Here is a 120,512-nt window from a genome sequence, read left to right as displayed (position 1 = left end):
GGAAGGGGGTGGGGAGAGGAGAGGATGGAATGGGAGGGCAGAAGAGGGGACGGGGTAGGGGGAGAGAGAAGGCGGAGGACAGTAGGGGAAGGGAGAAGATGAGGATGGGCAAGGGGGTATAGGAGGAAGGGAGAGGATGAGAGAGAGGGGAGGGGACAGGGGAGAGGGGAGGAGAGGAAGGGGAGGAAACGGGGAGGAGTGGAGAAGCGGAAAAGGGGGTGTGGAGGGAAGGGGGAGGGCAAGAGTTGAAGGAGACAGAGCAACAGAGGTCTTCAAGAGTGGAGAATGGAAAGGAAGCGCTGAGTAGATTTACTAAGAGAACCGAGGACAGTGAGCCTTGGGAAGAGTGGTCTGGCAGAGAGCAGTCAGCACGTTGGGAAAATCGGGGAGGGCCATGGAGAGGCAAAGGGAGATCAGATCTAAAGTGGAGGGAAGGGTTTAGCCTCACAAGCTCTTTGACCGGCATTCTGATTAAAATGTGTGTGCACCTATTGAACGTGGACCTGAGGACTCCTCCAGGGCTGAGGACCGAGGCCATCGTTGTGACTTGCCTTTGCGGTAGGCGGGATGTGTCAAGGTGAATCAAGAACATTCAAGGTTCCGCACAGAGAGACGCGCCCAGTGTCCAGTCCCTCGCCCAGAGATGTGTTTGCCTCGAAGAAAGCAGGCTCGAGCTTCTGCTTGGGGACCCCCTCTCCTGGGACCCCTTCCACAGCCCCAGGAGGGGCCCTATGATTGTTCACACGGTCATGCACCATTTGCAAAGGTCAGCTGTTTAAGTGCCGTGGAGACTGCGGTCCCCTCTCTCTCTAACCCAGGGGCTTTCCAGCCACCGTGAACACAGGTGTCCTGGTCGGGGCACGTTTTCAGGAGTACTTACCGCCCCTGCCATGATGACATGGAGATACCATGCATGTGGTCCTCTTGTCATGTGAAGGCAGGGCCCCAGCGGGATGGGGCAGCAAATGAGAAATGAGGTTTGATATTTCTGGAGCCGGGAGCCGCGCCGGGAAAAACTCTCGCAACCACTAGATACAAACTAGGAAGTGCAGGATTTACCTCCGGCCAAGGCCTCATGAAACCTGAGGCTCTCCTCTCCTGGGAATATGCCGTCAGGCAGCTTGGGCCGTCATCGCTCCAGCCACGGAGCCACGGAGCCCAGATGTCTGCCGTGCACCTGCGAGTGTGGCTCGCAGAGGACGGCAGCGTCTCCAGCCGACATTCGACCCGTGACTGTAAGACTCGTGAGTGACAAAGCAGCGAAGTACGCAGTGAAACCGGCACCTGCGCGTTCACTCTCCAGACGCCGACAGCTCTGCTCTCACGGCAGCCAAAGAAAGCGTCGCGGTGAGGACATAATCCCACGCGAGGGACCCAGCTTCGTGCCCCCCCACCACAATGACGAAGGCAGAGCCCATTCCCACACCCGGTCGCACTCGCGGGGGGAGGCCCCTACGTTCTAGGGGGAACAAATCTCTTTTCAGCTGTTCTTTGGGGTTTCCTGGCGTCCGGCGGGGTTCCCAGCAGAGGGCCTCTGGCCGCAAGACCTCGCGGGCTGTTTTTGTTCCCTTTCAGCGGAACCTCTATTTGGCACCGGAACTGGTTTCCTCCCAGGTTCTGTGGGGCCGACGGGGTCTTGCTGCGTCCTCTGAGCCTGTCCTTCGGGCCGCGGGACTTCTCAGGCCGCGGCCGTGCAGAAGCTGGGACACGCAAGGGCCACGGAGACTCTGGGTGCAAGACCTGAAATCTGAGTTTTGCAATGAGGTAGAGAAGCTGGACGGGAGTTCTGTTTGGACAGCCCGCTTCCAGGCAATGCGGCCTGTCTCTGGGGTTGACAGGCTGACAACGTCTTGATGCCCCACCCCGGGCACGTGCTTTCCAACAGCCCGGGCCACGCGGCGGACGGGGCTTCACAGGGTACAGAGACCCCCTCCCCACGCCACACACACACACACACACACACACACACACACACACACAGCACGAGCAGCACGCCACAGGTTAATCCCTCCCGTGTGCTCTCCTCTGCCGACCTCTCAAACGTGCCACCGTGAACTTGTCATTGTGACTCATCAGAATCCTGCATGCGGATGTTTCGGACCGTTTCTTGGGGTTCTGTTCTTACCAGGGAAGGAGGACGTTTTCTTGGCTTCTGTCTCATCTCCCTGTCTGCACTGAAAGGCCTTCACTCACTCATGGGGAGTTTCTTTCCCTTGTTCGGTCGTGGTGACGGCAGTGGGAGACGGGGTCTGTCGGGGAGAACCGGCCGTCTCAGGCCAGGCTGGTCACACCTTCAGAGTCCTCAGGCCTTGTCCCCATCTAGATCTGCCATCTTGGCCGACGCAGTTCAGGGAAAGCTCCAAGGCTCCAAGGCCTGGCCGAGGGCGCCGTGGGGCTGGGAGGTGACCGTCCCCATAGCCCAGGCCTCTGAGGGCGTGAAGCACAGGCTTCTCTCCAGAGCCGTCCCCCCTCCCCCAGGTCTCCATAGGGATTCTTCCCTCTGATGACTCTTCTGTGTCCTTTGTGGGCACCCGACGCCCCGCCCACCTGCCGAACTGTCCCCACACGAGGCTCCCCCCACCCGTAGCTGAGGCTGTCGCAGTATATGAAACAAGCTACGTGATTCGGGGGGGCGTCCTCCATAATTCAGACACCATTCGGAATTTCGGGGCCGCTCCAGCAGAGGACCGCCTCAAGCAGCATCAAACCCGGCCCCACCCCCCAGAATGGTGGAGGGGCTTTTTGTCACCCTACCCAGCCGCTGACCTTCCTCCAATGGCGAGGACGTCTCGCGGGGATGTGCTTGGCCGCTCGGGCATCCGGGCAGCACCCTTGCAGTGAACACCGAGTCTAGCCGGGCTCCGTGCTCGGCATTCATCGGCGAGGGGCCCAAGGGGCTGGCCACTTGGTGGGCAGATGGGGGACAAACGGGTCATGCTGGTATCATGGGGTAGGTGCAGAGGCCATGGGGAGGCTGGGAGGCTCCTGGAGGGTGGAGAGGGGGTGGCCAATCTGACCGGGAGGGTAGGGAATGGGAGTCAGCCTTTCTGGAGGATGACATCAGAACTGAGTGCACAGGGTGGGGTAGGACATGGTCCCACAAAGACGAGGCAGAAAGTCACTATGCCCCTCCGTGCCCCTGCGCCTTGTCCCATGCTGTCCCTGCAGCCTGGGGACAGCAAACCCAGGCCTGCCAGCCTCCTCCGCACCCACTGCGTCCACCTGGCTGCCGCTCCGTGTGCGAGGCTCCTTCTCCGTGTTTCCAGAGCACGTCTCCATCCCCCCTCATGCCGCCGTTTGTGTTCCGATCCTCACCTCTGTGTTTCCTAAGCCTGGCACGCACGCACGTGCGACAATGGCGGCCAAAGAAGTGGCGCGTCGCCCGAGCATGAGTCTGGTTTGACCCCCGCACTTCATTCTTAGAATTGCTGTGTCCAGGAACAGGGAGCGGTGGCCCCATCGCCACCAGCATGGGTCAGACTTGGTGTCCAGGGAGGCGTCGCTGCGAGGATGGATGAAATGTGTCAAGAGGTGCATCATCTAAACACTCCGGGAAGGGTTAGCGCTGCTTGACCTGGACGGGAGAGGCTGCTGGACGAGTAGTGGCCACAGCTCTTTGAAGTCCTGAGTAGGAACCAATCTTGCAGTGCTCCAGAATCTGTCTAGAACGTAGACGGGAGGGAGAAAGGGGCCAGGGAGCAAAGTTGCAGGGAGGCACATCTCAGACCCAACAAGGAAACCCTGTCCAAGGATAAAAATTATCCAACCGTCGGACAATTGGCCTTGAACTCCCCACCGGGGGCGCATCCCAAGGAGAGGCAAAGGGGCGACCTCTCCAGGAGGTCATGACCTTTAGGCCTTGGGTCCTGGATGGCACATTAGGCCAGAGAGCCTCTAAGATGGTGTGCAGCTCGAAGACCCCGCATGTGTGAGTTCATCTCCACCTGGGGCCCTGTGGTGAGAAGGCCACACTGCGTCCATGCCCGGAGATGGAGAGGACACACCCCAGACCTCACTGGGCCTCATCACGCCAACTCTGGTCCTCGGGAGTGTTGAGGCGGGAGTGACAGCCCAGGCTTTTGACAGCAACGGTGAGTCCCGAGTCTGTGGACAGCCTTTCCCTGCCTGTGGGGATGGTTTCTCGCCCCTGCCTTCCTTGTTTGGGTCTCTCCAGAACCCAGGGCGTATGACTCAGCCCACTGCTCCCAGAGCCCAGCAGAAAGCCAGCTCTGGCCGGGGCCCCAGCAGCCCTCCTGAGACCCAGGGTAAGAAAGCAGTCTGTGGGTCCCTCTGACCTCCCTTTGGGGACATATTTGCCAGGAGCTCCGTCACAGATGGCCGCAGGAGGGTGCTTTAAGCAGTAGAGGTTTATGTCTCTCGTCTGGAGGCCAGAAGTCGGAGGTCCAGCTGTCGGCAGGCCTGGCTTCTCCTGAAGCCGCTCTCCTGTGCACAGACTCGTCTTCTCCTTGTCTGCACAGGGTCATCCCTCTGTCTGCAAATGTCCCCTTCTTATGAGGACATCAATAATACTGGATCGGGGCCCACCCTAATGGCCTCGTCTTAACTTGACGGCCTCAACAGAGACCCTATCTCCGAAAAAGCTTACATTCTGAGGTTCTGGGGGGTCAAGACTTCAACATGTGAATTTTTGGGGGAAAGAATTCAACCTCTAATGGAAGACACGTGTCTTTTCTGATTGCCCATCACAGCACTCCACACTGTGAGTCTGGATGGGAGGCCGAGCCCTTCTTCCACAAAGACACTGAGAAGCCCAGACATGGCCCAGCCGCTCCAGCCACTCCATACCAATGACCCAGGCTTAGGCCCAGCTTTGGCTGGAGAGACAACTGCGTGGGACCGTCTACCATCCCAAAGATGTGGCCAGGGCTGAGTTCTCTCCTGCTGGTGGTGGCCACCTCTACTTCCTAGGGACCACGGCGCCCCTGAACCTGTGCTCACAGCCAGCACCAGGGCAAGGGGGGCCCTGGGTTGTGGGCCGTTTCGACAGCACCCCCTAACGTCTGCCCTAGGGGCTTCCATGGCTCCCGTGCCCCTCCACACCATTTGAGGTCTTTCTTCTCTCTAGGTCCCGTCTGCCCAAATTCTGCCCAGCACAGCACCACTGCCAGGCCTTTCCTGTCCCTGTCTCTCTGCTGGCAGGCCATCTGCAGCTCGGCCACAGCTCCCGTGACTTCTGGAAGACCGGCTGACCTTCAGTCTCAGGCTGCTTGCTCCGAGAAGGTCCTCGTCGGTGGTGGGAGGCATGGAGCCTCAGAGCCAGTCAGATCCAGATTCAAACTCTAATTTACTGGACTGTGTGACTTTGGGGGAAGTTATTTAAACTCTTGAGGTCTCAGTCTTCTCTGCTTTAAAATGGGCTAATAGCTATAGCTGCCACACCCACGGGTTCTGAGGTTGAAATGAGCTAGTGCGGCGCGGGGTAGGCCTCTCGCAGGGTTCCGGTCCCCGGAGTGGGGGTGTGTGCAAGCACGCCCTTGGGGAGCGCCGTCCTTCTATCACGGGGAAGCGCTCCAAACCAGAGTCTGCTAGACACGCCACGGCAGGCTGAGAGATGAGACCAGCTCGGTGGGGAGGAAGGAAGGGGGAGCTTCACGCATGGCTGGTGGGCTCGCGTGGGCTGTTTCCACGGCCGCTTTTCCATCGATGCTGTTTCCCCAGCCCTGTGGGGCAGCACCAGGTTCTGAGCCAAGACAGCCTGCATCCCGCAGCACCCAGACAACCCCCCGCATCCCCCAGCAGCCAGGCAACCCCCCCGCATCCCCAGCACCCAGCACCTGGCAGGAGGGCCAGGGAACAGCTCTACCTGCTCCCGGCCCAGCTCCCTTGCCCGCTCTAGGTGGGACCAGGCTCCGGTCTGACTACAGCAGGGTGGTGGGAGGTCTGCAGGTGGGCTGGGCCCAGAGCTTTCTGAGAGCTCATGTGTTTGTCTGCTTGTGCAAACAAACCCGGCAGACCCATCGCTTCCGTTCACCCTGAGGCAGTCTCTACCTCATGCATGAGTTTTAATTTTAAATTTCTCCAACGAGAACAACAGAGCCATTGTTAGCTGCCTGCTTCGGGGGAGCCTTTGAACAGGTCCCTGGAATCTGTGAGGGTCAGCGGGAGCCGGCAGGGCGGGGCTGGGCTGGGTTTGACTTAAAATTGGAAACACAGGAGGCAGAGGAGCGCGGCTAGCTGGGGAGGTCCAGGAGCCCCGAGCCCTGATTTATGAGTGGCTTGGTGAAAGCCTGTGGTAATATTTATAAATTCCTTCCCCAGGGGCGGGGTGGAATGTTCTTCTGAGCCGCAGTCAGACAGCACCTTTTTGGGGGCTAAAGGGAGGTTAAGTCCAATTATTCAATGACAGAATGTGGGTGAGGAGCCGCTGGGATGTCTGCTCCCCAGAGACCCGGGGAAGGAAGCAGACCTGCAGGCCTCCTTACACTCTCAGGGACCCACTCCAGTCAGGGAACTTTTTGGGGCTCCTCCCTGGTGCTCCAGTCCCCGGCTTCCCCCTGCGCTACTCCGCAAGTCCAGGGACCTACACCTGCCAGTTGTGGTGACCACATCCTACAAACATCTACCTTGGTGTCAGGGGACGAGACAGGTCTTGGCCGCACAGAGGAAGAACGGGAAAGATGCAGACAGACACAGGTGTCCCAAGGGGCCCGAGGCTGACGTATGACCCAACACACAGAGGGACCTGCGTGTGTGCCAGGCACGGCGAGAGGCTCACACACCCACTGTGAGGTCTGGACCCACCCGCCAAGGCAGGCGCCTTCACCGAATCAAAGAGCACCTGCCCAGCGGCGTCCCTGTCAGACCTGGCGTCCCTGTCCCCAAGTCCGCAGGGTGGCAAAGGGCTGGGCCACGTGGCCAAGCTGGCCGATGACCTTGCTTGGATGAGAAGGGACGATGGCAAATGTTTTTAAAAATTGTGTTCAGGAAAGTAAAACCAAGGGGTGGGGTGGGGGAGGGAGCACAGTCAGCTCTGAGGGGCCACCTTGCCCTTGGCGCCTCAGGTTTCCCACCTGCGAGCAGGAGAGAAGCCCCTTCATCAGCGGTCTGACACGAGGGCTCCCAGGGACATGTTTCCTACCTGCTGCTCAGCACCAGACACAAGCAGTGGAGATGGGGGCTGCGGTCTGAGGGGCTGCGCTGTCTCTGGAGCCCGCGGGGAGCTTGTCACTGCGGCCCTCGTCCACAGCCTGGCTGGGAACACGGAGGCGAGGGCCTCGGCAGGGGTTTTAACAGCACCGGGCTCCTGCCTGGATGAAGGACTCTCCAGGAAAGGCTCGGAAGCCTGCTACAGGGCAGGAAGGGTCCCGCAGGCTGCCTGCAAGGATTAGGAGACCTGCCTCAGCGAAACGACCCCGCGGCCGGGTGGAAGGTACGAGAAGACGCCTCTTCCCCTTCTGGCTGCGTGTCCACAGGCAAACCGGGCCGTACTTTGAAGGGCCTTGCGAGGCTGATGCTGGGAAAGCAGGGGTTAAACGCCCGCTCCCCAGCAGGGGAGGAGGGAACCTGGGAACCCAGCCCGTCCTTACCTGGTTCTTGGCTTCCTGAAGCCTTGGTCCCACCAAAACACTGAGATGGAATCCTTTTGTCCCTGGGGGTGATGTCAGGGTTTCCTTTGGCAGGTGGGACCGTCATGCATGTTGGAACCTCTGAGGGGACGACTGGCTTGGCTCTTCTGTGCAAGGCTTGCGAGGGAGCAGTGTCCAGGACATCTGGACGCTCTGCCGGGCCGTCCCTCGCACACAGAGGGGCTGGCTGCCGACCGAACACCTGGAGGTCTTCAGCCAATCCCGACGGCAGAGGGCTGTGAGGCTTGGCTCAAATAGGCTCAGAGGGCAAGGGCCTGGGGTCAGAGCAGCGTGGTCTGCTTCCGAGCTCCTGTGCCCGGAGGGGCTCCGCAGCTGCAGGGCACTGGGGGGCTTCCTGTCCCAGATCTCGCCCGGGCCTCCCCTCAGCACTTCCCCTGGGGACTGAAGGGTGCAAGTCCATTGCCAGGCCTCAGAGTGTTAGAGCTGGAGGGGATTCCTAAAAGCGATTGCAAGAGTAGTTGTCACTTATTAAGCACCTACTGCATGCCCGGCACGTTGAGATGGTTTCTAACCCTCTCGCAAATGCTGCGCGACAGGCAGTGTTCTAGTCCTCAGTTCCCGTGGAGGAGAAGGGGCTGCGGAGAGGCCACACGGTGCGGGCAAAGGCACAATCCCAGCCCTGGAACTCTGCAGCTGGGGGCCTTGCGCTGATTTCTAAAGCTCGGCGTGTCTCGTCGTCCTCATTTGTGAGACAGGGAAGCTACTGCAGCACCCACTGCTCGGGGTGTCAGTGAGCTACTGTGCACGCAGAGGGCTCGCCACCGTGCCCGGCACCGGGGGAGCCTGCGGGAGGGGCCGCTCGCTTCCTGCAGACGTGCTGCTGGCCCTCAGCCGGCGACTGTCCCCAGGCCGGAAACCCCGGCTGTCCGACCACCGGGGATGGAAACGCGCGGCCAGGTGCCTTCTCACCTGTAATCACCTGTAGCTCCAGGGGCTCTACTGACTTCCCCATTTTATTTGAAATAAGCATTGAAGATTCGCCTTCTGTAGGCTTTACTCTTTCACTATGTTCTCCAACGCAAGGTTTCATGGCCTTTTCAGAAACCACGACAATGCAGGTCCTGCCCGGTCTAGACCCCGGATGGAGAGAGGCTCATTTCAGGGGGAAGCGGAACAGAAGGAGCCGTGACGGGGACGCGAGCATTTTATTACTCCCCCGCACTTCCCTCTCCCTCCCGCTCCAATTTCCCTCCGTGAAGCTGAACGCAAACGTGTTACAACTGACCCCAGATTTATTCCAAGCGGCAAAGGATGAATCAGACAAGCGAGCACCAGCGGAAAGGGGGTGATCTTTCTCGGGGAAACCTGATCTCAAGTGCTGACATCTCCAGCAGCCCCCTCGCCCAGGCCAGGTCCCTCCCCCCCACCCCAGTCCAGCAGCACATGGAGCCCTCAGGCCACGGAGGCTCCGGAACCCCTCCCCCAGCTCTGGGGGCTAGGGACCCGGCCCCAGTGCTGAGTGCCCCACAGGGGTCCAGCCCAGGGCTCTATGATGTCACCCTGCACCTCCCCAGGTGGCTGGCCGGTGGGACTGCACTGGTCCTCTGTTCACTGTCCAGGCAGAGTGATGTCGCTGCTGCTCCTGAGTGGCAGAAGCACCTGGTGTCTGTTGGGCTTGGGGGAGGCGTGGCCCGGCTGGGAAGCGGGGGAAGGGGTGGCAGGAAAAAGGCAACAAAGGGAGGTGCACAAAGATGGGCGGAATCACCTGGAACGGAGAAGCTGCGGAGCCCAGAGGGGCCCGAGGGATGCAGGGAGCACCGCCGGCCCGGGTTCACGCAGCAAAGCCCGGCGGCCGGGTGTGGGGGCCACAGTGCCAGGCCGGGCTCCTCACTTGGAGACCAGCATGTGGACGAACTCCTCGTAGTTCACCTGCCCGTCCCCGTCCACGTCTGCGGCCCGGATCATCTCGTCCACCTCCTCGTTGCTCAGCTTCTCCCCCAGCCTGGTCATCACATGCCGCAGCTCAGCGGCGCTCACCAGGCCGTTGCCGTCCTTGTCGAAGACGCGGAAGGCCTCGCGGATCTGGTCCTCATTGTCCCTGCCCTTCAGCTGCCTGGCCATCATGCCCAGGAACTCGGGGAAGTCCACGGTGCCGTTGCCGTCGCGGTCAATCTCGCTTACCATGTCCCGCAGCTCAGCCTCCGTGGGGTTCTGGCCCAGGGAGCGCATGACGGTGCCCAGCTCCTGGGTGGTGATGACGCCGTCCCCGTCCTTGTCAAACAGGCAGAAGGCCTCCTTGAACTCGGCCACCTGTTCCTCACGTAACTGGTCAGCCATGGAGGCTGGGTGGTGGCTGCTCTGGTGGCGGTGGAGGCTGGTGGAGCCGCAAGACAGGTGGCGGAGTGTGGGGCGCCGGCTGGCTGGCCGTCTGGCCCGGCCTTGACTGGCGGGCGCTTAAGAAGGAGCCGGGCTCTCGCTCACATGCGGACTCCCCGCCCCGTGGTTGCCCCAGGCCGGGTGCTGTTGGAACAGGAGTCCGGCACCAGGAACCAGGCTGGCCGAGGGTTGAGCTGACGCCAGCACCAGTGTGTGTGTGTGTGCTTGTGTGTGCGTGTGTGTGTGTGTGTGTGTGTGTGTGTGTGTGTGTGTGTGTGTGTGTACGGCTCCCTGCCCACCGCATTGGGAGCCGGCAGGAACCCCCGCAGGACACCCACAGGGAGGGCAGCCTGCCCAGCCCACAAGAGACTGGTTTGGGCTGTTCCTTCTGGAATCACCCCTGTCCTGTCTTCAGACCCTGCGGCCCAGAGAACAGCCAGCCTCCCTTCTGTGGCAGTTCAGGGAGGGATGAAAGGGAGAAATTGCCTTTGTCTGAAGGGAACTTCCTCTCCCTGTCTTTGCTCTCCAAAGCCTGAAAGCCTCCAGGTTCCCAAAAGGGTTTTCAGAGAAGGAACAAGGTTTTCTTCTTCAAGAGGAAGCAGACTGTCTTCTTATCTTCAGAAGAAACATGACTAGAGGCGGATTTCCCCCAACTCCTTCATTCCTATGTATGGACTGAGGGCCTACTCTGTGCATGGACTGTTCTAGAAGCTGGGACCAGAGCCACAAATGAGACAGGCAGCTCCCAGTCCTCCAGAAATTTCTCTTCCTTCTGTGAGCCAGCTAGCTAGTGAGCAAATGAACAGGTGCGATACTTGGATATTGTGACAAATGCCATGAAGGACACTGAAAGGGTGCTGGTGGGGAGAACATGGGCAGGTTGCTTCCACAGTGACGGTCAGGCTTCCTCGAGGCGGCATGTGAGGGTGCTGTCCAGGCAGGGAGGCGGAGCAGGCTCAAAGCCCGTGGGTGGGAGAGGGCTTGGCGGTGGGATGGCCAGCGTGGCTGCAGCCTGGTGGATGGGGGGGACACAAGGATATGAGGAAGGGCACACACGCAGGCCTGGGAAGAGGTGGTGGGGATTCGCGTTTCTCTCTCTGATTGATGGGAAGATATGTAAAGTCATGTCTGAAAGTCTGGATCCCTCGTTTTGGGGTAGCAGAAGAAAGGGGTGTTTTTAAGAGGAGATACTCCTAAGAAGGGGAGGGGGGAGATAATCCCTGAGCACAGACTCCTGCTCCCAGCTCCCGGGAAGCCTGGGAACTTGACCACCCACTGAGTGAGAAAGGGTCCCTCTGCCTGTGGGAATCCACGCAAATTCAAACTGAAACCCCAGAGAACCACTATGATACTGCAGAAAAGGACAAAGCTGGACTTTGAGACTCGCTGTAAGCCCACAGTAATCAAGATGGCGTGGTTGCCCAAGATCCATTTTTGGGATCGATGGAACAGAAGCATAGAAGGCCCAGAAGTACACCCACATGATACAGTTTACTGATCTTTGACAGAGGAGCAAGAGGGAGAAAAGATAATCTTTTTAACAAACGATGCTGGAGGAACAGGACATCCATGTGCAAACAGTGAATCTAGACACAGACCTTACATCCTTCCCCAAAAAATAACTCAAAATGGATTGCAGACAAAATGTAAAATGCAAAACCATAAAACTCACAGATGATGACATAGAGAGTCTGAATGACCCTGGGATCGGCAATGACACCAGCTTGTCCAGGGTCTGGGGTGGATTTAGATAGGACATCAGGGCATGATCCATGAAGGAAAGAATGGACGAACTAGATGCTAATATCTGAATGTGTCCCCCCAAATTCATAAGCCAAAGCCTCACCCCCAAAGGGATGTACGCATGAGATCATACGAGGGCAGCAGGCGCCGTGGAAGTGACACGCCATCCTGCAGAACCAGGGGCTAGCGTCACCGGAGGGCACGTGCCTGTGATTGGTCCCCCTGATGGACGCATACGGTCTGGTCTTGCTTCCTGCCTAATGTACCCGCAAGGGGGGACGTGGCCGGCGGGTGTCTGCAGGTTTCTGGATTATGGCGTCATGGTTCCAACATCCAGCCCTCGCCCTAAGCGTGTTCTTCAAAAAAGCACACGGAGAAAGAGCCCAGTAAGGATTTTAAACAGAGTGACTCATGACTCACAAAGGAGAGTGCTGGGATGGGCTACACAGGGGCCTCTCACTCGTTAGGAAACCAGTGCTTAGTTCCTGGGGTTCTGCCGCTCTCTCCCTGCAGCCTTCCCCAAGCACACAGTTTTGATCTTCAGACCCATCTAAACGCTTAAAGTGATTGAGGACCCCAAAGAGCTTTTTGTTCATGTGGGCTGTATCAATATTTACTGGATTCGAAATCACACCTGGAAAAACGTTAAATATTGAAATATATTTTTCTATACTGGTGTGCAACTTGAGAAAAACAGAAATCAAAAACTCTTGTGAAGATAATATTGTTTTATGAAAAATAGTTCTATTTCTAAAACAAAAAAAGGAGACGAGTGGCATCTAATAAAAACAATTTTGCGGGATGCCTGGGTGGCTCAGTCGGTTAGGCCGCTGCCCTCGGCTCAAGTCATGATCCCGGGGTCCTGAGATCGAGTCCCACATCGTGCTCCTTGTCCAGTGGGGAGCCTGCTTCTCTCTCTGCCTCTCCCTGCCACACTGCCTGCTTGTGCTCTCTCTGTGACAAATAAATAAATAAAATCTTAAAAAAAAACCAAAAACAATTTTGCATGTCTCTTCCTAAGTCTGGGTTTGCCGGAGCAGGTCCGCCGCTGCTGCAATGAATGGTGAGCAGATGCTTTGCCGTGAGGCGTGAATGACCCGGCTTCGCACAGGTACGCAGGCGAAAAGGAGAGATCATGTAAATGACTCAGGTCTCTGGATGTTCTTCTTCGATACTGTATCAACACTGGGCAAGGGTGGTTTCTCCAAGGTTAGTGGAATCTGAACTCATGTCAATGAACCTTCTCGCACTGTCACTAAAATCCACTGGTCACTCGCGTGCTTTGGGATTTTGTGGTGCTGCACATCGGTCATTTGGACAGTATTGGTTCACTCACCCGACTCTCACGGACGCCCACAGTGCTTTTCCTACGGTCTCTCCATGTTCGGTAGCGTATTAAGGATTCACATGCAAGGGTGGAAATTTAATAAAATTATTTCACTACTTCTAGAACATTCTTAAGTGGAACAGGCTTTTTTTTTTTTTTTTTTTTTCCCCCAATTGAGACTCTGGGGCAGCAAAGAATATAATGGTTGTGAATACAGGGGCCTCGACTCCGGCTAAGGGGCTGTGATTTTATACGCCATTGCTTTGGCCTTGGTGCAAGAGGTCAACAGAGTTAAGAAAGGCAAATAACGTCTTGGTATTATTAGGAGACTCGTTTTGACCTCCCAGGCCCTCTGAAAGGGTATTGGGGTCACCCTTCCCCCGCCCCGTGGATCCTGGAACACTCTTGGAGGACCACACCCGTGGAGCGTTGAGAACCAAGTTTGAACTGAGTCTGGTCCTCCCTGGGCTGGAGGTGAGAGGGACTGAGGACGCTGGAATGTTGGCAGGGACAGTGTTGGCCCTACAGAATTATTAAGTATTATTAACGATAAATTGTTAAGTATGAATGAAGACCCCAATCTACCCCAGTCGTTCATGAGGACACCCACCAGAGGCACTGCGTGCTGTAGCGCCTTCCCCTGGAGAGCACAGGAACCCACGTGCCATTCTCCTCTCCGTGGTATCACGAGAGTTCACGCAGCCCACTCAGGGATCTGCTGCTGCTACTGGGACTCTGAAGAGACACATCAGGGCTCCTCAGGCTTGTCGGCCCTCCCATGCCCGTGCCCTGCGAGGACGTGCGGGGCTGAGCGTGGCCGTGAGAACTTCTGGATGAAGCCATTCACCAGCCCTAATGGTCGCTCGTCAGCCAGCCCCCTGCGGGAATGGAAACAACTTGTCTCCATGTGTTCAGGCCGCTACAACCAAATCCAACGAACTTGGGCGGCTTCCAGCCTCGGTGCATGACCTAACTCTCAGAATGACTTTTGGTCAGTCTCGGTTGAATCACCGAGGTTCCTCCGGGACTGTCCTGGGCTGGGCTGGAGTGGAGTTTGAGTTCAAGGAGGAGACGGTTGCTCTGACCGGTGCTGGGAGCTGTTTGATTGAAATCTGATAAGCAACCAGGTGACATCACGGTTTAGGAGGCCGGTGCGGGGTGTAGGAGACCGCTCCCGGTGCACACGGGCACAGTGCGTTACCACCTGCTGGGCCATAAAGGAAGGAGTGGTTGGCTTTTATGATCAGAGGCTTCACCTGCAGAGTGAAGGGCACCGAGGACAGGGGAGCAAATGAGAGACTGTTTTGAAAGTTTCCTGGGTCTCCTTGGGTCAGTGTGTCCTCAGGTCAGCTCCTGCTGCTTTCATCCATCAGCAGGCTTCGGGGCGCCTCCTCCCACCCCATGCCCACGCCCCTGCTCCGTGTCTCAAGCTCCTAGCAGCTCTGCGGCACCTCGCTCAGGGCATGTAGCCAGGAGGCCACAGGAGGGACGCAATGTGACTTGTATTTAATTACTGAGAGCCACTTTGGTCAAATCAAGATTAAATGATCACCCCAGACAAAAACAAATTAGTACTAAATCCCACATTAAATGCAGCCAAACCCATTACATCTCTTCTCAGACATCCTGTTTTCCTGGGAAAAGGGCTTTTTGTTTTTTCGTTTTTTTCAAATGACACCTGCTGGGATTGGTGACTTAGCCCAGGTCACTGGCCATTCTCACTGGTGCCTCCCCTGAACTTCCGGGCAGGCGAAGGGGTCCTGCACTGGCTTTGGGGAAGGCACAGTGGAGGAGGGCAGAGCCGGGTTCTGGAAGGGGCTCCTTTGTGTGACCCACCCAGCTTTCAAATCGGATATTTGATGTGGTTTTCAAATTTTTATTAAAAAATTTTTCTTTTATATTCCATGTTTTGAAAAAAAAAATCGACCAACAGAAAATATTCGATGAGGTGATGTTGCCGAGGGGCTAGAACCACACGGAACAGACCTCCTGGTGCCCAGCTCTGTTTGATCACCGGCTAGGCTGTTACTTTAAGCCTCCGCAGTCACAGGGGTGCGGCAATTACCTTCCAGAGAACAAGCTTCTTGCCTGAGGGGTACAGAACTCCGGAAGAGGCACAAGAGCGTTTGTTCCAGGTTCCAAGCCTTTGAAGTTGATGGTTGTGATGAAAACCTTTTCACTCCCTGTAGAAAGCCACGTGTGTGAGCTCTGTTTGCCTCGGTGTCAGGTGTCCACGAGAGCACAGGCGAGCCTGTTGGGGAACGGCGAGGCGTGGAGAACGCAGGAGGCTTGGCGTATGGGCTCTGCACCCAGGTAAGTAATTTGAAGGAAGCAAAGGGGTTCAGCAAAGGGCAGAACTCCCTTTGGAAGTCATTTACCCAGCGGTTTAGACTTGTTTGTTGAATCCCTTGGACTCTGCCAAGGTCCTTCCAGAGATGCATGGTGAGCGAGACCCAGGGTGCCTGGACTCCTTCCCTGCCCCCACTGCCAACCAGTAAAGCCCTGGTTTTAACTGTTTCATGTGCGTTGGGCAAGTTGCGACTCTAGCGGCTCAGGATCCTCATCTGTAAAATGGGTACAACAGTAGCAAAGGGCACCAGAGATGAATACAGAGGGTTCAGAATGGTGGCTAGAACAGTCAGTGCTCAATAAAGGTTAACAATCACTTACCACGCAAGGAAGATTTCATTTGAAAAATGGTTTCCATGGCTAACGATTTCTGAAAGACACCCTCTAGTCTAAACCCCTTCTTTGCCAGACGAGGACCTCATAACCCATCCAACTTAATTCTTTACCCAGGACTAGGCAACTACTTTGTGAGCCACAAAAATGGGCCTAGCAGGAGGGTCTCCAGGCTCTTTGTGCTGCAAGGAACAGGGCCCGAGGGCCATCGCTACTTACTAAGGGAATCTCTCATCCGCCTCAAGCCCCTGGAAGGCAGGGAGAGGGTTTACATTGGAGACCCTCCGAGTCCCAAGTCCCGCATGGCCTCAGCACTAACAGGCATTTGAGAGTCGTCTGCCGAACAGAGGTGAAGGCTTTGACCAGGATCAGCTGGCTGGGCTAGATGCAGGCTTTCCGGGAAGCAGAAGGTGGCGGAAGGCTTGGTCCCAGAAGTGGCGCCTCGTGTGTGGTAGTGGGGGATGGGGCAGGAGGGCTCATGACACGGCTGCCACTGACCACAGGGGTCCAACGTCTTGGAATGAACCAACGCTCTCGAGGTCCAGCCCTGACTCAGAGTGCCGCCAACGTTGACCCCGGTGGTGTTTCTGCATCTGCATTTCTGCATTTGTATGAGGGAGAGAGCAGACAGCTCCCGACCTCATCTCTGAAGGAGTATGGAGGTGACCCAAGGCACCTCACCCAGGACCAAGCGTTGCATGCCCAGAGGAGGCCAAGTTTGATGACCTGGAGAAGGGAAGGGAAGGCCTTGGAAAGGAGCCTTGTTCAGGAGGAGGAAGGGGCGGAGAGAATGGTGTGGTGTGGTCTAAGGGAACCCCATGAGAAGTCCAAGGGCAAATGAAGGAGGGATGGGGAGTTGCTCAGTTCTGAGATTTTCCCCCATGGGGTGCTCGAGGGTGGGCCATGGGAGAGCTCAGTGGGTGAGGGAGAAGAAGGCGTTTGCCAGAGACCTGACAAGTGGTGGGGGATGAGCCCAGTATGGGGTCTGCCCCAGGGGCCTGACATCCCACCCCCAACTTCCCCTGAGCCCCACACATCCCTGGCATCGTGCCTGCTCTGAGTTCTTGACAAACAAGGGGTGAAAGCTGGGACCACTACTTTGTGAGGTCGCCCGTGGAGACCAGCATCCTAGCCGTCTCTGTGCAACCAGGTGGCACCAGAAAGCTGTCCCTCCCCTGCCTGCTGGGAGCCTGGCACGTCTCTGTTTGTGACTCTGGGGAGCAGCGGCTTTGGCTCCCTGAGAAGTCGGGGTCTCAGCAGCCCCCGTCCCAGACCTAACAGTGCGGCGGACGCTGTGAAGGAGGGTGCGGGGCAGGTGCTGCTTCCACACCAGGGATGAGATGGCAGATGCTCGGTGCGAGGACGCCTGAGTGGGACTCTTCATGTGGGCCCTGCTGCTCGCTTCCCCTGCAACTCCTTTCCAAAATGAAATAGGGAGTCACCGAACAATGGCCCCTCCCTCTCACCTACTTATCTATCTTCTATTATCTCTCAGTCATCTGTCCTCTGTTATCTATTATCTATATGTCTGTCTGTCCGTCTGGTACACCTGGAGGAAGGAATTTCAAATGCATCACAGGGAAAATACTGTGTAGCTTGAGGAAACAAACACACAAAATGACCATGAACCCAAATACTGAGACCTGGTTCACAGCACGTTAGCTCTAAAAGGAGGTTGTTCTGTGGCCACGTGTATGCGCAAGAAAAAAAGAGAATAATGTGTGAAAAAGCCTGACAGCTGCTCTCTGATCGTGCATGGAAGAGAGTCAGGCTGGAGAGTGCGGCCGGTGTGCTCGGAGGGGCGCGGGGAGCCAAGCAGAGCTCCCCTGAGGAAGCAGGTTACTCACGCTGTAGTAGGAGGGGGCGGGGTGGAGAGAAAGCTCCGCTGTCTTTTTGAGATGCCAGAAAGTAGTCAAATAGACTTAAAAAAAAAAAAAGTGAAGAAAGCTCTTAAGGAAGAGCTAAAGGCTAGAGATCTTTAAAAAACAAATCATTGTTCCCTGTGTTACTGGGGAGCACGGACATTAAAACACACAGATGAGGAACCTGGAATGAAAGTAGGGGAAAGAGTAAAGCCCCAGTAAAGAGATGGGTGGAGATGCCGTACAGAGAAAGCCAAGCGAGAGTCAGGCAGCTTGTCCCAGAAAGTTCCCGACAAATGGGAGGGTACTGTGGACTCGGGTGAATACGGTTGAGCGGAGGGGATGGTGAGGGCTTACTGGTGAGGGCTTACTGGTGATGGATGATGGCTTCTGGAGAAACGCTTCCCAAGGATTTCACGAACGTGCCCAGAGGACCCTCTGTGGACCAAGCACATTTGCCAAGTTGCCCAATTTAAAATGCAGACCTGGGGTACCTGGTGACTTGGTCGGTTGAGCGTCTGACTCTTGATTTTGGCTCAGGTCAGGACCTCAGGGTTGGGGGAGGGAGCCCCGCATGGGCTCTGCTCCGGGGGCGGAGTCTGCTTGAGATTCTCTCTCTCTCTCTCTCTCTCTCTCTTTAGGCCCCTTCCCTGATCTCTCTCTTTCTCTCTCTCTCAAAAAAATTCTGTCTCTATCTCTCTCAATCCATACAACGTGCAAAACTGACTGCTATCAGGTAAGCGTGTGCTGGAGCCAGGCAGCGCGGGTGAGAGGCAGGCGCCCGCGGAAACGCCAGCTCCTTCTGGCACTTTCCATGGCCTTACCTGCCTTACTGCCCTTCTGCACCCGGGGCGCGGCTGCCTGGGGAGGGCCCTGCCAGGCCTCTGCCAGGCCACCACAGGTGGCCAGAGCCGCGTGTGGCTGCCTTCAGGGGCACAGGAGGGACAGCTGAAGGCCTGAGACATGAGGACAGGCGCCCCTAAGGAAGGGAACCTGCATTCCAGGTCCCAGCTGTGCCACGAACGAGTTCTGTCCTGTGTCTGAGCCCCGCTGGCCTCATCTGTAAAACAGGAACCAACTACTGAGTGACTAAGAGATTAGGTCACATGTTGGAGCCCTTGGCAGGTCAGCCAGCATGGCCTGGTCAGACGGAGGGTGGCCACCTGAGGTCACGGAGTTGTGCCAACACCCCATTACCATTATCAGCCTTGCTGATGCCCCATCATTGGGCCCTCCGTGGGGATACTGTGGGGGGATGTCAGGCCCACCTCCCCCGCTGAAACTGGCCCATCAGGGACCGTCCCCTAGGGGATGACGGAGCCTTTCCGGCAGGAGTCATAGGGAGCCACCCTTCCCCCTCCCCCAGGTGTGTGTCACCCAGGCCCTGCCCAGGTTGGGCAATGGGCTTGTCGGGCGGGGGCAGGGCGGGCCCTGCTCACCCGGTTCCAGGCTCTGACCTGGTTAAGGCCACTGCCCTCTTCTGTGCCTCCGTGGAGCTCCCGGGACAGGCAGGGGGTAGGAGTGGGGGTGGACTGAGGCCCCATCCTGTTTCGCAAGGCCCAGCACCCTGCGTCCTGTCCTGAGAATATAGAAGGTCCTTCTACCAGGGTTGGTGTTCCACAGCAGGAGTGGGGGCGATGGGGGCAGGCTCCTCCTTAACCCAAGCACCGGGATCCCTGGGCTTAGGGAACGCCACGTCCAGCGTTACCTCCGTCTGCACTGTTACGGCTTGTGGGGGTCAAACCGCTTCCCCCATGCCCACTTAGGACTCACATAGTCTACACTTTGCTCCTCAAAGGGGCTCAGAGTTTCCCTAAATGTGATTATTTAACACAGAGCCGACCTTCTCCGCTTGCTAAAGGCTCCCTTGGTGACACTCAACGACCCGAAATTGCAACTTGAAAAAAAAAATTCAAGACCTGATCAAGTCCTGGGCAACTCTGAGAAGCTGGCAGGGCAGTCCCTCAGATCTAAGAGGAAGGGGAGAGAGAACCCTGCAGAGGCGCCCCGCGCAGGCCCCGAGGTCGCAGTGGGGGGTGCTCAGGCCTCCTCTGCCGCGGAAATCCAGGATTTTAAATTTGATTCTGCCAAGTGTGATTTTCTTAATTCCCTTCTTAGAAATGAAAGATTTGTGAGGCCTGGGATTGTGAAGAAAATAAATGAGTCATTCCAGAAATGGTCCTTTCCAAGAGACAGCTGATCTCTTACACACGCAGACGCGTGCACACACACGTGTGCACAGACACGCACTGACTGTCCTTCATCTTTTCCTTCTCTTGTTCCTTCGCATTTCCTGCATCGCGGCACCCCCCACCGCTCACGGCCTAGACCTGCAACCCTGCTCCTGTAATCCCAGTACGGCTTTACCTGCAGGACATGCGCTACATTTCTCACACGAAGGCTGCCACACTTGCCCTCTTCACACGCAGCCTGGGCCCATGCCCATCTCTTGGCGTCCTCTCCGCCGTTAGAGCGTTCCGTGAACATTTGCCACCCAGACTGGGTATAAAAGGATACCTCGTCATCACCTTAATTGGTACGTCTCCATCTCCTGCCGAACCGCAGGGTCCCTCGGTATGTGTTTGGACATTTGTATCTGCTCCTCCGTGACCTGCATTCGGATCCTTGGCCGGTGCTATTTTATTGTGGTTTTTTGAAAAATTTAAGAGCTCTTCATTCATATAGTAAATCATTGGTCCATTGTTCGTTCCTCCAGATCTGTCCCCCCCCCAACAATACCGTATTTTTTTTTTAAAGATTATGTTTATTTATTTGACAGAGATCACAAGTAGGCAGAGAGGCAGGCAGAGAGAGAGGGGGAAGCAGGCTCCTTGCTGAGCAGAGAGCCCAACGCGGGACTCGATTCCAGGACCCTGAGATCATGACCTGAGCCGAAGGCAGAGGCTTAACCCACTGAGCCACCCAGGTGCCCCTAGGGTTTTATTTTGTAAGTAGAAAGGAAGTCTACAGGCGAGCAGTCTGGTGTGATAAGGCATCTTCAGAACATTCGGTACTCAGGGCTCTGTAACTCCATCTCTACTTCTACACCACCTCCTGACCCAAGGGGGTAGGTCAAGGCCTCGTCTCAAGCCCGAATTCTGCACAGCAGAATTCTGGAAAATGCTGGAGAAAGGCAAGCTCCTCTCTTCCCAGGGGCTGCCCACAATTCATTTGCTTACATCTTTTTGGCCAGAAACTATTTGCATAATTATGTTAGAGCAAGGGAAGTTGGAAATTTTTCTTGGCCGTCTCCAGATGGCCACGTTTCCTGGGAGAAATAACGTGTTTTATGGCATTCGTTTTGCTTAGAACAGCTGTTAGCATAAACAGGTTGTCTTCCCCACAACATTCCAAAGAAGCTGTTTGCGTTCTCAGCATGACCGAGGCTTCAAATGAGATATTTAATTTCTTCTTCTAAGTTCTGACACTAAAAATACGGTGGCCTACAGAGGAGACACCAACTTCTTGCCGTTGACAGTCCCTGTTTGTCACTCATAGAACAGCGTACTCTCTGACGTAGTCAGTATTATTTTTAACATAGTCTTTCCTAACTTTGGTGTTTCCAGAATTATTTAAATGTATTTCTGCCATCCCACCTCTGACTTGGGGCCTCCATCTGCTGGCATTTCCTTAGTTAGAGCTAAACTCCCTGAAGGCTGCCTCTGTCCCCCCGTTGCAGCCGTTACTGCGGGTGTGATAGTAGGCTGTTTATTTTCTCCTGTAACAGGTGGATTATTTCTCTGTGTCCTGGTCTTTCTGACACAATGGGGAAGAAGCCATAATTAGCTTCTGGTTTGGGGGCTCCCTTCTTCCCTCTCCTGTTACCAGCTGTCTCTCCAGGGAGCTAGAGACCCCGCCTTTCCTACCTATCTGCTGGCCCCCCATTCCCCCCAGACTGCCTTCTCCAAGCTCTAGCAGCTGGGTCCGCCCTTCCTGCTACTCCCCTGTGCTGTGCCTGCCCCTGGAGATTCCAAAAGTCAGTCCCTGGTGTGGTGCCTGACCGTGCTGCGGAGCGTTCAGCTACCTACTGAGAGAGGAGTTCATATAAACCTGTCAACTGGTTTTTCTCCACAAGGCCATTCTTAATTCTTTGGTGGATGGTAGGTGAAGGAAAAGGTCATTTTAGAAAACGCCCTTCCTACCCGGGCAAGATAAAATGTGGATGGTTTGGTAGTTTCAGTTGTGAGTGTGGATGTGTGTGTGTTCAAGCCAGCACCGGAGAGCGGGATGGGGTGGGAGGTTGTCACAAACACTCTGGAATGTTGTGCCCAGCAGCACGGGACGTTATGACCCACTTTGTATGGTCATTTCCACAGCGGGGAGGGCGTGTTTGTACAGAGACCGATTACCCTCCTGCCTGGCTCCCCTCCGGGCAAACGGAAAGGTGGAGGAGTGGAGGGATGGTGGAAAAGTGTCGTGAGTTCTCCAAGGGAGCCCAGTGTGGGGAGAGGGGGATCCCGTGGCCAGCACTTTGGGAGCACTGTGACCTAATTCACGCCCTCTGAGCAGTGCAATGGGATGCGTGGGTGCACCCCAGTCACTCCTCTGGTCTGTGGCAATGTCCTGGGGCTGCTCCCTCCCTCATTTCTTGCCAGATGGATGCAACCAGGGAGGCGGGGAGGAGCTGAGGCCGGTGTGTCTGCAGGAATGAATGGCAGCTCTGAGCCCTGTTCAGGCAATGGCAATCCTGATGCTTTAGGGTCTCGCCTGAATCTACTGTACCTACTGACATGGTAGAAGCACCAGGCACCATCTCCGAGCGATTGATTTATTACTGCTTTTCTTTAAATTTAAATGTACTCTTTTTTTTTTAAATTTAAAACTTTATTTTAAATTAAATTAAAATTAAATTAAAAAGTAAATTTAAAATTACTTTTCTTTAAATTTTTTTTTTTTTTTTTTAGAGAGAGAGAGAGAGAGAGAGAGAGCACGTGTACGACAAGGGAGGAGCAGAGGGAGAGGGATAGGGGAATCTTGAGTAGACTCGGCACTGAGCACAGAGCCTGACTCGGGGCTCCATCTCGAGCTCACCAGGCTGAGATCATGACCTGTCTGAGCTCCCCAGGTGCCTGGATTTTTGACTGTTTTTAAATTAGAGTCGCTGATTTCCAAGTTTGGTCAGGTCTCCACCTCCCATCCCCTGACAACGCTGGCTCTACCTCTTTAGGGCAACATTAGGGTGACACAGAGCTGGCCCGTGGGGTGAACGCCGAGGCAGACGGGCCATCGGGGGGTGCATCTGCGGGGAAAGTGCAGCCCCCCCGGTGGAACGCACAGCACCCACACCTGCTCTCGGTCCTACGGCCAGGGAGACGCTAGGACACCACCACGGGCCCGTTTCTCATCTGTCACTGCTGGACCCATGGTGCACCTCACTGTTGTCCAGAACGGTGGGAAATGGCACACCTGGTGCCTCTTAGATTTCCGGCGCAGGTGGTTAAAGTCAAAATGCTCCGCGTCCTCGGGAGCAGCACCTTCTTCCGAGCCAGCGGGGGAGCGTGTGGTCCCCGGGGCTGCACGCGTGTGTGCACGTCCCGCCAAGCCCCCGGGCGTGTCTCGGAGAAACGGCGGGAAGGACGGCGCTTGCCAACCACCTGGCAGGTCCGGGCAAACCGTGGGCCCCACCGGCACAGCCGCCCGCCAGCAAGCAGTGCTGAGGGCACAGCCATTGGACGCAAAGCCGCTTGTCTGAACGCGAGCCCACGGCAGTGGGGCCTCCCCCCTTTTCCCGGTGACCCGCTGCAGCCCGAGAATCCCGCCTTTGCTTGGACAAGGATCTAAACGCAAAGATGAGGGGCTCCGGGGTGGCTCGGGGGTTCAGCCTCTGAGTCTTGATTTCACTTAGGGCATGATCTCAGGGTTGTGGGATCGAGCTCCGTGTGGGGCTCCACGCTCTGCTGGAAATTCTCTCCCCCTCTCTGTGCCCCTCTTCCCGTGCGTGCGTGCTCTCTCTCTCTCTCTGAAACAAATAAATAATTCTTAATAAAATAAAATAAATAAAATGGAAAGGTGATCTCTGACTTCTGAGCCTTCAACACGTGAGCGTTTGCTGCGCAATGACGGTCACCTACCAAAGTCACTCGACACCGGGAGCACCTGCTCACGGCGGGGATAGGAGCGGGAGTGGGGAGTGAGCCTGACACAGTGCCCAGCATCGGTGAGGCCTGGGCTTCACTGGCCTCAGACTTCCCTGAGGACTGGGAGCAGCCACCGGGCGGCTCAGGGCTGTCTGTCCATCCGCCTGCGAGCACCTGCCTGCAGAAAGCCGGGGTCTGGTGAGGGGCCCCGCGGGGAGCCGGCAGCTGGGTGATGGGCACCTGGGCAGTGGGGCTCCTGAGCCCGTCCGGAGCCAGTGCCTTTCCTGCCGCTCCGGTGGGCTTCACCCTTCTAAGGCAGGGGTGGGGTCCTCCTATGCTGAGGTCACCAGCATCAGGCCACGCGGCCTCTGCCCTGGGAGGCCAGGACGACACCCACAGCTTCTGGGCGCCAAGGCCAGCGGCTCCACGGGCAATGTGACTTGAGTTTCAGGTTCTGGGCACGGTGGGGACTCTGGGGGGCCCGCCGGCCGTGAAGGCAGCACAGTGGCTCACTGTTTCTCCTGCTCACCACTCACAAAGGGCTTGATGGAGGGCGGGTTCTGGGATCTGGCTCCCGGGGGAGCTCTGGGCACAGACAGCCTCACACAGACACACGGGGATCCCTGCACGGGAGCTCCAGGCAAGCTGGGGGGAGGTGCCCACCCCAAAGACTGGCTCAGGAGGGAGGGCCTAGCAGGTTCCTGCAAATCTGAGGAGACAGAGGAGGCCTCCAAACCTGTCCTACTGGTTTCTCACCAGTACTTGGCCCACAGAGCCAGTGGGAGAAGGGGGAAGGGAGGGCTGAGTGGGTTTCTGTTCCTGGGGAAGCCATCAGTAGTGAGGGCCTGAGCCAGAGGCCAGCCACCTCACACGCCGGTGCCCAACACACACACACGCACACACACGTGCACACACGCATGCACACACACACACACACATGTGCACACTCAGGGCTACTGCATGAGCAGTGGGGAGTAAGGACTCCCCTCCCTGCTGCCTGTGGGGACGGCTGCTTCCTCCCTGTTCCCTCCTCAACCCAGGGGGCAGCTGCTCTCACTGGGAGAAGTCCCAGCGTCCCAGGCAGCAGGGTCGGGGAGATGAACTGAGAGGGGCCAGAGCGGGAGGGAGTCCTGGGCAGGAGGGCTGACCTCTGATAGGTGACACCAGGAAGGCCCAGGACTCTCTCCAGCCCCCCTGCTGGTCTCTGCCCTGCCTGGCTCTGCTCTCTGTTCTCATTGGCTCCGGGGGACCTTTCTCAGCCAATCTGGGTCCCCCCGCACCGACTCAGGCGTGGTCCTTCTGTGCCCCTCAGGAGGCAGCCTTTCTTTGCCTTCCTCACAGTCAGTGCGGGGGGACACGGACACCCCATGGGCTGATGTAGGGCCTATGTATGCTTCATATGATGTGTCTTCCTGTGTATGCTTCGTACTTAGCCCCAGGGCTCAGCAGTGGGGCACCAAGCAAGTGACAGTCTCCTAGCCTCAGACTCATCCCTGATGGACACCTTCATCCCAACGTACAGGGAGCCCAGCTAGAGGTGTGGCCCCATGAGGAGACACCCTTGGATGTGAGGGTCTAGCTCCCTCCCACTGCTTCCAAAGAGCCGAGCCGGACTCTTGCAGAGGAAGAAGGGGACTTCATCCAGCTGGATTAGGTTCTCGTGACACCTGCCGTGCTATCCCCCTTTCCCAGCCCTGAGTTCAACTCTCAGACACCCTGTGTTGGTCACTGGGGAGCAGCGGTCCCTGATGAGGCCGTGCAGTGGACCGGGCACTCACCTGCTGAGGCAGGAGGCCAGGTGTGGAGGAGGAGGGAGTCATTTCCACATGGATTCATGCTCTGAGAAGAGAACACATCCATCAGAGACAAAGCAGGGTCCAAAATGGCAGGCTGAGGGTGGGGAGGTACTCACCAGAGTTGCGGCTGCCTCCCCAGTTACTGGGTGGCCTTGGGCACAGGCCTGTCCCTCCCGAGACTCCTTCTGTCCATGGGGAGAGGGAGTGACAATCATTCTCCCCTTCCAGTCCCATGAGGACACTCGCTAGATGCTCTTTCGAAATACGAGTCTCTGCTCGTTGTGGAACGGCGTTGTCGGGGCTGATGTCTGAGAGCCAACTAATGTCTGGGCCTCGGACTGTTTGATGTGACTAAAACCTGCAGGCAGACGAGTCTAGTTTATCAGTCCCATCGAGAAAGGTGTAATAACAAAATTGTGACTGAGGTCCTCCTCTTCCCGAGTGTTGGTTCACATCAAACACAAACCAGTTTGTTCCTGGAGATGAGGTTTATCCTAGAATAATAATGCCTTCCATTGATCAAAGCTGCTTTCATCTTTGATCTCGAGTGCCCTGATCATATATGGTGGGCACATTACCCTATTTTATAGATGAAGATATTAAGACCCAAGTTAAGTTTCCAAATCTGCCACGGAGCTAGAACCAAGAGCTTTCGTCTCCTGCTAGCATCTGGAAAGTTCTTCCTTGTTTACGATGCATCCTCTGACACGAAGGGAAACTAACAAAATGCTAAGCATCTTGGACTTTTAATCACAGTCTTCCTAATAAGGTAAGAAGAAGATGTAAAATACAGATTTATATCTTCAAATATCCTTAAGAGCAGGTCCTCTCTGTCAGGAGCCCCACCCGTCCCAGGTCACGTGCGAGGCAGGAGCGTCCCAGGGAGACCACGTTCTCCACCCGACACCGCTGGCGGTTTCACTGAGAACCGGATTGCTCAATGTTTACTGAGGTCTCCGTGCTGTTCCCGCACAGAGATGAAATAGCAATCCTCCATCAAGACATCGTTGTAAAAGAAGTTAGACGGATGGAACATTGCCCTTTGTGTCTCTCTCTCCATCTGGGTCCCCTGGCTCGGGAGTGGGCTGAGGAGGCCGATGTGCCCCGCCGAGGGAGGTGTTTGTCTGGCTGTTCTCTAGGGGAAGGACAGACTCCGTCTGTCTGAGGGGCTGAGCCAGAGAGAGCTGAAATTTATACAGCTCCTCGGGAGAGTGAAGGAGCCCATTCCATAGATAGAGGCACAGGTGGTTGGAAGTCCTGGGATATGTAGGGACCAAGAGGAGATGTGCTTGAGAAAGACACCCCAGGGATTCCAGTGCCAACGTCCCCTCAGAGCCTCGGGTCTCACTTGCTAAGGACTTGGGAATAGTCCCTGCGGGTTGAGCTCTTGGTCTACAGTCTGCTTCTCAGAGCAGTGGGCAGAGATGGCTTCCTTCCAGAGATTGCAGAATACTGGGGGCCACACGCTCCCCAGCACCCCCACAGCTCTCGGGCAGGGCCCCACACTCCTTCCCCGTGTCCTCACGAGAAGCTTGACCCTAGCGATGGAGCGGGATCAGAGGAATCACGGAGCCCGAGGAGAGGTATTCTGGGGGGACAAGAAGCTCCTTCCTCCGAAATCACACATGGAACCGTGGTGTCATACACAGCACCACCGGATGCTGGGTTCTGCGTGCGCCCAGGCCCTTCGCTTGCTCGGAGATGCCAGCAGCAGTAGGCCACATCTTCCATCTATAGATCTGGAGGCCACCCTGGGCTGGAAATTTAAGGATGCCCATGGGTCCACCCTGGTAGAATTCCAAGCAATTCTCCTATATCCGCCTCTACTGGCCTGCCCTGTGGGATGAGAGCCTGGCAGCAGCCCAAGAGGAGCACAGAAAGGAACACCAGACAGTCCCCCTCTACTCCAGGACCTGCTGTGGCCACCAAGGGAGGCTCTCTTTCCCTTCCCAGCCATGGTCTCTGTGAGAAGCTTCCAAGGGGGCACCTCGGCTCTCAGGGCCCAGGGAGGCTGGCAGGCCTCCGACGGCCCCCATGCAAGGTCGCTCCAGTGTCTCCAGGGCGGGCCCTGCCACTCCAGTTCCTGCATTTCTGGTCTATCACTGGTCTGTCCCTCCCTGGGAGGAGGATTTCGCCCAAGGACATGGGGAGGGTGGAGAGCATTACCCCTCCCTTGCTCCAATTGCAGAAAAGGAGGGGGCTCCCATCCCACTGAAAGGCTGCCACGGGAGCTCTGCCCTCACACAGACTGGCCTGCCTGTCCTGGTCCCTGGTCCCCAGCTCGGACGTGAGCACTTTGAGCCAGCCAGCAGCCAGGTCGGCAGCTCCGTGACAGGTGTGACTGACATGGCGGAGGAGTTGTCTGCGGAGCAGGTGGCTGAATTCAAAGCAGCTTTCTCCAGATTTGACAAGAATGGGGACGGCACCATCGACACCCAGGAGCTGGGTGCAGTGATGGGGGCCCTGGGCAAGAATCTGTCAGAAGAGGAGCTGAAGGAGCTCATCGCCCGCGTGGACACGGATGGTGACGGCGTCATCAGCTTCCAGGAGTTCCTGGCAGAGATGGCCAAGAGGATGAAATCCTGGGGCAGCGAGCAGGACATACGGGAGGTCTTCCGTGCCTTCGACCTGGACGGCAACGGCCGCATCAGTGTGGACGAGGTCAAGCAGGCCATGGCCAAGCTGGGCCAGACGCTTTCCCAGGAGGAGCTGGACGGCATGATCCAGGAGGCGGACGTGAACAAGGACGGGCAGGTGGATTACGAGGAGTTCCTGCGCATCCTCTCCCGGAAGTGAGGCCCCGCCCCGGCCCGTCTCCTGCTCCTCCTGCCTTCTCGGGGCCTCCGCTTCTGCGGCCGGGACGTCAGGGGGCAGTCTGGGTGGTGGAGGGGAAATTACCTACTCTCTCGGGCCTGGGGCCTGTGCTCTGTGCCCGGCGAGACCTTAGAGCGGCTCCTGTAGAGAAGTGGGGAGCCCCCGCCGCACTACGCTGTCGTGAGGAAACCCAAGGCAATGGCGGTTGAAATAAAAGGAGTGTGAGCTCTGAGGGCGGTGTGTGCCGGTGCTTGAGTGCTTTGTGGGAAGGTAGAAAATCGAAGCCTCCGGACGGTGGTATCTGGGTTTCTTCTGCGCCTCTGCCCCCTTCCCTGGGCCACGGGGGAGAACCAGCCTGGGCGGGCCTGACGGTGCTCCCCCAGCGTCTCCCAGATGCCCGGGGAGGAGAACAGGTGCGGGAGGGGTGTGTCGGGCTGGGAGGGGACACGAGAGGCACGTTTCTTTGCCTTAAGGTTCTGCTTGAGCTTCCGGGTCCGGACTGAGGCTGGAGCTGGAGCCTGGGACTGGGACACTGTCTACGCCACAGACAGTAACGTTAGCATCCTTTGCACGTCGTCGTCCTCTGCTGCCCCAACCGCGCTCGAACGGGGTTTGTGGCCCTGCAGTGCGGCTGCCCAGAATCAGGCCCCTTGGAGGCTGCTGGTCACAGTTTGAGAGGCTCCCTTCCTCTTCCTGGTTCTCAGGGGTGGCTCAACCCAAGGGCGATCTGCCCAGGAGGAAACCGAGGCCCAGGGTGGCATTGGGTTGAAGTCCTGGGCTTGTAGGGGAGGCAGACGAGCCCTAGGCCTCGGGATTCAGAAAGCACACAGGGTTTCCCCGCATCGTCTGCAACCCGTTGTGCGTCCCGGGTGCCGTGCGATGGCGGGCTTTGCTTCCTCCTTCGTGAAATGAGCTTTTCCTTTACTTTTGGCGATGACTTACTTTGCCTTATCCTAGCTGTGCCAAGTCAGTGGTTCTCAGCCCAGGGTGGGGAGACAGAGCCAGCTTCCCTGGGGGGCAGGGGTATTGCAAAACACAGGCTCCCGCCCTTCCCGCCTGCCCCTCATTCCAGCGAGGGCGGGGTGAGTGGCAGAGCCTGCCCAGTGCACCCCAGTGCAGCGGGGACAGGGACAGATCGGGGGTGGTGGTGGGGCGGTGCTGCGGCTCGGATGACATCTTTCTGTTTTCTTTTCTCCCATTGGGCATCATCGTGGGTCATTTCAGTCTCCTGTGACCCTCACATGCTTCTATCTCTTTCCCAGCCCTGTCCTCAGGTCAAGTCCCCAGGTACGGCCAGACCCCCCATCCTGAAGCCCAGCAGGTGTCAGACACAGGATAACCCTGTGTCTAAACAGGGTTGAGGACTGGGAGAGCTGGTGGGCTGGGGAGGCTCTGAGGCAGGAAACCTCAGCTCCCCTAAGGTTCTGAGGGAGGCAGGGGACGGACCGGGGAGCAACATGACAGAGGTGTGGGATCTGGGGGAGGTTCGGACGTGACAATAAGAAGGGGCAAAGGCAGCCACCAGGCCTGGTGTGGTGAGGAAAGGAGTGGCAGAAATACTCCCGGGTCCAGGACAGGGGTGGTTCCCTCCAGAAAGTCCCTGTCCCCTTACGGACATAGGTCACAGAGGTCTGAGTTTCTAAATTAGTGAGTCCTAAATGCCAAGCTGGCCCAAGGTGAAGGCTTCCAGGCTCTGGGTGGAAACAGGAAAAAATAAAGACCTTCCCAACTAGCTTAAGTGTATGCTATGTTTAAAATTCTGAGAATATGCTCATTCTGTATTTTCTGTGTTAAATGTGTTTCCTTCCATGAAGCCACTATGATGGCCGGTGATGGTTCTGTGAGGTTTTTTTTTTTTTTTTCATGTTCTTACTCTGAAAAATGAAGAGTCCTTACAAAGTGCCCCCAGTGAATGTGGGTATTTCACTGTCCCCCGGCCCCAAATGTCTGAGAACTGCTGCTGGAGGCCGTGGAGTGTAAAATCGATTTTCTTTCTTTAAAAAAAAAGATAACCCCCCACAAACATGGGGCTCATGCATGGGAAGAGAAAACTCCCACAGTCAACAGCGGGCGCGTGTTCAGAACTGCTGTTTGCTCGGGACAGGGAGGCGAGGGCCCCGGGGGCCGTCCCTGCTTCGGCGTGACTAGCTTGTCTGTCCTCTGTGTTTTCAGATGTCTACAAAGAGCCCTGCTCAACATTATGCATGCGGCACTAGAAAGACTGGAACTGGTGGAGGGAAGGAGAGATGTGACGCCCTTGGCGGCCCCTGGGGGCTAGGAGGTGGGGCGCCTGAGGTCGCTCCCTCATGAGCTGTTCCTGGGACGAGGGTGTGGGGCCAGAAGGCAGGAACAGAGCAGCAGGAGCGGCTCTCTGTCTCTTGCCCCCCGAGGGCGAACGGGGAATCTGAGGGTCTGGGAAAGGAAGTGACTCACTTCAGGTCTCCACTGAGGGACAGATGTGTGTGGACCTCAAGGATTCAGAGACGGCCCCCTCCAGCAGTGCCTCCTTCCCCCTTTCCCCCCAGAGCTTCTTCCGTCCTGAGACCCTGGCAGCCCCGCCCCAAGGAGGAAGGACTCCTTGGGCATGGGGGGCTCTGCTGGAGAGGCCTGGTCGGGACCCACAGGAGCATCTTCTTTGCAGGTCACGCACGAGGCTGATGACCTTCTCACTACACCCGGCCTCTAGGAGATGCACAGAAACAGCCTCAGCAGCGACTTCCCATCTCCTGGAGGACCTTCGAGGGTGGAATCCAAGTTTGGGAAGCCGCTGGCCCCAATCTAGAGCACTGGGGAGGACGGGAAGGAGTTCGAGAAGTGTCCCCAGAGCCAACACAGCCTGGGGTGACTTCAGGGAGAATCAGTTCCCTGGACATCAGTTTGCCAAGACTGGATCTGCCCCTGGCCTATTTGCTGGTATTTCCCAATTAAAAAAAAAAAAATTTGTTTGTAAAAACACTTTATGAGGATTACAGGGATTCATATTGGATGCGATGGTTTAAGACTCTGGAGTATTTCTGTGGCGTTTTCCTTGCCCGGTTGAGGGTTTGAGCTTCCTGGAGTTGTTGTGGTTTGGTCCATTACCTTTGGTCCATTACCAGGTTCACCTGAACCTCACCCCAGCACCTGACAAAGATGGACGTTCTCTGTGTTCTGTTCTTGGTTTGCTCCTGTGTTCGTTTTCATCCGTTGGGCCCATGACTCGGGGGGAGGAGAATAGCTTCTCTTTAAGACGGAGTAGCTGTGCGGGCCTCCGGCAGCAGGAGTCTACAGACCGGGGACCAGGAGGTCTGTCTTCTCACAGGTTTTCAGTAGAGGCCACTGCTTTGGTTCACAGACGTGGACCCGGTCAGACAGACACTTCGGTGTTTGGTTCTGGGCGGTATTCGGTAAAGGCTCAGCATCTGAAATAGTTTTCAGCCACGGACCGGACACTTAGCAGAGCAGAACCCAACTGAAAAGTCTACTGTGGGGAAAGAGTTAGGGGAAAGCAAAACTAGTCTGTGCTGAAGCAAAATCCTCCCCAGACCCTTCAAGACATTAACCAGGACGTGGGTTTTAGATGAATTACTCTGCTCCTGGTCAAAACAGCGATTTCAAATTCCACATACTGAATAATACATTTTCTCATTGAGTCGCCCCCGGATTTTTGAAAATCCCAATTTACATCCATTCCCGACAGGCCTTTCTTTTCAGGTCCATAGCAGATGGCTGCTCCTCCAGGAAGCCTTCCAGAACAGGCCCGGCCTGTGGCGAGTCCTACATAGACCCACCAGAGTGAAGGCTTGACTCTCCCCCTCATCGAGGTGCATCTTGTGTTAGAGCTTCTTGTGAATCAGGCCCAGTCTTCTTCCTCAGATCCCCAAATAATAATGCAAACTAGCCCACACTCGCACTGGGACCTGCCCTTGAACCCAGGATGTGCGGACCCCAGTAGTGTGGTTGGTCAGTTGCGAACCCTCCCCACGCCTGCCCTGGGTGCCTCGTGCCCCAGCGGGCTCCTTCCCCCAAGAGGCCTCACCTCTACCCCCGAGAGAGGCCTCCCCGCGCCCACTGGCTTGGATGGGGCCTCTGCATTGTCTGCTCAACAGCACGAGAAAAGACCCAGAGTGACTGAGCAAGAGGCACCTCCCTGCTGTCGGTCCCCTACGTCCAGGATATACATTTCTAAAAGTCCTGCATCGGCCAGGGTGCTCTGGGGACGCAGTGCTGAATGGACGTGTAGAGGAGGGATGTAAGAAGAAATTTGTTACAGGAATTGGCTCATGTGATTATGGCGGCCGAGCGGTCCCCTGATCCACGGTATCATTCAGCCGGAGTCTGAAAGCCCAAGATCCAGGCGGGCCCCCGTCCTGGCTCAAGAACGGGAGTGACCTCACCCTTCCTCCGCCATTCTGTTCTCTGTGGGCCCTGGATGGACTGTTGGTGCCCCTACCCTGGGGAAGGCCACCTCCTCCCCACACAGACACACACCCAGCCCTCTGGGGGTCCCGTGGTCCAACCAAGCTGACAGCAAAAATGAACCATCATAAGCTCACTCTTTCCTGGTGTGGAAACAGGGAGGGTCCGGGTGGCGTAGGTCACAGGACACACAGAAATGAGATGTCAGGCCATTGTACCAGCACTCTTCACAGGGCACCGTCCCCTCTGCCACCCAGATACAGGGCCTACAGGGCCCAGAGTCGCAGGAAAATATCTAGATAAGACACCTTGTCCCATTTTCTCATAAACTAGTCCAGGTTTTGAGTTTTAGAGTCCACAGTGTGGCTGCCAAGCCCCTGTCTTGCTGAACTGCTCAGTTACCCTCTAGAGGGAGCACAGCCCACCTCTCCCAGCCACCGCCCACCCACACAGGAGCGCCCCTGCTCCCCCCGCCCTTGCCCCTGGTTTTCCTCCATGTGGGAAAGCACCCAGGCGCCCCGTTCTGCAAGCTCCTTCTTGCTGATCTACACTGTTTACCATCCTCGGGCTCTCGTCTCCTGCTGCAGATGGCCTCACGCTCAAGGCACTGGCCCCCGCTGTGCCTCTCACCTCCCCCGGTCCAGCCTGTGCCTGCTGTCTTCTGTTTCTGTTTGCTTGTTTTTTAAAAAATTTAATTAATTTATTTGACACACAGAGAGAGTGAGCACAAGGAGGGAGAGCGGCGGACAGAGGGAGAGGGAGAAGCAGGCTCCCTGCTAGCAAGGAGCCTGAAATCATGAGCCGAGCTGAAGGCAGACACTTCACGGACGGAGCCCCCCAGGCGCCCCTGCACCTGCCTTTTGCTGAAAGTAGCGACACGTCCCTCCAGCAAACAGCTCACGCACCCGAGAGCTGCTGAAAAAGGCCATGCGCGGATCCCCCGATATTCTGACGCCCAGAAGGTCTGGAGCACTCCAGTGTTCTGACCCTCAGTTGGCCTGGGGAGACTGATGATCTGACCCTCCAGCTGGGCCAGGGGCCCAGGTTTGAGCATCTGTTCTACGTTCCCAAGTGCCTGCGTGGCCAAGATGGAGAACCCACGAGTAAGAAGTGCTGCTCCAGCCCGTCCCTGGAAACCATGACTCTACCAGGTGCCCACACCCCCAACTCGTCCCTCGCCCCACTGGGCAGATGGGCACGGCCTGTGGGGAGGAATCCGGGGGAGGAGGCACTCGTCTCTACAGGTCTCCACGGTGGGAGGCTGCTGGTTGCACAAGTCAAGTCTGAGTCACTCTGTTTGGGAACAGATGGTGCTGTGTTTGGTGACCTGCCAGCCCCGATACCCACCCTGCCACCCCAAGACGCTGGGTGCCAGCAACTTCACCAGTCTCCTGGAGGAGCCGTGCTTCCCTGCACCCAGAGCATGTGGTCGTGACAGCGGTGGTGACATCTGTCCATCCATTCACTCATTCTGCAGTGTCTTCCTGGACCACCCACCTTATTACGTACGGGTCTGTGAGGACACAGAAGGAATGTCACACCGGCCTCTGCCCTCTAAGGGAGAGGAGATGTGGGCATGAACGACCACATGCAAGGACAGCGGGTGGCAGGTGTCTCTTCGATGGATTCCAGTGTCCTGGGTGTGTAGGGTGAAAGGTGCCCCAGGCTGGGTGCTGGGGGTGGGGAGCTCTCAGCAGGTGGGAGAACGTTCTTGGCAGAGGAACCTTGAGACTAAAAGGATGGCAGTGGGGACATGCCATGCCTTTTCGGGGCATCCCAAAGCCCGGGAGCCAGGGGAGAGTCTGGAGCCCCATGACGGATGGCCCCATGATGGATGGAGTTTGGAAATCCTTTCAAGTACCAGTGGAGGCCTTTCCCAGCTCCGTGACCTGGGACTAGTCTATTACACCCTCTGCCTCAGTTTCCTTGTAAAATGGGAAGGAAATAATGTCTCTGTCAATGTTGCTGTGAGGCCCAAGTGAGTCGTATGGAGAGAGAGCTAGCAGTGGGGGCCCGAGTAGCTTGCTTTAGAGAAGCAGCGTAATCTGTGCATTGTTAGTGTGTTGGTTTTTTTCCAGAAGATCGACTGGAGGCTCGCTGAAGGTTTTTAATCAGAGGAGGTGTGTGGGCACACCGGTGCTCCTGGAAGGTTATTTCTCAGCGGCATGCGGGATGAACCAGAGCGGGGACCCGGGTCCCCGAGGAGGCTAATGTGACGCACTGAGCCTGAGCTGATAAGGGAAGGGGGCAGACAGCTGGGCTGGGGGAGCCCCTGTGGCTGGTGAACCACAGAGCGAGGGCAGGACTCTGGGTGGGGCTGACTCTGTGTCCCCCTGAGCCTGGGGCAGGTGGGGAGGGGCTCAGTCACACCAGGGCAGGACCATGCCTGGGCTGCGAGGCTCAGGAGCTACCCCTGCTCTTGCTGCTGTCAGAGGACCGGCTACCCTTGGACCGGTGAGGCCTCTTGCTGTGCCAAATGGCAAAAACACATTCAGTTCTCAGAATCCTGAAGCCACAGGGAGCCCGAGAGCCTCAGGCTCTGGTCGGAACAGGACAGAGTGCACCGCTCATCAAACTCCCCAGGGGACGTGCCCAGCCTCCAGAAACAGAGGGAAGAAAAGCTCGGGACCCCCTCTGGCCAGGATTATGGGGGCCAAAGCATAGAAGTGTCCCTAAGCCTTTCTGTCCACCCACCTCCCTCCAGGAAAGGGCCTTACCCCGACCCCAACACACTCAGTTGTGGGGAAGGGGACTTCTGGGCTACTTCAGGCATCTGCTCCAGGAAGGGGGGAAAGGGGAGGAGGGGGGGTAGGGAGGAGAAGGAGGTGCGCACAGGGAACTGGGGCACTCCTGGGGCACTCTTGTGGGGGCAGGTGTGGAAGAGGCTCCGTGATTCCTTCCTCCTCTCTCTCCCTCCTCTTGGCTCTCCTTTCAACAAACCTGTGTAAGGCACGATTATTCCAGGCACAGCGGTAGGTGTTGGTGATCAAGAAAGTGCCCATCCTGACAGCACTCTCCATCAGGGACAGGGACACAGGCAGGAGTGCCCGCTGGGGAACCTGTCACCCCATGGGTCTTGGGACTGACCCTGCCACAGGGAGAGAGGCTGCCAGACAGGACATCTCCACTGGGCCTTGCTGCTGGCCCCTGGGGGGCCCTGCAGACCACCGGCTGGTGGGCACTCAGGGCTCAGGGCAGAGTTCTGGGCTGGCTGGGGCCGGCTGCCAGACTCCCCTCTTCGGGCACCTTGTCTGCCTGTCTTTCTGCTTGGAGACACTCAGTTGCCCAGATGGCTTGCCTGAGGGGAGAGGGATGGGCTGCCTGAGCGGCCCTGTAATCCTCTCCTCTCCGTGTCATTGGAATTCTGGAATTTTCTCTCTAAGGATGAACCTCCTTCCCAGTGCCATCACCTTGGGCGGTCCCGCCCTCTGTTGCTGGCCCTGAGAAAGAAGCCCGGGTGGCATCAGGGGGATGGGGCAGAGAGGGCGGGCATGGGGCGGGGATCAGGGACAGGCTGCGAAGAAAGCGTCTGCTGCTGTCTAGAGACCTGGCTTCAGCTGCTCTTCTTGTCACTGGGGTCTCGGCATAAACGTCAGCCCCTCGGAGAGGCCACCTGGCCGCCCGTCTGATACTGCGCCCATCCCCCACCCCTCAGCCAGAGCACGAGCTGGACTCTGTCTTGCTCGTTGCTGGTCTCCCAGCACTGGACTCAATTCTGTAGGAAGGAGGAGCCTGCCGATGGCCCTCCTTTCCAGCTCTGGGCACCGCCTTCTAAAGGGGTGGAGACATGCTGGGACCCTTTCAGAGAATGATCTAGAAGACCCCCCCCCCCTGCGCGGAATGCTTCTGCGGGGGTGCAGGGGGCTGTCAGACCTGAGCAGGGGCTGCTGAATCCCTGAGGAGCAACCTCCCACCCCAGGGACTCAGACCTGCCCCAAGTGGCCCCAGGGCTAAAATCAGGGCTGGGAGTGGGGTTGGGCGGGGTGGAGGGGGTTTGACTCAGCAGGACGGTGCTCTCCAGGGGGCTCCCCCAGGCTCTGCGGTTGCTCTGGAGGTGGGGAGGAGATTCGTTCATCTTCCCGCAGGCTTGGCTGTGGGGACACTGGACACTCCTCCCTTTTCTGCTGTTCCGTGGTTCCCTAACTGCCCAAGACGGGTCTCAAGATCCTCGTTTTACTGGAGATAATGAGATGCACCGCAGGTCGGTGTCCTTCCCCGCCTCCAGAAACTTAACAACCGGCCTTTCCCTGCACCGGAGGACGACGGAGGCCGTGTGAAATGGGGCAGAGACTGGGGTTAGCCCTGGGGTCCCGGGCCGCTCACTTAGTGGTGATTTGCCTCCGCAGCCCTCAGGGATCACATGTGGGGGGTCAAAGCTGTCAGCCTCACAGAGGAGCAGAGAAGGCTCCTGGGGGCGCCTTCAGTGCAGAGGGTGGCCCCAGTTCTGAGGCTGCATGGGCTCCGGTGGGGTCCCCACACCCCGGATCCCCACCACCTGGGGAAACAAAAGAAGCACTGGCCAGCAATTACTGTTTGTGTGCTAAAAACACAACTTAGGAATGAGGGCTCCTGGGTAGACAAAGGTTTGGCTGGAGGGAGCACAAGGCTCCCAGGGGCCCGGGGGCAGCCGGCAGGAAGGACCTGGGAGAAGGGTGGGGATGTGGGTCCCCAGAGGGGCCCATCTGGAGCCCAGCTCCCCCTGCTGCTTTCCCCAGACACAGTGAACGTGGGGTAGGTCTCCCCGCTCTCAGGAAGGACTGGGGCCGCGGATGGCCACTCAAGCCAGCGGTCCATGGGACTGTGCCCGGCTCTCCCCACGCAGTCTTTCCAGACCAGGCTGGGGCAGGGCAGGGCTGGAGCACCCAGCTCTGTAACGGAGACTCGGTTGCCCTCTGGGGCTACGGCAAAGACGAGCACGGGAGCCGTGGTCCTTGGGAGCAGAGAAGGCAAGACGGTGTGTGCCACCCACCGCCAGGACACGGCGCCTGGGAGGGATGTGTGTGTGCTGGGGTGGGGCGAGGTGGGAGCCTCAAGGCAGAGGAGGCCCACCTGTAGCAGACCAGACTTTCCTTCACCTCCCCGTGCTCTGTCCTTCTTCCCATGCCACCTTCTCTGGTAGCCCTAGAGAGCTCAGCTTCTGAGTTCTAGAAGAAACAGGCAGTACCTCCCGTGAGCTTTGCCGACAACCCTGTGTGGGGTGGGCAGGGGCGGGGAAGGGAGTGACGTTGACCTTGGCACTGACCTTGCGTTAGATCTTGGGCACAGTCTCTCGGCCCTGGTTTTTCTGTTTGAAAATCAGGGGGTAGCGCAATGCCTCTTTCTCCACAGAGCTGCTGCGGTTGTTAGCGCGGAGATCACTTTGGACCCGCTGACACCCCGTGCAGGGGCAGCTTCACAAGGCAGGGCACTCGCGTGGCTTCCCTCAGGCCCGGGGGTCCCTGCAGGGGCTGGTCAGAGCCCCTGGGCTTGGGACCCAGGCCCGCCATGGTGATTTACTTCTGCAGCTTTGGGCGGAGCCTGAGCGTCCACCGGGCTGCTCCGCTGCTCTCTGGGTTTTCCATGAGGCAGGAGGGGATTTCCTGGCAGGAATCGCCGTGGTGTCCCCTGGGGCCAGTGGGGAGAAATGGTGGAAACGGAGCCCGTTGTCTCTCCCCAAACAGTGCTGGCCCCTTGTTCTGTGCACTGGCAAAAGAGGGGGAAGAAAGTTTTCAGGCGTGCATTTTTAGGCCAGAGGATTGTGTTTGTGTGTATGCTGTGATGCTCACAGGGAGTTACAACAAACCGCTGGGAAGGAAACGGGGGGGCAGAGGGGGAAGGAAGAAACAGAAAAATAAATAATTCAAATGGTCGTTCTGAAAGCACCCCAAAGATCGCTGAAGGCTCTGATGGCTGCAGTTTGGTCCCTGAGCTGAATTTAGGACGCAGAATGACAAACACAGCAAAGGTGAGAGCAGACCTCCCTTTGGTATCTAGGCAAGACTTGTTAATATGATTTTGTTTTCAGAACATTGATTGTTACTGTTTCCTCCCATTTGTAGGAAGGAAAGCTGGTTTTCTACTTAATAATCGGACATAAAGGGGTCTTTTAGAATAAATACAGAACCAGGAGGTGGAAACACATCCAGCAGAGAAGCGTGCAAAAGACACCGAGTCGTGATGGTGGCTCTCTGGGCAGTGGCCCTTTGGAAACACAGGGGGGACCAAGCACCCCCCCCAGAACCTGGAGGACAGGACCCAGGGCACCGAGGGGTGGGTCTGACTGTGGTCCCCGAGGATACAGGCACGAGTGTGGGTGGGTGGGACCGTGGGGACACAGAGTAGGAACAGTAGGAACAGGGAAGGGGGAGAAGATGTCACCTGCAAAGCCGCCTGGGAGAAGTGGGGGCTCAGGGCTCGAGCCGGAGGCCAAAATGTGGTCACGGCACGGAGGGGACCCTAAAGACACAGCTTCCAAATCTTCTGATTCGTTTGGGCAGAGGTTTTGAAAACTCCCTGGAGGCCTCAGAACTTTTGTTTTTGCTCATCAAGAAAAACCCCGGAGTGGCTTTTGGTCTCATGACCTGTGACTCTCCTTCTGCCCAGGCCCCGGCAGGCAGAGCTGCGGGAAGCCGGGAACACTCGTGTCTGCCCAGTCCAGGAGCGCCAGAGAACCAAGGTGCCCTGCAGTGATGTCAGGACGGATGGACGTCTGGCAGGGGCTCCCAGGACAGACAGACCTGTGGCTGACGCGATCGGGCTCCGGAGCCAGGGCCTTGGGCCAGTCACTTCTGGAAGCTTCAGGCATAAAGAGGAGTGCAGACAGGCACCGGCAGCGTGCTGTGGCCAGGTGTGCCCTCCAGGGCGGCCCTGTCTGCCTCTCGTCCTCCTGCTGGCCTCCAGCATGCACACAAGCTCGGCGGCCAGCAGCTGGCAGACCACCCCAGTCCTGAACACCCTTTCTGGTGAGCCTGGAGCAGGACAAGGACCGCTCTCTCCTATCATTCCAGGCGGTGGCTGTCCTTCCCAGGCTGGGGTTGGCGTGGGAAGGGGCACGGTGCAGTCTGGGAGGTCCCCCGGGTCCTCCCAGGTGAAACATGGGGACAGTTGCTGGGAGGTGGATGCCACCTAGCCTGACACTGAGGTGGCCTCTTGGTAAAATGCAAGAACTAGCAGAATGTGGGAGGGACAGGACATGGGGGCCAACTGCAGGGAGGGGACTGCTCCCCCTGGGGCTCAGGATGGCCAGATGACAGGAGCCTACCCTTGGCCTGCACTTAGCTGATGGAGGAACATTTCTGAACACAGCAAGCTCTGCTCTGGGGGTGCAGGAGGTGGGGGCCGGGGGGCAGGGATGCGGGGCATGGCCAGCCTGGAAGCCAGTCTGAGGCGTCAAGGTCGCTCATGTGCAGGAAGGGAGCTCCCGACTGGAGTCGTCCCAGGCCTGAAGGCTTTCCTTTCCCACGCTGGTGCAGCGGGTTGCCAGGGAACGTGCCTTAAGGGAGGTTCATGGCAGCAGCTCCCTGCCATTTCCATGGCCCCCATGCACTTGGGCAGGGAAACCATTTAAAAATAAAACCCGTGCCGAGGTCCGCGGAGGCAGGTGGTTACGGTTCGGCCGCATTTATCCCATCAGTTCAGCTCGATCGGCTGCGCTCCTCGTCCTGGATAATCTTACAGAAGTGTCCGGCTCCCGCGCGGCCTGCGGCCACCAGGCTCAATGACAGACTTGTGCCTGCCACCCTGAGCTCGTCCGGGATCGTGACTTCGATTGGCGGTGAATATTTGAAGTCCCCATTTGTTACATCCGTCCGCGGCATCTTGACACGTCCAGCACGCGTGTCCCCGTTACAGTCCCTTTGGGGCGACGCGCAGCTGCTGAGGGTCACTGTCAGTCTCTCCGAAGGGTCTGCTGCACGTCCGCCATGCTCCCTGAAGCGAATTTCCAGAATACCTAGCCCGAGAGTTTAGGTCAGGTCGGTCCAGCCCCGACCCCTGCAGCCAGCCTCTACAGCCGTTTCCCCGGGAGGCTGTAGGAGAGAGCAGTTTGCTTACATTATGAAAATAAAGTTAACAAGCCCGAGCGATGGCACTGAGGCATCTGGGGGTGCACGTGAATCACAGCTGGGACAAACACACAATTGCAGGCTCCTGGCAGCCACCGCCACGTCCACTGCCGCGGCCCTGTCGTCTGAAGCAGAGCACGGGTCTTGGGGCACCCATGTCACGTCCTCTGTGCTAAGTGTCACCCGGCTCCACATTTCTTGGCTGAAGGAGGCTGCCATGCGGGAGTCCCTGCAGAATCGAGGGCTCCAGGTGTGTGACTCAGTCTCCCCAGCTTGGCGACCGCACGTGGCGATGGTGTCTGGGCCTTCCATCCCAAGGCTGGCGGCAGGCTCAGGACAGCCCAAGATGAGGCCCTTCTACTGCTCTCAGGGAGCTCCCTCTGACTCTAGCAAGCACATGGGGAGACTGGTGATCTGAGGCGGAAGAGGGACCCAAGGAAGGCCAGACTGGGTGTGGCTGGCTGCTCCCTGCACCCTGAGTTGGAGTCTGCAGGGCCCCGGATGCGTAGCAAAGCATGGTGGGGGAGCCGGGCAGGCGCCGTCTGATGCCTCCTGGGCTCCCCTGCCTGCCAGGACCTGCCTCAGGACCCTTTCTCCTGACTTTGTCCGCGACTCTGGCCTTGGGCTTGGTGCACCAGTGACTCCATGTCAGTCACTGGATTCTCCTCCACCTGCCACCCAGGTGTCCTGATCAGCCCGCCACCACACTGTCGGCTCCCAGAAGGCCCAGAAGCCGGTCTGGGGGCTGGTGGCACTGGGGTTTCCTGCCTGATCAGAGGAGCCTTGTCTCTGCCTTTGGACACACTTGAGCAAACCGTAAGACGCTGTCAGTCACAAGGAGTAAAGAAAAGGACAAGTTGTGTGTCAAGTGCCTGGAATGGCATTGGCCTCAGGCCTGGGAAATCAGGGCCGCTGCTCTGGGCTCCTTACTTTGGAGGCCACTGGGGCATCTCTCCACCTTGCCAAGCCCAGGAGGTCAGGACCCTTCTGGGCCACGTGGTCCTGCCAGCCAGAGCCCCACCCCGTCTTTTAGATCATGTTCCTGGTGCAGAGAAAGGTGGAATTCCCTCCCAGATGACCCTGCGCCCACATCCGAGGCCTGTCTGCGTCTGGCCTGGGGGCTGGATCGCTGCCATTCGCACCCTTTGGCCCAAGGAGCAGTGGCTTGTGGGGAGAGGGGGTGTGGGTATGGACAGAACTTGGACAGGCAGACTGGGCACATGCGAGGGCCCTCCCGGCGCAGGACGGGGTTGCGCAGGAAGCAAAGGGGACAGATCGCAGGCTGGAGGCCAGCAGGAGCAGGAGGGCTGTGGTGGGCACCCAAGAAATGGTCGATCTCAACATCCTGTTGGTGAACCAGCCTGCTCACGAGTCTGACCAATCTTGTGCTATGGCTCTGCGTCTACGAACGGCATCCATGTGGGAGAGAGAGGTGGGGGAGGGGAGGCAGATCGGGAGGAGAAGATGAGAGAGTTGCTCCTACACCTGCCGAGTGGGGGGAGTTGTGTGGAGTGTAGCCAGAAGCAGGCCGAGCTGGGGCCAGAGATGCCGGGCCCACCTCTCCAGGTCGTGGCTCGACCGCCATATGGGGCAGGCAAGTCAGTCCCTGGCGGTAAGACCAAGTGTGATTGAGTAAGACCGGGGCAGTCGAGGTCAGCCTATTTGCTGTGTCCACTGGGATGCACGATTCAGGGAGAGCGGGCGGCAGGCCTCAGGCTCAGACCACAGCCACGCCTGCCCAGTGTTTGTGTGACCTACGCCTCTGTTCTGGGCCGCAGGAGACGAGCCTTGGTTTCTCTTCCTGATACTGCTTATTTGTTCTCTCTGGCTTGGTCCAAACCCCAAGGCTCGGATGAGCTCCCCCGGGCCGGACTGCCCAGGACTCTCCCCACCGTAGCCGTAGCCCTGCTGAGCTTTTAGGATTTGAGGGAGTAACCTGTTGCTGTGTAACAAACGATAGGAAAACCTCATGGCTCAAAACCGTCATAAACACAAATTATCTCGGTTTTTCTGGGAGCAACCTAGCTAGTGGTCCTGAGTCAGCACTTTTCACGAGTCAGGAAGCCAGCGGGTGAGGCTTGAGTCCGTGTTGGAGGGTCTGCCGCCGGGAGACCCCCCAAAGCTGGGCCAGCGGGTGTTGGCGATGGGCAGGGGGCTCAGCTCTGCCTCCCGGGGCCTTTGCGCGGGCCGGCTTGAGCGACCTGACGGCCCAGCGTCTGGCTTCCTCCAGAGCGGGTGACCCTACACGCAGGAAGCAGAAGGGACTTGGAAGTCACACGCTGTCCCGTCCATCTGACTCTGCTGGTGGTGCGGACCAGTGGGGCTGTGCTGTGGGAAGGGACCTGGCACGGCATGAATTCTAGGAGGTGGGGCTCATCAGGGGCCCTCGCTCGGGAGGGCGCGCCCAGGCCTGAGATTCTGGCAGTCTCCTTGACTCCTTGACACAGAGCCGAAATCACTTCGCCATTCTGGTGCGTTCAACAATCACATTCACGCACATTCTCCGTGTCGGGAGAAGTGGTAGTACCTGGGGTCATCAAGACCCAGCCATCTCGCAGACTGGCGGGGAAGGAGATGCTCAGGCTGGACAGTGTTGTGTGTCCCAGGGCGGGGATGCTTACCGGAGCAGGCGGTGGGAACGCATCGGGGGAGTCAGAGAAGGCTGCCTAGCACGGGGAAGGCCCCCCAGGTCCTGAGGGAGGAAGAGGAAGTCTGCAGGCAGAGGGAGGGAGAGAGGATAGAGGACTAGCATTCCAGGCGGGCAGACCCTGTGACCAGTGCAGAGCCCAAGCCGCCTGGGGCGGGGGGGCCAGGGGTCTCAGCATGGTCCGCTGAGGATGCCACTTCTCCCATGTGCTCTGATTTTAGAACCTCCCAGAACCAGTGGAAAGTTCCACATCCTTTGAATGTACTGTTAGGCAGGCAGAGGCCCAGGTTGCACTTGTCTGTTACTGCAACAAAGAAGCCTGTTGGAAAGCGCAGGGAGATGAAGCTTGTTGGAAAGCGCAGGGAGATGAAGCCTGGAGGAGCTGGCTGTGAGTTAGAACAGCAGAGAACGACAGGATAGTTTCCATCCGTGGAAAAGACTGCCTCATGCTCCTTGCCTGGAGGCAAACATGATTTCGGGGTTTCGGGGGCTCCTCCCCAGTTGCTCAGATAGGGTGTGTGGGGTTGTGTATCTGCACGCCTGTGTGCCATTTCCTTTGTTTTGGAAAAGGGCGCTGCCCCCTGGGGTGAGCACACGTGCAGGGGTCCGCAGGAGCACACGTGACGACAGGCCTGCCCAGACCCCGAGAGCTTAAAGCCTGTGCTGAGTTTCCACCTACATCCGCCACCCCCTAAAATGCATCAGACCTTTGACGGTAGGAGAAGTGAGGCTCCAGCTATTTACTTACACGTGTGGTTTGTGAGGTCTGCCCTGTGGCCGGCTTCATTGCCATCAGTCTCGGATTACGTATTCCTTTGGGGCAGAGACTTTGGTCTGTGCCCCTCCCTCATGTGCTGCCCCTGGAGAGGGACTGCACGGGAGCATCTGAGACAGGACAGAGAACAGGGGAGGCGGGGGGCGGGGGGGCTCCAGTTCCACCCGATGCCTGGCACCCCCGTATCTTCCGAGTTGATGGGCGTGTCACCTGCCCTGCCCCTCCTCCCTGCTCACAGTCCCCCTTGGCATGCTCCGTCCCTCCCCCAGTCATCAGAGATCCCACGTTTCTTGGGCAGTTGGGTGGGAAGCTGAGGGCTGAGCTCACACCTGGAAATCCCCCAAGATGAAGGCAACACACACAGGCAGGCGCAGGCAGGGTGTGCTGGGGGCTGGGGAGGAGTCTGCCTGGGAGAAGACACACAAGGTCAATACTTGATGGTTGGCAAAGGGAGGTGATGTCAGAGAACACTCTTTCAGCCCTGGAGCAGTTTCTGGGAGTGGAGGGAGGCCTGGCGCCAACCTCTCAAGTCACGTTCAACCGACAGTAGTAGTTGGAACTGCAGGGAGGGGGCCTGGAGGAAGAGAGTACATCCAACCGGCCAACTGGAGGGGTGCAGCCTGGCCCCCCATCTCACCCTCAACCCTCCCGGGATGAGGGCCAGGGTCGTATGAAGCCTTTGGGGGGCGGGTCATGGTAGATGGAGGACAGGCCCTGCTTTCTTTGCCCACCAAAGGTAGAGGAGGGAAGGGAGAGGTACAAAGGCAGGGCCTCTGCCCCACGTTGGTGGACCCCAGGTTAGCTAAAAACAGAGTCCAACTCCAATCCGACTCAACTGGGGTAGGACAAACCAAGTTGGGAGCTCCCCTCCCCACCCAGCTGGGGTGTTGCTGCTGACTCTGCTACCTTCTGCCTGGCTTGCCTTTTTCCCTGTGAGTGGAGGAGGACTGGCTTCAGATACCTTTATGCCCGAGATCCTGACTCTTCTGGGGCTGGAGGTGCCCTGCTCTGGGTGGCCGGGCCTGGTGTTGGAACCTGACTGAGATCCTGGCCTCTAGACATAGAATTTCTCTAAGCAGGTGTGGTTTGACAGCAAAGGCTTGTGGCCCAGACATCCAGACACACAGGTCACTTTTCTCTTTGCTAAACATTTAAATCCGATGTCTTAGAATGTCTACAGTAGTATTCCAATTTTGGTCTCTGTAGATAGGATTTGAAAGGTATATATTCCTAATTGCACATTTTTTTCTGGGCCCAGGTGATTTCTCTTTTTTCAAAAATAGACTTTTTAAGTACAGCTTTAGGTCCACAACTAAATTGGGCGGGAAGTGTGGATTTCCCATTACTCTCTGCTTCCATACACCCACATCTCCCCTACCAGCAACACCCCCACCAGAGTGGGACAGCGGTCAGTGAACCTACCTTGTCCCATCACCCACAGTCCACAGCTGACATTAGAGCTCACTCCTGGTGCTGCACGTTCTATCGGTTTGGACAAATACCCAATGACACGTCTCTACCCTTACAGTATCACACACACTGCCCTAAAAACCCTGTCCCCAACCCCCACCCCCTGGCAACCACTGATGGCTACTGTCTCTGTAGTTGTACCTTTTCCAGAATGTCATGAAGCTGGAATCCTATAGTGTGGAGCCTTTTCAGATTGGCTTTTTTCCCTTCGTAACACACATTGAAGATCCCTCCCTGTCTTTTCGGGGCTTGATAGCTCATCTCTTTTTAGCGCTGGAATATCTTATTTAGGCCTAAATGCACCATAGTTTACTTATTCATCACCAAGAAAAGCATCTTGGCTGTTTCAAAGTTCTGGCAATTATGAATAAAGCTGCTATAAGAATCCAAGTGCAAGTTTCTTTGTGAACTTAAGTTTTCAACGTCTTTGATTAAACACCAGAACATGACTGTGGGGCCATATGGTGGGTTGTAGTTTGTAGTTTAGTAAGAGACAGCCAAAGGGTCTTCCAAATGGCCCCACTATTTTGCGTTCCCGGTCGCGCAGAATGAGTGTTTGGGGTTGCCAGCGGCCTGGATCTCACCATTCCAACATGCTGGAGTGGAATCTTGTTTGAACGTGTGCTTCCCTGATGCTGCATGATGGGGAGTATCTTTTCTTGGGCCCGTCCCCTGTGTATCTTCTTCGGTGAAGTGTCTTACTAGTTTGTTCATTTTCTTATTGTAAAGTTTCAAGTTTTTGTGGTTGTTGGTTTGATGTATTTTGGCTAATAGTTCTGTATCAGATGGGGCTTTCGAAAATATTTCTCCTAGTCTTTAGTCTTTTTATTCCCTTGAGGCAATTTCTTTATTCTAGTTTCTTGATTTTCCAAAGTGAGAATCCATACCATGTTTCCCTAAACAAAGTCCTGGTCAGGACAGACTTGAGCAAAGCTTAACTCGAGATCCATAGATAAGTTCGGGGAATATCCCTGAAACCTTCTAATTTGTGTGGACATGTGTGTATATATATACACACACACACATACATACACACATTTTTGGGGGGAAGAGGGCCCACAGTTTGGAGTCTCAAAATACTCAGGGTCTAACTCAGATCACGTATCTGAGTGGACCTGAGGAACCACTTACATCTGAGACATACTCAGACTTGCGGCTGTTTCTGGAGTTGTTCAAATATGCAGGCAACAATCGAAATTCCTTGGGATCTAGGAGACTCTGGAGTCCTCTGAAGTGAGGGAGATTTTCTTTGATAGGACATTTCCCTCAGGGGAATCAGGCTCAATGGACAAAGAGACACTTACTCTTTCATAGGTATTCTTGAATGCTGCTTGAGAAAAGCCCAAGGAGACTGAGGTATCATGTCCCTTGAATCCCTTGGACTTCTGAGCACAATGAAGGCCGGTTTCATCTCTAGGGACAGGCAGGAATTTTAATTGAGGAGTATGATGAAGACGAACTGTAAGATGTCCGCTTTGCCTGCATCTCAGCTACCAAGACTGACAGATGGAAGCCTTCCTCAACCAGGCATCTGATGTTTGTAAAATTAATTTAGTAATATTACAGTTAGATATATATATATACTGAATAACCAAGTACTGTGGTAGATCTGCATATTGAGAAAAGCATAAACGAAAGTAGAGCCAGCTGCACAGAAGTGACTGGTCACCTGAATCAGTCGAGGAAATGTCCGTCTCAACAGATTCCAGGGTGACCAAAGGACACCGGCTTCCCACGGACTGCCCGAGTTAATGCGGGTGGAAGCCTTAGCTTCCCCGTACCACCTTGCGTGCACACACCCTGAGTTTAAAAAGACCTTCCCAAGCAGAGACTAACTTTGCTCAAAATATTTAAGCACACTCACTGAAAGACGTTGGAAAAGAAAAGAAAAATCAGACTTACTTCAACAGAGCCTGAGTAGTTTTGAGGCAAACTGAGAAGTCAGTAGATAGAGACCGATACTGTGGATCATGTACATAATGGCTATTGGCTGGATCCCTGATTAGGAAGTGCTGCCCAAGGAGTTCGCTGTATCAGAGTTACTAGGAGGGAGGGTTTACAGTGTTCACAAATACAAATCATCAGCCCTCACTCCTACCACCTTCTCCCCGGGATCCTGAATCAGTGAAATGGGTATTTGCAGGAAGAGTTAGGGGTAGGCCCACTTACATTTTTTTTTTTTTTAAAGCACCCCTGGTGATTCTGATGCCCGTACTGGTTTGAAAACTACTAGCCGGATCATCAAATGCTCTCAAATATAGATACAATTTATGAAGTGTTCATTCCATGTAATTATTCAGTTTCCATGTAATTATTTTCTCCCTTGTATGAACCAAAAGAAAATAGAGCTTTTGATAAAAAAAAAAAAATCATTCTACTAATAGCATTTATACTTGTTTCTGTAACTTCAGAAGCTGATCAAGGTAATTTTGGAAAGAATATTCTATATAACATCTCTAGAAATGATCAGAAACCTTGCTGACTTTTCAGATCACAACGGTTGATGTAACCTATACTTTTGACTTTGCATTTCCAAACTTAGAAACCGGAGACACTTAAATTAAAATCTGAAATTAATCAGGATGCTTCGCTATTAGCTTTACTAATATTATCTAGAATGTGGCTACATGTTCAGCGGTCTTCAATCCAATAGCTAGTTCTGAGTATACTGTATTCTAAGAAATTGTGTAAGAAATTCACAAAACTTGTCCTTATAATTCAGTCTTTCCCTTACTATCAATGAATTTCAAGGATTTGTTTATGATTTTTAAAAACTTTTGTGAGGCTTGCCAATACATCTTCTACTGAACTAGCACATCCTGGCAAATGTCCCCCAATATCCACCAGCCAAGAAAACTTTAAGGTGATTATGTGTGTGCTTTTTTTTTTTAATTGTATAATTCATTTATACAGAGAAATCATTGGATTATCTATTTACAGTCTTTTTCAATTTTCATTTCCACTGGCCAGATAGAATTCACATAATAGTCAACATTTACTTGAGCGGATCACCAATATAGATGTGCCATGACACAGGGCTTTAGTCTTCCTTCCTTAAATACTATGCCTCATTTGAACAGAAACACTTTACAGGAAAAAATTCATTAGTCTTTTTTCCCCTCTTGTGAATAAATCCACCAAAACTGATCTAATATGGTCAAATTTTCAACACATTTCATTGTTTCCTTTCAAACCCATAAACCAAGGCAAATAAAAGTCACTTCCCCCAAGCCTTCTACGACTTACTACACACCCTCAAGTTTAGCTTTTACTATCTCCTTTCATGTTCTGGTGCAACCAGACATTTTTACTTTAAGACAAAACTACTCACTCTCATAGGCCCTCTTTTTTTGTGTGTACAGTTCTTCTAAACTTACTATCAGTCAACTGCCTTCCCTCTGGTTTTTCAGACAACACTGAAACTTCCAACAAAAACCTTATGGCGTTTTTCTTTCGGTAGTCCCGAATACATGGGAGTCATTTCCCGTGTATTCACCACTCTGACGTGCTACACTTTAAAAATTGCAATGTTCTTAATTGGCTCAAAAACAGTATGGCTTGGTTTCACTTGGTAAAGTTAATATGATTTAAAAAAAAAGATATATATATATATATATATACACACACACACATATATATATATACGTACACACACACATACATACACACACATTTTTAATCAAAGAAGAAAAATAAAGACATGCCAATTTGAAAAGGCAAAGGCATCAAAGTAAAAAAATAAAAGCAGACACTAAAAACTACTTTACAGATTAAAAAAATTAAATAATTGGCAGGTTAAATGGATGAAAAATGAGGAATGTGCAGTGAAAAACAAATATAAGGCATTCCAGTTGATAAAACAGAAAACTTGATGAGTTTTATGTTTCAGTGTAAGTTCTGAAATATCATAAACATATACTGCAGGAAGATTTTAGGTGCCAATTCTACAATTTCAAATTTTGCAAACAAAGTTTATCAGAGAAACACTGGTAAAATCCCAGTATTTGCAAAACTTTGGTTTTTCGCAAATATTGTAAATATCACAATGGCTGGTATTAGAAAATCATGATGAATGCAGGATAAGGAGAAAATCCATTTCATAAATATTTCATTTGATTAAAAAGATCAGGTTTGCATGTTCTAAATAATCTGGGGAAAACATCTTAAAAAAAAAAAAAAGGCTACAGTTTAATAGCAATCTGCACGTATCTTTAGCTGCCATTTAAAAAAAAAAAAAAAAAAAGGAACAACCACCCAAACCAACCAAAAACATAACAAATGTTAAGACTGGTATTAAGCAGTCCTGCAGTGCTCCCATGCTCACATTACAAGAAAAAACAAACTGTACACATTTATAAATAAACAGTCTCTCCACCAGTTAAAACACAGAACTTCCTTTATACCAGAGTCTCTTTCCGTTTGCCACTGAACTGGGCTCTGTCTCTGGCCTTTCGGAAGCCAGGCTGTGTTTGGTGAACTTTCGCACTCTTCACGTCCTCTGCTGTGTGCACTGGGCAGCCGCTCTCTGCAGCGTCTCCAGTGACCTGGACCTGAGTCACACTAGATGCCGTGGACGCCCTTCTCTGGGCTCGGATGTTCCCAGCAGAGGGGCTGTTCTCCTCGCCCTCCTCGTGGAGCTCCGGCAAGCCCTGCGGTTCGGCTGGGCCAGCAGCCTGCTGGAAAGGAGCAATGGCGGCGCGGATGCAGTTGAACCACTGCTGCTTGTGGAACACGTCATTGGCCTGCAGAGTGTGTGACTGGCCCGGAGAGGGGTCTTGGAAGCGAACTCTAAAGATATTTTTAGCTAGAAGAATAAAAAATGTAAAAAAGACTTTTTGAAAAGTTTATTGAAAAATGAAGTCAGCCTACAGTCTTACTACGGGTGGTGCTGTTCCTATCCCAGGCCCACCAGGCACTTATGCAATGCGCCTGCGGGTGTCAGAGCAACAAAGCACCTGGCCACTGTTTCAGGGGCGGAACAGGTAGGTACAGGACAATGAAATCCATTTCATTAACAACTTTTTGTGTAAGGACAGAATTCTTAAAGATTAAAGCTAAATTCATTTACATTCTGAGTTTCTGTTTCTGTAAACTACCTTAAAGCTTGTATTTTTACCTTTATCTGAGTTGCTGAAAGCCCCTCGAAAGGACCCTCCCATCCTCACATCTCCATCCTGCAGGTCTTCCAAGACCAGCTCTTGGACAGGGATTGGCTGCCGATAAACCTGATAGGAGTGACGCTCATTTCGTGTAACAGGCCGAGTCAAAACCAAGATGTCTTGAAACAGGAATATGTAAAGTTTCTAGAGAAACAAGAAACAAATACATCCTAAATGTGAAACTTTGTGATTTTAAGTGAGTGAAATCCATCCTTACAAATGACCCCATAAAGACCGTGGTTTCAAGGCTACGCATGTTCTACTTGGAGAACTTTTCTAATCTCAGATGATATAAAACTTACTTTTATCAGTATGTAACATTACATTAAGTAAGGAGCAGGTGAGTAAACTCCATGCACCACAAAGACCTACCAGTAGTAACACACCTGGAAACACCAGTATTGTATACCAGTTTTCTAACAATATAAGGATTAAAAAAATGCAAGCTGGTAAATGTTAATGGCTCTTTTTGTCCCACAGAAATGTAAGCTTTATAGAACAATTAGGCTTCATGATAGAAATCAGAGATGTCAGGTTTCAACTTTTTCCAAAAAGAACCTCAACTTATAAATTGGGTTTCTAGGGGCAAACAGGTGATGGGGATGAAGGAGAGCACTTGTGATGAGCACTGGAGATGTATGGAATTGCTGAATCACTATATTGTACACCTGAACTTAGTGCTACCCTGTATGTTAACAAACTGGAATTAAAATAAAAACTTAAAAAAACCCCAAAAAACCCCAAACCCAAATAACTGGGCTTCTTTCTGAAAAGCACCTAATGAAAAAAAAATACCATTCCACTGGGGCGCCTGGGTGGCTCAGTCAGTTAAGTGTCTGACTCTTGGTTTTTGGCTCAGGTCGTGATCTCAGGGTCATGAGATCGAGCCCCATGTCAGGCTCCACGGAGGGCATGGAATCTGCTTGGGATTCTCTCTCCCTCTCTCTCTGCCCCTCCCCCAGCTCAGGTGCTCTCTGTCACAAATAAATAAATAAATCTTAGAAAAAAAAATTCCATGCTTACGTTTTATTCTAGCAGGTACTTTTATAATTAATATTTAAAAAATTAGTTTGCTTTCATTCAATCTACTGTAGAAATTTGTTTAGTAGTGCTAAAAGCTACTTCCATCACTATATACTCTTTGAAAAATTTTCTGAAGGATATGCTTTATTATAAAACTAGTAATTTATTTAGAAAGGAACTCCTAGCCAAACAAGTTGATTTATGCTTCAAAACTAAAAAATAGGGGCGCCTGGGTGGCTCAGTGGGTTAAAGCCTCTGCCTTCGGCTCAGGTCATGATCCCAGGGTCCTGGGATCGAGCCCCGCATCGGGCTCTCTGCTCAGCGGGGAGCCTGCTTCCTCCTCTCTCTCTGCCTACTTGTGATCTCTATCTGTCAAATGAATAAATAAAAAAAAAAAAAAAAACTAAAAAATAAAGTATAAACTGCTCTCCACCAAGACATTTAAGTCATTCTGTCACAAAAGAAACCAAAGTTTGCTTTATGAAAGCTGTTAACATAAAATAAAAACCAGTAACCTTCTTTCACTGTCTGATGAATTTATTTTAAAGCCTGCTCCATGACTTAGGCAGAAAAAACTGAACAAGGTAGAAGGATGAAAGGAATAGCTTCGGATTAGTGAGTATGAAAATATGCTCACGTGTCCACTTTTATTCTTCAGCTCCCCGTGGCAGAGTAATACTTTGCTTGCTTCAATTCTAGGATCCTTCTGCTTTTCATCTAGATACTCCAGCTTGTCAATGTAATACTGGCATTCTGATTCACCTTTCTTCAAGTTGATATCAGAGAGAACTCCTTGTATTATCAATATCTAAAAATCAAGAAATCAATGAAGCATTTTTAGCATATTAACTTTACTCTGTTTCCCTGCAGGGCTAAAACATTCTATTAAAATGACTTAAAAGCTTGAAGGGACTCTAGAAATCTGATAGTTCAGTCAGTTCCTTCATTTTACAGATGAAAAACAGCCTCAGCTAAATTAGGTGATTTGCCCAAAGTTACACAGCTAGCTAGTGGAAGAGAGCATATGTTAGCATCTAGTCTTTTGATTAAAATGTAAGTATACAGTGAGTTCGGTCTCTTTATTGCTTAGTGCATTACTGTATTGGGTACTTTAAAAAACAACAGAACGTTTCACCATGCTGCCCAATGCCTAAGACTTGAGAGTATCACTGTTTACCTTTCTAAGGCCAGCTAATATATAAACTTGAAAAACATATGAATCATTTACTGGACTTACAGCTTCCTCCAGAGGCTGAACATCAGGGTGGTCTTTTGGAGTGTGTCTAAGAATTTCTTTTAACAGTAAAGGGTATTTGACCAAACGACTTCGGGGAATATCTAGGAAGCTCCAAAGATCGAGTTTTCGGCTGAAAGGAGACTCGAGACATCGCTGGAGGAAGTCTTGGACTCGTGGATCTTGTTTCTTCTGATCAAGAAGAGCTTTGGCTGCCAGCTGGTTACTACAGTAGCCTTTGTAAGCATTCAAGCCTGGCAACTGAAGAAGAGTAAGAGAAAACATGGTATGATACATGTTTTTGTGAAAACAAACACAGAATTTACAGCTAATTCTCAAAGTTTAAATAAGCTGCGAAAATTTCCCTGCAGGTGATAATTGGGTAGGGTAGTGTTCTGAGCCAACATCAGAATGTCCTTTTCTAATTTCCCTATAATTTGACTAAATCCAACTGAAGACCCATGACTTCTACTTTCTCTCAGCCTCAGTCGATGCTAGTCTTCTCTATTCTCAGGGCATCTGAGTTCCTCTACCATGGGCATCACCACACTTGAGACTGTGTATGTACTTGACTATCCTTTCTCTAGATTATAAATGTAGAGACGTCGGTCATCACTGAATCCCCAGTGGTCCCTCCTAGAATAGCACCTAGCATCTAGCAGGCACTCAAATGTTAATGGAACAAAACAAATTACATGGGAACTGTGTCCAAAGAGGAACATATTTTTAAAACAAATAAAACCATATCATTCATAAAGTATTTTTTTAAGTAAACACCATAACTTCTTACGGTGTTTACTTGGCATATATGTAAAAAACTATTTTGTGTAAGCAATTCACTACATACCCAGTTCACAAGAATGGGACCGATTTGCTCTACTGTTCCACCAGGTTTGGTTGCTTCTCCTATTCTTGCCAGTAAGTCTGAAATGCAAAAAAGGCAGAAATAGCAATAACAAATTTATTTAAGAAAATAAATAATTTATTATTTATTTATTTAAGAAAATAAATAATTCAGCACTAAATCAGCAGTTTATATTCAAAACAACTTGTGTTGGGGCACGTGGGTGGCTCAGCTGGTTAAGCATTTGGCTCTTGATTTCGGATCATGTCATGATCTCAGGGTCATGACAAAAAGCCCCATGTCGGGCTCTGTCCTGGTCATGGAACCTGCTTGAGATTCTCTCTCTCCCTCTTCCTCTGCCCCTTCCCACCCTACCCCGTTTGCTCTCTCTAAACAACCACCACCACCACCACAACAACCTTTGTTAATGCTGTTCAGATACGAATGAAAATTAAATAGCATCTCTTACCTTCGTGGAGAGGTATGTAAGCGTCCAAATCACCAAATATATGGGTGAGTTCCTCTTCTGACATAATAGACAGCTTTAACATAGGGTCATGGTAGGCCTATCAGAAGAGGAGAAGTATGTCACCAAAGAAATCAAGCAAATAAAACATGATGAGAGACCTTCCTTGAATGCAAACATGACTAACTATATAAAAGCTATGCGTGGATTCTATTTGTGATACATAAAAGAACTACTCAAACACATTCTCTTACTGATATTCATATTTGAAGAGATTTGAAGCCAATAAGAAGTTTATAATTTGTGAAATATAATTTTTTACGACTAGGGCATGTGATAAAAAGTTATTTACTGACCTTCCTTGCAAGTTTGAGATCCTCAATTAAATCCTGTTCACCTCGGGACATTTCATATATCGCCTAAAGAGGAAAAAAAAATCCAGCAAACATTATAGGTCATTCCTTCTTTTGAGAAAGGAAAATTATAGGCAATGGATATTTATCATTATTTAATTGACGTTTTGAAGAGTGCTTTTTAAAGTGACTCCGTGTGAAGACTGTAATTCAGAATGGAATCTCAAATAAGAGGCTGCCATTATGTCTTACAACTTCACTCCATTAGAGTTAACTTTAAGGACCACCACTCGTCAGAGTGCTGCTGCTCAGCGTGGGTGATGGGTCACGACGGAGATATTAAAGCATAGCTGATTTCTGCCTTAAGCATTAGTTTGCTATTCTTCTGACAAAACACATGTTTAAAACACAGGGACGATTTTTTTTTAAGGATAAGCCAATAAATACAGCCTTGCTACTGAATGCCAGCTCACCTCTTGTCGTTTGATTTCTTTGGTAGTTAAAGACTCTTTCATATTGACGTCTAACATCTCTGACCACAGGACGCGGCTTCTCCGTTTGGCAGGAGTTGGGACTGTTGACCTGCTTGATAACTTCTGGGCAGAAGCCGGGGATCTGCTGTCACCACGAAGGGTAAATGACTTAAAATTAAAAAAAAAAAAAAAAAAAAAAAAAAAAGAAAGAAAAGAGAAAGAAAAAGAGGTGAACAAAAGAGAGGGTTAAAGGATATAGTAATTATTCCTTTTTCTTAAAAAAATAGACAAATTAAAAACAAAGTTCTGAGAATTTCTCAAGCTTCAATCTACCATTCTAAAATATTTATCAGCCAAAATTACATTTCTGGGAATAAAAACTATCTAAGACTGCTTTGATATAAGATGTAACTTAATATAATGGAGTTATATAAATACCATTCTCGTAAAAATATTCCTTACTAGCACGTTAAAAAAAACCACAAAGCTTTATGTTTAAATATAATAGTGTAAAACTGTTTGTACAACTCAAAGAAAAATAAAAATTTTAGGCTTCTGTAGAAAGTCCCCTTACTACATTACTCACCTCCCAGCCCCATCACTTGCTTACCTGAATTGTTTGACCAAAGCGCCGGACTGCTCCATTTCTTACAGGAGAGATCAAATTTGCCAAAGATGTGACCCGAGCAAGAGGTCGAACTCTTTTATTGCTTGGCTCCTGTAAAAACAAAAACAGATTACACTAAATGTGTGTTTAGGTGTAATGGTTTCAACCACGTTTGGACAAAGTTGAACACTCTCAAAAACCAGTATTTGTACATTATAAAATAGAGAAACATGAAACTCTGAAAATGAATGTTGTCCTTTATTGTTAAAATACTAAGAACACTATTGAGTAACAGTAAACTATTAAAAAAACTAATGGTATGAGAAAGGCCAGCTAAGTATCACTTTGAGAACAGAACAAATATTATCACTGCACAAAAGAAAAACTAAAATGAAAACAAAGACAATAGATTCCAGAATTCTATAGAACTTTTTAGTTTAATAGAGAGTCACTTTTAAAAAGTACCTGATTATTATGAAAGATTTCAAACACATACAAAAGTGAAAAGTTAACAGCATAATGGATCCCAGGTTACTTATCACTCAGCTTCAGCAGTTTTTGGTGTGAGAACTGCTTCATCTATTTTATAGCAAATCCCAGACATCGTATCATTTCATTCTTAAGTACTTCAGTTAGAGAATAGCTTTTAAATGAACCTCTCTGCTGCCGGAACGGGCCAACTCGGAAGGAAGAGCACCCCGTCACGGGATGTGCGCAAGCAGAGGCAGGACAGGGTTAGGAGAGAACTCAGGGTCTGGATCAGACTGACTGGGCCCAAATCCTGGTTCTAGCACCTGCTAAGGAATGTCCTGGGCCTCAGTCTTCTCATATGTGAAATGGGGTTAATATTAGACCTTCTCTTGTATAGTTGTTATGAAGATTAAGTAAGATATGTTTAAGTGGCCTGAACAATGCCTAGAACACATTAAGTTTCTGCTATTACTAACATTCTTAGAAATATTTCCACTTACTACATAAACACTGGGATTTATGAATAATTAGGTTCTCTTTCAAATATTTAATTTGTTAACTTCAAGGAAAAATACATACAAGCTGAGAAGAAATAGTTATTCTACACATATTGTCTCAAAAATAATACTTTAGTAAACACATCACTTAATCATTCAAGAATCTCAAAACTTTACAGATCACATTATTTTAATTTTACTGCTAGAGAAATGGAGGGACAGCATTAGGTGACTCCTACAGCTACTGAAATAAAGAACATCAGGTCTGTCTTTTTACATGTCTAAGGAATATATTTATTTGTATTTGGTGCTTTTGACAACTGTGGCATACTTGACAAAATAATTCTGATGATAATTCAGAAGGATATATAATTAAAAATAAAGAATAAAATAAAAATAAAGACAACACGTAAAAATTACCTTTTAAAAATGACAGATGAAAACTTTTTTTCTAAAAATTCTTTGATATGACTAATGTCATATAAAAAAGTAAGGGGTGAGAGAATGGAGTAAAAATAGTCCTCTTACTACTAATTTAAGAATAAAATGGCAGAAAGAGTTAAAATTCCCTGGAAAGAACCTTCATTGATTTGAATCTTCAATGACGCAAGGCCTATTTTAACTCCTAAAGGTACACATTCATATCAGAAGGGTATGTGACTTACTAAGTAAGGAGACTGGGCAGATAAGGCCTTCAAAGACCAGCTCAGGTCTTTGAAGGCCCTAAGAGGTAGAGTTCCAAACCAACTCTCTCCCAACAAAGTAATTAACCCCAAAGTAAAACTTTGAATATAAAACCACTAATGTGCAAATGTTAAATGACTAAAAAAGAAGCCTTCAAGATACGTAGTAAAATGACACACTGCGTGGCCAAGGACATGTGCGGATGCCTTTATAACACACATCTGTGCAAGACTGAAGTGACACATGCATGGGCAGAAGGTCCGGCAGAAGGCATTCCTTTCTATTTAGTAAAGACAGTACAAAGAGTCTTCTGTTTGAGCAGAGATATAATTACCTCCTCACAAAGTAAGATATGCCAATGCTAACTAGAAACAAAGCAGTTGTCAGAAGGTTCTGTTCTACTTTTTGGAAACACGGGTTAATTCCTCTTCCCTGTTTAAAACATAACAAATTTGACTTCCTAGTAAGTCACAAGATCAGTCATTTCAACTTAACACATCTTTGGAAATGTGCTCTTCCCACTGAACTTGGAAAGAAAAGTTAGTTTGGATGGGAGGACAAGATTTTTGGGCCTATTTTATTATATTAAAATCAGGTTAATGATAAAAAATTCTTATCTTTATAGGATCAGTTACTGTTCAACTACTTATTTCCTGGTAACTCAAAATTATGTGGTATTTAAAGTTAAGACTACAGAATTAAGGTTTAATTGAATGTTAGTTATTATATAATAATTATATAAACAATAAAATGTTACATAAATAATAAAAAGTTAAAAGTAAAAAAAAAGTTAAATGTTAAATATATCTAAAACATCTTTCTGAAATTAATATGCAATCCGTTTAGGGTGGTGGGATATTCATGGTGAGCAGTATTTGGTAGTTAAATATGTTCTACAGTTCTTCAGAAAGCCAACTATCTCCCATCTTCACAAAGGACATGGCAGTCTTAGTTCATCTGATCTCAACGGTCTTGGTAAGAGTTCCAGGCTAGCTCCGTCACTAGAGCACAAGACTCTTCAAATGCCCTGGTAAGTAAGTAAGTAAGTAAGTGCAGTACTAAATCAGGTAATGGGGGGTGGGATAGCTACCTCTGTACTTTTCACACATGTTTTTGGGGATCCAAAAGTAAAGGACCCACTCCCTCCCTAAAAGGACATATGTGATGAATGTTTAGGAGATGCAACACAAACTTTTAGAATATATATTTCAAGAGTATGAAAAATTTCAATAACTTAAAAAGTATGATTGAAATGTAAAGCTGAAGATGGTTCACCTCTAACCTTAGGATACGCATACAGTATTTGAGAAAAAGTATCACACAGGGGAAACTTCTGTAGCAAAGTGACACAGATTAGGCAGTCACCTATTATATTATAGGGTCACCTTAAAGGATGGAACAAAAATTTCTTTTAAAATACAGGTTTGGATTCCACCTATGTAAGCTACAACCAAAAGGAGTTTTTCTTTAGAGATCCAGATGAACCGTCCGAATGATGTTGGTTTGGTTATTAAGAACCTAAACATTAGCACTGGTCACAAAACTATTTCAAAGACAGAATTTTTTGAGAACTGATATTACACCCACATTTGCCACTTGGCACACACAGGATGCAGGCACAGTGTTTCGAGGTGGTGAAGGCAGAGAGGGGCAGGAGTCCACCTGTTTCACCATCACAAAAATAAGGCTTACGAGGTTTTGCTGCTGCTGCTGTTACCATTCTGTGGTGCTATTAGCAGCGTCACGGTAAATACAAAAAGCTTAAAAAGAGCCAGTGCAGACGGTGAACTACATACACTCTTCAAAAGACACTCTGAACATCTATGAGAATAAACAAGGAATACCAACAAGATTTCCATACACAAGAACTTTCTCCTACAGCCAATCTTCCACCAGGGCCAAAGTTCACAGAGATGGAAAAATACAATACCTTGAACATAGATTTACGTTGTTTATTTTGGCGAGGTTTTAACCAGACTATCTAGTTCAGCCAGCCAATCGCATGCATTATTTTAGGATATCTGTTTTTAGACCGACTTTTTATAATGTCTCCATTTATTTTGCTAATCCAGTTGTAAACAGAACGTTGTTAAGATGCATTTTAAGTCTTTTACTAGGATGTACCTTGCACATAAAAACAAAAACATGGAAAACTTGTAAATGCAGTTTTTTTAAAATAAAAAGTTTTTTTCTACTAATGTCATGAAAGAGACTAGGAGGGTCTCTTCTATAGTCAACCAAATCAACACTTAAAAACAAACAAAAAAAATAGGGGCTCAGTCAGTAGAACACGAGACTCTCGACCCTGGGGTTATGAGTTTGAGCCCCACAATGGGCATAGAGTTTACTTAAAAAAAAAAAAAAAAAAAAATCGTAGTTAAAAACAAGAACAAAAAAACCCAGTATATATCTGGGTTTATTTGTTTGGGTTATTGGATGCATAATCTTCTCTCATTGCCAAGAACTTTAAAATAAGAAAAAAGAAATGAAAAAATATTTATAAAAAGATAAAAGAGTTAAAATTACATAAGATTTCTTTGCTTTCTACTTAGAAATAGTCACATTTAGTCATTTATTTAAAGGCTGTTGTTGCTAGTACTAAGAACCTAATAACATTCCGGTGTTTTAAATCTTTCTATGTCAGAAACATGGCTGGTGCCCGATACCAACCAAAAAAGACTAGTTCTTGATGGTCCAAAAGATGATCAGTTTCAGTATTTACACCGACGGCCATATATGATTTGTCCTACTCAAAGGAAATGCTTACACATTTGAGAAAACTGAACCATAAAAGTAAAAACCAAAACCAAACAGGAAAAACAAAAGAAAAAAACCAAAGCTAAACTATACCAAATGAAAGCATAACTCCTAAAGATGGCAGCACTGGAACTACCAGAAGATGTGTGTACGTACGATACGTGGCTTTGCTGAGGTATGGACAGACTGCACATATTGAAAATGTACCATTAGGTAAGTTTGGATACAAGTACATAACCACGAAACTATTACCACAATCAAGATAAGAAGTATATAGTTAATTGAACACAGGACCACTATTTCTGTCCTCTAGGTGACAATGTAGTATACACCATAGAATAAGCAGTAAAAATAAGAGGATCCATAGAGTATTAGATCAACTGTCAAAATTAAATGGCACAAAAATCACTTGACTTATTTTCCTAAGTGTTCATAAATACTTGTAAAAACCATGACTTCAGACAATTAAAGCAGGGAGGGGAGAAGTAACCGAAATAATGGTTTGATGGTTTGAATATTTTAACATTTTTTCCTTTCAAAAAAGAAAAAAAGTTGCACACACAAACTTATTAGATATGGAAAGAAAAATAAAAACGAGGACGAGGTCAGATAGCATTTTAGTTTCCATTTGTTCACTAGTGTGAAACTTGCACTGAAGGTTTTCTTATTTTCCTTTTACCCGGAAACACAGTTCCTCAGACTAGGTAATATAAGCGCAAGTTAAAAAGAACAATGTATTAAGCATCAGAAATGTGACCAATTTAACCAAATTTAGCAGCATACACATTTAAAATCCTGTCCTTTTTGTATAAAAGTCTGTGTACACTCAAGCTTTGCTACGTTGAAACCTATCCATACCATAATCCCTAAACCTCTACCACAGAGCCAGACACACCTCAAACCTGCACAGAAATCAAAGTCCTACATTTTAACACTAAGACCAAAAGTTCAGTTTAAAATCACCCTGTTAATAAGCTGTGGAAAATCTTCGAAGCATCAGAAAGCCTTCCTTCGGACTCACCTCCTGTTCCCTGAAGGACTGATTATTAACGTCCAGGACTCGTATGGTCCTCTTGATGGGCAGCAGACCTCCAATCTCGTCATGAGCCACCATGCTTCCCTCAGTGCCCCCGCAAACCCTCAGTCGCTGGGAGCTGAGCCCGCCCTACAGCGCGGCAGCACCGGCGCACAGGCTTCCCCTCCGAGCCCCCGGCTCCCGGGCAGCCATCCGCCTCCGCTCTCCCTCGCGCCGCCACCGCTCTGCAGCAGCCGCGCGATCCACCCAGACCTCGGGGCTCCCGGGGCGGGGATGGGGGCGGGGCCTGTGCACACGTGACCCAGCGTGACTGACACGGGCCCCCCTTTGCCGCGCTCCCTTTTCTCCTGCAGGCGGCTCTAAGAGATTCCAAGAGATTGGGAATTTCTACAGCAACTCAAGGCTCGAGGGAACCTTAGGTTAATGTAAAAAGGTTTTCCTGGTTTCGGCAGCATTCCGGAAGGGAAACTAATTGCTTATCTAGGTTATCTACTCTAGTCCTCGCCACAGACGGATATTTTTCTCAGACCCTATCACTTAGAAAGAAATCCAGTGGCGGAAACTTGACAACTTCAAGTAAGAAAGCTGTAAGTCCAGTAAGTGTGTGCACCAAAGAAAAGCCGAATGATTCAAGGAGCTTTTAGCGTGAGCATATTCCCCACCGCGAGAGCAGCCAGGCCTTTCCTCTGTCCTTGGGACCGTCCGGGTGGGCACCGCGGGCGCACTTCAGGTCGCCCCGTTCGCCGGGGGGAGGGGGGGGGGTGGCCAGAACCGCGCTACCTCAGATTTCAACGTCAGCGCTGCTCAGACACAGGGGCACATACCTTTCCTGTGTGCCTGAGAAGCTTGCTTTCTGTGTAACAGATGTTTTACACCATAAATACAAAAAGGCGATTTCTAATAACGGAATCCTGCTCTATTCTGAAATGACTAATCTTGATAGGGTCCTAAAAGAGTCAAAAGGCCTTTTTAAAAAGGTAACTTGCACTTTACTGGTAGAGAAAGGAGGTCCACAGAGGTGAAGTAACTTACCTCAAGTTACGCATTAATGACAGTCTCTGGACTGTCACAGTCTGGACAGTCTCCTCTTCTCTGGAAAAACACCACTTAAGTTGATTTGATAGGCCTGCTGAGAAGCAGACTTTCTTCCTCAACAGAATGTACTGTATCCTATCTTGGAAGGTAGGATTTTATCTTAACTATACACTACTATGGATGATACAATGCCAGTAATTTGCAAAAAAGTTTCTGTTCTCAGGATTTACTAGGATCAGAAAAATCCGAGAAATCTATGTAGAAGGCACTATTCTAGATATTGTAGATGATATAAAAATAGATTTCATATTTGCTTCTAAACTGCTAATAGACCATTATGTAAAAGTAGGCTACACAAAGAGATATAACAGACAGCTTTTGAAAATTCCCACGTAAGTTGTACAGCTAGCTACCAAGTGCCACAGGAGTTCAGGAGGAGAAGCCACTTCCAGCAGTCTTCTGAGCAGAGATGGGGTTGGGAAACATGCTACTGAAGACATTCTAAGATGTTATTTGACTGGTGCTGGAAGGCCATGTTATGTTCTTCATAGGCCCAAGTAAGGCAAAAGTGCAAGGATTTCCCAGAAGAGCATGAAGGAGTGAGCTCACAGATTGCAGTCACGGGCTGTGGGTGAAGACAGATGAGCAGAGGATTTTATTGAGCAGAGGTGAGAGATAACAGAAGTTATGTGTAGGCTGATCTATCAGATGGTTTGAAAAATGACTGGGAACATAATACAAAAATCAAAATCAGTTATCAAGAAGTTGCCCTAAGGTAGGAACAGTGGGAAAGGAAAAGGATACATGCAAGGGGCCACACACTGAGAAGTCAAAGATGCCCACAATTTTAAAGTTAGGAGGGGAACTATTAATACACATAAAGAAATAAGGAAGAATGAGCTTTGAAAGAAAATTCCGAGTTTCATTTTTAGATCTACTGACGTGGTGGAAGAACATGAAAATGAAAATAATGGGCTAGTACTTGGAAATGCTGGACAAAGACTTGAAAGAGGCCAGAGGGCAGATTTAGACTGGGGAGTCACATACACGGGGATCAGAGTGGAAGCCAGGAGTGAATGAGATGCTTGGGAGAGAAAATCTGGACAAAAAGAACAAGGGTCTAAAGATCTAACTTTGGAGAGATGCCAAGGGAAAAAAGACTTGGGCAAAAGGAATAGTCAGCAGAAAAGCAACATAGCAAGATGCCAAAGGAAGAAAAGGTGTTAATTACAGCAAAAAGGTTAAGAAGGGTAAGAAAAGATGCATGGACTTAGTGATTACAAGTTTAATGAGGCCCTGGAGTGTGCTAGTTCAATGGAATAAAGACAGAAGGTATACCAAGGAGGCTGAGGAGTGAATAAAGCAGAATAAATAGTGAGCACAGACTATTTAGAATGACAAATAATCTATAAAAAACAATTTACTGCGGTTTGCAGGACAGTATAACTTCTTATAGTAAGTATCATGTTGCTCTTCTATAAATACCAATGTATTTTGTTGTCAAGATGATAATAATTCATCTTTTTGCTCTGAGATATTTAAAAAAAATAATGGTGATTGGCTATATCTCATCATCTATCCTTTATTACCTGCCCACGCTTGTCACACACATGTGGATATGTTTGGCTTTAAGGCCGGCTGACGGTGTGGAGAAGCCAGTACTATACAGCAGTGAAGTGGAAGGAGCTTAGCGATCATCAGAGCCTGTTCCCTGATTCATAGGTAAGAACACCGACCTGCTCAAGCCCTCAAAAAGAGGCGAGGCTAGAACCCACGAGTCTGGTTCAGTTTCATTGGCTTAAAACGATGCAAGTGAGGCCCATACCTGACGGCCACTGAGCTTCGTAAGGGAATACAGTCCTTACATTCAGGGAGAGAAGGGAAGAAGCTGCTAGGGTGATCTCATGGGTCTATTACCCGACATCTCTTTCCAGTGTTTTCTATTTAGTTCTGAAAGAGGTACAGCCAAGATAGTAAGAAGGGGTTTCTCTCATTTCTCTCCTTTAGCTGAGGAAAATGTAAAAACTGAAAGCCTACAGGAGCCGCATAGGATTTAATGGTGATAGTCACAGCACAAAAGTCCCAATTCACCAACCCTACAATCTTCATTTCATTTTGAATGTTCAGGGTTGTGGTCCAAATATAACTCAGACAATTGTGGATAGCATCTTAAAAAGCAACGACGAACATAGGATGTTCAATGAGCACTGGAGTGATGAGCCTAGGAGGATCCTGGCGCTAACAATCCTCCATAAAATCAGAGAGCTGAACGGGTCCTTTGAGGTCATTAACTTCTCCTCCTCTGTTTTCTTAGGAGGAAACTGAAGAAACCCAGTGAAAAAAGGAAAGGAAAATGTGTGTCCTGTCCCTGTGCTAGGAGCTTCATCATGTTACTTACTTGGCCAGCTTTCTGAAGTGTGTGTTATTAGTACCATCTTACAGATGGAGGAAGCCGGGACTCAGGGTAAGAAACATGTCCAAAACTGCAGAGTTAACCAGGGGCTGGACAGGCTTGAGTCTGGTCTGCCGGCTCCTGGTACAGCACACCTTCCAGGTAAGATGGGAAATGCACCGCCATCAGCACACTCAGCGCACACTCGGTGCTCAGTCAGGGCCGGCTGGCCGGCCTTCTGTGAGATGGGTCTCCTGGTCCCAGCCAGTGTTTGTGAAATAAATGGGAACACTTTGCAGAGAAGGAAATCATAAAAAAGTTGAGAGATTATTTGCCCTATAGCCTTTTTATAACAAGGCAAGTAAGTAAAAAGATTATAAAATAGTTCCAGCTGCTTCAGTTTTAGAGGAGGTCCTATTTCAATTGTTTAATGTTATTCACAGCTTATTAAGGCATGACTTACAAATATTACTAATTGCATAACTGAAGCACAGATTGGTTAAGTATCTCTTCTTTGCGTAGAAAATCTAGAATTTATAAACTTAAAAACTGAGTTTTCTGGGAATAATTAAGTCTGTAAAAGATACCAGTTTTTGGTGAAAATACAGGTTTCCAAAGACCAGTTATAGTTATAACCTCTGTTCTTCTGCTTGTATGGAGCCTTCGATGCTTTCTTTCCTAAAATATGAAGAAGGTAAAGAGAGAGAACATTGCTTCCCTTCTACAGAGAAAGGCTACTTACCTTTTCTCCTCTTTTTAAGGTGAAATCAGAATTCTGGAATTCAGATAAACTAGAGTTGAAGAATAATCATTACTTTTTCTGGTCTGGATACTGCTTGTTTTTATTTACTTTTGCCCGGAATAATAAGTAATTGGAAATTAGGCGAGGAAAGCCCTATTACAGAAAGAGAAAACAAAGTCTAAGCTCTCTGCTGACCTCTGCAGGTGATATTTTGAAATGCAATTCCCAACCTGCTTTCTCTCAACTTTGTAACTATGTTTGTAAGGATCTTATGTATATGGCTATATCAACAATCTTAATCTGTAGAGAAATATGGATAACAGTACAGATAACATCTGTTTCTTCAGCCCTTGTGTAGCTCTCATGTTTCATATTACAAAATTAAACATGTTTTAAAAGCATGTAAGTGTATGAAAGTTGCCACAGTTCACAAGAAATATTTTAAGGGTTTTTTTTTAAATACAAGAAAACTAAGTTCCACTTCAAAACTCTAGAATTTGGGGTGCCTGGGTGGCTAAGTCCATTACGCGTCTGCCTTCAGCTCACGTCATGATCCCAGGGTTCTGGGATAAAGCCCCAAAGAGGGCTCCCTCTCAGCAGGGGATCTGCTTCTCCCTCTCCCTGCTTGAGTTCTATCTCAAATAAATGAACAAATTTAAGAAAAAACAAACAAACAAACAAACAAAAACCTCTAGAATTTAAGATTACAAATAACTACTATATATTTCACTAAAAACAACTCAGTTTAAAAGAGAATTTTAAATCTTACTAAAGAAGGAAGCACTGATTCAAATATGAACCAAAAGAAACTTCTAAAAAACCAGAGTTCCAAAATATTTAGGAACTGGTTAAAAACAACAAAAAGATGGGGCACCTAGGTAGCTCAGTGGGTCAACTTTTGATTTTGGCTCCCTGGTTGGGAGATGGAGCCCCACATCCTCTCTGCACCTCCCCCACCCAAATAAATCTTTAAAACAAAACAACAAAAAGGCAGTTACTTGGACTAAATGAACATGAAAGAAGTTGGTAATATAGTTACATGTAGATTTGAGTTTTAAAAAATAATTTGGATTAAAAATTTGACTGTCTCCAAGCTTTACTAAGAGCTGGGTTTGGAAAAAGATCAGTTCAGATCTTCATACTGTTAACATCACTATAAACAGAATTCCTGATGGGCTAAGAAGTTTGGTATTATCAAAACCCTGGTCCTTTTTGCAATAATACAAATAGCAAAAAAAATGCGGTATCAGTGCTCTTAGTGGTGACTTTTATCTCAAGTACATAGGGTAGCAAATAACTTCTAGTATAATGTAAGATCACTTAGGCTTGCGTAATGGGATGTTGAGTGGGATTTTTCTCATGAAAGGAGGTTGAAACTCAGCTAAGGCTCAAACCTGAAGACTAACGGTCCTGTGTCCTGTGCCCAGCCTCATGTTTCCTCAGCCCACTTTTACATCAGTCATGGCTCCAGCAATCGGCTGTTCTAGGTCGCTCTTGCTGTCCACTCTGGGCTCCCTGAGTACTGGAATGTGCCATTTACACAGGTACCATGGGGTAGTCATTAACTAATGGAGCACAGGTGCTGGTGGATAAAAGCTCCCTCCTCAGTCCCGTCACAAGACAGTTCTGCAGTGTATCTTACATGGTTTTTCTGAAGATTCCGGCAAAAATAAGCCTGCTGCCCACAATGGTGACCAGCTTAAATGCAGATACTTGGTATTAGCTGCCTCCTTCTGTTTCAATTCCCCATCCCTGGGACCATACCTCAAAACAGATTGTCAATGAGCTCATGTCTCAGGCTGATTTCTGGAAAGAACCTGGCGAGGACACTGAAACGGAAACTGGGCCTGGACATTAGACACACAGAATGAGATTCTGGAACTGGGTCCCTCATTGGAAAAATGGTGGTAAGGTCTATAGTTATTGATCGGTATGGATGGAATGAAGCAATGGCTTCTACAGTGGTTGCGGCACATGAACAACATGGGGGGGCGGTTAACAGTAACTGCAAAGGTTGTAGAGTTGGCTGGCTTCTGTTAATTGCTTTAAAAGCTTTGAAAAAGCAGCTGGTAACTTTCATAATGTTCTCAGAATCATTATGGCAGGAAGGGCCAAGTGGGAGCCCCTGAAATTCTATCCCCTACACTGGAGTCAAGATAATAAACAGAAGCAGTATTGCATACCAAGGGAAAACAGAGATAGTCATCAAAATTACAGCAGGCAGTAGTGACAGTCTCCACTTCATCTCCATTCAATTAATCTGCAGGACTCCCACAATGAGATGGACTGTGACAGCTAACAGTGGACTACTGTAAACTTAAGTGGTAGGTTTAATCTCAGTTGTTGGGCAAGACGTAGATCCTTTACTGGAACAGATCAAGACATCCTCTAGCATTTGGTATATGGCTCTTGATATGGCCTGTGTGTTCTTTTCAATTCCCATTAGTGAAGAAGATCAAAAGTAGTTAGCTTATATTGTGGGAAGGAGAGCAGTTTCTATTTCATATCCTGAGCCTGTTACCTTTTCTCCTCTGTCAGAGTCCTAAAGGGCCTTGTGATCCGCAAAACATCATGTTAGTCCAGTAAACTGATGACATCAGTCAAACGGGACTTGGTGAGCAGGAAATGGCAAGTATTCTGGACACCCTAGGAAGTCAAATGCATGCCACGAAAATTCTGGGGATGCCACATTAGAAAAGTTTTAATAGGTCCAATGGCCTGTGGCTTTCTGAGATCTCTCCTCCAAGCTAAAGAACAAGTTGTACCTGCATTCCCTAGCACTAGGATGGGGCACAGCAGTAGGTAGGACTTTACCTGTATTTGAAAATTCTGCTCTGACCCATTAATGGAGTCATCTGAAATGCAGTTTTGAGTGGAATCCAGAACAGAAGAAGTCTCTATAGCAGGTCTAGGCTGTGGTACAAGCCGGTCCTGCTGCTCAGATCACGTGACCCAGCATATCTGCTAAAGCTTGAGAGCTCTATGGTAGGCAAAGAGGCCGTGTGATGTCTCTGGCAAAGCTAGGAAAAGAAGTGCAATGCAGGTCCCTAGGGTTCTGAAGCTAGGCTAGGCTTTCCATGGTAGGAAACCGCCTGCTTTGTGAACAGCAGCTCCTGGAGTGCTATAGCAGCCCTAGTGAAGACTGAGGATCTGTCCACGGGACATCATGAGACTAATGCAATCAGAGGTGTCCAAAATGAACCACGGTCAAACCTACCAAGTTACAGGTTTGGGGAGGTACAGTGGCAACCTCTTATATGGTGGAAATGGCCTATTTGGAATTAGGCCTAAACAAGACCAAAGGGCACAAGTAAATTACATAAGTAGATGTCCCCAGCTATCCCAGTACCCTGATATTAGCCCTTCAGTTCTTCATTTGGTGGCGGTTCTTGGTAACCAACTGATAGAGGAGAAAAACTTGCCCTAGTTTCTGGGTGGATTGTTAGGAGCACTACTGCGGACCCCCCTACTGTACTACAGTGCCATTTAGGGGTAATCCTGAAGGAGACTGGTACAGGGAAACAATTCCAGCAGGCAGAGCTGCAGACAGTCATCCAATTTATATGGAGGGAGAAAGGGCATGAAGTACAGATATATACAGGCTCCTAAGAAGTGGTGAATAGCTTGGCTAATTGCTCAGGGGCTTGGAAGGAGCGAGATTAAAAAAAAAAAAAAGGCTGAGAGAAATTTTGGAAAAGAGGCATATAAATGGACCTATGGATTGTGCACAACGTGGGAGGATCTTTGTCTCCTGTTATCAAGAGTACAAAGGTACTAGGTGCCTTGTAGGCACTAGGTAAAAACAGTGATTTATCCTATGCATATCGACAATTCTCTCTCCTAGACCATCACAGCACTCTGGAAGAGGCCCACAAAGACTGGCCGAAGCACAGGTATGAAGGGTATGTGCAGGTTCTCCAGCAGGGGCTCTCTTTTACCGAGACTGACCTAACCTCTGCCCCTAAAGAATGCCTCACGTGCCAGCAGTTGGGAAATGATGCTGAAATCTGGCCATACAGTTCTGTTTCCTGGGCAGACTTGGTGGCTAGTTGATTAAATCAGACCCTACTTGTACAGTATGCAGGGATTCACCCCTGCTGCAACAGCCATCTCCACTGGACACTGAATGTCTTTCTGTATCTTTGGGCCCTGCTGGCACCATCACTGAAGGGCTTGCACAGTGCCTGCACTACTTGCATGAGATCCTACACAACACTGCCTCAGACTCCAGGACCCACTCTGTAGCAAAGGAGTTATAACAATGGAAAGATAATCACTTGATCCACTGGTTCTCCCATATTCCCCGTTTCCAGAAGCAGACAGCATAACAAACAATGGCATTGTTTATTGAAGAGTCAGGTACTGCAGCAGCTCAGGGTTAAAATTCTGCAGTGTTGGAACACTGTCCTTCAGAACGTAATACATGTGAAACAGCCTGTATATGGTCCTGTGTCCTCAAGAGCCATCAAACTAGGAATCAAGGGGTGGAAGAATTGGTCCTTCACATCAGCACTCCCAGATGTGGTGTTTCCCAGGTACAACCTGGCTCTCTGTAGCCACCAAGACTCAAAAAATGTAAACAAACTAGGGGCTCAGACCCCTCAAGGACAAAGGTGGGGCCAGCAAGTCAGACCCACTGAAGTGCTGGCCAAGGGTGAAGGAAATCTCTCCCAGTGGTGGTGGAGGAAGATGTTCATCAGTTATACTCTGTGTAGCAACAGACACTGTGGCTTGCTCTATTAGAACTCGCAGAAATGGCAGCTGGCCACGATCTAGAGGCCCCTGTGACAGACGGGATTTAAAGGAGTATATGAGCACATCTCTGCAGTACAGAGTGCACAGCGTCAAACAGCATTTGCATCCTCCTTCTCATATTCTATACCCCTACCCCTTCATTAGTTGCACTACAGATCACTCTTTCTGCTCTAGGGCCTCTTGAATGTACCCTACAGGGAATCTGGACCAATAGAGGACGGGACCAGGAGAGGAAATGCTGCTCCTTTGCCTGTGAGGATGCTCTCTCTGACTCCTCAGGGGCCTAGCTGCCAAGTCAACAACTTGCCTTGGAACTTACTTTTCTTCCTTTTCCCAGTCCCTTATATTCCCTGATAAAATATCTACATACAAGCCTTGCCTCCTCAGCCTCTACATTCTGGAGGAAACCCAGACTAAGACACCCATATTTCTCCCCCCACCCCGTTCTTTAAAGATTTTATTTATTTGAGTGAGAGAGAGAGAGAGAACACGAGGGGGGGAGGGGCAGAAGGAGAGGGAGAGATATACTCTCCACTGAGCAGGGAGCCCAATGCAGGGCTCAATCCCAGGACCCCAAGATCATGACCTGAGCTGACGTCAGACCCCTGACTGACTGAGCCACTCAGGCGCCCCAAGACACCCATATTTCTAATTTGAGAAGGCATAAGCAAGTGGCACTAGCCACTGGCTCAGGGTGAGTAAAACGTTATGGGTGGTGCAGGAGTAGAAGAATGTGTTTCAGTTATGGCTTCCCTGCAGGATTCACGCCTTAGAGCCTGATCAGGGAATGAATAATTCATGCCCACAACAGCATCTCCACTTCATCAGAAAAGGAATGAGAAAGAAAGCTGTTGGTATGGTCCTGTAGTTTCCCTGGAACGAGACTATTCTCTCCTCTCTCCAAGCTCTCCTTCCCTTATGGACTTTCAAGAGGACAGAGGGCCAACATGGCACTGACCCCACATGAATTTCTGGTTCCTCTAGTACAAAGAATAGAGGTGAGATTGAGGACATGGTCTTGCTGGGATGGTTGCATCCAGGTGGCCAAAGAACAGCATGAACTGGAAGGTGCACGGTATCCTACTGGCAAGATGGCATCCAAAAGTTGTGGCTAATCTAGCAATGGACTACCGATACCTCAGGGAACTTCACAGGAATGGATCCCTCATTAGCAGGATTTGATGGAGCCATTATTCCTTCTCACTGATCCCAAAGAGGATGAGATAGAACAGAAGTTACAAACCAAAATGAAAAGGATTGTAATCTCATCCAGTCAGGTGAAGAGACTTGACCCTGTTTCTCCCCTCTCCCTTGGAGGAGTCTGGGTCTCAAAAAGGTGGGAAGGAGATGCATGCAATAAACAGAATACATATCTCCTCTACAGATTTCTAGGGTTGCAGAGAGATATAATCTGCAGAGAGAGAGAGAACACCTCCACTAGAATGTAAGCTTCATGAGTGCAAAGACTATGTTTTGTTCTCTGAGTGTCTAGCACACAGAAGGAGCTCAATAATATAATAAATGAATGAATGAAGACTGAATATGCTGAGGAGAAAAAAAGCTGTGAATAAAATCTGAGATTAAAATTTTATCATTAAATATAGAAAACAGAGGCTTACAACTGGTTAAGTCCAAAAGTCTGTAACTTCTTAACAATCTTTACTGGTCCTAGCATAATTTCATTTAATTTATGGTTATACAGACTAAACAGAGGATATGTTAAAAGAAATAGAAGTCATATCCTCAGAAAAGTAATAGAGGAAAAGACATTAATGAAAATAAAGATTCTTATGGGAAAACAAAACAAAAAATTAGAGATCTTGGAAATAAAAAGAATTGTCAAAATTTTATTTATTGACAATACAGAAATGTAAAATAGATACTAATGAGGAATTAGCAAGCTAGAAAATGGAGGAATTCTCCCAAAGAATAGCATACAATATTAAAGAGATGGAAAGAATTTAAAAAAGAGATAATAAACATATAAAATAATTCCAGATTTTCCAAAATTTTCCCGAGTTCTAGAAGGAACAACTAGAGAGTAAGAGGATGAAAATAATCTAAAACTGAAAAAATTTCACAAGGCATTTCTGAAATAAATATAATTCTTTACAGTTAGAGGGTCCAAAAAATGCCAAACCGGATGAATAGAAAATCTAAGGAAAACTCTCAAACTACAAAAATATTAAATAAACGATTGCATCAAAAAACAAAAACAAGAGACTAAAAAATTTTCCAAACCCTGCAATATACATAATAAATCAGAGGCTAATAGCCATAGAACATAAGGAACTTATTTTTCCCCTTTTCCCCCATTTAAAAAATTGTGATGAAATATACATAAAATTTACCATTTTAGCCATTTTCAAAAAAAGATTTTATTTACTTGAGAGAGAGAGTGGGCAGGAGAGAATATGAGTGGAGGGAGGGGCAAAGGGAGAAGGACAAGCAGATTCCCTCCTGAGCATGGAGTTGGACACGGGGCTCTATTCCAGGACCTTGGGATTACGACCTAAGCTGAAGGTGTTTAACTCCCTGAGCCATTCAGGCACCCCCAATTTTAATCATTTTTAAGGGTATCATGCAGTAGGTGGGGCTCAGAAGCATTAAGTGCATTCACTCACATCATTGTGCAATCACCACCACCACCATTTGCTTCTGTCATCTTTCTTCCCAAACAGAAACCCTGTACACATTAAACTGTTACTCCCCATTTCCCCTCTCCCCAACCCCTGGTAACCACTATTCTATGTCCTATCTCTATGAATTTGACTATTCTAGGTACTTCATATAGGCAAACATATACAATATTTGTCCTTTTGTGTCTGGCTTATTTTGTTTAGCATAATGTTTTCAGGGTTCATCCATGCTATAGCATGTATCAGAATTCAATTCCTCTTTAAAACTGAATATTCTATTGTATGTATATATCACATCTTGTTTATCCATAAGGAAGTTTCTTTCTGTTCCTTTTTTTTTTTTTATTAATCACGAAAGCGTGTTGGATTTTGTCTAACAATTTTTCTGTATCAATTGAAATGATCATGAGGTTTTTCTCCTCCTTAATTCTGTTAATGTGGAGTTTAAAAACTACATTAATTGGTTTTCATTTGTTGAAGCATCCTCGCATGCCAGGAATCAGTCTCACTTGGTCTTAGTGTATAATCCTAATAATATGCTGAATCCACTTTGCTGGTATCTTCTTGAAGAATACTTACAAGGGATATTGGTCTACAGTTTTCTTGTAGTATCTTTGGCTTTGGTATCAGGGTATTGCTGGCCTCATAGAGGGAGTTAAGAACTGTTCCCTCCTCTTCAATGTTTTCCAAGAATTTGAGAAGGACTGGTATTAATTCTCCTTTAAATGTTTGGTAGAGGGGCGCCTGGGTGGCTCAGTGGGTTGAGCCACTGCCTTCGGCTCGGGTCATGGTCTCAGGGTCCTGGGATCGAGCCTCGCATCGGGCTCTCTGCTCAGCAGGGAGCCTGCTTCCTCCTCTCTGTCTGCCTGCCTCTCTGCCTGCTTGTGATCTCTCTCTGTCAAGTAAATAAATAAAATCTTAGGAAAAAAAAAATGTTTGGTAGAATTCACCAATGAAGCCATATGGTCCGTGGCTTTTCTTTCCTGGAAGGTGTTTTGATTACTCATTCAATCTCTTTAACAGTTATAGGTCTATTCAGATGATTTCTGTGATTCAGTCTTGGTAGGTTTCTAGAAATCTGTCCTCTTCATCTAGGTTATATAATCTGTTAGTGTAAAATTGTTCATAGTTCTCTCTTATCCTTTTTTTTTTTTTTTTTTTTTTTAATTTGTCAGAGAGAGAGAGGGGGAGAGAGAAAGCACAGGCAGATAGAGTGGCAGGCAGAGGCAGAGGGAGAAGCAGGCTCCCTGCCGAGCAAGGAGCCTGATGTGGGACTCGATCCCAGGACGCTGGGATCATGACCTGAGCCGAAGGCAGCCGCTTAACCAACTGAGCCACCCAGGCGTCCCTCTCTTATCCTTTTTATTTTTGTAAATTGGTAGCAATGTCTCCACTTTCCTTTCTGACTTCAGTAATCTGAATCTTCTCTTATTTTTTCTTAGTCAATTTACCTCAAGATTTGTCGGCTGTATCTTTTCAAAGAACCATATTTTAGTTTTATTGATTTTTCTCTTATTCTATTCCCTTTTTAATTAAAACCCACACAAATCTTTACTATTTCCTTCCTTCTGCTAGCTTGAATGTAACTTGTTTGTTTTTTTGTAGTGACTTAAAGCATGACGTTAGGTTGCTGATTTGAAGTCTGTCTTTTTTTCTTTTTTGAGAGAGTGAGCAAGTGAGCACATAAGTAGGAGTTCAGGGGAGAGGGAGAGAGAATCTTAAACAGGCTCCATACCCAGCAGAGTCTGATGCAGGGCTTGATTTCACAACCCTGAAATCATGACCTGAGCCGAAATCTAGAGTTGGATGCTTAACTAACTGAGCCACCCAGGTGCTCCAAGATCTTTCTCCTTTTTAATGTAAGAGTTTATAGCTATAAATTTCCCTCTTAGTTTTTTGCTTCATCCCACTAGTTTGGTATGTTAGGTTTTCATTTTCATTTGTCTCAAAGCACTTTCCAGTTTTCTTTGTGATGTCTTCTTTGACCCACTGGTTATTCAACACTGTGTTATTTAATTTCTACAGAATTATGAATTTTTCAGTTTTCCTTCTGTTATTTCTAGTTTTATTCCATTGTGGCTGCAAAAATACTTTATATAATTTCAGTCTTTTCAAACTGATTAAGGCTTTATATGTTCTATTCTGTAGAATGTTCTACGTGACCTTGAGAAAAATGTATATTCTGCTCTTATTGGATAGTTTTCTGTAGATGTCTGTTAGGTCCAACTGGTTTATGGTGGTGTTCAAGTCCTCTATTCCCTTATTAATTTTCTGTCTGGTTGTCTATCACAATTGGCAAAAATTTAAAAGATTACAAAAATTCAGGGTTGAGAAGGATGTAAAGACAGGTTATCATAAACTGATGGAGAAGTATAAATTTGTAAAACTACTGGAAGGCAAGTGAACAACATTATCAAAACTGAAACTTGCAACCCAGCATTTCCATTTCTTGATATCCGTATTAGAGGTTCCTTTGTGCAGAAGGAGAAAACACAACGTAGCATTATTTTTAATGTGAAAAAATGGAAAATATGTTAAAGGGCCATTCTTCAAGGACTGGTTAAGTAGATCATGGTACTTTATACTATGGAATATGATATGGCAATCTAAAAAGAATGAGGTAGCCTTATATGGTATTGATAAGAGATAAAGAGAAAAAAAGCGAGCTGTAGCACGTGTACAGTATGATCATATACAGGTCACCATTACAAACATTGTGTGGAATTATGTAAATAAACAGAAGGGAATCTGGAACACATCAAATAATAACTAGTTACTTCAGAGGATGAAGGCGATAAAAGGAAACTTAAAAAAAAGTTTAATTTTGAACAAGGACAATGTATTCTTTTATTACTTTTATATTTAAAAAGCAGACACAAGCATTTACATGAACATAGCAGTGTAGGAATGATTCACAGTGATCTGGGAATGATTAACCTTAACGATGAACAGCTCTGGATACTTCATTAGCTTCTCAGAGCATTATCAGGAGTAACTGTTTTATGTTTAACTTTTATTTTTTTGGCTAAGAAGAACCATTTTCTTACATCTATCCTCTGTTTCTCTTAACTTTCATCACCTGTACCAGCAGGTGGCTTTATTTTTTCGACCTATGTCACAGAGAAACAATGTTTTATTCTATTATCTTACAGGGCACCAGCAGAGATCATAGGTTACAACAAAATTCAAGATGGGGGCAGTAATTCATAAGTTAAGCAACTAGGGGTGCCTAGGTGGCACAGTAGGTTAAACCTCTGTCTCTTGGTTTCTGCTCAGGTCATGATCTTAAGGTTTTGAGATCGATCCCTGAGTCAAGTTCCTCCCCGAGTCAACCTGCATACTCAGTGCAGAGTCTGCTTAAATACGCTCTCCCTCTGCCCTTCCGCCTTGCGCTCTCTCTCTATCAAATAAATAAACCTTTAAAAAAAGTACTAAGTTAAGTCACTAGCTTTAGCATGCCATCTAGCTTCAAATTATTCAAATCTGTGCCTCAGAAAAATTACCAATATCCTGTATGGTCTAAGAGGTGTGTTTGTCAAAAGTGAGATTTTATTAATCCAGGAACTAACAAAAGTGTATTGTAATCCTAAACAATCACAAATGTTTTAAAAATCATTTATAAGGAATAACATACATAACTCATTATTGTGTTTAATCTAAAATTTACATAGTACACCAATACTCAAAGTATAACACTTCAATATACTACTTAACTTATAAGAAAACGAAATCCCCAAATCTGAACATTCTGAAAAAGAAAAAGCCATATATATACACACACAAACACACACACACGTACACACATTTCTTTTGGAGTGTTTTGGTTTGTGTTTTGATTACTGACTAACAGAGTTAAAGAAGTCTGGTCATAAAAATATGACTCAGTCTTACTCATCTCAGTATTATTTTACATGAACAAAGTAAAAAGTCACTTTGGACTCCACTATCAGAAGAAAAGAGCAAGGTTATGGTTGCTAACAAACAGAGATGAAAAACACCTTTGGGAGACAAATGTCATGTTCCTTTTAAGATGAGTAATTTTATACATAATATAGTAGTAGGGCAACCTGATAAAAGATAGTGCTAAAATTTTACTTGGAGACAAATTTGATAAAAAGCAACCACAACTTCACAATGAAGGAGCCAATGATTCCCCTATATGACAAATCCTTAACATCAGTATTAAATTCTTAAGTAAGATATCCAAAATCAAAATATATAACGCAATGCTCATGTTATATGTTTACCTAAGTCCAAAGTCTTACTTGAATCATAAGACCTATTATTACTTTATCTGTTTATTCATTAAATATTTACTGAACACCTATTATATGTCAGGCCAGGTGGCTAGAGGACTGAACCACAGAGGTAAATAAAGCAACGGCTCCCAACAAGAGCCTCAAAAGACCATACAAACCGATTATATTCAGCATATTACATAATAACTGTTATATTTAGATGAAAGGCCATACAAAACACAGGGCTGGGAGAGTTGGCAGAGTGTCCATTCCAGGGTATGTTTTTGGGGGAGAGGGACAACTTTAAGAATGTCACATTCTAACTTAATGCTTAAGTTCTGGCTATACCTAAGTATTGCCCAGGACAACTTAAAACAATAAAAACAAAACTCATATGTTCCTAGGTCCCAATGGCACCTATCCTCTTTCCCCCATCTCCTCACATTCGTATAGTCTGGGATAGGGCCTAGCAGCACATTTCCTCCCTTCAAAACTCTCCAGGAAACTCTGACCTATAGCCAGAGTTGAATAATTATTTTCAAGATATAAATATAGCTTAATGCTACTGTTATCATCACAACTTCACTGCTGACTTCTTTTTTCCTCATGAAATCCTAATCTGCTCCTTCTATTCAATTTTTCCCTACCTAGAGGGATTATGGGAGGGGTAATCAGGCTAGTTGGTAGGGGTAGGATACAGGGAGAGGGGTAAGACTCTGGAAAGGGTTCCTGGATATAATGAGCGGGGATAGGTAGGAAATCTCCAGGCAATTAAACCAAGTGAGGATGTATAAGGGAAAGGAAATGGATATGACTGAGAGAGATATTTTGGAGAGATGGAGTGGGAGCTCATCATAATGGGGATTATATGTTAAGTAACATTTGTGTTTTATCTTTAAAGCAATGAATAGCTACTGAAAGAATTTAAGCAAGACCAAGGAGGAGCGACTGGGTGTGGGTCAGTCGGTTGAACATCTGGACTCTTGACTTGGCTCAGGTCATGATCTCAGGGTCATGAGATCGAGCCCATATTGGGCTCCACCCAGGGCATGGAGTCTGCTTGAGATTCTCTTTCCCTCCCTCTGCCCCTCCCCCACTTGCACACACAGGCACATGCCCCCACCTCTTAAAAAAAATATCAAAGAAAATCAATATGGCATCATAAAGAGGCTATAGGCAGGGAGGCCAGTTAAAAGGCTGTAACTTGTAAGCAACTGAATAAAGGGATGTGAAAATCAGACTGTGATCTGGCTTAAAGATTCAGATTAGGGAAGGGAGTCATCAGTTACACACAGCTGAATCTGGTGAGTGAATGAAGGGGCTCTCCAAAGAAAGATCATTAAGAAGAAAAAAACCGATGAAGATGAAACCTTAGGAATGCTCTATTCATCTCCACAGTCGTCACTTCCCTTCCAGGCCTCCAGACACTATACCAGGTCCTTACTAACCAGTACTTTCTACAGAGATGGAAGGACTATAACTGTGGAAAATCAGTTCAAGAATCCAGAATATCCTTTCTGCTGATTTTCATAGGTCAATAAACTCTTCAGCCAATCATTTCCAGCCTTCAAATTGAGTGGCCAATTAACCCTCTGTATTACTTCATTTCTTAGTTCTTCCTCATATATCTGACTCTTTCTAAAGAATTTATCGTTCCTGACACATACATAACTCATTTTAATTCTTGCCATTTGTAGATGTCCCCTCTCTATCTGGGGTTGGTTTTTCCAGTTCATGTTCACTTCCATAAAAAACTAAACTCCAAATCAAAACCTCCCCAAATCTTCTATTTCTTCCTCCTGTTCCTCTTCCTAACACTATCATACTTGTCTAACTATGCAGGTATGATTTTGTCAGAGGGTCTCAATTCTGGCTTGGACATAGTCTTATCTCTAAGGTTAAGAATAGGACCTGAATCATTGTGGGTAACCCATAAAATGTTTGTGGAATTAAAAAAAAAAAAAAAAAAGGAGTAAAAGAATTTAGACTTAGTGAAGTTTTGAGTAAACAAAGATGATATTCAGTAAATTATTATTTCAAATTCATTCTTATCATAGTTGTACATAATTCCTTAGGTTTGGAAGAAATGGAGACTATATCATGACATACAGGTAGGTCTGGTTAATGTAACCTTTTTTTTTTTTTTTTTAAAGATTTTATTTATGACAGAGAAAGACACAGAGAGAGAGGGAACACAAGCAGGGGAAGTGGGAGAGGGAGAAGCAGACCTCCTGCTGAGCACGGAGCCGAATGTGGGCCTTGATCCCAGCACCCTGGGATCATGACCTGAGCCGAAGGCAGACACTTAATGACTGAGCCACCCAGGTGCCCTGTAACCAAACTTTTATAAGGATTTTTTTCTTGAGTATAACTCCACAGTTTGAAGAACATAGCAATAGTATATGCAAATGTATAACCACTGCCCCGAACCTGACAAATTTTGAAGGACAATAAAAAGTTTATCTTTGGCTCGTTGATGAGTATTAGTATCAGTGCATAATATACAATCTATGCTAAAAATTATAGCAATTCAAATAATTCCAGTAAATTCAATGTCAATAAAATCTGCTAAAATTATATTGGTTTCAGAAGAAAGCTAAATTTGCTTTTCACCATTGAGAATAAAATGCAGGAGTCATAATTCTGAGACTAAGGTGATGGCAGCGACAGTTTTACAATTTTTCCAAATCCTTCCATGAAAACACACAGAACAAGGACAGCAAAACCAAATCAATATGTCTAGCACTATGTGACAAGGTACACATCCCCATGAACCCCAAAATACAAGTTAATATGGATAAACTACCAACAACTCTAAGACTTATATAGCAGCAGAAGAGAAAGGAGAAAAATAAAATATCTGACACATCGGACTAGAGAAGAATCCGGAAACTACTGACAGTGACTTGCTGCAGCTGCAGAGTAAGGCGGGTCATTGTGACCATGGCTACTGAAACTGAGAAGGGTTTTATCTACTAAAGGGTAGCAGTAAGGGCTTCATGGCCGGAACACATGAGTTTAGGACTTTCAAAGCTCCCTTCCAAGACAAAGCACTATACTGTGGTGCAAGTTCTGGGAACAGATTCAAGTCAAGTGGAATAGACGTGACAGACATCCAGGAAAAGAGAAAGTTCCAATAAAAGTTGAGGAGGAAAACAGGTCCTGGAGAACTCAAAGTGTATCTACCTTTATTATTTGTTTAAGACAACAGAAGAGGAAGTTCAAAGTTATAAAGCTAGAAAAGCTCTCCTGACTCACTCCCCCTTTCTAAAGCCACTTTCATGTGGTAATGACCAATAGAAAAGAATCACAGTCAAATCCCATATGAAGTTTTCATAAGGAAAAAGTTATAATGGAAAAGGTAATATCCCTACAAAAAATAAAAGCATAGTAGAAAATCATGCTCACAAAAAAAACTACAATATTCTAAGACTAGCTTATAAAAGAGCATAAATCAAAATTAGAAAGGTGGCAAAATTAAGGAAAGAATTAGCAATAAAACACAATATCCAAACTTGAAATCAGCAATGAAGGATGCCTGCATGTTCTCTCAGTGGATGATCTCATCTTCTAGGGCCGTGCATCTTGTCTGATTCACCATTTGTTACTGACCATTTGTTACTACCCTCTGTAAGGGCAGATGTTAACTGTAGAAACCTGAGAGCAGTGTAAATACATTTTGTAGGTAGAGATGGAGATGAGGGTATTAATTTGTTTTGCATCTATTTAGCAATCTTATTCCAAATTGAGTGGAACAGAGCAATAGAAGCAAAGACAAGAAAAAACTCAGATAAAGAAAAGGGGGGGCACAAAAGAAAGATCTCAGAAAGCATGAGCCTGTATTGTTATAAACCACTTTGTGAAGACAACAGAAGAGGGAGCCCTGGAGCTATGAAGGTGAAGACAGGCTACCACTGCTCACTCCTCTATCTCACCTTTAAGACAGGAAAATTTACTGCACTTAAAAAATGAGCAACAGGGGGCGCCTGGGTGGCTCAGTGGGTTAAGCCGCTGCCTTCGGCTCAGGTCATGATCTCAGGGTCCTGGGATCGAGTCCCGCATCGGACTCTCTGCTCAGCAGGGAGCCTGCTTCCCTCTCTCTCTCTCTCTCTGCCTGCCTCTGTCTACTGTGATCTCTCTCTGTCAAATAAATAAATAAAATCTTTAAAAAAAAAAAAATGAGCAACAGAAAAGAATCTTGAATCCCCTTTAAAACTATTATAAGAATACAGAAAATGTGAAGTAGAATAATGTCTCTAAGCATAAAATAAATTAAGAAATTATAGAAGCTATGAAAGAACATAAAACTCAGAAATTAGGTGGGTAGAGAAAGGAAGATTTGCAATGAGGTGAGAGAACTAAAAAAAGAACTAAAAATATAAGAATTATTTTAGAATAAAAAAAAATATGCCTACTGAATTAGGAGAAAAAAGAATACAAAAGGGAAGACAAGTTTGAAGACAAGCCTGGGTGGCTCATCTGACTCTTGATCTCAGCTCAGGTTGTGATCTCGGGGTCATGAGTTTAAGCCCCACACTGGGCTCCACGCTGGGCATGGAACCTACTAAAAAAAAAGATAAAGAGAAAATATTTTGAGAGAAAGTGATAAATATAAAAGATTAAAAAAATCCAAACTAAGCAAAAATCAGGAAGGGGACAGAAAACAATGGAATACAAAAAAATGACAAAAACTATGAGAATAAGTCATCTGAATTTACTAACGTCTAGAGCAGGGGTCGGCAAACTCTCTATAAAAGGCCAAATAGTAAATATTTCAATCTCTGTAAGTCAGATGGTCCTTGTCACTGCTACTTAACCTCTGCCACTGGAGTGTTTTTAAAAGCAACCATTAACAATATATGTAAGTCACTGAGCAGGTCAGACATGGGTTGATGGCTAACTGACCCTTTGCTAGAAAAGGAGTTTCAGAAAACCAAAAACCTAGAACTGGTGCTCAGCATTCAATATACACTTATCTGCAGAACTAAAGCCTAAAAATGGGTACCAGGGTACACAGCCCAATCTGCGATGGCTATATGCTCTGATTTTGTAGATACAGTAAAACTACATTCAAGAAATGGAAAATGGTGAACGTATATGAAAAGTAAAATAAGCACTTAATACTTTAAATGTATTAATTTAGAATAAAGAGATATGACTTTAGTTTATTAACAGGGGAGAAAGAGAGGAGGGAGAAGAGGTGTCAGTTGATTATAATAATGCTCATAGGAATGAACCAATTTACAATAGCTAAAAAGGGGAAACTGAAGGCAAAAATATCCAAGAGAACAAAAACATGAACCTTCCTAAATATGGAAAGACATACCAAAGCAAAACACACAAGCAAAACAAATAAGGAAAGAATAAAATAGAGCATATAATAAAGACAGCATTCTACTGTTTAGCCAAGAGAGTGGGATACACAAATATACATGCAATTGCTTCTATTTTTTAAAAGTGAAAGAATAAACCATAAAATTTAAAAAACAAAAAAAGGGATTTTTTTATGGAAGAAAGAAGTAGGGTAGAAGACCCAGGAATAGAAACAAGAATCCCGTAGACCTGACTTTGAAATTCCATACAGTTTTGTTACATGATTATAAGAAAAATTAAGTTTAAAAAGTAGTTCTTAAAAATTGAAAATAAAAAGGAACAAGTAAACTGTTGCCATAATTACACACAGAAAAGTACTAGTTCAGGGGCACCTGGGTGGTGCAGTTAGTTAAGCATCCAACTCTTGGTTTTGGCTCAGGTTCTGACCTCAGGGTCCTGGGATTGAGCCCCACGTTGGGCTCCACACTCACTGGGGAGTCTGCTTGAGGATTCTCTCTCTCTCTCTCTTCTTCTGTCCCTCCCCGCTCACACTCTCTCTCTCTTAAAAAAAAAAAAAAAAGTACTAGTTCAATAATTTAACATAATAAGCTGTACATACTATAACTAATATGCAAAAAACAAAAAATCTGAAAAATAAAACATACAATGTTTTCAATAATTGTCTCATTTACATTAATATAGTAGCAGTAACAATCTGCAGTAATGCAGACTGTTGTCTTTGAACTGTGAGTAAATCAAGTGAATAGTTATGTCAGTGTCCCAAGACCTAGATTTTTGGTGTGGCTGGAGAGATCTAGACAGGAAGATTAATGCAACTGAGTAAAAAACACTGTAGCCTCCAATCTGAAATATCAGTACAAACTCAAAATTTATTATATCTGAAAAAGTGATATACATTTCCTAGATTTGTCCATTAAAAAGGCACAGAAACAAGAATCAATACAGCAGCAAGGAGTGTTCATAATGCGCAGGTTTAAGCCTCTACCATTTCCTAAGGAAAGCAGGGTTTTTAGAAATAGGGCTGTTTCCAGGTATGGAGCAGAAACAACAACAAAATATACAAGTGGGCCTGGAAGAACTTGTCATCCGGGAAGAAAGGGAGACCATTTAGCTTCTAGATATAAAGTGAGGGTCATGTTAAAGGATACAGGAAATCAATACATTGCATTCCTTACATTTACATTATGTTAAATGTCAATTATATAATTATATAATGAAACTGGGGAAATAAGGACATTGGCACCACTCTGATGCCAAAGATAGGGTAATTTGAGCATTGTAAGCGTAATAATGGAAGTGGATTAAAACACTACAAATGTGCTAATATCCGTATGTTCATAATCACATTAAAAAGAAAAAAAATCACTAATTACTTTTAGAGAATTTTAATGAATAAAACGCATCACTTGAAAACTGATAAAAGGAATCATGCACTTGTTCTACCTTTAGTTTAAGTATCTTGTAGTAACCAGATGGTTGGTGAGGAAAGTTTTCTTTTTTTTTTTTTTTAAGATTTTATTTATTTATTTGAGAGAGAGCATGCAAGAGCGGGGTGTGGGGGTGGGGAGAGGAAGAGAGAGAAGCAGGCTCCCGACTAAGCAGGGAGCCTAACATGGAGCTCGATGTGGGGCTCCATCCCAGCACTGTGGGATCATGACCCAAGCCAAAGGCAGATGCTTAACCAAATGAGCCACTCGGGCACCCCAAGGGGAGTTTTCTTTTTACAGAAGTAATCTAGTTAATAAAAATGACTGATAAAGGCACATTGTTACCACTTTGCAACCCTCAATGATAAAAGAAATCTAGGCAATGAGAATTAATTTTGCCCAAAACAATCTCTAGATCTATCAGTTTATCAGGAATAAAGGGAAGAGAGGAACAGAAGAAATGATACCAGGGAGATGCAACCGTGAATATGCAGGATGTGAAGGGCTCTACACATGCTTACTTCTTCAACGACAAAAAACTCTTAAAAAAAAAAAAAAAAAAAGAAAGAAAGAAAAGCTAGAGAGGGAACCTACAAATTAAAAGACAGTGAAGAGAGATAATCACAATGTATGGACCTTATATGAATTCCAATTCAAACAGACAAAACGAACAAAACCAAAACAAAAAAGGTGTAAGACAAATCAAGGAAGTGTGAACACTCAATCTGATGATACAGATAACATGATACAACATAAAAGATTTTCTTCAAAATAATCTAGGGCAGAGGTGGCAAATAGATATAATGACAATAATTTGATCACATGATGGGAATTGGTGAAGTTGGGATAAACAAAAGGAGGATTATTTTTCAGTAGATTTGACCATGGATTTTATTGTGGCAAACTATAAATACTGTCTATTTCTGTATGTGATCTGATTTGAAGCATACCTAAAAATACTCAGGGCTGTCATTTCATCCTTTTTTTCTTTCTTTGAATACAGGATTTTTAAATGTAACTAAAACTGTTTTGCAAAACGCCTTAACACTTAAAACAGAGTTCTCCCGTAAACATATTACCTATGTACACATGCCACCCTCTCCCCTGCAAATCTGGCTTGCTGGACTTGGTAAAATGTTGATGGGCAAACCTATAAAAATTTGCCATCATTACACATGATGTCAAACATTTTTAAAATCTCACTTAAAAAATGTATAACCTTTATGTAACAATCTTTAAAAAGGTTCCTTAAAACCAAGATGGTTCTGTAAAGTTTGCCAGTTGACAAAAATGGACTAAGTAATTCCACAGATACCAAGTTTTGGGACTTAAATACAATTTTACATAAAGGATACATAATCATTTTTTAAGTGTGCACTGGATTTTGGTTTGTCACAGGTCACACATTGGAAACACACAGACACTTTTGACCTATAGACAAGCTGTTTGGTTTGCATGGTCCAACATATAAAGATTGGGAGCTTTCACATAAAAATCCAGATTTTGACAGTCCTACAAGCAGCTGTGAGCTAGAGCACAGTAGCAGCTGCCTCTAGCAGGAGGGCGTGTTTCTTTTTTCCACCACGGTCCCTCGCTTCCTTCCTCCTTGCATACACAGTAGGCCTGGCCTCTTCAGACATTTGAGTGTGAGATCACTAAAGCCCAACATTGTTCTTAGGGAGGCTTTTACCTCATTCTTAACAAAGTACAACAGAAAAAAGAAGATATCTGTAAGAGTCCATATTATTTAGTTTTGAACTTATAATTTTTTTAAAATTAGCATTTATCATCCTTATAGCACAAAAATAAAATATTATCTGCATATTTTTAAATGCTTTTCTTTGACAAGAAGAAAGGCTTACCTTTAAATCAAGGCTGTTAAGGCTTATGACATCATCATCTTTCGCTCTCCGCTTTCTTTTCTATAAGAAAAAAAAAGATTTCATTCTTATATAGAAGGAATGCATGTTACTTCATTAAACAGAGACTCCATAAAACCAGAAAAATCACTTTAAAAAAGTGAAGCTCTATTCATAATTATTTTTGAAAAAAAATTATTTTTGAGGGATGATCATAAATGATCTCTAGCATATTTACTGTTTATATAGTCCCCCTGGCCTGAATCATCTCATGCTGCCAAGTTTCACCCTATCAAAAAACTTTATGTAAAGTTTTTTCAGAAGAGAACTCTTAGTAAGTCAGGGGCTAACTGTACTTACTAGAGAAAAAGTAAAATATGTTTTAAACATAAAAGCAACGAGTTTTTTAAAAATCATGTTATTTATCTTATGGAAGGGGGAGGGTCTTCACTAGAAAAAAAATACCCTTTTCTCATGGCCCAAAGTAAATTAAGACTTGTTACCAGAAGCAGGATTTATCTACTGGAAGACAACATACTCCACGCTCACTCAGCCCTTCTGGTGCCTGTAGTGGTCAAACTGTATACAATCTCATTTCTGTCCTTCATCACTATTGAAGAAGAATCCTTAAGTAACACATCACCCACTCACACCTCAAAATAACTTTTCAGATGACCTGGGACATAGTCTAGCTCTTGTGAACTCTCAAAACTGACCAGCTAGGGTTCCCTTCCAGGACCTAACTCCACTCCAAGGAGAAACTGGTGGTAGTGGGATCAGAATGGTGCAGGACAGGGACACTGGAGAAAAGGAAAGACGGAGTCCAGATGGAAGTGGGGAATTGATGGAGCCTGGAAATCGCAGAAGCAAGGAACCATAAAAAGAGAGGGAGCTCTGTTAAGTTAGAAAAGTTATCTGAACCAAGCCTCTTTGTAAAATTCAGAAAAACTAAATTCACATTAAAATGAACAGAAAATTCTCCAAGTCAAATCCTACACAAAATGACTCTAAGAAAAAAGGGAAAAGGGGAAGAATAATATCCCTATTGGGAATGAAAGTACTTTGGAATGAAATGCTCAAAGAAGCAGAGCAAAACTATGACACACTATTCCAAAGTTAGCTAAAGGCATTAGGAAAATGATAGAAGACTTGAAAGAAAAATATAAATCAGGATTGGAAAAAACTAAAAATGAGATGACAAGAAGTCCTTATTGATCTTAAGGTCATATCCAGAAGATCTAGAAAAATAAGAATAATATGATCCTAATTCTGAAAAAAACAAAGCAAAGATCCTGCATTTATGTGTATCTTATTTGTGAGTCTCTCTCTGTGTGTGTATGTGTGTGTGTGTAAATAATTATATGAGCAAAACAGAGGGACAGGTATGGTATTGCTGACACAGGTTAGAGTGGAGGCTAGGATGGAAGGATTGACAGGGGAGGAGAGAGGAAAGGAGGAAACTGCCAAACAAAAAGAAGTGTACTGAGGGGAAAAGCTCATTCATGATTGTACCTACACATTTATATAAAATTATGTACATGTGTGTACATATGTAGAAAGACATTTAACAGATTTTAAAATATTCTACTATATTTTCTTTTAAACATTCTGAAGTTTTCTTTTCCTATATACATATTCAATCCATCCAGAATTTATTTGTTTGTATATAGTATGAGACGGCAGAGCTAACTGTCCCCACCGCGAAGACCACTGCTGCAGGCACCATTCCTTCTAATGACTACGATGCATGAAGGTCGCATACGTATGTCAGTTTCTGGGTTCTCAATCTTATGGCATTGGTGTGTTTACCTAGACTTTCATCCACACTGCGATTCCATAATCACTGTACCTGTGGAGTAAGCCTTAACAGCTAATAAAGTCAAGTCATATGTTCCCTGACTTGCACAATACTTCCGCTGCTCTGGGCTTTCTACTTTCTTTCTGAATTATAGAGTGAGATCTCTTACACTCTAGTGGGATTTCTTTTTTTTTTTCTTTTTTTTTTTATTTGACAGACAGATCACAAGTAGGCAGAGAGGCAGGCAGAGAGAGAGAGGAGGAGGAGGCAGGCTCCCTGCTGAGCAGAGAGCCCGATGCGGGACTCGATCTCAGGACCCTGAGATCATGACCTGAGCCGAAGGCAGAGGCTTTAACCACTGAGCCACCCAGGTGCCCCTCTAGTGGGATTTCTATCAGAACTACACTGAATTTATAAATTAATATAGGGAGTACTAACATTTTTGGGTTATTGAGTCTTTCCTTGTACGACTATCTTTCCATTTAACTTGGTATCTATGTTCTTTATTAATGCTTTCCAATTTTTCCAACAAAAATCTCACAGATCTTTTCACAGATTTATTCATAGTTTTAAAAATTGTTTTTACTTCAATATAAGCATCTTTACAAATTACATTTGTTTATTGCCTGTATATATACACATTTTATTGAATCCCTTTTATAAGTTTTATAGCCAGTAATTTTGTTTGAACTTTTAGTTCTAATAGCTGCTATCAATATTCACTAGGATAGTCTATGTAGATAGTCATATTGTCCCTAAGCGATGAAATGCTATTGTCTCTTTCTTTCTAATTTGAATACCACCTGTTCTCCTGTCTCACTATGTTGGCTAGAAGCACCAGTAAAATGCTGGATAGACATGGTGACAGCAGGCTTTTTTCCAAAATTTTAAGGAAATGTTTCTAACATATTATCATTACAAAACATGTTGTTTGTGGCAGGTCTCAGGCTAAGAAAGTTCTGTTCTATTCCCAGTTTGCCAAGAATTTTATCATGACTGGGCAATGATTTTATTTTTATCCATTTTCATTTTTCCACCTACTTTTTTTTGGTTCATTCTACTGTTCTTTCTCTAATTACTTGAGTCAAATGCTTACTTTTTGTCCTCTTTTTTCTTAACCTATGTATGTGAAAGTTTATTAATCTCTTAGTACTCCTTAATCACATTCCAAACGTTTTAACATATGAACCATGAGCTATTTCTTTTGTCATGGGAGAACTCTACAAATGTGTTTTCCCCAAGACGGATGTATCATCCCAGAGGATATGCAAGATATCTTCCCTGGAGTGCAGGAGGAAAATGTCAGACCTTCAATATTTATGTATTTATTAATCCTTAAAAATAAGGTTTACTAATATTTAATATACAGATGAACTCATCATCATCCACATTATAAGGCTAGACAATAATGATCCAATCAGTTCTCAGAAATTGACCTCACACTGTGAAAATGTCATGGCTATTTGAAATACGGACTTACATCCACTATCACGGACTTCACCCGAGGTTGAGTACTGTGCTTTGACTTATTAGCTAATAAAGCTGGTCCATACATAAAAATCCTAAATAAACATAGCATGGTATGTGTTCAAAATATTTTTGCTGATAGGTTTGCAAAATTAAGTTTGGAGACACTTCTCTCCTGAAGTTTTTCTGTTTGAGCTTAGGCTTGTCAACTATGAAAGGAAAAAAATCAAGATGAAAAAAAGTCTCAAGGAGAATAGAGAATTGTATTAAAATCAGGAGACTCTTGGTATGAATCCTTAACTGACCAATTAATATAAGTAACTGGTATAAGAGCAAAGAAATCTCAAACAGAAGTCCCCAACAGAGATATAAATTAAATACAAAAGAACAGAATGCAAATTAAATATGCATTGCTGAACCCATCAGCACATGATCAGGTAAAACTTGGCAAACTAGAAACAGAATGATTTTTGCTATTTCCTCCAAATAAGAAAATGTAAGAATCATGCTCTATTTGTATATACGTTATTTACGAGTATTATAAGCTAATGAGTTCTTAAGTACAAAAAGAACCAATTGTCTGGTTAGATGCCTCTGTAAAAGTCTCATTCTAAAAATAATGAGAGTAGGATACTAGGATGATTAATAACAGAAAATAATTCATTCATCATATATATCATCTGCAATCATTTTTATATTTTTCAACCAAGAAACAAGCTGTTGTTTCTTGTACATAAAAACAGCTTCATATTTCATAATATATTCTCTTAATTTTAAAACTGTAGGAATAAAAGAAAGGATTGCATAAGGTTAAAAATAAATAGATCTGCTATTTTTCAAAATATTTTATATTTAATTGAAATAAAAGTTGTTTTTAGCTTGTTAGCAGAAGAAAAAAGAATTAAATTAGGCTGCCAAAGGTGGTGACAGAAACTCTGTATCTCAAGATATTCAAGAAGTACAGACAACTGAGTTGTACACCAGACTGAAAGACAACCTAGGAATTAATTCTCTCAATGTCTTGACATAAAATACCCAGGTACTCACCAAAGTGAAGTCCCAGTGAGGGCCAGGTGTTAAAAATGTGAAGGAGCTACCTCTCCGAAGGGAATGACTGTTAAAAGAAAATTCAAGCAAAAAGTTAACCAAGAGTAACTCTAGTTAAACAAAGCTCTAGAGAGATAAAAAGCTATCTTTTTCATAGGTTCAAAACTATTAAAGTAACTTTATTAGTCATTCAATTGTAGAAATATAAAGAAGGGATGCAAAAAAAAAAAAAAAAAAATCAGCATTTATCCCCTGGTCTTTTTTGGAATCTTTACAAAAGTGAAAGGGCCTTTATAAAATTAGTGGACATATTAAAAATAATTCACCAAACCAAGCAGGGTTATTTTAGGAACATATACATGGTTCAATAGTAAGAAATCTATTTATATAGTATATTAAACTAATAAGTTAAATAAAAAGCAGTAAATGATGCAAAAATTATTTAATAAAATTATGCATTCTTGCCTAACATTTAAAAACAAGAATAAAGGATGCTCAACATAATAAATAAAACTCAAATGCCTTTAATTTGAATTTCATGTTTAAAATCTCTTCCATGTACTGATTTTTTTAAATTATGGTTTAATTAACCAAATAAGGAATTTTGAAAATTATATCTGAGACAAAGATCTCAAGTAAGATTAAAATTTGACTAGGATTTTGTTACTATTAAGTGACGGATTTTTCTTCTGTTTATCTTTCCATTCAAGAGAATCCTTTTAACAAAAACCTGTCGTTGCCTTTATAAAATATAAACCTCTATGTTTATAAACATGCAGAAAAATCACAAAATATAGTTAGCACAAGAAATACAGGTTATAAACTATACTTACCACTAATCTCTTCGGATGTAAATAATTCTAAAACAAATGTTTCCCCCTTGTATAGAAATAAGTGAGAAAAAAAAGCCACCTATCACTTGTGTTCAGGCAGATTCAAAGGCGGGCTGAAGAGTGCGAAAGCTTCACAGTGGAAAAAAGGGAAGGTTTCAAGTGTGCCCTGATTGGAGGCTGTTGGCCTGGGAAGCTGAAGGTGAGCTAAGCAGGAGTGGGATATCCTCTGTGAGTGGTGGGGGGGGGGTACATATTTGGCTTGCTCTGATTAGTTCAAAGTTGGAAGCAAGGATAAAACTTAGGGAGCCTGGCAGTTATCGATCAAGTCCTAGCCACTGTGGGTTGATTGTTAAAAAAGTTATTGTTCAGCTTTCTGGATTGTAAGGCCATTCTCCACTTGTATCTTCATTCCACTTCTCACCCTTGATCCTCACGGTCTTTGTTCATTCTAGGTTACAGTAATACCACAGATGGCTATTACAGCTACAAGAATTTACAAGCTTAATCAAATATAAGGTAGTTTTCTAAGCTAAATATAAAGCAGAAGTTTGCTTATGTTTTGATATGAACACAAGGGAAGATGGCTACAAGAAAAAAAGAAGATGTCAAAAGACTTCACAGAAGAATTAATATTTAAGCGATACTAAGCTGAATCAAAGAGACATAGCAATTAGCAAAGCATAAGAGAGCCAGGAAGGCTTTTTGGGCAAAGGGAACAGCACAAGTTAAGGGGGAGTGAAATGAATTACATTCAGGGAACTGCAAGTAGTTCCTTATGTTTGGGTATCAAGAGAAATAAGGAAGGGCTAGCTAAAAGGCCTTACATAACGACTCTTATAAAGAGTATGGACTTGATCTTGAATATGTATGGTGGCAGCAATCCGCTATGGAATTTTAAGTAACAAGAAGGATGGCAGCAGGACTGGTTGGGAAGACTGGTCAGGAGGCAGCTCCCATATTGCTCACAATACACACCAGGGGGTTAAGGAATAGCAACAAAGTTAGGAGAAGCAGAATAGAAAGAGGGCATGGGGGCACCTGGGTGGCTCAGTGGATTAAGCCTCTGCCTTCAGCTCAGGTCATGATCCTAGAGTCCTGGGATCGAGGTCCTCACTGGGCTCTCTCTGCTCGGCAGGGAGCCTACTACCCCTCTCTCTCTTCCTGTCTCTCTGCCCACTTGTGATCTCTCTCTGTGTGTCAAATAAATAAATAAAATCTTAAAAAAAAAAAAAAAAGAGGGCTCAGTGACAAAACTGGCAGATTTTCCCCTCTTCCTCCCTATGCCAGCTCAGTTTCCACCAAGGTTCCTGGCATAGTGAAATACAGTTCTACTAATAATAATTGGAAATAGATGCAGAAAGATCGTAAGATAATTAAGCAAACATTTCCTAAATAATTATTTGTGAAAGATTAAAGCACACTAAGCCTTTTATTACTCTTAAAGCTCATATTTCTCCCCCCAAGAGCCTCTTCAGTGGAGCCAGATAACTCAAGGAATTGGTTTTTCTTGCCACTGCTGAAAAATTAACGATAAAGAAAACAGTATGATTTTTGATAAAACACTGGAATGAGGAATTTAGGTGAAACCAACATGACATCTGAAACGCGTTAGAATTCACATGTCTAAACAATACAAAGATACAGTATCATAAACAATGCTAAAAGATTATAAGAAAAACGACCTTCATACCATATGTATCCATAGATCATGCTGTTTAAAAACACTACTCTAGGTTAAATGCTATCACATACTACATGCTTAATAAGAGCAACAGTGGGGACTGAGTTGAGAAGCATCAATTATGATTTCTCATAAGATTATTTTTAATCCAGTGCAAATATTCATTACAGAGCAGTAATCATGGTGGCAGTTAAAATATTCAGTAAATATGTCCTTAAGTTTTAAGAACACAAAACCAAAGTTATTCATTTTTTTAGTCCCTAGAATCAACCAAACTGACCTCAGAATGAATTTGATGTTTGAAAGCTGGAAAGAAAAATAGTTCTTAGGAATTTCAAATAGGTCAACAAACTGGAAAAATATTTCCAATCAGATGGCAAGATTCTTTCCAGTACAAGCTATAATCAGTTTTATAGTTATGCTATTTTTTCCCAATTCAATAACAAGTACCTATTTATTTTGAATACCCATGGAAAAAAAGAACCCAATAAACAAGTTGTGCCCAGGAATCATGTAAGATCGTGCCAACTTTTAAAAATCTTGGAAAGACATACAGTCATCTTTCACAGGGGTCAGACTCCAAATGTAATAGCTATTTTAAATCCTTGTGGGAAAAATACTTTGATTTCATAAAACGTTAAAATTGTAAGTGGCCTTTCCAGAAGATACTAAGCAGAGTTCATTTAAAGAGGTATTAAAGGGTGATATAAGAAAGGACAGTCCTTCATCTTTTCCATAATTTTTGTCCAATCCTTTTTTCATATATTTAAACAATTACAACATTTCAGGCAGAAAATAAACTAATACATGTAGAAACTAGCTTGGTGTATTAAATTCTGTTTCCTATTAACCCCATTGTGACTGTTCCTTAGCCTAACACCCATACTTCTTTTCCTGTCATTTGGTATGTTTTTAACCAATGTAATGATTTTATTTTAATGTAAATGATTTTACACTACTTTTAGTCTAACAAAACAATTACAATGGTAAAGAGAAAAATTATGTTAATTCATTCTTAAGCCAAATCATGTTTTCAATTATGATTTTGTCACTGCCCTCTTCTGTCATGGCAAATAATTAAGAGCTGAATTAGACTTAAAAATAGCAGAAAGGAAGCTCAATGGACATTTTCAGAAAATGTACTGGACAACATAAATGAGATAATTCTTCCAATGAAAAAGGAAGAAAATGTAAAGATACTGCCTTATAATAAGGTAGATATATTTAGGGGTTTACAAAAGAACAACCAAAATGATTTAGCAAAGGAATGATTTTAAAAAGCAAGCGAAAGGGGCACCTGGGTGGCTCAGTCAGTTTAGCATCTGCCTTTGGCTCAGGTCATGATGCCAGGGTCCTGGGATGCAGCCCCGAGCTGGGCTCCCTGCTCAGCAGAGAGCCTGCTTCTCCCTCACCCCGCCCGACCCCCAATGCCCCATGTTGTGCTCTCTTGCTATCTCTCTCTCAAGTAAATAAATGAAATCTTAGCAAAAAAAAAAAAAAAAAAAAAAAAAAAAAGCAAGCAAAAAAGAAGGACTAAAGATAGCAATATAGCAGACGAGGTTACTGACATCAGCAAGAAGACCTGAGGCACAGGGCACCTAAAATATGCACGGTATAATCGAAAACTGTGTGTGATACCTCCAGATCGATAAGGAGAATCAGTTCCTATGTGGTAAAACAAGAAAACAGAGTAGTGCTGAAATCTGCTGCTAGGCTAAGGAAGCTGGTCCCACACACCAGCAGTGCAACTCAAATTAATGCCTGGTCCTAATCACAAACTACTATGCATAACTCACAAACAGCTAAAATTTAAAATTTTAATCTGTAAATGCCAAGGGTACCATGAATGTAGAAATAACGATGTAAACTATTCTCTGTAGTGAACATTTGTTGATATTCAGGGCACTTAACTACTCAGGTTATCAGTTTCTTTGCAAATTAGGCAAAAAACAATGACAAATGTTACTGAAACCATTCATTCATTTGGATCAAACATGCAATGTAGTGGACTGTTCTGACTGCTTAGCATCTTTGCTATTAGAAATTGTGTCTTCTCCCACGTTATAAAGGTTCTGCTGGAGCCCAAACTCATGTAGACTATTATCCCTTACCCTACTAGGGTTTCTTCAATTTTGTTATTTGTGAGCCCCAAATAGCAGATACATCTTGCAACATCTCTAAGTCTAGAACGCAGCTGAGCATCTACAATGTATGCTGTAAGCCAGCATACACACAGAAAATGTGGAATATTCAGTTCATATAATGGAATATTATTTAGCATTAAAAAGGAATGAAATATTCATGCAAGCCATAATATGGATGAACTGCAAGATTATATATTGTGATTGCATTTACGTGCGATGTCCAGAAATACAAATATATACAGACGGAAAGCAGGTTAAGTGGCTGCCTAGGAATGGGGGTACAAGGGGGGACTGGGTGCATACAAACTTGTAATATTTTTGGTGATGAAATGTTCTAGCAGTGGATTGTGGTAATAGTTGCACAACTGTATAAATTTACTAATATTCACTGAACTGCACACTTAAAATGGATAAATGTTATCATATGCAAATTGCATCTCAATAAAACTGTTAAGTTGTCATTTGATGTGGGAACAAATAACCTTAGGAACTAATGTGGGTAATCATTTTATTTTTAGCAAAAAGAATATGACAATTTTGAGTTATCAAGAAGTGGCTTAATTATTTGCTTAAATGCCCTAATTTGGTTTAAAATACGTTTTGAAAATAGCCTATCCAGAAAGTTACATTCCCTTACAGGGAACAGGAATCCTTAGATCTGAGTTTATACTACAGCTAGCCTGGCTTAAGACTGGGCCTTTAACCCCGGTAATTATTCTACAAATTCATCAATTTTATTAAAAAAACAAAATTTACAGAGTTCACTACTGGTAGATCATAGGCATGGTATTATCTTTTTAAAAAAATTTTTAAATTTTATTTATTTGAGAGAGAGGGCAAGAGAGAGAGAGAGTGCATGTGTGAACATGATAGTGGGGGGAGAGGGTGGTGGAGACAAACAGGCTCCCGGATGAGTGCAGAGCCTGGCAGGGTAGCCTGGGCAGAGTGTAGGGGTGGTGGTGGTTGTGGCTTGATCTCAGGATCCTGAGATCATAGCCTCAGCAGAAATCAAGGGTCAGTGGCTTAACTGACTGAGCCACCCAGATGCCCCACAGTATTATCTTTCTACCATGGAGAGCATTATTTCAAATCTGTTAAAAGGAGTATGTTATAAAATCCTTAAAGGATCAGTATGGACTTAGACTCCTGTTATACAAGCAGTGTATAATATTCAGTGGATCCTCCTAAGGTCCCAAAGGGCAGAAACATTATTATTTAAATGTCATTTACATCTAGCAACTTAGTATTTGCATAGTAAAGCCCCTTAAATGTGGTTACATGAATGATGGTGATTGTTTTGCTAGTTAATGCTACTAATACATCCCTTTAGAGACATTTTGTGGAGGAAGCATGGCAAACAGAACATTAAATTAGGAGTTAGGAAATACAGGACAAACATCTAGTATCTAGCTGTGAAATTTCAGAGCTTCACGCTCTCGTCTATAAAAGAAGTTGTGCTAAATTCTAAGGCCCTCTCGGTATTAAAATGGACGAGTCAATGTTTCTTAGAGTTAATAACAGCAGCAAGAAATTTAGGGAATGGCTGTTTCGTTCCAGCACCATTCTAAGCATTTAGAGGTTTATATGAGTTCTATGCATTGACTCATAATCCTTACAGCAACTATATAAGGCAAGTACTTATAAATGAGGTATAATGAAGAGGCTGGCAGCACGCATCAGTGAAACTGGTCAGGGCCTCAAAGTTGTCAGTGGCAGTATCAGGATTTATATCCAATCAGTCTGGTCTAGCATTATGCTGTTAAAAAGTATACTACGTCACATCTACAAGAGCTGACAAGAGAGCTAATTGCTAATAATATTCTTTGATAGACAGTATATATAAGTGATAGTTCTAGTGTTTCCTGCAAAAAATACAAATAATGATACCTAATATTCATGGAGCATTTGCTATGTCTGGGTACTGTTCTAATGCTTTATATAAATTATGTTGGGTAATTTTTACAACCTTATGAGATAGATACTGTAAGGTAAGATTTAAAGAGATTAAGTCTCAAGAGCCAGAGTTTGAACCCAGGAAGCCTGACTGTAAAGCCTAAAATCTTTAAATACTAATATTTTATTGGGTTGTGGGTCTTAGTCTAAAAGGAGGTACATTCCCAGAGAAAACAATCAGGTGACTCAAAACTGGGGCCAGAAGAGCCTCAGCATCAGGAAAACGAGGCCAGGAAAGCAGGCCTTCTTCTGAGCTCTGAATCATATGGCAGGGCCTAGGGCTGTCAGTAGACAAGACCCCTTCCTGCTACCCCAGAACAAAAAGGGAGGGATATAAGGGGAGAACAGATTTGAGAAACCTGCTATAGAACCTACACAGAAGCTTACACTCTGCTGGATTCTAGCTATTTCTACTCTTTCTTCCCCCTAACTATCTCTCCCCTGCCACAGTCTACAGCAGTCACCACACATATGATATGTTCCCCCCCAAAATCAATATTTAGCAGAGGCAAACCAGGTACATAATCCTATATTTAACTTGGTACAGACTTAAAAATAGTAAGTCATCTATCTCTCCTGGATCTGTACATCCTAGCCGTTTCTATTGCATAGTTTATTCTCTGATCTAGCCCATTTCTTGGCAGGCCAGGAATAATTATTAGTAAAGCGTGTAGGTGGAAATGAGCTCCAGACCTGTGCGTCAGGCTGATTAAAGGGTGGGCATGCATGTGTATATGCATGTACACACACACACACACACACACACACACACACACACACCCCTGTACTGACTAGTTTCACTTTAAACTCCTGACTGCAAATTTCAGGTAGGTCTTCACTTTGGCCCAGCAATGCTATTACATTTCCCTTGTCACTTCCTCTCCTACTCTTGGAAGTAATTATTTCAAACCTTTCTCTCTTTACTCTTCCAATATGCCCTCCTCAACCCTACCTCACTTTCAGCTTATGACTTTGCATCCTAGACTATTATATCTCCCACATTTACATTGTTCAATATACCAACACATCCTAAAGAACTTCTTCTCTTTTTGTTATAATGTATAAGCTGTATTAACTAAGACCAAACCTTCCATTTATACACTGGGTTATATATTCTCTTTGCTACTCTTAAAAGAAGCCAAAGACAAAACACGGTAACTTCAAAATATACTGAATAATGAGTTATGAAATGTAAATAGACAAAATCCAACAATTTAAAAATTGCTAGAGGAAGATCCTTCCTGAATAAGGGCACATAGTCAGTGTAATAAAGTCTTGAGGAAAAGCAATTGTGTGATCAATGGATTTGTGAACAGAATTAGCTGTTCATTTTCAGAGACTATCTTTACTTGAGTGAACTATTAACAAACTATGATTATTTGGACTTAGGTATTTTGCAGGCATTTACTCTATAATGAAGTATTGCTGTCAATGATAAAAATTTGTGCTTTCGAATGAAAATCAGAATTTTTGAAAACAGTATCCATCACTGTGAGTATGACATCTCAACACTTAAAAGCTTTTCAGGTGAGACTGGTGATTATATAAATGACTGTGATTTATTGATAGCATGTAACAGAATGTATCAACCTTTGGAAGATCTACGTAACTCAGTACACCAATACTTTCTAAATGACAAATACATAATGTCACAAATCATGGTTAAGTAGAGCAGACCTATTAAAAATTTTAAAAGACAGTAGATTTTAATGTAACAGAAAATCTAGAGTTCATTCCAACATTTCAGATCCAAACTGCAGCCAAACTTTAAGAAACCACCACTTGTCAAGTTCTGGTATATTATCAAAGAAGAATATCCACAATTGTCTGAAAAGACTATTAAAGAGCTCATGCACTTTGAACTAAAAATCTGTGTCAGGGTAGATTTTCTGCATATACTCATACACTTCATTCTCTACAGACTTCATTTTTATATGCTGCAAAAAGCAAATGTAAGAATCCTGTTATCTTTTGTTAAGTTAGATACTAGAAATCTACAAAACTTATAAAAACTCCAGACTTCTCACAATTTGTTTTTAAAAATCTTTGCTTTAAAAAATATGTTGTTTTTGCAAATATGTTGTTAATGGGTCTGAATGCTAAAAGAAATTTAAGAAATTAATCACTTTAAATAAATATAATCCACATCAACACAAGCTCTTTGGTGTCCTCAGTAATTTTAAAAAGGGTACAGAAGTTGTGACAATGCAAAAATAAGAACTGTTGCCCTAGAAAAAGCCTGTACAGGTCCAGAAAGAAAATGTACACCCAAATATACCTTATACAATATACCAGATAAACTCCCTATGAATTATGGAAAAAGACTTAAAACTATTATAGTTAATAAATTTCACTGTATAAAAGTATCATAACATATTTAATTTCCTTCCATTTTTTCCTGAACTTTTTACTATAAAAATGTGTTGTAATATATTGTCTTGCACATACACCCATATATACTTGTACCTTTATTTTCCTAAGATATAAATTCTTATACATACAGCGCTCAGCTTAAATATATGCACTATTAAAATTTTGTTTTATCTGCCAAATTTCTTCTACATTCATGTAATGGGAGTACCAGAGGAGAGAAAGGAGCAGAAACTGTATTTGAAGAATTTATTTCTCAAATTTACAGAAAAACATAACCTAACATCCAGAAAGCCCAGTGAACTCCAAGGAAGATAAATTCAAGAGGATCCACACACATACCACAGTAAAAATGGTCAAATGTAGGAGACAATTTTAAAAGGAGCAAGAGAAAAATGACTTGAACTTAAAGGTAATTTCAAGAAGATTAATGGCTGGACTTATCAGCAGAAACTACAAAAACCAGAAAGCAGTGAGATGCCATAGTCAAAGTGCTTAAAGAAAAAAACTATCAACAAAGAATCCTATATCCAACAAAACTATCTTTCAAATATGAAGGTGAACTAAAGACATTATCAGATAAACAAAAACTGAGAAATTTGCTGTTTATAGACCTGTCTCATATATTAAAGGAAGTATTCAGGCTAAAAGCAAGGAATCCTACATGGTAATCTGAATCTACCCAAAAAGACAAAGAGCACCAATAAAATCAGTTTAAATGAGAAAAAAAAATTCATAAAGAAATTAAAATGCCATAAATTAGAAAACATTCACTTAATGCAAAAGAAAGCAATAAAGGATGAACAGAGAAACCAAGGTTACATATAAAACAAAAAGTAAAAGAGCAGGCATAAATCAAACTATATCAATAGTTAACATTAAATGTTGAGAGGAGTAAATCACCCAATCAAAAAATAGACTGTTAACCTGGATCTTAAAAAAAGAAACATGGGGCACCTGGGTGCTCAGTGGGTTAAAGCCTCTGTCTTAGGCTCAGGTCATGATCCCAGGATCCTGGGATGGAGTCCCATATTGGGCTCTCTGCTCGGCAGGGAGCCCGCTTCCTCCTCTCTCTCTGCCTGCTTCTCTGCCTACTTGTGATCTCCGTCTGTCAAATAAATAAATAAAATCTTAAAAAGAAAAAAGGAAACATAATCCAACTATATATCATTGACCTTTTAACAACGTGGGGTTAGGAGGATGTCATGATCCCTCATCTCTGAGGTCAAAAATCCATGCTTAACTTTCATTCCTGCAAAATTTAATTACTAACAGCCTTGTGTTGACCACAAATAAGCCTAAACTATAACATAAACAGTAGATCAGCACATATTTTGTATGTTACATGTGTTCTATACTGCATTCTTACTATAAAGCAAGCTAGAGAAGATGTTATTAAGAAAATCATAAAGAAAAGAAAATATATTTACAGTACTGTAAAACATCCATGTATTAGGTAGACCCATGCAGCTCAAACCATGTTGTTCAAGGGTCAACTGTGCCACCTATAGGAGACATACTTCAGCTTCAAAGATACAAATAGCTTGAAAGTAAAAAGAAAAAGATATCATGCAAGGAGCAAACCACAAGAAAGCTAGACTGGCTATATTAGTATCAAACGAAATAGACTTTAAAACAAAAAACAGTTACCAGAGATAAGGGGGGCAATTTTATAATAATAAAAGGCTCAACCCACCAGGGAAGAATAATAATTACAAATATATGTGTATCTAATAACAAAATAAAATACAGGAAGCAAAAACTGACAGACATGAAGGGAAAAACAGACAATTCAACAATAATAGTTTCAATACCTCATCTTCAATAATGGTAGAATAACTAGAAGATCAACAAGGAAATACCAAACTTGAACAACCCTAACAACCATTTAGATCTAGTAGCCACCTACAGACTACATCCAGAAGAATATACATTCTTTTCAAATCCATATGAAGCATTCTCCTTGAGAGACTATATTCTACGGCACAGAATAAAATTTAATATATTTAAGGGGATATAAATTTAATATATTTAAAAGGATATAAATACAAAACATGTTCTCAACCACAGTTGAATGAAATTGGAAATCAACAACAGGAAGAAAATTGGGAAAGTAATAAATATGTGGAAATTAAACAATGCACTCCTAAACAATCAATGGGGCAAAGAAGAAAGCAAAGGGAAATCACAAAATAATTTGAGATTAGTGATAATGAAGACACAAAATATCAAAACTTGTAGATACAACTTAAGCAGTGCTTGAGGGGAAATTTTTGGCTATAAATAACTATATTAAGAAAAAGATTTCAAATAAATACTTTTCCATCTTAAGACAATGGGTAAAGAGGGGAAACAACCTAATGCAAGCAAAAGGACAGAAATAATAAAGGTTAAAGTAGAAATTATTGAAAGAGAGAATAAAAGAACAGTAGAGAAAAATCAATGAAACCAAAAGCTGGTCCTTTGGAAAGATCAACAAAACAGACAAATCTCTAGGCAGACAGATCAAGAGAAAAAGGACCCAAATTACTAGAAACAGAAATAAAAGAGGTGGAATTACCACTTACCTTACAAAACTAAAAAGGATTATAAAAGAATACTATGAATAATTATATACCAACAAATTAACTTAGACGAAATGAGCAAATTTGTAAAAGACACAAACTACTGAAACTGACTTAAGAAGTACATCTTTAATAAGGGAAGAGACTAAACTAGCAATCAAAAAACTATCCACAAAGAAAAGCCCAGGTCTAAATGATTTTATCCCTAACTTCTACCTAACACTTAAAGAACTAATTCCAAGTGGCGCCTGGGTGGCTCAGATGGTTAGGCATCTGCCTTGGGCTCAGATCATGGTCCCGGGGTCCTAGGATCGAGTCCCCCGGGTCGGGCTCCCTGGCAGGGAGCCTGCTTCTTCCTCTCCCTTGACTGCTCCCCCTGCTTGTGTTCTCTTGCTCTCTCTGTCAAGTAAGTAAATAAAAACTTAAAAGAAAAAAAAAAAAGACCTAATACCAGTTCTTCATTAAGTCTTCCAAAGATTCATGAGACCAGTATTACCCTGATACCAAAACCAGAGAGACACTGGAAAAATCTTACAGACCAATCTCTTGTGAATGTAGATGGAAAAAATCCTAAATAAAATATGAACAAACTGAACCTAACAGTATAAAAGTTATACACCACGACTAGGCAGGATTTATATCAGGAAGGCAAAGCTGTTATAACACCTAAATATTAATGTAGTTAATTAGTTTTATCAGTAGATTTTGAAAAGACCAAAATTGGGGTTGGGGGGAAGAGAAGCATTTGACAAACTCCCACATACTCTCAAGATAAAATCACTCAAAAAACTAGGACTAGAAAGGAACTTCTCAGTCTGATAAGGGCATCTATAACCCTCCACAGCTAACATCATAGTAAAGGTGAAAGACTGGATGCTTTAGCCCTAAAATCAGAAACTAGGTAAGGATTTCCAGTCTTGAGGATTCTATTCAACAGTGTACTGGAGGTTCTAGTGAGGGCAATTAGGGAAGATAAAGAATTAAGGTATCCAGGTTGGAAAAGAAAAAATATAACTATTTTTACTCATTGATGACATAATGTTGTATGTAGAAAATTTTCAAAGAATTCACCAAAAAAACCCTATCACTTATTAGAATAAATGAGTTCAGTAACAGGGCTGGATACAAAAATCAATTGTATTTTTATACACTTGAAATTATGAAATTATAAATGAAGTTAAGAATTAAATTCCATTTGTAATAGGATCTGAAAGAAAAAAAAGTTTAGCAATAAATTGAACGAATAGTACAAAAGTTATACTCTGAAAACTACAAAATACTGCTGAAAGAATTAAAGAGCTAAATTGTTGGGAAAACATTCCTTGTTCATAGACTGGAACGCTTAACATTGCTAAGATGACAATATCCCCTACAACTGATTCAGTGTAATTCCAATCAGAATCCTAGCTGACTTTTGTAAAAATTGACAGGCTGATACTAAAATTCACATGGAGGGGCACCTGGGTGGCTCAGTGGGTTAAAGCCTCTGCCTTCGGCTCAGGTCATTATCTCAGGGTCCTGGGATCTAACCCTGCATCATGCTCTCCTCGGCAGGAAGCCTGCTTCCCATTCTCTCTCTGCCTACTTGTGATTTCTCTCTGTCAAATAAATAAATAAAATCTTAAAAATAAAATAAAATAAAATAAAATTCACATGGAGTTGCTAGAAACCCAAAATAGTCAAAACAATCATGAAAGAAAAGAAAAAAGCTGGACTTGTATGTCTGGATATCAAAGCTTACTACAAAGGAATGATAATCAATAAGGTGTGGTGCTGGCATAAGGATATACATACAGATCAAGGGAATAAAATTAAAAGTCCAAAAATAAACTAAGATACCTATGGGCAACTGGTTTTTGACAATGTGCCAAGCCCATTTGATGGGGAAAGAACAGGTTTTCCAACAAATGGTGCTGGAATGACTGGATAGCCACAAGAAAAAGAAACAGTAGCTCCATACTTCATATCATATCTAAAAATTAGCTCACATGGATCAAAGACCTAAATAAAAGAGCTTAAACTGGAAAACCTAGGGGTAAGCCTTCACAACCTTGAATTTGGCAAAGGATTCTTAGATGTGACACCAGAAGAAAAAGCAACAAATGTAAATAAATTGTACTTCATTGAAATTAAAAACTTTTATTCTTCAAGGTACAACATCAGGAAACTGAAAAGACAACCCACAGAATAAGAGAAAATATTTGCAAATCATATATCTGATAAAGGACTTGAGGACACATAACCCAATTTAAAAAACGGGCAAAGGATGGCCCACCAAAAATGGCCACAGGATTCCATTCATATGAAATGTCCAGAACACGGAAATACAGAGACAGAAAGTAAATTAGAGCTGGGGATAAAGAAGAAGGGAGGGGTATTAGGGAGGGGAAAACTGAAAGGCATGGGGTTTCTTTTCAAGATTAAATTTTTTTTTTTCTTTTTATTAACATGTATTATTTGTCTTAGGGGTACAGGTCTGTGAAAAAAAAATGGTCTAAAATTAACTGTGGTGATGGCTGCACATACCTGAATACATAGAAACACACAGCACATTTTAATGGGTAAAATTGTATGGTATGTGAATGCTGTTAAAAAAAGCCAATCATACTTTCATTTTTCTTCTGTTGTTTTTCAAATTAGTGTACAGTGAGTTTACCTACAGAAAGTTTTATATTTAACTGATTTATATACCAGTCTTTCTCCTTGTGATTTCCGGATTTGATATCAGCTTAGTTATTTCCTGCTCCATTATTAATTGATATCACCCTGTCATATTTTATGTTTTCTAGAAAATAGAATATGGATCAGTTACTTCCCTCTTTGGTTTGCCTCCAAGTTCTTTTCACTTCACTTCTATCCTCATGCTGCCTGTGTTACCACCTTCTCCTCAGCAGACCTCATTTCCACCCTCACACACAAAAAATGGGAGCCTCAAATTCCTTCTCACAACATACCCCACTCCCCAAAACTTACCAGAAGTATACCCTCCATAGCTCTTAGCCAGGCTAAATTCTCTCTCCACACTTAATTTGAATTCCATCCTTTTCTGCCTTCTTGCTTAATCATCCCTTCTCTCTGGTCTCTTCAACTTCTCCATCTACCTATCTCCCAAGTGTACCAAGTTTATCCCTTAAAGAGTCTGCCCCACAAAATTCTGTTGTCTCCCTCCATTATTTCTTGCCTTCCTTTTGCAGGGAAACTTCTCGAAAGTAGAACGTACACTCAATATTTGTTTTCCAAGATCATTGCCAGCTCTCAGTTTCAAACACTCATCATTTTTCATCCAGGATACTGCAGACTGACTTCCCACCAAAGTCATTGTCTATATTTGGGATTTTTAATTTGGTATCCATAATTGGACTGCAAGGGACCACAAATCTGAAATTTTATGTACATAAGCACTTTTTTGGGAATAGTTTTTATAAGACTTAAAGAGTGTAATGACCTCAAATGTTACCTATTTTTCTCAGGGAAGGCAGAATGACTTTTTAAAATGCAAATATGATCATGTCATTGGCTTGTCTTTCAGTATTTCCCCATCGCCTTGAAGATAAAACCCAAACTCTCATGGCATGCAAGGGCTCCTTCCAGATGTGGCTCTTACCTCTTTAGCATAATCTTTCATCACTATCCCTAAGTCCTCCCCCTACACAATTAGCTTCCAGTCACAGCCTACCAGGTATGCTACCTCGAACTCACACTCACGGCCTTTTAGCATGCTTCTCCCCCATATGACATCACCCATTTACACCTCTCTGAACTGGTCCTCCAAGACTCTCGGATTTCAACAGGAAATTATTTTCTGTTCTTTTCTTAAGTGTCCCTTTTATTTGCATCTATGGCATCCTGTGTATATCTCTACAGTGACTTTTATCACAATTATAATTATTAACTTATTATAATTATTAATTTATCTTTCTTCCCTATAAAATTATAAACTCTTTTAAAGTAAGGATATCCATCTTCTATTTCTCGTGTCTTACATATTTCCTGAGTAAATCATACCTCATTCTCTTCTCAAACCCTGCAAACATTCTAAATTCAATATTTTAACTAGTCTATGATTGCCAGATTTAACGGTCTTTTTATTCCTTACCTAACTTAGACTTTGTAGTCCTTATCAGTAACATTTGACATAGTCTATCATATCCTCTTTCTTGGAATATTCTCTTCATTTGCCCTCCTAGATTCTGTTATTTGGTTCTTTTCTTACCTCACCAGCTGTTCCCCGAGTATCCTCTTTACCCTGACATTTAAATGTTGGGAGTGCCTCAGCAGTTAGTCCTCAAACTCTTCTTTATTCATACTCACTATCTAGAGGACTTGCCAGTTCCATGATTTCAAATCTATTTGCTCACAACTCTCAAATTTGTATCTGGTTACACAGGTGGGTTTGCTTTATGAAATTTAACAAGCTAAACACTAATGATCTGTGCACTCTTTCATTCAAGTTTTATAGTTCAATAAGAGGTTAAAAGAAGAGAAAAAAAAGCAAAAAAGAGAGTAATGACTAGAATAATGTATAGAATTGTTGAATCACCATATTGTACACCTGAAACTAATAACACTCTATGTTGATTACACTTCAAGAAAAAAGAAAAAGGAAAAAAAAATGGTGATGAACTCTTTAAAACGAGCCTCATAACCTACCCCAAAGCAAACTTTTCTCATAGTCTTCCTTTTCTGAGAAGAGTAAAACCCATTCTTCTAGGGCTCAGGCCAAAAACCTCAAGAGAGCTCCTTCCACTTTTTCCTTTAATTCCAGTTAATCCATCTGCAAACTCTGTCAGCTCTGTCTTCAAACACATCCCAAATATGAATATTTTCCACATCTCCCACTGTGATTTGATGTCTCAACTGCAATACCCTCCCTAGTTGGTGTCTGCTTATAGCAGTGACGGTGGTCCTTGTAAATACACATCAATCACATCATTTCCTCTTGCTTCCCAACCCACTAATCCAAATTTAAAGTCCTTTCCGTGGTCTCCCAGGTACCACATGATCTGTCCCAGCCATCTCTCTGACCTCATCCTCTGCCCTTCTTCCCTTTGTTTCACTCTACTCGGTCACCTTGGCTTCTTTGCAGTTCCTTAAACACAGCACGTGACATTGTATATCAAGGCCTTTGCACTTGCTGCCCCTCTCTCCAAATATTCACATGGCTTAGTTCCTTAATTTATTCAGATCTCAAATGTCATCATCATCAGAGAGGCCTTTCCTTTAGCTCTTTTAAAAGCAGCAACACTACCCTTTCCTTATGTCTGTCCAGGCCTTAATTCTCTTCACAGCACGACCACCTGACATTAATGTATTTGATTACTGTCTTTCTCCCCCAGTCAGAATTTAAGCTTCATGAGAGCAGGGACCTCACCTGTTTTCTTCACCAGAATTGCCAGTATCTACGACAACCCTGGAAGGTGCTCACAAGTATTAGGGAGTGAATGTGGAATGAATTTAATACCGCCTGTTTGCTATTTCTGAAATTCTACTTTCCCCAGCCAGTCTTTCCTTCTGCTCTTTCACTACCTCTTAACCAGAGGCTGCAATCAGCACCAAGATTTTACAGACGTATATTAAGACAAGGAGTACCTTAAACTTCAAAATAATAAAAAATCAGTTTCTAATGGGAAAAAACCCCCCAAACCCTAGATTTCTGCAGAGTAACTTAACAATGTGTTTATAAACGCGTTCCTGATTAAAGGAAGCTGTCCTGGCTCCCAAGAAGGGATCCGGACAGGACATCCAGGTACGGCTGGAAGATGAATTATGTAGGGGACTCCGTGAGATGGGCCACGGGGACTTCTGAAGGGACGAGCGTCTGCGGAATTCTCACAGATAACAACCGGCAGCCGCAGTTAACTTACACCGAGAGCTCTCCGTGTAGGTACTCCGTGCGCCGCGGACATGCATCATCTGACTAAACTGCACTTCTGGGGAGGGGGCACTACTGTCGTCTCATGGGACCGAGGAGGACAGAGCCTAGAGATGACAGGGCCGACACGCCGTCACTGGGCCGACCGCCTCCAACAGTGCGACGGAGAGCGAAGCTCTCAGCACTTGCTCCCAGCGCTCCTCGAGCAGACACGGCCTCCCGACGCGGCCAGACGGGCCGCGAAACGCGCCGGCGGTGAGAAGCTCAGCGGCCACCCTCTGCCCGCTCTTCGCCGGGAGGCTGGACGGGGCTGTGCTCGGTTCACCGACGTGGCCAGTTCTCGGACACAAGAACTGTGGCGTCCGCAGGGCATTCCACGGGAACGCTCGCTCCCGGGCTCCAAGTCAGGTGCCGGTTACAAGTCGTCCCACTCCGGAGACCGCGGCTCTGCCCGGCGCCCGCAGGCTCCAGGACAGTGTCAGGCTCGGGGTGTGCATTTAGGACCCGCTCCCGCCGAGCCCCGGCCCCGCGGCGGAGGGAGAACCCGCCCACCACCTCCGCGGGGCAGGGGAGCACCAGCAGCCCGCGCCCCCGCCTGAGGAAGGGCCCGGAGGAGAGGGAGGAGGGTCAGCGGCCCGCGCCCCCGACTAAGGCCAGGAGGAGGAGGATGTGGAGGAGGAAGAGGGTGAGCAGCCCGCGTCCCCGCCTGAGGAACAGGAGGAGGAGAACGTGGAGGAGGTGAGTGAAGAGCGCGCGCCCCCGCCCGAGGAAGGTCTGGAGGAGGAGGAAGAGGAGGGAGGTGAGCAGCTCGCCCCTCCCCGCGTCCCTCCCCTCTCTGTCTCCTTCCCACTCTGGCCTAGGAGCGGATGCCCGGGTCCCCCAGTCGCTGCCGCCCCGCGCGCTTACCGGCCGTCCGGCTCAGGCCTGGGGGTGTCGGCCGAAGGTCCTCCGGCGCCGCCCGCGTTGAGCCCGGAGGCCCGGCGGCTTCGCCGCCGCGGCCGGGGCTGCTTCTGGGCCGCCAGCTCGGGCTCCATGGCGCGGACGGGGGGGCTGGGGGTGGGGCAGTGGCCGGGTGCCCGGCAGACCCGCTGGGACGGGCACCGCGCCCGACCACTTCTGCCGGGAGAGCAGATCCTGTCAGGAGGGCGCCGCCACCGCCGCCGCCATCTTCCGGGGTTTGAAAATGGCGGCCGTGCGGCGGCCAGCCAATCGGGGGGCAGCGGGCGGTTGCTGGGAAACGTGAGGTCCCGCCCCGCGAGCGCGGAAGTGGAGGCGGGAAAGCATTATAGAGACCGCCTTGGGTTTTGTTTGTACTCGGTTTCCGAATTCCCAAGGCCCGGTTCCTACCGCGCGGCTAATCGATTAGGACAGGGCGAACTGGAGCCCGAGGTCTGTCCTAGTACTCGGGGGTGGAGGGGGCTGGGGGGAGGTGGGGGGGGAGAGAGATCGGAAGTGATGACCTGAACTGAGATTTGGCGGTTGGCCACATAGGAGCTAAATTACTCGTGAGAGGTAGATCCCAGTTACCTCAGGGAACGGAAATGTGCTCTCGGAGCGTCTCTAGGAAACCACCAAAACCCGGTCGCGAGTCGTCCTCGGGGGAGAGAGCCCCTCGCGAGCAAAGGGCGTGAAGGTGCATTTCATCCTCTAAGTCTGTGGAAGCAGCAAAAAAGCAGACGTCAAGTAAAGGACCTTCTCCCGTAAAAAAGACGGTCGTTACATAGCACGTTCCTTGATTTTAAATGTCACTTTCTGCGCGTCAGACGCTAACCGGGACCTTCTCCTTCGACACCATGATCGCATTTCTGGGAATCCATCCGGTGGAGTAAAACTCTATCGATCTCGAGGGGCGGCAGAATGGGCCCCCCGGAGGACGGCGCGGGGGCTGCTTGAGCTGTGCGCGCGTGGAAACGCCGGGCGCGGAAGGGGCGTCCTGACTCCCCGGTTCCTCCTGAGCGCTTCGGCGGGAGCTTGCGTGCGGAGAGCTGCGCTCCCGGTACCCCAAGAGGGAAACACTCTCACTGACAGAGATTGGGGGGACAGGAGGCAGCCCAAGGAGGCGGACTTCTGTAGAAACTGCACTCATTGAAGAAACTCTCGCCGTCCTTTGGTCTCAGACATTTCAGCTCCTTTCCCAACAGTTGCCTCTTCCTCTGACCTAGGGTGAAAGCCCTAAGATTTCGCCAATTCTTTGGGTCTTCGTTTTCCTATTGGGGCTCCCGCGTACTTGTGAAAATGTTTGCTTTTCCCCTGTTAATCTGCATTCTGTCATTTTCACTCTCATGCCCACCCGGACGCCCTGGGAGGACAGAACTGAAATTTTGTTGCCCGTAGACATCAAGATATGAATGATTAATGGCACTGATGTTTATAATATCAGAAAAAGTAAAGAAAGTTAAATAAAAATGATAGGGAAATGGTTAGTTATAGTTGATCCACTGGAAAGAATATTTTCAGCCCATAAAAATTAACTATAAATGGGGCGCCTGGGTGGCTCAGTGGGTTAAATTAAAGCCTTTGCCTTTGGCTCAGGTCATGATCCCCGGGTCCTGGAATCGAGCCCCGCATCGGGCTCTCTGCTGGCTGGGGAGCCTGCTCTGCCTGCCTCTCTGCCTACTTGTGATCTCTGTCTGTCAAATAAATAAATAAAATCTTAAAAAAAATAACTATAAAGTGTATAATGGGATAGGTACTGTAATTTTGAAACAAAAACATGGAATATAGACGTATTCAGTATATTTTGAGTTATGAATTATAAGATTTAAAAGAGGAAGAACATGCAATCAACGTATTAAAATTTCACTAAGTAGTCAGACTATAAGTACTGAAATTATTTTTACTTTCTTAAATTTCATAATTTTTTAATCACCAGATGCTGAACTTGAATTGCATTTATAACATGAGGAAAAATTCTTGTGTTACAAGAATCATGTTGAGATATTCTACCTTATCCCACTCTCCCCCAGAAATTAAAGAAAGTTTTGCTTTGCAGCAGTTAGAGCAAAACATACAGAAATGCTGTCTAAAGAGCTTTCTTTTTTCCCTCAAGTTTATTTATTTAAGTAATCTCTCTACCCAAGGGGGGCTTGAACTCATGACCCTGAGATCAAGAATCACATGCTCCTCCCACTGAGCCAGCCAGGCTCCCCTAAGGAGCAGGTTTCCACGCAAACATAGATTTACAAATATTCTTTTGGGTGTCTTTCTCAAAGATTAATTCAACAGCTAGTAGACTGGTATAAATTAGTACACAAACCAATACTTCTAAAACCTAGTCTCTTATACTCTCTAAATAAATAAAACTCTCTTTTTGTAAAACTGCTTACCAAATGATACCTGTCATGCTTGTTTTAGCAACCAGTAAGGTCATACAGTACGTACCAGCTGTATGTAAGTGGGGTTATAGAGGGAGAATGTTGGGAATGCACAGTGTCTTTTATTCAGCCACTTCCAGCAGTCTGCCTGATCCCTCTGCACCACGGGTACTTCAGTTCTTTCCCCAAGCCCTCAGATGCATGTTTTGCAGAAAAATGAGAATGAAAAGACTTTTAAAGATATCAAAGCTGTGCAGTCTTAAACTGCCAATGGGAAGGTTACTCTGATGGTAAATGTATTTGATGGAGAAACTGTCCAGTCATCATATCTGACCAGCAAAAGAGTATTGCTAGGCACAACAGGACAGACTGTTCGAAATCAGGCTTGTCGTTTCTTTGAATCTATCATGCGTGTTTGTGTGTAGGGGAAGGGAAAGCTGGTCATTGTTCTGCACCTGTCTATCATCTATTTACGATCTTGGTTTGGTTTTGGATATTTCAAGGAGAATAACAGTTAAATTGGAAACTGGAATGACAGCTGGGGGGTTTGAGAGGAATGGAACTTGGGAAGAAAAATGTGTGGCCAGGAGAAGTACAATTAATTAGAAGTAGATTGAGCCGAATTGCTTTTATGCTTAGATTGTCTGGGGAGGAGGCCATTGAAATTTCAAAGTACAGAATTCTGTTAGTTGTGGGGGAGGAGGGAGGTGGGAGGAGAGGGAAGAAGGTAGGGAGGTGGGCACCGTAGGAGTGGGAATGACAATGGAAAGTGATTCTGGCTGTGGCAGCCAGGGCTGCCAACAGAGAATTAGCAAAAATATCTTCAGAAATGTCAGAATATCAGTCAGAAAGAATTATTTCTCAGAGCCGAAGAATTTCTTGCTTAGAAGGTTACTTTTTCTCAATCACTTAGCCAGTGAGTTGACTGGCCTATATTGAAAAATAGTTAAGAACTTTGTAAAGAAAGGAAATCTTAACCATACACCCCACACTTTCATACTTGCAAGTTTTTTTTTTCCACTCTCTTTCAAAGACCTAACGACAGCTAACCCATGTGTCTATGAGGGTTCTACCAGAGAAATAGAGCTAGTAATAAATATTTATATATGTCTATATTTATATAAAAATGGAGGTTTATGTAGAAGAAAGATTTATATATTTATATGTATATGAGGTATGAAGTAGTGATGTATGTGTGTGTGTGTGTGTGTGCGTGCGTGTGTGTGTATGGAAGTGTATTTCATGGAATGGTTTATGTGACGTGGGCTCTATAAAATCTGAAGTCAGTAGGACAGACTGGAAGGCTGGCAACTCTTGGGTAGGAACTGAAACTGATGCTGCTGCTTTGCTTCTAAGGCCTTTCAACTGATTAGATGAGGCCCACCCATGTTATCAAGAGTAATATTTACTTGAAGTCAACTGATTGTCTATGTTAACCATATTTACAAAGTGCCTTCTCAGTTACAGATTAGTGTTTGATTGAATAACTGAGCCCCATGGGCTAGCCGAGTTGATACATGAAACTAACCATCACAACAGAAGACTTCTCCAGACTTGAAATTCCAATTATTATTACTTTAGGGAACTTTATTCCTTTAAGATTTAGTGTTTCAAGGAAGAAAGAAATTACTAAAAAAAAAAAAAAAAAGAAACTAATACTAAGATGCATTTCTTAGGTTATATTTCAAAAGAGACTTTTCTAATTCTGTTCTAATTCCTTTGCAAATCTAAGTTATCATAGCTCTAAGTGAGGTTGAGAATTAAAAAAAAATAATGAAACATACTAAAGGTGTCAGTGGACCAGGAAAGAGATAATTAAATCATCTGATTTTCCCTTATCTTGTGTCAAACTAAAAATAATCTGGGGCCAATGGGAGAAATTTGACACAGCAACAAAATAAACACGATTCTGATTTTATAAAATGAAACTGGATTATTCTTTGCCTTTATTATATGGAACTACCAGAACCCTAAAAATTTGGGGGATTATTGGCAGATAGAGACAGATAGGACTCACTTTATGAAGATCAAATTCTGTGACAAGTAGAACTCATAAATTCAGGAGAAAACTGCTGGAGTACACATGATTAAAGGAGCTCCCCATGCAGAATCAACAGATACAAGATGCAGAAGGAGTTTTAATGATTTGGAATCATTAAATTGGAAGGTACATTTGGAGCAGGTGAGTCAACTAGCCTCTTCCCCCTCCTCTGCTTGCAAAGTCTACTTGTCCATTGGCTAAAGCAGTGAGTGGGGACCCAAAGCTGGAGAGATGGAGCAGTGCTTCAGGACTATTCCAGGGAAGATGGGGAACACGAAAGCAGAAGACAGATAGAAGCCACTCCAGCAGTACATTCCAACCTTCCACCTTTATCACCAGAAACAGGCTGTAGAAAATAGCACCCACAGGCAGGCAAACAGAGGTCTAAGACAAAACAGGATAAAAGATAAAACCATGACTGTTAAAGGATTTAAGGAAAACCTTCACAATGAGAGGGATGTCAAAATCCTAAAGGGGAAAGAATTAGAACACAAAGAAAGAAACAGAAGACTTCACAAACACAAACAGCAGACTTCAGAGGGAGAGGTGAAACGCCAATTCAGCCATGAAAAGAAAATACACTAAAATTCTGGTCACTTAAAATAAAAATAAATGGGGCACCTGGGTGGCTCAGTCAGTTGAGCATCTGCTTTCGGCTCAGGTCATGATCTCAGGGTCCTGGGATGGAGCCCACATAGGGTTCCCAGTTCTGTGGGAGTCTGCTTCTCCCTCTCCCTCTGCCCTTCCACCTGCTTGTGCCCTCTCTCTCTCTCTCTCTCAAATAAATAAATAAAATCTTTAAAAAATTCTATAAAATAGGATAAAATAAAACTAAACCAAAAGACACATCGATAGCAGAACCCACACATATGAAAGGCAAATCAATCGGCCAAAGTTCTAGCTGAAGAATTTTCCAAGATCACAATGCAAAGACCCAGGGAAAGGAAAGTATGAAAGAAGAATATAGAGTCAAAAGGGCAACACTAAAAGTTTCAACTTTTATCTAACTAGAATCCAGGAGAGAGAACAGGAAGTATGGAGAGGAGAAAATAACTAAATTAAAAAGCCCAGGCCCAAGAAAGAGTAAGACCTGAGTATTAGAAGTATCCTCCAAGTACGGAACGAGGTGATTTTAAAAAGATTACATAGAACCACATCATGGAAATTTTCATGTTCAAAGAAATAAAGAGAAAAATTATAAAAGTTCTCAAAGAAAGCCTGTCTATAAGGAACAAAGAATCAGAGCAGTGTAATATTTTTTAATGGAAAGAAGGAATAATGGCCAGTATCTTCAGAGGTTTGAGGACATATGGTTTGGAACCTAAAATCCCATATTCAAACACATTGTTATTATTTAAGGGGGAAGAAAAGGTGAACACATTTGTGAATCTGCAGGAACCTATCAAATGTACCATCCACATAACTGAAAGAATTACGTGCATGTATAATCCAGCAACATGACTAATAAATCCAATGAGAAAGAATTAAGTGGGTTATAGGAAGCAGTAGTATATAAAGAAGCCAGTACAATTTATACTTATGCCTAAATAATTTTTAATGGCTAGTGTAAAAAAATTATTTTAGTGACACCAAAATTCCAGCTAATATCAATTTTGGAAGCAAGAGATGTGAGGATGGCATAAAAGGGGAAGATTGAGGGGTGCCTGGCTGGTTCAGTCAGTGGAGCATACTACTTTTGATTTCAGGATTATAAATTCAATCCCCGCATTGGGCTTAGGGATTACTTAAAATCTTTAAAAATTTTTTTACAAAGGGGGAAGACTGAAAATGTGTGTGTGTGTGTGTGTGTGTGTGTGTGTGTGTGCATGCACACGTGCGTGCATGTTTCTGTGGGTAATAGATTTCTAAAAGACTAAAATATATAAGATTAAAATAATATATAAATTAACAAATATAATCAAATTTGTATATTAAAAATTTGAGAGTAACAGAAATACTGGGAAATGAGCTATAACTTACAAACCACTAGAAAGAAATTGTGGTGTGCAAAGGAAATTCAATCAGTCTATCAAATTGGAGGAAAGTAAGAAAAGAAAAAAAGCCTAGTCAGTGAAAAATGTAAAGTAAGGCAAGAATATACTCAGGCATATTGGTAATCACGAGCAATGTGAACACACTACATTTTTGCACTGAGAGACAGAGACTCTCACTATCCTTACAAGAGACACATCCACAACAGGTTTAAAAATAAGCAATTGGAGTTCTAGTTCCAGTAATATGATGGGATAAGTTAGCTGGACCCCTTTGACCACTAAGTGAAACTAAAAATGCCGACTAACACACAAAAGAACATATCAAAAGCACTGATGAAAAAGACAGTAGAGCATTTCAAGGCCAACTCCTGAGGAAATGAGAGAGATACATGCAGGCCAGAAACTCCTTCTTGTGTTAAAGTTGCTTGCCAAACAGGGAAGCATTAATTTTCATGGACTCACTGGGTCCAAGGAAGAGGAATCAATGCCCAACCCAAGATAGTTTCATAGGAGATCCTCCTCCATAAAGTTGAACTCCCCAAATACTTATAGAGTAAGTGTAAGGCCACTCGACACTCAAGAGACGACAAGGTTTTTCCTCTGGTGTTGAGCAGAGCAGGACATTGGGAGGGTTGCCTCTCAGAATTATAAGATGGCCCTAGACCAAAAGGTAACCTAAAATCACTTCACTTGGATAGTCTGAAAAATAAAACTTCAGTGAATCAATTTAAACAGATAACGCCCCCTAGATGACTTGCAGAAGTAAACGCAAATTGTCTCTGGAGAAACATGTTCATTCCAGACCTCAAAGACTCCCTTCAAATAAGTTCTCAAAGAAAACCAGAAGTACACAGTCAAATACAAGTACATAAGGAGGGAAAAAAAAAAGCCAGTGTTGGTATGAATCAGAAAAAATAACTGACAGAGGAAACAGACCTGCAAAGATGTTTGTTTCATGGAATAATCAGTTAGAAGGAAACATCTACAGTTACTATGTCTGAACAAATAGAAGACAAGATGGAAGATATCTTGGGGAAATAGTCAATCACTGACCGCCCCCCCCAAAAAAAACTGGATGTAGCAGGTTTAATAAAAAAAAACTTCCAAAAAATGAAAAATATAGTCATTACAATTGACAACTTAGTGCGTGACTTTAAAAAAAGATTAGGTAAAGCCCAAAAAAGACAATGGATAAAGGGGAAGATAGCTGGAGAAATTAAGCAGGATGTAACACAGAGATACAAAGAGATTGCAAATAGGAGATGTTCAGAGACGTATAAGGTATATAAAGATGTCTAACAAAAAGGAAAGAGAAAATGGGAGGAAAGCAATACTCAAAAAATATCATGGCTGAGAACTCTAAAATTAAGAAAGACATGAATCTACAGATCATTAGATCCCACAAATCCAAAGCCAGACAGATAAAGAAATGCACATAAAGACAATTATGGTAAAACTAAAGAAGCCAAAGACAAAGATAAATTCTAATGCAACCAGAGAGACCTTAAAGAGAGCAACTCTTCTACTGACAACTTCTTGTAGGCAGGGGCAGGGGCCAGAAGCCAGTGGACTCAGGGAGAAATGCTGGCACAGAATTCCATACCCGATGAGATATCTTTCAGGAAGGTGGGTGAAATAAAGGCATTTGATACAAAAGAAAAAAAAAGTAATTGAAAGACCTCACTCAAGGAATTCTGAAGGATTTACTTCAAACAGAAGAAAAAAAGTAGGAGAAGGAATGAAAAGCAAAGAAAGTGGTAAAATAAACTGATTTTTATGAAACAACAACAATAATGCCGTGTTGGCTTAAATACATGTCATTGGCACAAAAGAAAGGGTACCAACAGATAACCTAGAACATGGGGACAAACAGATATAAGATAAAAGCACAAAATAAGATATCTAAACCCAGCTTTATTAGTTATTACATTGATATAATGGACTAAATTCTTCAATTAAAAGATAAATAGGAAAATATCCCATAATTTTTGTAATGTAAACTTACAAAGGACACATCAAAAATATGAGACTTCTGAAAGGTTTTTAAATTCTTAAGAATGCAAAATGATAGAAAATACATCATTCAGACACTAACCAAGAAAATAATATTGAAGTAGTAATACTACTATTCAGTAATAAAGAATTTAAGACAAAATCATTCATAGATATAGTCATTTTAAAGTGATAGAATATTTCGTTCCTTAGAATATCTCACAATTTAAAATTTACATGTTCTTATTAACATAGCCTCAGAATATATAAAACAAAAATTGTCAGAGAAACAATAAACAAATCAACAATCATAATGGGAAAATTTGACACATCTTTAAAAGGAATCAATACTCAAAATTTAGACTACACAGTAAATCAGTTTGAAATGTGTATCTAAAACATTGCGTCTGACAAACTACAGAATACATTCTTTTGACGCATTCACAGAACATTTTCCAAAAATTGACCATATAGCAGAACATGAAGGTTGTCTTGACAAATATATAAAGAGAGAAATCATTTAGAGTATGTTCTCTGATCTTAATTCAAATAACCAAAAATAACAGTATAAGTGTATGTTATCTATAATAATATCACAATTTAAAATAGAACAAATAATAAAATTAGGAATAACCAAAACGTAGAAAATCCCCATACATTTGGAAGTGGTGGTCACAGTCAAGGCACATGAGTAGGAGGTGAGAGGTAAAAAGGACACTTTCTTGGTTTGCCCTCTGTCCCAGGAATTGTTTGAATCTTATTTAAAGGGAAGATATTCATGTAGTCCTTATGCGCTAGAAAAAGCTATTTGCTATTGCATCGAATTTGATTCCTACTCTTTCCCCATCCATGCTTAATACATTCTTAATCCAGGAGGAGGATCTTTTTAAGAAGACAATTTTTATTTTTAACCAGAACAGGTTTAAGTTGGAAGTAGATTTGGGTACGCTCTAATGACATCACCTGTAGTTGTACACAGAGTTATCTCAGGCTGTTGGGGTCCCGCATCGCTGCTTTGGGGCAGAGAATGGGAAATTCAGGAAGGGGCTGTACTGCTTTAAGTGAAGCAGGTGTCACAGACTTCAGCTGGAGTCATTTCCTGCCCGGTGATAAAGTCCACCTGGGCCTTCGGCTTGGTCATTACCGAGGGCCAGCGGGGGCACCTCCAGATCAGCATGGTAAGTGGCTGGGGTCCTTGGACGTGGTTATCAGTGTTGCTGTGGTTTTGTAGCAAATTTTACTAACTGAATTTGGCCCTCTTCCCTGCCAGACCATCCTTAATACATTCTTAGTACAAGAGAAATAATTTTTTTTTTAAAGATTTATTTATTTGACGGAGAGAGAGAGATCACAAGCAGGCAGAGAGGCAGGCAGAGAGAGAGGGGGAGAAGCAGGCTCCCTGCTGAGCAGAGAGCCCTATGCGGGGCTCAATCCCAGGACCCTGAGATCATGACCTGAGCCGAAGGCAGAGGCTTAACCCACTGACCCACCCAGGCGCCCCGAGAAATAATTTTTAAGGAGACATTTGTTTCTTTTGGTAACTGTGTGTGAGGCAGACTTGGAGAAGCTCTGGTCTGTTCACCTGTAGCTTTGCTGCTTTTAGGAAAAGCTTAGTGAATTTGCAGTTTGTTCCCTGCTTTTAAGCGAAGTAGTGAAACAGGAACCCTTCCTTCCTTTAGTTCTACACTTGTTTTGGACCTGCTGTGCTGATTTTTCTGTAGAAACCAATTGCTCCGCTTTTAGCTATGCGTTTAGAGTTTCTGGGGACTTCAGACCCGGGTCATCAAGGCTAGACTCATAAATGCACGACAGGGTAAAGTGCATGGCCATCTCCTCATCCTCTCTTGAGTTTCGTTCTTGGGGGACAACAATGAACATAGTTACTTACAGTAATTCCTGTTTGGGGATCATCTCTTAAGATCCACTCTCCCTTTAATGTCTTATGTGCTAGTTCCCGTAGTTTTTGGTGTCTTAGAATTTTAAATTCTTAAATGGAAACAGCCTTTCATACTGCTTTCTTATCTGATATTCTCACTCCCTTAGACTCTTTCTCTCCAACATTCTAAGGATATTGAAGTTATTTTGCTCTTAAAAATCATGCCTTCCTACATGAGGGATCCCTGCAGTAATGGAAACGTTCTGTTGCTTGACTAAATTTCATTCTGGGGATGGTATTTTTCAGTATCACCTGGCAAGATACTAACGGGGTGGAAAATGGGTACGGGGTACGTGAGATCTTCATTCTTTCTTAAAACCGTGTATGAATCTACTGCTTATCTTTATTTCAAAATAAAAAGTTAATTAGAAAATTGTGCCTTCCTAGTAATTTAGATAAACATTGTGGCAGCTGATGTGCTGTGATTGATAATATCAATATTGAATGGGCAGTTTTAAAAGATTTTATTTATTTATTTGACAGAGAGAGAGATCTCAGGTAGGCTGAGGGTGGGGGAGGGGAAGCAGGCTCCCTTCTGAGCAGAGAGCCTGATGTGGGGCTGGATCCCAGGACCCTGAGATCATGACCTGAGCCTAGAGCAGAGGCTTTACCCATGGAGCAACCCAGGCGCCCCTAGTGTGGCTAATGTTTTAACAGATAGTTTGGAAAGGAGGGACTGGCTAAGAGAAGAAGGTGAAAATAGCCTTCTGTGCCCTGGGACACAGTTAAGTCATAAACTCAGCTGCTTCTCAAACTGGGAAGGGCGTGACTGGTCCTTCTTGAGCCAAGTGTTCCTGTCAAGTTTGAAAAGGACCATACCACGCCCATGTCTGAACCCCTTGGGTAACAGACTGTGTAAAGAGCAGCAACTGCTTTTCCACGTTGGTGATTATTTTTTCTCTGGGTACTTGGAGCAGATGCGTGTGCACCCGCCATAGCCTGGGTGGTAAGCTGGGGGTGCTGTGAGAGAAATTGACTTGTAAGTGGCTCAAAAGATGGGGAAACCATGAAATGAACCCCCTGTTCAGCATTTTTACCTAAATCTAGGGAGTTTTGATCTGATTACAGTAGCTGTACTGTACTGAGATCATTTGCAGTCCAGCAGGTGTGGGAGGAAGGAAGCCGTGCTTTCCAGACAAGCATGTTAGAAGCTCGTTTATGATGGAGCATGCTGTTTGATTTTTTCTGTGCTGGACAGACGTTGGGATCCTGGGTGAGGTGCTTCCTGAATTGAGTTCACAAACTTTGTCGTGAGAGACCCGTAGTTGCATGGAGAAGGCGTGGGGCGGGGGGAGTTCTACTCAAGTAGTGAACTTGAATTCCTCATAAAACAGAGAGGGCTGTTAGTCCTTGTGAATCGAGGAGACAGAGTGCAAGGGCGTGATGTGGTGGAGCAGGAACAGAGTCCAGGTTGGATGGCAGGGCTGTGACCGGCGAGAGCTCCCTCCCTCCCTGGACTAGTGGTCTTTTCGTGGTTGATCTCAGACCTTGTCCAGTGGAAGAGCAGCCTGGACAAGGGCAGGGCTGCTGATCGGCTCACCAGGCTAACAGCTGGAAGGGGAGCCTACGAGCCCTCCTGCACAGACCTGTCCCATGCCCACTGGCAATCAAAACCCCACAACATTCAAATGTGTGAATGCTGCCCTTGTGGTTTTTCTGGGTCTTTTCTTTCCTTTTCTTAGATGAGTACATATTCGTGTCTGTTTAAATGTCCAAAACAGTTGTTGGCCTTTAAAAAGAAGGACGTGAGGGGCGCCTGGGTGGCTCAGTGGGTTAAGCCTCTGCCTTCGGCACAGGTAATGATCTCAGGGTCCTGGGATCGAGCCCCGCATCGGGCTCTCTGCTCAGCAGGGAGCCTGCTTCCTCCTCTCTCTGCCTGCCTCTCTGCCTACTTGTGATCTCTCTCTCTGTCAAATAAATAAATA

General features: G+C 45.8%; 3 protein-coding genes across 4 annotated transcripts; 1 reads left to right on the top strand and 2 right to left on the bottom strand.

Annotated features, from left to right (window-relative positions):
• Window positions 1–9,434: 9,434 nt before the first annotated feature.
• On the bottom strand, window positions 9,435–9,899 carry LOC111158606 (calmodulin like 3). Its single transcript, XM_022520744.1, has one exon. The coding sequence runs from the start codon at window positions 9,882–9,884 to the stop codon at window positions 9,435–9,437; it is 450 nt and encodes a 149-aa protein (XP_022376452.1). The 5' UTR covers window positions 9,885–9,899.
• Window positions 9,900–27,717: 17,818 nt separating this feature from the next.
• LOC111158594 (calmodulin-like) lies at window positions 27,718–28,264 on the top strand. The gene has a single exon (XM_022520722.1). It carries the CDS (start codon window positions 27,757–27,759, stop codon window positions 28,204–28,206), a length of 450 nt encoding a protein of 149 aa, XP_022376430.1. The 5' UTR covers window positions 27,718–27,756; the 3' UTR covers window positions 28,207–28,264.
• A 21,548-nt stretch (window positions 28,265–49,812) lies between these two features.
• LOC111158622 (neuroepithelial cell transforming 1) lies at window positions 49,813–108,344 on the bottom strand. Of its 2 annotated transcripts, XM_022520767.1 has the most exons (12): window positions 108,217–108,344; window positions 89,894–89,960; window positions 85,585–85,644; window positions 55,719–55,826; window positions 55,109–55,276; window positions 54,639–54,701; window positions 54,286–54,382; window positions 53,820–53,896; window positions 52,976–53,233; window positions 52,376–52,546; window positions 50,673–50,859; window positions 49,813–50,360 (listed from the first exon to the last, which is right to left on the bottom strand). In XM_022520767.1, exons 1-12 carry the CDS (start codon window positions 108,342–108,344, stop codon window positions 49,954–49,956), a joined length of 1,791 nt encoding a protein of 596 aa, XP_022376475.1. In that variant the 3' UTR covers window positions 49,813–49,953. The 2 variants fall into 2 exon arrangements, with proteins under 2 accessions (XP_022376475.1, XP_022376476.1); XM_022520768.1 differs by lacking the exons at window positions 85,585–85,644; window positions 89,894–89,960; window positions 108,217–108,344 and adding an exon at window positions 61,146–61,343 and having other exon boundaries at window positions 49,931–50,360.
• Between the last annotated feature and the right edge of the window lie 12,168 nt (window positions 108,345–120,512).

This window comes from Enhydra lutris, unplaced genomic scaffold (assembly GCF_002288905.1).
Source record: "Enhydra lutris kenyoni isolate GAN:26980312 unplaced genomic scaffold, ASM228890v2 scaffoldscaffold61, whole genome shotgun sequence".
Taxonomy (NCBI): domain Eukaryota; kingdom Metazoa; phylum Chordata; class Mammalia; order Carnivora; family Mustelidae; genus Enhydra; species Enhydra lutris.
This window is presented reverse-complemented; position numbering and strand designations above follow the sequence as displayed.

What these genes read in the sequence shown, in the direction of transcription:
- LOC111158606 (XM_022520744.1), bottom strand. Translation starts at nt 9,884, where the DNA reads ATGGCTGACCAGTTACGTGAGGAACAGGTGGCCGAGTTCAAGGAGGCC.
- LOC111158594 (XM_022520722.1), top strand. Translation starts at nt 27,757, where the DNA reads ATGGCGGAGGAGTTGTCTGCGGAGCAGGTGGCTGAATTCAAAGCAGCT.
- LOC111158622 (XM_022520767.1), bottom strand. Translation starts at nt 108,344, where the DNA reads ATGGAGCCCGAGCTGGCGGCCCAGAAGCAGCCCCGGCCGCGGCGGCGA. An exon ending in AGGCCTGAGCCGGACGGCCG is followed by an intron (nt 89,961 to 108,216) that starts GTAAGCGCGCGG and finishes TTCTTTTAACAG; the next exon opens with TCATTCCCTTCGGAGAGGTA. An exon ending in GTCCCATTCTTGTGAACTGG is followed by an intron (nt 53,234 to 53,819) that starts GTATGTAGTGAA and finishes ACTCTTCTTCAG; the next exon opens with TTGCCAGGCTTGAATGCTTA.